The sequence below is a fragment of the Maylandia zebra genome, linkage group LG7 (genome assembly GCF_041146795.1).
Source record: "Maylandia zebra isolate NMK-2024a linkage group LG7, Mzebra_GT3a, whole genome shotgun sequence".
NCBI classification, from domain to species: domain Eukaryota; kingdom Metazoa; phylum Chordata; class Actinopteri; order Cichliformes; family Cichlidae; genus Maylandia; species Maylandia zebra.
Genome location: NC_135173.1, coordinates 41,001,471 through 41,145,649, shown reverse-complemented (window position 1 = coordinate 41,145,649; position 144,179 = coordinate 41,001,471). Strand labels below are relative to the sequence as shown.

At 40.3% G+C, this 144,179-nt stretch overlaps 4 protein-coding genes across 5 annotated transcripts in view; 2 read left to right on the top strand and 2 right to left on the bottom strand.

Annotated features, from left to right (window-relative positions):
* Positions 1-5,700, top strand: part of tnksa (tankyrase, TRF1-interacting ankyrin-related ADP-ribose polymerase a) — a 108,993-nt gene extending 103,293 nt beyond the window's left edge. For both annotated transcript variants that reach the window (XM_004538332.5, XM_004538330.5), the window contains 3 exons: positions 173-359; positions 510-666; positions 1,580-5,700. In XM_004538332.5, coding sequence (XP_004538389.2) covers positions 173-359; positions 510-666; positions 1,580-1,666 — 431 coding nt within the window. In that variant the 3' untranslated portion in view covers positions 1,667-5,700. The remainder of the gene's footprint in view (positions 1-172; positions 360-509; positions 667-1,579) is intronic.
* Positions 5,701-14,836: 9,136 nt separating this feature from the next.
* On the bottom strand, positions 14,837-25,175 carry dusp4 (dual specificity phosphatase 4). The gene is made up of 4 exons (XM_004538334.3): positions 24,208-25,175; positions 22,810-22,937; positions 20,866-21,085; positions 14,837-17,439 (listed from the first exon to the last, which is right to left on the bottom strand). The coding sequence occupies exons 1-4, from the start codon at positions 24,575-24,577 to the stop codon at positions 17,051-17,053; spliced, it is 1,107 nt and encodes a 368-aa protein (XP_004538391.1). The 5' UTR covers positions 24,578-25,175; the 3' UTR covers positions 14,837-17,050.
* A 24,055-nt stretch (positions 25,176-49,230) lies between these two features.
* On the bottom strand, positions 49,231-74,003 carry LOC101470448 (putative cytochrome P450 120). The gene is made up of 11 exons (XM_004538591.2): positions 73,623-74,003; positions 72,854-72,931; positions 72,630-72,714; positions 72,308-72,343; positions 70,568-70,707; positions 70,103-70,226; positions 69,612-69,756; positions 68,545-68,655; positions 65,924-66,051; positions 58,222-58,309; positions 49,231-50,736 (listed from the first exon to the last, which is right to left on the bottom strand). The coding sequence occupies exons 1-11, from the start codon at positions 73,810-73,812 to the stop codon at positions 50,575-50,577; spliced, it is 1,287 nt and encodes a 428-aa protein (XP_004538648.1). The 5' UTR covers positions 73,813-74,003; the 3' UTR covers positions 49,231-50,574.
* A 1,193-nt stretch (positions 74,004-75,196) lies between these two features.
* On the top strand, positions 75,197-133,063 carry si:dkey-247m21.3 (5-hydroxytryptamine receptor 4). The gene is made up of 7 exons (XM_004538335.4): positions 75,197-75,298; positions 93,060-93,141; positions 96,678-96,854; positions 97,535-97,735; positions 98,836-98,989; positions 101,707-102,371; positions 132,024-133,063. The coding sequence occupies exons 2-7, from the start codon at positions 93,119-93,121 to the stop codon at positions 132,115-132,117; spliced, it is 1,314 nt and encodes a 437-aa protein (XP_004538392.1). The 5' UTR covers positions 75,197-75,298; positions 93,060-93,118; the 3' UTR covers positions 132,118-133,063.
* Positions 133,064-144,179: the final 11,116 nt, after the last annotated feature.

The following is a 144,179-nucleotide window of genomic DNA, read 5'->3' as shown; positions in this document are numbered from 1 at the left end:
CAGTACGCAGTACACTACCTTTTCTGGCATCTTCAGAGTCTGCTGTGATCTTTTATGTATTACTCTTGTATCTGAAGACATTTCTGATGCAGGCATCACTGTCAGGACAGACATGCTCACAGTGGAAGCAGCTGAACATTTTGTGTCATTTCTCACTTTTCGGGCCTTCCAGGTTCTCCCTTCATCAACGCAATTATCCATAAGGGCTTTGATGAGCGTCATGCATACATCGGAGGCATGTTTGGCGCTGGCATCTATTTTGCCGAGAACTCCTCCAAGAGCAATCAGTACGTGTATGGGATCGGCGGAGGAACAGGTTGTCCAACCCACAAAGACCGCTCCTGCTACATATGTCACAGGTGGGTGCTCACATCGGCCTGAGCAGCTTTAGCGAGATCTTTTTCGTTTCTTAAAATATTCTTGAAATAAAAATTGCCTTACCGAAAGATCAAATAAACTGATTTTATCGATTCCATGGTGTGCGTCTGTGTGTTTGTGTGTGTTTGCAGACAGATGCTGTTCTGTCGGGTGACACTCGGTAAATCATTCCTTCAGTTTAGTGCAATGAAAATGGCCCACGCCCCTCCTGGTCACCACTCCGTAATAGGACGACCCAGTGTCAATGGTCTGGCATATGCAGAGTATGTCATCTACAGAGGGGAGCAGGTTGGTACACACAGAAAAACATTTTTGCCTTCTAAATTTCAAGGTACTTGGAAGTTTGAGTTACTAAGTCCAACTTTTGAAATTTGGACATAATAACTCATGCAAAAAATGTATGTATTTATTCATGTTTTTTCAGCGGCGGAAACAAGCTTTTAGTGAGTAGTGGCAAGTCTTTGCAGACATTTGGCATCTTCCATGCAAACTGTTTGCACAGTTGTGACCAAAGTAATCGTAAGGACCTTGTCGATGCAGCACCACAGCCAATTTCACCCAGTAATGGCAAGCAACCCGAACTACTCACTCACCAGCCTTTCAGGGAATACACATTATTACTGTCATTCCCAATGGGAACACTGACCAGTCTCTAGCACGGATGTCACAATACCAGGAATTTACTAATTGGTACCAGTACCAGTAGAATTACATGATTCTTGATACCAAACCTATAAGGGCAGCAGCACCAGTTGCCATCTTCTTATTCTGCATATAGCCACTTGTAGCCGTATGCTGCCCCCTACAGTTGTACCTCAGTACATACACTGCCTGGTACCCAAGGTACCAAGTAAGAACTGTCATGTTTTCAGAATTGTGGTATGAAATGGTGACCATGTGACTGGGGCTTTAGCAATCAATCATAAGCACTCAGAGAATTATAATTTTTTTCCTAGCGAATGGAGGTTGCCAGGCAGTTGCCAGCTGGTCTCTAGGCCCGTGTGACTGGGTGTTTAAATCCTCAAAAGGACCAACACTGTAAATTCCAAAAATCCTCAGCATACACACATTTGAAATACTTACCCAGCCTTTAAAAGATCATACTTAATTTACTTTGTCTTTCTTGTAGTAACCCACGTTTTTTTCCCTTGCACTGAAATCATAACAGTTTGTTTGACTTTCATGTATTCTTTGTCCTCAGGCTTACCCAGAGTACTTGATCACCTACCAGATTGTGAAGCCAGAGAGTCTGGCCACGCCTGCTGCCACTGCTGAGCAAAAGTCCTAAAGCACAGCTGGGTGCCAAGTTAGCCAGACTGTAGTGGACAAATCTCTAAGAGGACCAGAACTGAACAGTAAGGAGTTTCAAAGCTGGGGGTGGGTGACACGAAGCATCGGCTGGCCAGGAGTCAGATGACCCTCAAACGTGGAAATAAGGAGGAAGAAGAGACGGTGTCTTTCAGTTTTTTGGGGTTGTAATACAGGTTCAGTCCAAAAGGAGCAGACAGTAATAATTAATCATTTGAGGAGAAAATGGAAACTGTTTCATCAGTATTAATGGAAGCTGTTTTTGCAGGCCCTGTGGCTTTGATCTCAAAGTGAAAGCAATTACCACAAAAAAAAAAAAAAAATCTAAAACAAACAAAAAGCTGTTTTGTTTTTTGGCACCTTTGCACTGCTCCTGTATTCTAGCCCCAGGCTTTAATGTGTTTTTTATATTATGTCCTCTTTTTGCTTTGCACACACACCCACAACATCAAAACAATGCTCCAACGCCACCTCCAGATGCATCGAGAGAACGGAAATTCAGCGCGTTTCTGTGTCGTCGCATTTTCACCAGAGGCCGATATAAAGGAGAAGCCACAGGAGGAGAATATGAAATGAGATGAAACGCAGAGAAGCAAGAGAATCGTTGATATCAAAAAGCAAATAAAGCTGCTGACGGGACCTGCTGCAGACTTTCCACTACAGTCCACACCGGGACCAACCACCACCTTACACCCGCAAGTCAGTCAGACCAAACCTGCTCGTTTCAGATCCGCAACATATCAAGCTCATACACTGAAAACCACATGCAGGCTCATCAAAATATAAAATTGGGATCTTAGCTCTCCGGGAAGTTAAGTTATAAGTGGCCAGAGGGGCCGATGGCGCGAAATGGCAGCCTTGCTTCTGTCAGTCTGCCCCAGGGCAGCTGTGGCTACAACCGTAGCTTGCCTCCACCAGTGTATGAATGCGAGAGTGAATGAATAGTGGCATTGTAAAGCGCTTTGGGTACCTTGAAAAGTGCTATATAAATCCATTATTATTATTATTATTATTATTATAAGAAGCATGACAGGCTGAGACACCTGTGACAAGCCAGCTAACCTAAACATACCTCTTATTTTTCTCAAATATGCCACCAAAAATCTCGTTTCAAGAACTGATTGCTGCCTTTGTAGTATCACAGGAAATTTGCAGTCGTTATAGGAACTGCATCCAGAACTGCCATGTTGTTTCAGCCCAGTTCTGATTAAAAACCAGTCTTAGAGCCATGAGGATCACAGACGATTAAGGCTATCATACGCATAAACTACTCTCACCTGCCAGTTTATTAGGCGCATCTAGCCAGTAAAAAGTGCTCAAATGAAATCCTGCTTTCTGTTACACCCACATTGTTTTATACCTTTAAGTGGTACTGTCATTTTTCTAGGAGCACCTGCTAACCTGCAAACTCAGTGTGTTGCAAACAGATTTGTGCATAAGCTTCATTTCCAGTTCATTTGGGTTAAACTTCACTCAGCATTCAATAACAAGACAGATAAAGGATGAATTTGTGTCTGCAGATGGCACGCTTGCTTTCTGCTGCTGTCCAGTTTTGTTATTTCAGTCACTGGAAAAGTTGAATGTATGCAGTAGAAGAGATGTGGCGTTCTTTAAAGTCTAACTTTAAGCAAGCGTGATGGTTTGGGTAATTTTGGTTTTGTTTTTTGTTTTTGTTTTTTTTTTTTGGGGGGGGGGGGGGGGTTCAGCTAATCACACAATACTACTGTCACTGAAGTATCTTAATGTCACTGACACGTTCCCACATGTGGTCATTTCAGTTCCTTTCCATTCCAACTTTTACTGTTGATGCCCTCTAGTGGTGAAACAGACAAATTGCCAGCTTGCAGTACTGTGTTGAAGGCTATCAGAGAGGCATTTATTTTTGATTTTGTTTAAAAGTACCGTTTCCCCCCCAATTTCAGGCAGTTCTTTGTTTGTTTGAAAGACTTCATGCTCCTCTGTTTACACTCCTCAAATGTGAAAGTGTCACTGTACTGTAAACTGTTTTCACACTTCAACCCTGAACTTTTTCTAGTCTACACTAGAGTGTCTGCTGCAGTTGGATTGGATATTAAGCGTGTATTTAACTTGCCGGCATGATGTCAGATTGCATCAATATGTGACTGGGGGCAGGGTGGAGGAGTTAGAGCCGGTGATCTTCCTGCCTCCTGCATACTCCACCCCAGGCAGCTGGCTGGCCTTAATCACATCACACAGAGCAGTTCCAGTAGTGAGGACACAACCGAACCTGATTGTGCTGATATTTTCTGGCATTCCTGTGTAGAAACAACTTAATGAGGCGTCAGCAGCTGGAGCCTGCAAAAAGAGTCTTTTTATATGATGATGAGGCTGATGGATACGTTTCATGTCAGGATGAAGTATGACGCTCATGACTAAACACCAACATGTTACCATTTCTCTCAAAAAGTACTATAAGCTCAAGGTTTTCCTTTTTTGTTTTTTTTTTAACTGCAATGACTACGTGTTTTTCTGTTAACGGGTCTTTATTTATAACCTTTAAATTCCCTATAGATCATGGGGAGGGACCACACATGAATGTAGCTGTATGCTTTTATTCACCTCTGGTCATGTCAGGTGAAACGCAGCAGGGCTGATGGTCTTTGAAATCGAATGCTTTTAATGAGACAGTTGGAGTGAAAGCACCGGGACGGTGATTCTGACCATTATGGAGTTCACCTCAATCAGGAGAGATGGTTCATGTCTCCTGACCTCTGTTAGTGGTAAATTTGAGGGTAAAACAAATGAATGTTAAAGTGGTCCTATTGTGCTTAATGCTGTTACAGTGCTGGATGGGCAAAGTTTCGAATAATGGAGGTCAACATATATGCAAGTAGGAGCGCAGAGCTTTGGTTATGAACAGAGAAGCTCCACCCACTGGCTGTATAAACCTTCTGTTAGTGAGGGGCTGCCAATCAGAAGAAAGGTTGCTTGGCTTGTTTTAGATGATGGATGAACTCAAGTGCTACACCTAGGCTCAATATAAGATCAATAAAATTACTTTGAACTGTCAATCACATGAGGTAACACTATTAAAGTCCAAGAATATAATAAAAATAAGCACAATAGGGCCACTTTTATTTCAGATTTTTCTATTTTTTGACTTGCAAGCCTGAATTAACTCAGTTGAACTAAACACTGTAGCTGACCCTCAGAATAACAAATGAAACCTTTTTTGGGTGTCCTCTTTCAAGTTGTGACTTATTGACTAATTGATAGTGTAGGTAGGTTATCACAGTAGAAGAAATTATTTGTGTAACTGTGAATTGGGAAAATGAAAATGAAATGACTAAAAATGGGAAAAATTGAATGAGGAGATTGAAGAAAAGATGACTCAAGCAGAAATGAGGAAAACATTTCAAAAAACCTGAAATTAAACTGAAGTGAAAAGATGTTTTCAGTGGAGAATTGAGGTTGCTTCGCTGGAACAAAATGAAAGGCCCTCGTGTAAAGCCTGTTTTTTGTACTTCCACCAGAAGCTCAATTAAAGTTTGAGTGAGTGTCGGTAGTACAGTTTTTAGATAAAACGGCAGCATCGCTGTCGGCTGTCTTGGTACTGACCTCATTAAGGCCGGCAGATGTTAATTTATGATCAGAGGTCTGTGGGCATTGCTTGAAATTGGAATGTAAATAAACTAAATCCAGATGCACCTTTTAGCGGGTCTTTCATGATTAAATTTTAGTTTATTTTGCCCTCCTTTTTTATGTCATAACCTTTTGAATTTTAATTTTAGCTGGTCTCTGTTCAGTGACCAACCTTGCTGTAAATAGATTGGAGGGGGGAGCATCTCTTCAGTCAGTCAGGTGTTGTCTAGCTGTCTGAGCTGCCTTCTACCAGAAGCCACTGGTTTCATTATCATTTCATTCTGTTACATTTGCCCTCCTGTTGTACAGATGGTTGTACAGATGTGCTGCTGACCAGCTAACATGTGGAACAGAGAAACTCCTTCATGACTATACAGAAGAAAAATCCTTAATAAAAGAATTTAAAGTGTCCTTTTGTTTTTATTTCATTGTGATCTTGAGTTCAGTTAGATACTAAACTGCATGGTAACATAAATATCTAATTAGTCAATCACACGGCACCAACTTAGTGCATTTAGGTATGTAGACATGGTCAAGACGACCTGCTGAAGTTCAAACTTGGCAACAAAACGACTTTGTTGTTGTTGCTAGATTGACTGGTCTAAGTGCTGATTTTTCTCTAAATTTAACATGAACAATGCATGCAAATGAACGTTAGTATGAAAATATATATATTAAACATGCCAGATAATAACAAAACTGCTCATTTACATCTAGTTTCAGCGAAGATCACATAATGGTTTAATATCAGAGACACACAAATATACAGCAAAAAAGAAACGCAAATAACAAATCAGACAAAAAAAACTCAAGTGTGTGTTATTCCAGAATGGAAGGGTGGTTAAATAAGGATGGCAAAAAAAGTTATGTTGACTGGTGATTCTATGGATTTATTGTTTCTCATGTTAATGAACAAGTGTAGAAACATTCTAGCTGCATTGTCCATAAGGAAAGCTGAATTTGCCTAAAATTCTGTAGCTTTTTACTGTGACATTTAAATGTTATGGAGTCCAAAGTGAGCCCAAGATATTGGCGGAACACAGAGTGTCAACTCAGCCTAAGAAGAGAAAACTGAGGCTGTATTCACACAGGTTCATTAAAATGAGCTCATTGTCTCATTTCTTGAAAAAAGACTTGACCGGACGTAAACTGGGAGTGGAGCTAACAAATCTGCAGCAACTTCATGATCCTATCATATCTTTATGGACCAAAATCTCTGAATGTTTCCAAAACAAAGAATGAAGGTAGGCGTGAAGGAACAAAAAAAACAGGCCTGACCTGCCATTAATAAAGTGTCGAGTGCTGACACACCAGAACTGAGCACGATCTCTAAATCTCAAATGTTTCGAAGTTAAATCAACTTTGTATCATTTCTAAATCACCAAGAAAATAAGAAGAAAACAAGAATACTGATAAAAATACAGGCTTCAAAGTGATAATTAGCTAAATGACTCATCACATCCACATTCATCATATTTACCCCCCCCCCCCCCAAAAAACCAAACCAACAACAACATTACCCAGAAAACTACTTGAGTTAAGGTCCTTCAAATTTGGGGAGTAAATACTTGGTACTATGGCTCTTTGAACATGGACTCTCAGGAGTGTAGCTCAAGCTAACATTAAATAATGAAACCCCCGAAACATTTGGATGTCTGATCTCTGAAGAAACCACAATTTTGCAACTTCTCCTACAAAAAGCACATACATTTCAAAGGTTTGTACTGTGAAAAGAGAGAACACCATCACATATTCTGGATGCAATACTGTCAGAAACTTTCTTAAAAAAAAAAAAGTTCTTTTGGATTTGCTACCTGGAGTAACTTTTTTTTTTTCCTTTTCAACCTTCAATGTCTGTAAAACTGTTCACCTGATCTGGACTCTTTGAACCTTGCAGTGGTAAATGTATCGTTTCAGACGAGATTTTGTGCAAATTAATATTTAATTTCTTTTTTTATTATTATTTTATCAGTGTGTGGCATTTATGGCTTTATGGCATTTTATTTGATGGGTCAAGCTTTAAAGGGTGAAAGAAAAAAATGTACCTTCCTTGTATACAAGAAGATGTAAATGAAACATCAGACCCCTTCTTTCAAAATTGTGATTTCTGCAGGCCTCCAAATATTTTAGGCAACTGAAGCATCCATCATTCTATGTTCAGCTGTGCCACAATCCTGAGGGTACCAGATATTCACCTATAAACATTTTGAAGGACCTAGGACAATTCATTTTTTTATTTAAAAAGATGTTAGAAAAATGTTTATAAACAGCCCTACCTTCATTTCTTGAGACATATTTAAGAAAATAAATTACAGTAATGAAAGAAGTGTATCTTTTTCCCCCTCCCGTTTTGTCACTTAAATCTGAGTCAGGGGGAAAGTGATGATCTGACATGGAGGGATCCTAAAGGCATGGCATCACAAATTCCTCATTTTGAACCTATGGGCTGTATCTGTCTGCAGGATGACTCCACATAAAAGAACGAAGTAGCCATCCTACTGCTTCAGACAGGACACTACTTGCATAATCAAGCTCAGAAAGACGGACACAGATTTGGCACGGCGGTTACGAGTGGCGCTCAGTCAGTGTGAAGGAGATTGCTCAGCGTCTGCCTCCATGGACAGAGTCCAAACAAAAGACCTTTCTTGCTCTTCAGCACAAAAACTGCAAATTAATACAAAAAGAAGCCTGGTGACTATTTGAAGCACAATCTTTTGGCAAATGGGGTCCAGCATTTTTGACGTGATCCTCCCCAAGACTGCCACAGTTAATGTTTAGGCCCAATGCTGAATCGCAGAGGTGAGAGTCACAGGATGTGAGCAGCTATTGTGCAAAATGAGAGGAAGAGAGGACTTTGAATGCCAGAGGACAAAAGAGATATTCCAAAAGGATAATGATCCAAAACATGCTGCCAAAATCACTATGACATCACCAAATATTCGCGTAACATCTATCATCATAAATAAAGGTCAATGTCAAAAGTATCGAAAAAGTCAATGATTTTTATCATACATAAGATCAGCTCAAAGGTGATAACATCTAGAAAGTGCAATAAAACTCAGCCACATAAACTATCACGCCTTTAAATGACAACAAAGTTGCATCAACATTATTGATCACCTGACATTTTATTGCAGGGCTGTTTCATTGGTAATAATTCAGAATCAGAATACTTTACAAATCCCAGAGGAATTTATGCACATTTCAATTTCAAAGTGCATACTGTATACCTCCCTAAAGCCCCAGCTGGATTATTTGTTTCACACTTATGTGCCACTGCACCATTTTACAGCCCGCTTTAATGAACGTAACACTAAATCAGAGTCCCAAACACAGACTGTATATAAAAGGTGGATGTGGGCACTGCGGTTTCTCGTGTAAAGTCATGCACACATTGCTTTGGAGTTGTCCACCATACTAGATGTGATACAACCATTGGTTGCCAGGGGAAAACTACATATTCCCTGATTGGTTGGCAGTGGTTCCTGGAGGTTGTAAAGTCAAGTTCAAGGTAAACGTTATTATCCCCAAGAGGCAATTTGTAGTACAGCCAGCTGCAAACATGCACACACTACCTAAAGTCAAACAGACACAAACATGCAAAAGCAACAACACAGCATTCTCATTCAAAACACCAATAGCAGCAGTGACAAAAGAATAAGTACTAGATCAGTGGCAATACATTTTTTAAAAAGTGTAAATGGAGAAGGTTCACCCTCCAAGTTAATGGTATGTTGTTAGTGACCACATGTGTGGAAAACCTCAATAAGAAGGTAAAGCCAATACAGAAGTGCTTTACACATGCATTTTTTTCTAATGGCCAGCAGGGGGCAAAAACAGTCTGGTTGTACAGAAGCCTGTTTAAATTGACCCCTACTTCTCACTTGACCTTTGACCTCAGTAAACAATTTTCTGGTGAGTGTTTGGGCTCAGTTGCTAGCTTCATGTCTGATGATCACAATCCGGTCTTTAAGTCTGACGTCACTAGCCATGTCTGGGCCTAAACTCCGCTGCAGGTCCATAAATCAAACGATCACTCTGGCATCACTGAGAGTTGAAAAACTGTCTAAAGTCTTTCGTCTTTAATAAAATGATCAGCGTTCTGCTCTACCAGGTGTAACAATTGAGTTTAACATCCAGGCATCCATGAAAACGGAATTTATGACATTTAACGGAGTTAGAAATTAGCAGGACGTTAGCTCGCTAGCTTCTATCTAAATACAATATAGCATGTCCTGACTGCGGGGTTTTGGAAACAAATTCAAACTTAAAGCTCTTCTATCACTTCCAACATAAATGAAGACAGAAAACAAAACAGCAGTGACGTTTGTAGGGTTACTGAAGTTTGGCTAGCTGGTATATAACAATGTTCTACGTGGCCGCTAGTGACACAGCTATGTTAGCATAATATAAACAAGCTAACTTTTTTCCACTCTATAAAAGTTAACGTGAGGATTCCCAGGAACAAATTAACACCACAAAAACCATATTAAACGCAGACTACTGTAGGCCCAGAAGCAGGATTTGTCACGTCATCACTTAAAGACCAGATGAGATGATAAGCTCATCTGGTCAAGTCACTGTCACTGAGAGTGCAGTGTCCCTTTTTCTTGCAGTCAGATGTTTTCTCATCATATCTGGTTTCAAAATAACACAGCAACAGCCAAGATGTTGAGCTCAAGGCCTCATGCGGTCTTCAGAAACCAGTGGCTGACCATCATCTTTTATTTACAGTCTGTATACAATTGTATGTTCTTCCCTGAGATTAGGAAAGCTCCAATTCGCTTACTGTACTGATTTTACTTGTTTTCTGTATTAGGAGATAAACGACCATGGGGGGTTTAATCATTTGGCAGCATCAGTGTAAGTAGATAAGTAAGCACAGCAATTTATCAAGAAAATGTTCCTCGGGAAGGATAGCGAGAAAAAAAAGAATAATCACCAGTAACCCACACAGATAACAGTGAGAATCACCATTTATGTAATACTCCATCATCATTTGTGGTTAAGGTAAAACGCCAACACAGGGTTCAGACTGGAACCAGCTTAAGAGCACTCAGACTGTTGTGTAATATTAAAAATAAACCATTTCCACCTGTGCTCACACAGTGTAGTTAATAAGAGTACTTTTAAATGTTTTAAAATCAATAATTACTCTTGAAATGTAAATTTAAAAAAAAAAAAAAAAAGAGTACCTGAACACAAAACAAAGGGGTGAGCTGTTACTGTGATAGCAAACCATGCATTTTGGTAAACACACAAATGGTTTGTGCTGGATTTTATACTTGTAGCACAGCTTCTTAGCTTATCTAAATACACAAGGGCTACTGACATCAAGCTACTAGCTAATCACATGGCAGCCACTCAGCTCATTTAGACAATTAGACACGGTCAAGTGGACCCGCTGAAGTTCAAACTGAGCGTCAAAAAGGTAATTTAAGCAACTCTGAACGTGGCATGGTTGCTGGTGCCACACAGGCTGGTCTGAGTATTTTAAAAACTGCTAAACTACTACTGGGATTTTTCCTGCACAACCATCACTGGGGTTTTACAGGGAGTGATCCAAAAAAGAGAAAATAAGTACATTTGTTCATTATAGGACTTTTTAAGACAAGGAACAGTCACAAAGCACTTTACTGAGGTAGGCCTATCAATAAAAGCCAGAGCACAGCAAAGGCAAAATGGACACGCATGGACCGAGCAAAACACCACAAAGATTACCCAAATGCATCCATGGGTATGAAGAGAGAGAAGGGGTTAAATGGTTTGCAAAGGACAGTCTCCCGCAGTCTTCTGTTGCATGGAATAATAAGAAGGGCCCTATCTGAGTATCTGAGAACCCAGCTTAGTAAATAAGGTAGAGCATTAGGTGGGAGCTTCACCCCATAAGGCCATAAGAGTAAAAACCAAGATTTTAAATTGAACTCTAAATGTGACAGCCAGCCAGTGCAAAAGCTTTGAATGTGGGGTGATATGTGAAGATTTATGAGAATAAGTTAAAAGATTGGAGATCAGAGATAATTAATTAGATCAGACCTTCCCAAAGTGGAGGAACAGTAACTGCGTGTGTATGTGTAAGCGTGTAAAACCTGAAGATAGAGACAAAATACTGCTAATCTGAATATCTGCCATTCTGCAATTCATCTAATGTAAACAACAACTTGGCGCACGGCGTGAAAAAAGACACATACCTTTGACGTTGCGTGATGAACTCTGTATTCCTCGTCCACACATAAAGGCAAAAAAGGAGTTTTAAAAAATCTCGTTTTCAGTGATTCCAAACGCTGTTCACGTGTGGACGAAACAGCTGCGTTGTCAAAAATAGCCGTGTAGGTGTGGACGTAGCGTAAAAGAGTTAGTAGTTTATTTTCTTACTACCTGTAATTTATTGCAGATTACTTGTATTTGCTTAATTGTTTACTAAATGTTTTGAGGTGTGAAATAAACCGCAATGGAGAAAAATAAGGGTGTGTGTGGTTGGAGGATGTGTTTGTGCGTGCATGCGCGTGTGTGTGTGTGTGCGCGCGGGGGTGGGGGTGGCGCGAACATTTTTCTTGTAAAATAAAGGGGGGGCCAGCAAACAAAGTTTGGGAACCACTGAATTAGATGCTTTAGATAGATGGGAAAACAGTCCACTACGATAATCCAAGCGTGTTCGCTTTTTGAGACAACGGTCCTGAGTTTAGTTATATTTCTTACATGAAAAAAGCAAAAACAAAACAAGAGCAGGTCAGAAGGTTGATGTGAGGATCAAATCTTAAAGACTGATTGAAAATAATCCCAGGGTTCTGCACATTAGCTTTTATGTTCGGTGAACAGGAAAAAAGCCCAAACGTTGTCTGATTTGGGCAGTAATGCTCTCAGGGACAATAATTAGATAGTACTGTCTTTTCTGAGTTAAGCTGAAAAAAGTTATAGGCCGAGCTTATAGACCAACAGGTATCAGGCCTAACATTGGTCCAAAGGAAATTGCATTATTTGACAGGGTTTTCGTGGAGTGATTGGAACCATTAAATGTCTAACCTTTGAGGTCTGATTGTATATATTTTGTATAGATGGGTACTAGTCCCAGCAGTTTTACCTCCATAACCTGTTTGTGTCCCGTCACTGGTTCATAATCTTTCACAGTGTACTGCATCCCGTCAGTGTGAATCAGTGTTTTTAGCAGTAGGTGGCACTGCAAGATCATTTTCACACCAGTTGAACAAGTGAAGGGGTAAACAATGAAGAATACAGGCAGCTCTCATTTATTGCTCTCATTTTTTATACATTTAGACAAGTTTACTGACTAAACTTGATCTGAGTTTAACTTATCCTCATCATGTCTCATTAACAGAAGAATTTAAACACCATGGCAGTAACAATGGACTGTATCACATTAGATTTACAAGAACCTACTAATGTTCTGGTTCCCTTTCACTTTCTCACTCTAATAGTTTAAAGCAAGTTTAGAGGTTCAACAGTGTCATCAATATGTGTTTATGACAATTAGTTACTGATATCACCCCTTTGCTAAGTCATTGCTGCCCTTACACCTGTGTATATGCATTCATTCCTGTTCTTACATACTCTAGAGTGCTTCCCAACTTTTTTCATCTGACCAACATCTAAAGCCCTCTGGAATCAAAAATCCCTTCATCAACACCCTCTTTCATGTTCAGATGTGTTCATTTGCGCCCATTTTAAAGCGTTTTGCTTTTGCTCTTAATGGTTTTCATTTAGCTTAATCAGTCAGTGTCACTGAACCTTCTCGGTCATTTAGCCGTAACCACTGACAACCATTTGTCCACTAATGACTTACTACTAGATTTAACAGCTATGCATTCAGTTAAATGTATATAGCACCACATAACAACAACAAGTCGAGGTGCTTTATGCAATAATAGAGAGAAAACCCCAATAATCAGACGACCCCCTGTGAGCAAGCGCTTGCCAGCTGTGGGAAAGTACTGATATGGCACCATGAGGTCTTTAATGATACGATGGAGCCTGGTTATTCAAGACCTTGTATGTAGGGAGAAGGATTTTCAATTTCATTTTGAATTTAACAGTGAAGAAAAGACAGCATGTGAGAAATATGCTCTCGCTTTCTAGTGCCTGTCAGTAATCTCGCTGCAGCATTTCGGATTAACTGAAAGGTAAGCCTGATAAAAGTCCAGTCCAATCTAGAAGTAATAAATGCTTGAACTAGATTTTTTAGCATCACTCTGAGACAGGATGTTTTCTAATTTTAGAGATATTCCACAAATGCAGGAAAGTAGTCCTACATATTCGTTTGATATGTGTACTAAAGGAATTATGCTTGTCAAAAATGACTCCAACGTTCCTCATGTTCAAAGTAATCTCCCTGTGCACCTTTCAACCTCTTAGTGGAAATCTCAATATGCCCCCTGGCACCAACATGAGCTGTCTTGCCCATCCAGGCAGTGGAAAAAGATCATCTCTAACGTCGGATTTGGTGGGCAGCCCACCTCCAAAGTCTTCCACTGCCCACCGTCTCAATACGCCGAGGCTGAAGAAACTGACTGCTCTGTCTCCATGAACACACCAATGAGTCAATATGTTGTTCAGGGCATTTTCTGTGTGTAAGTCTCTCTCCCTCCCTGTTTGGCTAACAAGTCTCTTAAAAATAAGCAATTAAAAAACTCCTGTGTTTTTAGTATGAGAGTTCAGATCATTCTCTTTGACTGTTCACAGCCGGACTTTACAATCTCATCTGAAAACTGCTCGTTTTGATCGCAAGACTGTGTTCTCGTCACCAGAAATGATCCTTCACACAAAATTTGCTGATGTTTCCTCTCTGAACAAGCGTGAAGGGCCGTGGTGAAATCGCAGAGCTAAACACTGTCGGGACAGGACGCAGAAGTTGACTTCAAATGTGAGATCAGTCAAACACATGAAAATATTTTGACGGCTCCTTTTTTTCTATTTTTTAAAATCATCTGTAAATTTGCTTTTACATGCCTGTTTCTACTTTTTATCCATTATTTTTAATCAAGTTTTAACTTTTCTGCTCAAGCCTGTTCCGGTCCACTTAATTCCTAGATTACATTATAATTTCTGCCTTTTCTGAACACTAATTAACTAAGATAATCTCTCAACCTGCATCCTCTGGAGTATAACCTTTGGGTGGGAATTAACACACTAAAATGCCAAGTACAGTAAGGTTGTTATAATTAACCTAAACTAAAAACTAAAACTAGATGTGAAAAAGCATTTTACCCATGTAAAATATTTATAAAACTACAGTTTGGGGAAAACTAATTATATATTTCCTCTATTTTAAATTTTTTTTAAATTAGTTTTCAGTTTTAGTATTGCTAATTTGGTCGAATTTATAATCCCAATTTGCCTTATGAAGCTCTGATGGACATGTTTTCAAGTCAAAGTCAAAATGAAATAAAAATGAAAACCAACTACAAAATATAAAACACAAACCAATAATAAATTTCACCATAAGCTGCTACAAATGCTAAGTGGCAAATTGTATGCTTTAATAGATTGGAGATTATAGTAGTCAATCCCATCATTAAAAAACCCACAAAACTTTAATTAAGAACATTATTTATTCAACAGTGAAGCTTCAGTAATAAATAAATGCACAGATCATTTATTCCACAATAAAACCAAAGGAAATTTGTTTTGCTTTATATATGAGGATTGATATTGCCATTATGAGTGAACAGCACTGACCAGAGACAATCAAGACGAGACACTTAACACAGAGAGGCGTACAGACAGACAGATGTGTATGGATTACACAGATGTGTACAAAGTATTGCATTTTTCACTGATTGGCTGTTTTCTTTCTCTCTCTCTTTCTCTCTCTTCACAGTCTAGTCAGTTGAGCATCGCCATGACGTGCAAATCAGTCAGAGATTACAAATACAGTATTGCATCATTTCAAAGTGCTACAGAGATAAGTGTCGACAATCTTTTGAAACAGTCCAAATTTTCTTTTTTTTTTTGGTTTCTTCTGGTGAATGTAGTTGGATTTGGATTTTTTTTTTGCCTTTGCTTGTCTGGCACAGTGTAGAGCTCAGCCTGGTCAGAAGCAAACATAATATAAAATATTATCTCAAATTGTGATATAATAAAGCTCAAATTTTAAAAAAAAAAGAGGTAAATTTTATGTTTATTATAAAATATATAAATAAATCAAACGAATAAGTAATTTTTTAAAAACCTGGATTCTACTTTTTATGATCTTCAATGGTGAGTGGAAAAAGCACCCATGGTTTAATGTCCTACCTTTAACATTTCTCCCATTGTCATCATTGTGTTGTCCATTCAAGCATGTTTGCGTGTTTTCGTGGATTGGGAAATCTTTTGCACATATAAATCTACTTGTGTGTTTTTGTGTGTGTGCTTGTGTGAGTCTGGCAAATGATGAACGGAGACAGTTTTGCTCTTTCGATGCTGCGGCGTAAGAGTGAACAGAAAACAATGCTCCACTGGCAAATCCATAGGATACCCTTGTGAACAAGGCACAAACATCTCAAAGGACCATTTGGTGATGATGCACATTTTAGCCTGTTATATAAACAAACGACAGCTTCCCAAAATACCTCATATGAGGCGGTGTTCGCTTTATTTCAGTACTCTATAAAAAAAAATACTGAGAAGATTCGAAGCCAGTGTCTTGTGTATGTTTTGGAACATTATCAGTAGTAAAAAATTCATGACAAATGATGGTTTAAAAAAGTACAAAACCACCACGATGGCCCTTTAAATGTCTGTCGTCCAAAACTACTATGCTCTAAAATCTGCACTCTGATCTAAAAGGAGACTCCAGGAAATTTGGAAGATGTTGCCACAAAATGTCCCAAAAAGCGTGTATGTATGACACCAGTAGAGGGGTTTCCCCAGTCTATTGACACAGACCCTGGCCTATTCATTTATTTGGCATCTTATTACATTTATTTAGCCTCTCCAGTGTTAAGATAAAGGGCGGATGAGGGGGGTGGGGGCAGACGGGAGAGGGCGAGATGAGAGAGGAGAAGGATGGAAGGAGTGGGCAATATAAAAGGATGAAAAGGAAAGGAGAGGAAGGTGTGGGGAGGGGGAGAGACAGGGAGAGGAAGAGGACGTATGAAAGACAGGAAGCTCCGGTCGGAACGCCGGCAGAGCACCTGTCACTGAAGAGGCTCCTGCTTTCTATCACCGTCTCCTCCCCTCGTTTTTTTCATCTATCTCTTTTGTCTGGCAGAAGGAGGGACACCCAAAGGGGGAAAGAGCGGGTGCTTAAAATTCTTCCTTCCTTCCTGTGTCCATCTCCTCTCCTAAAGACCTGTCGTCTCCATAGCAACAGACCCTGTCTTCATACTGAGCTTATTCAGTTGGCAGTCATGAATGTGTGTGTGTGTGGGAGAGACGTAGAGAGAGGGGCAGAAAAAGAGAGAGAAAGACAGTTTTGCTGCTGTTCATGCCTCTCTGTGTCAGGGTTGTGTGTCAGTGTGCCTCTGTCGGCGTGATTGTTTTGTTTTTTTTCTTTTCCAAGGAAGAGTTTGTATCTTTAGTAAACATCAGTCCAACACTCCATCTGAACTCAAAAGCCAGTTCATTTTTGGTTGATTTAAATAAATGTCAATGACATGAAAGGAGCATTGGCTGGTTTTTAAACTGTAAAAAGTGTTTCAGTCTTTGAGTTCTGAATCAGGCACCATGACGCTTCTCACCTCCGTGCTCTAAAGCATACTACCAGCGGCAGCCCCAGTCTGTGCTCGCTTTGTATTGAGGGAAGGCTTGGATTGTCTGTCTATCAGCAGCCGGGGGAGGTCGTGATGGGGCTGTGGTGCAGGTAAGCAGGGTTCACAACAGAAACTGGGAAGTTGAAAATGAACGGCGAGGTGGGCGTGGCTGCCGTTGAGGTGGTGGTTGTCGTGGTCTTGGGTCCGAGCAGCGGGCTTGCCGTGGCGGCGGCTTCGGCGGCGCACGAGGTGGCGAGGAGCTGCGACTCGAACTGCAGCAGTTGGCCCATGAAGCTGAAGTTGGGGGAGATGATGCTGCGGCGCCGCCGTACAAACTCGAACGCTTCGTCCAAACGTACCCGCTTTCGCTTCATCAGGTAGGCCAGGCAGATGGTGGCAGAGCGGGAGATGCCTGCTTGACAGTGCACCAGCACTCGCCCACTGGAGTCCCGTACTGAATCTGAGAAGACAGAGGAGAGCGGGTCGGCAAGGTCAGTAAAAAATAAAAGATTATTTTTTAAGTGAATACATAAAAGACTGAAATCTCTTGACAACTGTGAGAGGGATTGCCATGGAATCTGTGAAGATGTCCATAGTTTTCATAGAATGACTGTTATGGACCCAGTTAAATGTCTCAACAAGTACTGAATGAATTGGAAACATCCAGCAAACAGTTCAATGTTGACTAATCACTGGCCGGTGGACTTTTATCAACATCTATTCATGGTTGAAAAATAGTTGCAAATGGCAAGGACAATTCCCTGGATATTCTTGTAAGCTTTCTACTAAGATAAAGTATGTGTTCAACAATTATTTTTTTTACTGTCTTGAGGCTTTCTGGTCCAACTTTATTTTCTAGTGAGCTAGCCATGGCCCTGGGTTTGTGATGCTGACAAAGAGGCAACGTTTATATTAGTCTGACACTTTAACTATGCTCAAATAAGACAGAAATTAGACAGAAACATAAGTGGCTTAAAAATTGTATTTTTTGTACAAAAAAAAAAAAATGCGGCTGTCTATTCAATATCATGTTCTAACCAGATTAGTCATTGTTTAAAAAAAAATTTAATTTCTTCATTGTCACAATATGATTAATATGTCTCACTTTGTAAAGAAATATTGCTTAGACCTCTATTCTACATGGAGATAATGTCAACATCTGTTCCTCTACAAATTAGTTTTCACAGTCTTACCATTGTCAGTTTTGACCGGGGATATGATGCCAGAGTTTCAGGCATGTTTGCTGGGTACGTTTATACAGGCCTAAATAATTAACAAGCATGTACCCTAAGATGAAGCATCAGTCTCTGAACCCTTTTTTAGTGTAAGCATGAGGTCATGTTTGATTTGTTTTTATTGAATTGGTATTTAGGAAAACTAACTAAATGTTAACAATGTTTTCAATATTTTGTAATCTGCACATGCTAGCATGCTATCACCAAGCTAGCTTAGTAGCACACTTTTTATTTTGTTTTGTTTTATTTTGTTTTGGGGGATTGCTATAAATTCAAATACCTAGATTGTTCTGTTTTTATTTTTCTCTGAGCACTAAGCTTGTGTAATTTGTTGTAGTTAATTTAAGTTTGAGCTTTCCATCTTTATATTTAGTTTACTGGCCCCAATTAGCATTCAAGAGTCAAATAACGTAGTTTTAAATAAGCTACATTTACATTTTATAACATATTAACATTATGCCATGTTTGATGTAACATAATACTTACATTGTCACTAATGTAACCATGATTTTCTATAGTAATTTTGTATTTATCTGGAAAAGTTAGTTACCAAGTTATGACCAAATACAGCACTGTCTTTATCTATAGCTAAACTTGCTTGTTTCTGTTGTAATGACACTTTTATAATTTTAAGTTGTAAGTGTTTGTGGAATCTGTAGCACTTTATTTAAGAGTGAGCTTTCCATCCTATTATTTAGGTGACTGGTTAGCAATGAGATAATGTAAATCTAATTTTACATTAAAAATAAATGAAATGTCACTAGTTCCTTCTGAATAGAATTAGCACTTTCAACATAAAGTTTATCAGCAACAATTTGATATTTTAATAATTTTTTAAAGAAAAATTGCAAAAATCAAAAGGTCTCCAATTCTCAAATACACATTTTTTTCTCTCTCTCATTACTGTAAAAACAATATATTTTGGTTTTAAACAAGACAGAAGAGGAAATTATGACATGTTGTGCTTTTTTGTAAGCTGAATTATTATCAACTGATTAGAAAAAAATATTTTATTCATGATTTATAATGAAGAAAATGAAATAACTATCAGTCACCAATCATCACTTAGTACATACACTGTGAACAAAGTGTCACATGAATCTACATTTTGTTTACAGCCACCAAGTATTTTTAAACACAGCAGATGTACAGTGAGGCTTTGCCTGTTTTCATTTCCTGTCCTCCACACTTTAACGCCTTCTCCTCGCTGCACAGTCAAACCGATAACTAACCTCAAAGTGAGAAAGCAGCGAATCACATTTTACTGACACGCACAAGTGCAAAATTTGAGTCATCAGCCTTTCTTTCACACTTCCTCCCCCAACCTATTTCTGCTTCTACTTCTTGAAGTATGTTTAGATGCATGCCATTACTCCATTAAGGAGAATAACCAGATTTAGGTAACAATTTAAGCCAAGCATTTACAGTTTCTCCTCTCCCCTAAAGCCTCAGTTAGTGTGAATAGTGGGACATCATGTTAATTCTTGTATAATGTGTATGGCTACCTCCAGGAAGTCAGATGCACAGTATGAGAAGAAAACAGAGTGAATTTATGTAATGTGTTGTCCTGAGTTCTCACTCCACAACCTCTTGGGCACATGAGCAGAATTACACAACATCAGATGTTTACTGGCCTTTCTTTAAATGCATAGATTGCCTGATTGCTAACAACCAGCTTCCTGATCTCTCACATCAAATATCTGTAATTTTTCTCCCTCAGTCATTCACACACAGACAGACTTCAGGTAACTCCACCACAGTGCCTGTTCACTCAGTAACACTGGATGAGTCAGACTCGACTCTGGTCCCACAGCATCTAACTATGACGCATACCAGCACCTACACAAACACACGCTCACAACACAGAAATCACACACACCGTGCCTTATGCACAGCATGGATATTCCAAGGAAAAGCAAAGCTTAGACTCGCCTAGAACACACACACACACACACACACACACACACACACACACACACACACACACACACACACACAAAATAAGATTATGGCGCAGAGAAATTACTGATGGTAATATTTCATCATTCCAAATAATCTGTCTTATCTCTCAGTGCTTCTGCAGTGTCTGCTGAGATGTATACGATTAACCTGGAAATAACAATTGGTGACAGAGTCCCATGAATAAATGTCTGAATTGTCATCATCATCATCATCGCTGGAGCTTAAAAGCTTTTCCATGACAGGTCTCTGAACAAATAAAAGCTCCTTTATGGGAAAAAATTCTCAAACTCTAGACAAGAAGTGATGTTTTAGATAAAGAGGAAAGGAGAACTGCATCAGCATGAACAGTGAAAAGCCACCATTTTCCGGATACTCGAAACTACTGAATCCACAAAGAAAGAAGGAACATCGCAGTCCAACCCACGCTGCTCGATGGAGGAGGCATACTGGTTAAAAATGCCAGCTCAGACTACTTAAAGTAGACATGTAATATGTTGACCTGCAACTATTCTGATGTTCTATTAGTCTTTTCCTATAGCTTTAGACACATTATCAGAAAAATAATAAGTGCATTAATCAATAATGAGAACAAATCTTTAACGTGTATCAGCAAACACTGCAAAAACTCAAAATATTCACCCAAAATAAACAAAACTCTTCTCATGCATACGACACACTTACACACTGACCTATGAACTCGATAGCCTCCAGGAACCAGGAGCTGATTTCTTCCTTGTGGTTGTCCTCCACAGGGATACATTTGTACTGGTAAGCCCCCTCGAAGTGGTTGGGACAGTCAGCTGACACGTTCAGCAAGGCAGAGATCCCTATACTATCCAAAACCTCCTTCTTCGAGGCGTGAAGGGCGCTGCCAAGGTAAAGGAAGGGGAGGATCTCAACCGGGCCACCCTGGGAAAAAAGGACAACGGCAAGTTGATCATTTATTATCCATCCATCCATGCGTTTTCTTCCGCTTATTCAATTCAGGGTCGCAGGAGGGTGCTGGAGCCTATCCCAGCTGTTCTAGGGCGAGAAGCGGGGTACACCCTGGATAGGGCCATCATTTATTATTATATTTTAATAATCAGCAGTAAAGGCAAAGATTTACTGTTATGAGGCAGCTTGTAGGAACATTTCCTGACCCGAGCAGCATGTGGAGCTACACTGAAGAATTGTCCTTAGGTGAAAGCCAGTGTGCATGGCAAGACAAAGAATTCATTGTCTCGGTAAGTCGCAGAGGCCAGATACCAGATGACTTCAGTATAAGCGTGACCGCCCTTAAATATTTTGTTAATCACATTAGCCATGCTTCTCAGCTTAATATCTGTGTGAATAATGCGAAACTCATTTGATATGGGCCATTTAGTTTGTCACTTTCTCTCTTCAGCTGATTTATATTTTCACATCTGGAGACAGAGTTTACTGTTGGAGCTGAGCGTCTCATCGACTGGCTTATAATTATGAGCACAAAACCACCGTATTCAGCGTGAATATCTGTGCGTCTTTATTGTATCAGCATATGGAAAACCTTCTTTCAGAAGCTCTACTGGGGAAAAACATCCTCCGCGACAGCATTTTCACAGAATGTGATTCTGTAAGCACACGAAAAAATCGTTCAAGGAAAACAGGCAATTTCGCTGTGATTGACACTGCACTGGTGCAAGTTACATGCACGCATATCGCACATTTAATAACACGTATATTCCCAGTTTAGAGCCAGATTATGTCACTGCTCAGCCACATCTCAGAGGACATGTTAAAGTAAGAGCTGACGTGCCGTTTCCCCTTTTACTGGATCTGAAAGGTCAGCTGATCAGCAGTCTATACCGGCGCTTATTGACAAGAGCTGCGGCTGTTTGTGTCAGTGCTGCTGACGAACTCGGTAGTGACACAGCGTCAGGAAATGATCGATACTGCTAAGAGGTGTAATGTGAGGAGGGGGATGTTTGTGGTGGTGGCGAGCAGCCCGCTAAATCTATACTGCCGCTGCTGCTCGTGCAGGAAGTGGAAGCATTTCTTGAATTAAAAATGCATCTGATGGTTGAGCAGAGACAATCAGACGTTTTTCTTATAAAACACACAGAGGCTGGCTTGTCTGTGCCGCTCCCCTCGTGGGTTCCAGGGGAATTAAACCCTGACCACATGTGACTGTGAGCATTGCGTAAACTCTGCAGACTCGAACAACAGCTTACTAACCAGCAAAACAAGGCCAACCAGGTCACAGGAAGTGCTACAGAGGTGAATCAATGCCCATCTATGACATCCAGGCCAGTGTGTTATTATGCACCAAAAGACTTATAAATTGAATATCTTCTTGTTATTTAAATGTGTTCATAATTATTATTTTCTCTTGTGTTGTTTTCTGGCAGTCAGAATGGCAGCTGACTTGCCCCTGAGCAAAGCAAATAACTGTCAGGGTGCTCTGTGTCAGTGTGATACATAAAAAAGGACGTTTTCTTTTGCATGTTTTTATAAACTGAATGCTGAAACACATTAACATGCACACTACTTGCAGCACAGAGAGGACTTCCATCAGTCTGACACTGGCGGATGTTAATCATGTTATTACAGGCAGATGTTATTTTAAAGGTGAGGTGCGTTTAACACTTTTTCTGTGTCGCGTTGCATTTTACCTGGTCATTGTGCGGCGTTCCACACGACGAGCAGGCAGAGTCGATGCTCGACTGGCTGGTGAGGGACGGTAAGGACTTGGCCTTTAAACAAAACTCTGGATACTCTGTGAAAAATTTGTCATATCCCCCTATAACACACAAAAACAACAAAATACATGTCACAATCACATATGCAGTGCTTTGCTGTAGGACATTAATAAGTGGTGCAAAATAGCACGCAAAACATGCAAGAATGAGTACCACGGGAAAATATTACAGAAATACCAGCTTCCTTTTTTAGGGGTGGGGGTGGGGGGTTGTTTACTTCTCAAAACACACCACAGATGCACATATGAGGACAAAAGAAGCCTGCATTCACATCGCAGCACAATCTACAACAGGATTTCTAGTCTGCATTCAGGTAGCTTGACGCAAAGTCTATTAAACCCCTGACGGGCTGTCCTGTGTCTGCTTGCTGTGGATTTGAAAACAGTTTCATAAGTTTTGTTTTTTTTCATATATCTGTAGGCAGTATGTTGCTCTCTGCACCTCAAGGATCAAATCAGATCAACTGAAATGTGTCAGATTTACAATCTGCAAGCATACATTTATGTTATTCGAGGCATCAGCATCAAGAGGATGCACAAAAAAAGAAAGAGTGAAAAAAGGAATACGCCACAGCTTGCAACAGCCTCGAGATTTTTCAGCAGTCTATATATAGGGTGTGTAAATCAACTGCTGATTTTAATATTTCGCTGCTTCCTGTGGGTGATTTACCCGAAGCGGACTCTGTGTAAAAAGATTATGTGTGTGTCCTGTAAGTCCCTCCGGTTTGATGTGGCTTCTACGCATCAGCATTACCTCATTCACTCAGCTCACAGCCATTGGTCTGTGTGTGAATGTGTGTAGATGTGAATGAGTGAGTGAGAGTGTGTGTTGTTTAAAAAAAAAACACCAGTGCATTTGAAGGGAGAACACACTGAGCAGGATATTTCTAGTTTATTGAATAACAAATAGTTACACACATAAAATTTTTAAATATCCAATATCTCTAAGAACTGGTGAAAAATAAAATATCTGGTGGCCTAGAGAGGATTGTAGGTTAGCTACTGGAAAATAGCAATTCATTAAAATGTGGTCATTATTATTATTAATGGATGTCAGTACATATATTCCAATTCTTATCTTATTTTACTGTTTTTTAAAAATTAATTGTTAAAAAAAATATAATTTATTGCTAAGCATAATGCCTACTGCTTACACATGTATCAGTTATTATAATTATACCCAGCCATTCATCAGTTACATTACATTTACTGCTCTAATTGAAATAATTAATGTCAGTCATTAAACTTTTTGATGTAACTGGCGCTGCTACACATCACAGGCTAGGATTAAAGAGTAAACGACATAATTTACCTTTGAGCAGATATATGCGCGTGTCGGAGGCGTCCCTGCACAGCGCGTGGAGCACCAGCGTCAAGGTGCTGTCCTCCTTCACCGTTTCCGAGTCCGGCGTCCTCTCGTCGTACAGCACTGCGGCGGAGTACATCCCGGAACGCAGGCGGACTCGGACCTCCTCGTCCCCGGCCAGGATCTGGTCCAGGCTCAGCACGGAGCCCCTCGCCCTGCGGCGGACGATGGTGTTGCAGCGGGCGTTGACGGCGCCCCGTATGTGCCCCGCGCTGAACGCGAGGAAAGAGCGGCAGTCCAGCAGCAGGCACTTGGCACTGTCCTCCTTCAGGAGCCGCTTCAGCACCGTGCAGTCCATCTCGTATAGCTCCTCCATTGGCACGTCGTTTCGGGCTGTTAGGCTGTGCTTCACGGTCGTTAAATCTCCTCTCTCGCTCTTTCTAAGCCCCCTCACGATCACCGGACCCCTCGGAACTCGGAGAAGGCGCACGGATCCTGCGGTGGATTCCCCTTGCGCTTCTCCTCTATCTGCGCATCAACACCGTCATGATCATCATCATCATCGTTGTAACCGCACTACTTCTTAAGCTCAGTCCGGTCACTTCTGTCTCTTTCTCCTCTCTGCCTCTCCGAGTATTTTCTCCACAGGACTCTTTCTCTTTTTTCCTGTTTTTATGAATGGGTGCATCGCGTCACGGCGGAGGTGACGTCAACCAACCAGCAGCCTATCGCAACGCGTCCAGTTTCCCGTGCCCTTTCCTCCTCTACCGTTCATTCATAAAAAAAAACACACACACACACACACATCAATGAAACGAGAGGCCATGGGACCGAAGATTAAGCGCAGGAGAGCTTGGCTTCATACCATAACAAGCTCTTCTTCATAACTTAAGGATCATTTTTTAGATAAAAAATAAATAAATAGGAAATTAAAGATATTTTAAAAGTCGTGTCAAAGTAAGCAAAGCAGTGCAAATAAATGTAAGTGTTATAGAAGTAAATTTGAACTATAAATTTTTTTATATCTTACTGATATTTTACAGTTTAAACTTACAAATGATTTTTTTTTCATAATCAAATGAACCAAATAAGACTCATAATTTGTAAAGGATATCATTTGTCATCACAAATGTAGGCTACTATAAACTGTATTATATTCAGTCTACAAGTTTAAGGTCATAAAATAAATTAATCTAAATTTCAGGTTTTCGCATGTGTTGGAATTCAACTGACTGCATATGTAGCTCAGCTTAGCTCAGTTTCATATCATTCAAGGCTCAGTGTTAGAAATGCTGCTGGTGGACTGCAGGTGGGTGTGCGCTTACGTACAAGGGTCCGTGTGTGCGTGTGCATACGTCTGGGTGTGCATCTGTGTGTGTGGGTGTGTGTAATCCTGCAAGCGGATGCAATTTGCATCTTCTATCGCGCAGCCTTGGCGAGCGTGCTCAGGTATTTGCATGTTGATCTCATTTCCATGGTTACGAGAGGAAAGAGAGCAGCACGGCAGCGGATGACAGGAGGAAAATGCAGACACCCTGACACAAACAGGTGGAGAGAAGACATCTGAAAGAGACAAACAAACAGACAGCAGGGAAAAATGTTTAACACTTTTATGGGTGGGCTGCTGTGGGAGAAAATAATATGTTTGAGTTCCCGTGAGTGTTTGGATCTATGTTGTGGAGGCTGTCTCTTTCATTTTCATGACTTCATGTGTTCACTATAAGTAAAATCTGATTGTAAAGTTGAACAAACCCTTGAAATATCCTTACTCCTATACTGCTTGTTAAAAAAAATGAGGCTGTCTTGGTGCAGTACCATAGCAATTTGGTACTATGGCAACTTCCTCAAGAGACAGAAAGGTATAGGCAGTGATGGAGCAAAGGCTGACTTTTATCCATAAACTGATGCCCACATTTCCCACAATGCAGCTGAACATGACTCCCTTTTTTAGTACAACAGGAAGAATAGTAATGCCCGGGATTACAAAAATGATCTGTAATTGCCTCACTGGGTGATGTTGGAAAATCCCAAAACTGTGCCTTTAAAGATGGATGACAGGAAGCAAATAATTAAGACAAATGGACTTCAGGCCTCACTCATTATTTCTGTAGTGATTATATGATAGAATAAGGTCATTCTCACTCCTGGTATTTGCTGTAGTTGCTCTTTAGTATTCACCTGACAAGGGATATATCCTTGGTTTGATTCCAGGAGAAGACAGAAATCCCTTTGGGGTTGCACGAGGAAGACCATCTGATGTAAAATTGTGACAAACGTCATTGTTTGCCAATTTTCTACCAAGGTTTTTCCTCTTTATTTGTCACCTTATCAGACTTGATACTTTACATCTGATTTGCCCATTTTATATATAAAAAGAAACCGAGAGTTGGAACACCATGTTTAGCGTATGTGTATGGACTGCAATGGGCAAACAGCAGGAAAAAAATGAATGAAAGGACTGTGACTGTGAGCCGGAGAGTTGACAGAAGGTGAGATGGAAGCCGACACAAAGAAAGGCAGGGTGGGAAGGAAAACGGAGAAGGTGAGGAAGAGGAGGAGGAGGGCGGGAGGTAGAAGAACAAAAGAAGAGGTGTCTACTTGTGCTGGACTGCAGCCTCTGGCATCCCATATAAACACAGACACACACGCACAACACCGCACATTACTATCAAGCCTAAACAATGCCTCCAACAGACGGGATGGTGCTGCTGCCGTAGCAACAAGGGAGAGGTGTGGGAAGGCGGAGACAGAAGCCAGGGGGGCTGCGAGGGGATTGGCCGGAAATCAGTTCTGTGCTGATGTCATCCTCCCTCCCTTTGCGCTCTCATGTCCACCCATTCATCCCCTCACATCACATCCCTCGCTGGCATGCCGTCATCTGTCAATACAGCAGACGGGAGAGAGACAGAAACACAAAGAGGGAGGATATCTCCCGCTTCTGTTTACTCCGTTTCCATCTCACACATCTGACTCTGCCCATTCCACGTTTAATTTTTGCTTATTCACAAGCTCTCCTTGTGAATAAGCTCAGGAGGACAACAGGGCTGTGAATGCAGCAGAGGCAACCAAAGGGTTATTTATTTACCCTTGTTTTTAATTGTGCACTAATGAAAGTAACAACAATGCAATAATAATAAATGTCAGTGTAAATTATATATTCACATACACAGCACAAGTATACTGTTGACTGATAGCAAGATTACAACAGCATATAAGAACAAGACACAAAAAAGGTCGCCTCTCACAGGCCCAGCTCCTTATGCCTGGATATCAAAGTGCCTTTGAGCAAAACACTGATTCCTTCTTTAGTGACAGTTTAGGTTCTGGAAAATTACTCATGGTCTTTCCTTGTCAATTCTGTGTGATATAATAAACTGGAATGTAGAGACCAGAAAATGAAGGAACACAGAAAAGAGTTTACATAAGAATGAAATAACTGAGTGTTTCAGAACAAACAAGTGGATAATGGCAATAAGACCTGTGACATTAGAGGAAAAAAAGAGTAGGAAAATTGTGGAATCTAAGATTTACAGAGTCTGTCTATGTGTGCAGCAAGCATTTTGTCACTGAGGAGTCAAATATCCAAATGTCAAAGGCCACTATGTATCTGTAAAATACACAAAAGCATTTGTGTTATAGTGCAGATCATTCAGAAAGTTGTTTGCAATTCTAGTCTTGTAGCAAAACGTTTTGGTGTTTAATAATTATCACCGAAATTCAAAATGATGCTTTAAGTTCACGGTTGGTTCAAGTTTTCATTTTAAGCTACCATGTACAGTGGGGCAAAAAAGTATTTAGTCAGCCACCGATTGTGCAAGTTCCCCCACTTAAAATGATGACAGAGGTCAGTAATTTGCACCAGAGGTACACTTCAACTGTGAGAGACAGAATGTGAAAAAAAAATCCATGAATCCACATGGTAGGATTTGTAAAGAATTTATTCGTAAATCAGGGTGGAAAATAAGCATTTGGTCACCTCAAACAAGGAAAATCTCTGGCTCTCACAGACCTGTAACGTCTTCTGTAAGAAGCTTTTCTGTCCCCCACTCGTTACCTGTATGAATGGCACCTGTTTGAACTCATCATCTGTATAAAAGACACCTGTCCACAGCCTCAAACAGTCAGACTCCAAACTCCGCCATGGCCAAGACCAAAGAGCTTTCGAAGGACACCAGTAAAAGTATTGTAGACCTGCACCAGACTGGGAAGAGTGAATCTACAATAGGCAAGCAGCTTGGTGTGAAAAAATCAACTGTGGGAGCAATCATCAGAAAATGGAAGACATACAAGACCACTGATAATCTCCCTCGATCTGGGGCTCCACGCAAGATCTCATCCCGTGGGGTCAAAATGATCATGAGAACGGTGAGCAAAGATCCCAGAACCACACGGGGGGACCTGGTGAATGACCTGCAGAGAGCTGGGACCAAAGTAACAAAGGTCACCATCAGTAACACACTACAACGGCAGGGAATCAAATCCCGCAGTGCCAGACGTGTTCCGCTGCTGAAGCCAGTGCATGTCCAGGCCCGTCTGAAGTTTGCCAGAGAGCACATGGATGATACAGCAGAGGATTGGGAGAATGTCATGTGGTCAGATGAAACCAAAGTAGAACTTTTTGGTATAAACTCAACTCGTCGTGTTTGGAGGAAGAAGAATACTGAGTTGCATCCCAAGAACACCATACCTACTGTGAAGCATGGGGGTGGAAACATCATGCTATGGGGCTGTTTTTCTGCCAAGGGGACAGGACGTATGACCCGTGTTAAGGACAGAATGAATGGGGCCATGTATCGTGAGATTTTGAGCCAAAACCTCCTTCCATCAGTGAGAACTTTGAAGATGAAACCAGGCTGGGTCTTCCAACATGACAATGATCCAAAACACACCGCCCGGGCAACAAAGGAGTGGCTCCGTAAGAAGCATTTGAAAGTCCTGGAGTGGCCTAGCCAGTCTCCAGACCTCAACCCCATAGAAAATCTGTGGCGGGAGTTGAAAGTCCGTGTTGCTCGGCGACAGCCCCAAAACATCACTGCTCTCGAGAAGATCTGCATGGAGGAATGGGCCAAAATACCAGCTACTGTGTGTGCAAACCTGGTAAAGACCTATAGTAAACGTTTGACCTCTGTTATTGCCAACAAAGGTTATGTTACAAAGTATTGAGTTGTATTTTTGTTATTGACCAAATACTTATTTTCCACCCTGATTTACGAATAAATTCTTTACAAATCCTACCATGTGGATTCATGGATTTTTTTTTTTCACATTCTGTCTCTCACAGTTGAAGTGTACCTCTGGTGCAAATTACTGACCTCTGTCATCATTTTAAGTGGGGGAACTTGCACAATCGGTGGCTGACTAAATACTTTTTTGCCCCACTGTACATCCTGAGACCAAAAGTTCTTTGGTTTGGTTGTGGAGACTTGCACAGACAGACATGCAGCTAAGTGATGAAACCAACATATCTACATGTCATAGTATTCAGGGTAACTGATGAAACTCCACACTACAGGTGAAATGTTATCATATCGAGCGACCATACACAGGTGTAGAATGTAAATATCTTGGAAATCAGTTATTGTAATTGACACATATTTGAAATCCAGAAGAACTAGCACATTTTTAGCAAATTTGTGAGCAGTGTAATTAATTGCATGAATGGACAAAAAAAAACAAAAAACGCTCTGTCTGGAAACAAAAATGACACAAAGCTTTCCAAATATCTGTGAACCTAGCATGCTAACCACTTTTATACACAATCTATGACCCTAACACAAAGCTAGCAGACAAAGAACTCTGGACCTAACATGACGGGTGCGCAACCAAGCAGCTAGAACTCAATTTACAACAACAGCAGAAATGAAAAAGGCTTGTGGGATTGTACATGTCCGCCTGTAGTCTTTCCTACACTAGAATCACTATCACCAAATTTGTTGTGACTTGCACCATGGCTTGTTTTTCTCTGACTTTGTGCCCAAACGATATTGTGCGACGTATCGAGTGATTTAAAAGTGTCGCTATTTTGAGATTACATTTTTTTATTGCATGTACATGCATGCTATGAGTAGTCAGCCATCGATGAGAGTGTGCTGAATTTCCCCATATATAGAATACAAAGTCCAAGATATGAGATAACTTAAACACCAGCATACTATAATAAAACAACACACACACACACACACACACACACACACACACACACACACACACACACACACACACACACACACACACACACACACACACACGTATAGCCAAATCCATGCCTCCCTTTAATCCCATAATCCAGTGGTTAAGCCTTGACTGAGTGCTGCTACGCTCTCATGAATGAGTTCGTGTTTTGTCATGTGTGACTTTGACAGAGGCAGAGAGGCAGATGTGTGTGCTTTTTTGAGAGTGAAAGTAACATGTAAGAAAAAAAATGTCCAAAAAAAAGCACGAGGAAGCAATAAAGAAAGCAAAAGAGAAAGTAAAGAGAAAGGGTGAGGGAGAGAGGTGGCATGATTTAAGCAGCGGAAGTGGGCAAGCGATGAGGTGGGGGTTGTTCCTGTTTGCAGCTGATCTATTTTTTCTCTCAGAGACATGTTGATGCTTATGCAGTGGAGATATCGCTTTTTTTTAGCTACTAAGAAATTTAACCTTGCCAGAGGAATGCTTAAAAATGCTGATTTTTAAATCAGTCATAAAGTAGTGCCCCACCAAATAATGGCAGCAGTTTCAGAGGCCTAAAGGGGTAAATTATTTACTCCTCACAAGAGCAAATGGAAACCGTCTTGCTACGTAGGAGAATATTTCTTCTCTTTTGTAACCAGTAGTACCAACTCTGGCCTGAGTTTGTGATCAGCAATGAGTGAAGTGAGGAATTATCTCCAAATCTACATTTTAGTATTTAGAAAAGCTAAAAATGCAGTCTTGATTTTAAGGAACTGTTCTAATAAACTCATATTTTATAGGTTTGAACTATTTTAAGAAAAATAGTGAGCGTATTTTAAATTTGATGGCAGCAACAAGTCTCAAAAAAATCAAGATGGGGCAACAAAAAGTTGGAAAAGTAAGCGGTACTAAAACGAAACAGCAGGTGGAACTGGCAAAAGGTAAGTAAAATGATTGGGTATAACAATTTCACAATAATGTTTCACAATTAATAGATGCAGTAGTTTTTTTTAAGCTTATTTAATTGCAAAGACTTTGAATATCTCATCCTCTACAGCACAAGGTTCAGAAAGTCTGGAGAAATCTTTGTGCGCAAGACAAAAAGCCAAAAATCAATACTGGACAATGGATCTCCCCGGGCCCTCAGGTGGCACTGCATTAAAACAGGCATGATTCTGTCATTGAACTCACTGCATAGACTCAGGAACACTTTCAGAAATCATTTTTTGTGATGCCGTGCCATCCACAACTGCAGGTTACAGCTCTATCATGCACAGAAGAAGGCATATGTGAACATGATCCAGAAACATCATCATCTTCTCGGGCTCATCAAAGCTCATTCAACATGAAATGAGGCAAAGTGGGAAACTGACCTATGGTCAGATGAACCAACATGGATGCCACTTTCCCCACAATGAAGAAGAGAGGGACCATCCAGCTCATTCACAGTTTTCAGTTCAAAACACTGCATGGTATGGAGGTGCGTTAGTGCCTATGAAATTGGCATCTACATATCTAAAAGGCACATCAATGCTGGGAAGTATATACAGGTTTTAAAGCCACATATGTTCCTATCTTTTAGGCCATATTTTATTACTGCATCTATTCCAACAGCATGCGTCACAGTGGAGGAGTCCAGATGCTGAAGTTGCGTGACTGCAGTCCAGACCTTTCATCAGCTGAAAATATTCGGTAAATCATGAAATGAAAACATAACAAAGAAGACCAGAACTGTTGGAAAAGAAAACTTTTGTGAAAAGAATGTGAATAAGATGTTGGGTTTATGAGATTTACAAATGGTTGGATTCTGTTTGTATTTGCATTTTACACAGCAACCCAACTTTCTCAGGGTTGGGTTTGTATATTATAGATTTATCTGCATTTCTCTTGCTTGTCTGTCACAGACAACAAATGTTGCTTTTATACCTTCATTCTTCGTGATTGAGTTCAATGGCAAAATGCTTTGGGCTTGTTTTCGTGCCAGTGTAATGTTTGCCCAGTCCTGTTTGTGGAGACTGCATGCGTTAATGAGTAATACATCTAACAGGTCACCAGCTACTTATCCCCATTTCAATGCAACTTAGCAGGGACACACACACACACACACACACACACACACACACACACACACACACACACACACACACACACACACTCCCACCAGTTTCCTTATTTGTTTTTTTTTCTTGCCCACTTCCTTCTTAGCCTTAAGCACAAACAGCCTGACTTCTCCCATGAATGAGCCTCAGTTTGTGGAAACTATTTGTGCAATTTTCAGTTTTATCCTAAAGGCTGTTACTTTTAATTGAATGCAAACCCCCCCAAACAATAAATACGATAACCACAGAAAATATAATAGAAGTAAAATTGTAGTTTTCAAAAGATTCATATAGAAATTGAACCCTTTTTGTAAAGTATCTTTGGACAGAGACTAGCTTTGTTTAGCTGCTGAGCACACTATCTCTGGTCATTGCTCCAGATTCACTGACAAGATGAGAAAGTGGTGACAAACAACTAAATGTTTTTTTCTTTTTTTCTAAGACGCTAAATAAATTAACCTCTGTGAGGAGCACTATGAATACCTACAATCCACATTACAGTGTGAATCAGCTTGGTTTCCCCTTTGCCTCTATCTCTTTCTCTCTCTGTCTTTCTCACACACACACACACACAGAAAAACTCACTCGTCATTCAAATATCACTGCATATTTTGAATAGTCAAAGCAGCACAGGATGAAACAGTGAGATATATTCAAAGCTATTCACATTGTGTATGACTACAGCATTCAAACTACGTTTTTTAAATTACCGCATTAAGACAAATATTGTTTCAGTTGATGTGAACACGATTACGATCGTGGCCAAGATGAAGCTATTGCTCTTTTGTGGTACCTTCCTGTCATAAATACTGTCTCACAGCCTGGGCATGAGTCCAGAATGCTTTAATATTTGGCATTTGGCATAATATAAACAGTCTAGTGCGGAGGGGTGTACAGACAGTTGGACTGCCAAAGAGCAATGACGATAGGCAGTCATCATGTAGTGGAAGATATTAAACAGTGCCCACCAGAGTTTTGCATCACTTACTGTTAATGCTTACGTTCTATTGGAAGCTTTTCTCCTGTACTGAATACTTGTACTTGGTGTGCGTGAATGGGCTGTTACCTGACGTCAAAACTGAAGCCTTCTCCCACACCGAACAGTCCATTTGACTGTTTTTATATGAATAGCTTGGGTTAAATGCACCAACAGAGACATTAATGAATGCCCCGGTGACACTAGAGTGAAAACAGGAAAATCTATGGTTGCCTGTGGATTGCATTGATTTATTTTGCTAATGGAGAACAATTAAAAATAGTTGTGGTAACCAACTGGTTGCTCAGAGGTTGGCCATGCAAGACCCTCAACCTCTAAGCAACCATCTTTTGATCGTAATACGATTGCACAGGTCGCCTGGTGGGGGGCAGCCTATTTCCAAGCCTATTTGGAAGAGAGTTCCAACAGATTGTTCTGACTCAACTGGATGACAAATATTGCATGATACTAACCCCAGGTTGTTCTGCGGTGCATCCTTCTGAGTGTGAACATTAGATAGAAAGCACTTACGTGGAAAGAGCATAGAAAAAAAGTGCTTGGGTGAATGAGGCAAGTTGTGTAAAGCACTTTGAGTGCTCAGAGTAGAAAAGCACTATGTAAGAACCAGTCCATTTACCATTTAATTGTCAGCTTGAACCAAACTGATAGCAGACTGACTCTGTCTGACTGATAGACCAAAATTGCCCTGAAGATGATAAGTGGTCACAGACCTAGTCCCTGTCTTTGAAGCAACCATTTCAAAGACAAAGACACAGCAAGTTCATGGCGGCCATAGCTTTTATTGTGCCATAGTCTCTAACCATTATTTTCCCCAAAGTGACTGCAGCATAATTTTACGAGTAACTTTAATGGCGGCAACTATTCACTAGCATTAAACTCAGACACACAGTTCGCACAACAAGCTAACTGCAAGTTGTTTGTCAGCTAGCTGCTAAGCTAGGAAGCTTGTCTGCTTATGCGCCACATAAGCAGACAAGCTTCCCTTTGCTAAAATTTGCCAGAAGAACGAGTTAGGTCATGTTACATCTAGCGATGCCGGAATGTGACCAAAAAATGCAAAAAATCAAGTTCAACATCCGCAGGTCATTCAGTTCATGGAGGAAGCTTTATTTTGGTCTGCAGATCAAAAGAGTTCCCATAATCTTAAGTCAAATAATAAGGGATAAATAAACACTCACTGTCAACATGCCTTACTATTGGTACACAGCATGAGTTTGCCATTCAAAGTTCACCAGTCTTGATTGAGTCAATCCACTGGAATAAACGGCCTTTTACCTAGATTTGCAACTTGATATCCACCTATTTAAGACAATAAAACAAAATGAAACGAAATATACAGCATACAATAAACACTTGAATGTGTGCACAAAGTAAACCGTTTAATAACCGTTAAAAACCTTTACATTTTAATGGGTCATCTTCTTCTTCTTCTTTTTGTGACTGGCTCATCCACAGTGTATTTGTGAATGAATGACTGTGAGGATTATCTGCAGGTCAAAAACAGGGAGGACTAACGCGTGACAGGCCGCATGTGTGTATGTGAGTGTGTGTGTGTCTGACATGTGGCAGTGTAAGCAGAACACAGACGCAGGGATTAAAGACAGGAAACAGCTTGCTGTTGAAACCCTTTCCACATCTGCACAACAACACACACACACACACACACACACACACACACACACACACACACACACACACACACACACACACACACACACACTGTTGGCTGTTTACGTGTCACTCTCTTGTAGTTTGTTTGTAAACGGTGCAATTAATTTGGAAATCTGTATGCAAAAGTTGTAAATTTTCCTACTGCACACAAACAAAGACACACACAACCAGGCACCACTCTCTGTGTTATGTGGCAGAGGTACATCCAACCTGACACAGGTTGACGTCATTAGTCTGTCATATTTTTTTGTCTGAGAGTGTGACAGAGCAACAAACTGTGGTTACTAAGGCAACGACTGGGTGTGGTAGCAAGTATGACCAGAAATGACAGGTAGAGACGCAAAAATACGTATTTGTACATAGGTCCTCAAATGCATTTATAAAGAAAAGCAAACTACGCTGAACTCACTCTGACCTGTGTCTCCTATGACGTCCTGTTTATTTTCCTAGAAAACAAGAAGGCCAGCTGACCATGATACAGGATATAGGAGGAGGGGAGACAGGGGTAGGACGGGAGATTAATAGGGGAGGAACAGGAGGAAGTGGAGTGTCCTTGTTAATGTGACATTGTCACATTTAAGTGACTAGATTTCCTGTGTGTGACTGTGTGTGTTTGTGTATGAGTGCATTGAGTCAACTGCCCAATTGCTTGACAGCCAACATTACCAACACACAAGTGAAAATCTCCCTCCCCGCCTCCCTGGTGGCTCCTTGGTGGCTCAGAATGAAACTCTGGGTTTGAGGTGTTATCACAATCTGCCGCAGTACAGCATCGCTGAATCACTCTATGTACTGTCTGTGGTAAGATTTGACAAGCTATCATTTCCTGTCTGTTTCCTACAGTACTCATGTGTCTCCCTCAGCAGTAAAAATAAGCACCAACAAAGTCACGATGAAATGTAAGGTTTTAGTTGTTTCCACCCTTTTATTCAAACTCTGTGGTGCCCCATGAGATTTAAATAATAAAGCCGTTAACTGTTAAAACTAATGTTGCTTTTTAACTGTTTTTTTGTTTTTTTGTTTTTTTTGCTATAGTCTGCAGTGTGGGAAGATTTCTTTTCACCTACGCTTCTTCAAAATGAATTCAAGACATGCAGATTTGAAAATTTGGTTGTATTATGCAATCATGTCAAAGTTTGGTTTAGTTCCAGTTAGTTTCCACTGTGGGTTTGTTTGGAACAATTATCACATTACAGACACAACATATAATCTGTAGCCAGTCACAAAAATACATATACATCAATGGATCCTAGAACATGTTGGGTTAAAAGATTTAACAACACTGACAAACACATGATTTTTAATAAACATGTTTCTCAGCAACTCTGTACTACACTGTAAGAAATTGTTAACTGTTACGAACTAACTACTTCTGTCAACTTTTCTATTTCAGCTAATTTAGTGACTCATATATGGTATATTTTTACATTAAAACCTTGGATAGTGCAACTCAAGATCAGAAAAAAGCAGTGAGAATTGGACTGGCTGCTAAAGACGACCAATTTAAATTCACGGAACGATAAAAATACTAAGTAGATGGAGGCGAGAGCAGTGCAATCATGACTCTGATGCATGCGTTTTATTTTTAATTCTATGAGTCAACGTTTCAGCAAATACTGCCCCGGAAAAACCCACAGTAGTGTATAGGGCATATTCACCTACAACTTGAATCACCACATAGGAAAAAACAAAAATCTAAACAGAGGTCATTAACAGCCAGACTTTTCAGTTCATATTGATGTTTATGCTCGGATAAATGAAAAACATAAAGGAAAAGATTTATTCCAATTAGTCAGTGATTTGCCCATACTGCATGACTACTATATAAATATAGACGATGGAGAAACTAACAACCAACACCACACTATCCAGTGGCCCTACCGATGAGGGCACTGCTGTTCTGAAAATGACTAATCACATTAGGATAGAAATGTTTATCTGCAACAATACAACTTTGTATGGAATCATGTGGGTCTAAATCACGACACCAAATGACTCCACGGCACAGCAGAGCCACTCATTCCTCACTGTAAGTCAAGGATTAAGATTTTTGTTTCATTTAACCCCATGATTATCATTTGGTATTTTACTGCTCAAACTTAGCAGCTTTTTAATTTAAATAACACGAACTTTTTCATGCTCTTTTGCCTAAGTTTGTTGTAACAACTGGCTAGTATAGTTACTGTTACCTTCCTATTCCATTTTCTCTGACCTCCGCAACACTTTTTTATTTTGCTCAAAGATTTATTCAAAACTTTTTTCCACACCTTAGCACTTTCACACACATTCACACTCCAATGAAAGAGAGCTGCTCATTGGATTCTTTCTTTTTTTTAGACAACTCTCTGTAAACGTAAAGATGGTTGTGCAGTGAAATCCCAGTAGATCAGCATTTTCTGACATACTCAACAACCAACAACAATACAAATGTGTATTCCCTTTCATGTGATTGGCTGATTAGATATTTGTCTTAATGAACAGTTGAACAAGTACACTTAATAAAGTCTGTGAGTGTATGTATCATAAAACCATGAGGGTAAACAAAGGCATAATTGATCTGAGTAAGTTAACCTCCATTAAGCTGTGTCATGTTCCTCATCACATGGGAAATTGTTAACACTATAACACATGTGCTTTTGTGTTTTTTCTTCAAATTTCTCTTTATGAGCAGGACCTGAAAACTTTGAAGTTTTAGTGACAAGCTTTTCTTAAAAGTTGCTGAACTTCCCGAGTCACCTGTAATGGTCAAACTGCTCTCTGCTGTAACAGGTTAGTGCAACTTCACATGGTTCTCATTCTGCTTAATCTAATCTGACGTATCCTTTTTTAGGATTAACTTCCAAGCAGGCCACAAAATAGCATTATATTTCAGAAGTGAGGGTCGAGTCACATTTACTGGACCTCTCCGCTGACCTTATTGTGTTGTGGCTGATATGACATGATATTTTGCTCTTTAAAAGCACACTCCATTATCCACTTTGACTTTGCCATGGATACCAATTGTATGTTTTCGCTGCAAGCCATTTTGCCTGTGCCCTTTGCTTTAACGTGTTGTCTATAAATACCTACCCCTTGGTAAGGGCAACTTTTGAACAATATTTATCGTGTTTTGCTGTGAGAATGTGAGGACCTTACGTAATTGGACCAGAGATTGGACCCAATTCAGGGAACCAAAGATAGTTAAAGGGATTTTCTTTAAAAAAAAAAAAAAAGATGACAGCATTGCTTGTTTCAGATACGTCCTACTAATCAGTGCCCACTCTCACCGCAGGGGAAATGCTTCCATACTGAAAATGTTTCCCATGAATTAAGCCTTGAGCAGCGTCACACAAATGCCTCAGGATTGTGCTTTAAAGGAACTGAAACTTGTGGTTGCCAGGAAACACTTGATAATATTTTAGGCCACTTCTCTCATTTGCTGTCTCCGGCTGGGAATTCTTCCCATCTGTGCTGCTCTTGAAATTCACCTTGTTTATCATATTCAGCAAAGACACTATTGTGGGTAGTTTACTTAATTATATCTTTAACTCTTGAAACCATTGAAACCCCAAGAGGGAAATACACTGAAGGTTTTGTTGGAAGTCAGTCCTACATCCACACAGAGGCCATCCTTCAGTCTCTAAAAATATATATTTTTGTGCAAGTATTTTCCCAGTGTTGAAACGGCTGTTATCCTTTCTAATTATCCAAAGACAAACATCTCCTCCTAAGCTCCCAATGGGATACATTTCCAAGGAAAAACAGGATGGGGAACACAGGGATGACACAATTAAAATAAGTCTAAATGTGTCTTATTCTGTCCAAAGACAGTTCTTACATAATAAAAACACAAATATTACATTTCACCACATGTGCTCAGATTGGACATTTTTAGATGGGCTAAACTAAAATCGAACTAAAAACTTGAAGAATTACTCTATGAGAGTTTGTTGTTTTTGATCTTCTGTATTTATCCCCTTTGTCGTGGTGGTGTTAAGTACTATTTTTGTTTGCTTCATTTTTTCTTAGCTTTTTTAATCTATAAAGTAAGTATGTCCACTTTCAGTCCTCTGATTATTATTACAGTGTATTTCTGCACTATAATGGCATATTTCTATATGTCATATAATGGTAAATTGTACTGTTCGTTTCTTGTGACCTTGCTTTGCTGCTTGTGGTCAATAGTGTGGTTAGACTCACTGCATTAGTCTAAAAACAAAATGTTGAAACAAGGAAACTGACCCTCCAAAAGTTGATTCTGTTCATCTGGACGTAGCGTTTTGTGGGAGAAACGTTTCGTCACGGAAACTGACATATTATTATCAATTTCCTAATAATATTGTATCAGTTCTGTGTTCCTGTTGACAACGCACTTCTTTAGGCAGTTAAATCACTGTACTTAACAGGGACATTGTGTTCATTCACATTACTTTAGTCTGCATGAACACATTTGCATGCCGATATTTTCACCTACTATGTGAAATACAATAGAGGCTCTTTCCAAAAAGAAAGAGTGCTGTCATTGGTCAGCTGTCTTTGGCACTAGGAGTGCAACTAAAGAAGATTTAGACGCCTACATGCTTAAGTTTTACATAATTTGCAATGCTTTCATCTTATGGATATGAACTTACTTATTAAACTGTGAAAACACTCAATTATCAACACAGCTCCAGTTCGATCTCTTCACATATTTATGTATATTGTTACAAACCCCCATTTTCTCACTTTTTTCATTATCAGTTGTGGACATCAGCTTAAAAATTTAAATTAACACTAACATAAACAGAATATTTGTAGGACGAACGCCAAGGTGTGAGGAAAAAAATGTGTATTCCCTATTCGTTTAGTAAGCGGTTGCTGGTAGTTTCTAAAATTGAAATTGGTTGCGAGATATTTGTGGTCTTGCAGGGTCTTTCTGTGTGGAGTGCATGTCCTCCCCGTGTTTGCGTGGGTTCTCCCCGGGTACTCCGGCTTCCTCCCACAGTCCAAAGACATGCACTTTGTGGGGATAGGTTAATTGAAAAATCTAAATTGTCCATAGGTGTGAATGCGGGAGTGAATGTGAGTGCGACTGGTTGTCTGTCCTGTGTGTTGGCCCTGCGACAGACTGGTGACCTGTCCAGGGCGTACCCCGCCTCTCGCCCTATGACAGCAGGGATAGGCTCCTGCGACCCTGAAAAGGATAAGCGGAAGCGAATGGATGGATATTTGTGGTCTTACACTGAAACCCTCCTAATTTCTTTGATTACTAGCAGAATATCGCAGTTGCCTGTTACATGGAAGATGTCAAATTTTCTCTTAACCCTTACCAACTGTTCACTAAGCAGTACTGAAACAGTCAAAACTGCAACACAAACTGGAAACTGAGACAAATTCCCATCAAAGTAAAAGCTGTGCTTTCTGAAAGCTGTTGGCTGCAGCAGTAAGGCACAACTTCTACTTTGAAGATGAACATTCTTCATTTCTGGTTTCTGTTCTAACCCTTTTTTCAAGTTAGTTAGTAGCTGGCAAGTGTTTGCAAGACAAGTTAGCATTTTCAGTGGACACTGTTACTTTCCCCTATAAAAGGTCCAGGTGATGAGGGAAAGTAACAAACGGTGTCCAGGTTGAAAAAAGGAGACAGGGAGGCAAAATGGTTAGATTTAAAAAAAAAAAAAGAAAAGAAAAGGATTTTATAAATGTTTCTATTACTAACTAAACGAAATGAGACGGAAAAGCCGCTAACACATTTTAAAGAAAGAAAACAACAAAGCTCAGATGTTGGTCAATAAAATGAAAAAAGGGGTTAGTACCAAAACACACTCCTCTCCACAGAGTCAGAGCAATCAACCACCATACACACAGCTAACTAGCTGCAACCCAACAAGGCTCTCTGGCAGTAAAGCTCACCTTTCTCTGGCCTTAAGTATTCTTAACTGCTGATGGGAGTCAGCTGTACAAAAAAATGTGGCAAAAAGGCAGGAGAGATGTCCATTTTTTTAAAACCTGTATCGCTTAACATCCATCAGGTCACTGGCAAAATGCTTTGATTAAACCCCGCACCCTTTTTCAGCCTCACAATTTACGTGTCACTTACACTACAGTGAGCTAAGCTGGCACTCTATAGTTTCCCCCTTTTAAAGAATTTACACTTTTTGCAATACCTAAATAGAACAACTTTTTGTGCAAACATTTTAATGCTAAAATGTACGAGACTTCATTTTAAATGTAACATTTTGTAATTTCTTACAATTTGCCTTTTCAGTATGCAGCTATAACAAAACCCAAGCCTGTCATGTGAGGCTGTATGCAGGAAGGAGTGGTGGTAAGGAGGACTCAATGTGCAGACACTCAGAGGCAGAAAGTAAAGTCAAACTTAGATTTATTGCTAGATGGCAAATAGAGAACTGGTAAGAGCGGGCAGGCGGGCACAGCATGAAATGAGGGTAGATCACAACACAGACCAAAGAAAACACAGGGTTTAAATTCACAGAGGGAGCAATCGTGGAATGAGAGACAGGAGGGAAACACAGCTGGGGCAAATCAGGGCTAACGAGACAAAGGAAGCAAAACCAGACGCATTAACATGAGATACGGACTTTCAAAGTAAAACAGGAACCACAGACTGAACTCACAGACACAGACTCACAAGCAGGCACTGCAACAGAGGGAAGAGAGACGTGGGACCGGGGCAGGCACAGACACTGACTGGACACAGAATAGGGGGAGTATGGAAACCAAAACGTAAGAACTGCATAATCACACACCAAGAAGAACTGGGGAAAACAGAAATGCAAAACAGAAACCAAAACCATCGCAATAATAAACTAAGATCAGAACACAAATAAAGGTACAAAACTGAACGCTGAACGGAATGCTGTTGTTATTTGACACTATATAAATAATATTTAATTTACTTTAAATTTAGCAAGAGAAGCTGCTCTGGCAATTACAAAAAGGTCAGACTATAATGCAGCTTCTCATTCTTTTTGTGAAGCATACCAAAGTACCTGTATGTTACATAGTGATGTGAATAAGTCACAGAAATAAAAGCTGGACTTCAAATGAGGTGGGTATTGGATAACTGGATACTGGGTTTTGCAACTACAGAATTTTTATCACGTGCAAAATAAACAGAAGTGAAAGTTGGACTCTTAGTGTCAGTGTCCTGACATTTTAATCTGAACTGTGTGAGCATGGTTAAAGCTGTAAAACAAACAAGCCTGGTATTGCTGTCTCTGTAACTCAGCGTGTTAGCAGCGACTTTCCTAATGGCTAAGGATAAACATGCTTTTCAGAGGTGTAACTCCAAGGAAAACTGCACTGCACTGAGGGTAAAAAACAGCAGTATTTGTGGATGCTGTTTCCTTGTTTCTTTTTACTCCTTGTCTGCTCAATTGCGTGCACACTGAGGGGAATGGGGCATGATCTGTTTTTTAAATATGAATATATATATCTCATATATATATATATATATATCACTGTCTGAGCAAAAACATGGCTCTTTTCCTGGACAAATATCTTATTTTATGTAAAATGTTAACTCTAACTAACAACACAAAGGAACATATTTACCGTTAAACATGCATATCATTACCAAAATCCCAAACTTAAGCAAAAATTTCATTTTAGTAGCAATACTTAAGAGATTTTATATTCTTAGTAGACTCCCGTACACTTTCTCTGGCATCACAGATTCATGTTTTAGTGACAGTTTTAAAAGGTGGATCATTATAAATGATTATATAAGTATCTGCAACACCACATTGGAACATTTTGCCCTTTGCAACACTGTATAGCTCCTGGATGTTTTTAACAGTCCCCTCCAATTCCGCCTCCTCCTCTTTTTTCTTCTCGAGCGGACGTCACCAGAGACATAACTATTACCCCGGCAGCTAAAAACAGGTCAAGTGTTGCTCCGTGATGTTGGCTGCAGTCCCAAGGAGAGGAAAAGGTGGTGAGATGGAGGGCAGCGATATGGGAGCAGTAGAAAGTGTTTAAAAGACAGAGTGAGTACATGTCACAGAGAGAGCGAGGGGGGAGTCTAGAGAGCGATGCTTTTACTCAACTGTGTTCCCGGCCTGCAACTCCCCTGTTTCCTCTCTGGCTCTCCCACTCTCCCTCTCACATTACGACCGGAACATCATGGAACGACACTTTGATTTTGAAATCATAATGACAGTCACAACAGGTTAGTGAGTCTTAAAATAGTCTCCATGCACAGTAGCCTACGATTTTCAAGGTCAAGGTATTGCCTATGCAAAGACTAAAAGCAGCAGGGCAGATTGGTTTAATTAATTCCTATCCACACATCAGAGTGATCATTTCAGTTCAATTTTGTTGATGCCAGAGGTCACAGGAGGATGGCCAGATTGATTCGTGCTGATAGGAAGGCAACAATAGCCCAAATACCCACTTGTTCCAACCAATGTATGCTGAATGCACAACACATGGGACCTTAAAGCAGATGGGCTACAGCGGCAGAAGACCACACTGTGTGTCACTCCTGTCAGCTAAGAACTGGAAATTGAGGCTACAGTTCACACTGGCTCACCAAAACTGGGCAACAGATGACTGGAACAATGTTGCCTGGTCTGATAAGTCTTGATTTCTGATGCAATATTCAGATGGTATGGTTCAAATCTGCCATAATATACATGAAAGCATGGACCTATCCTGCATTGTATTAATGGTTCAGGCTGCTGGTAGTCATGTAGTGGGATGTGGGGGATGTTTTCTTGGAACATTTTGGCCCCTTAGTACCAAATGAGCATTGTTTAAGCACCACAGCCTGCTTCCAACAGGATAAGACATCATGTCACAAAGCTCAAATCATCTCAGACTGGTTTCTTGAATATGACAATGAGTTCACTGTACTCCTCCGCAGTCACCAGATGTCAGTTTTATAGAGCACCTTTGGGATGGGGAGGTGTGAGGAGATTCGCATCATGGATGTGCAGCTGACAAATCTGCAGCAGCTGTGTGATATTGTCATTTCAGTATAGACAACAATCTCAGAGGAAGGCTGCAAACCACCTTATGGAATCTGGGCCACTAAGAATTAAGGCTAAAAGGGCATTTAAACCAGTCACAGGAAGATGTACTTAATGAAGTGGCCAGTGGGCTTATTTGTAGTACACAGACATTGCAGACCTTTGGCTTTCTAGCTTTTTAGTTTGTTGAAGAATTTGAAGAAATACGACTACATGCTTTCCAAATCTCTTCCCACAAGTTGGACTGGAATGATGGCAGGGTCACGTCAAGAGTAGGGCCTGGCCTTGGATAAGCCCCTCCACCAATGCCAATAAACTAGAATACTGTTAACCTTACAATGCGCAACTCTACTGGTCGAGAGCATGGGTAGGACCAGTGGTGAGTGTCACTGACTAAATTTGTTTGAGTAAAAGTACTAAAGTAGAGATTTAATATAGCTTATTTAAATATATCTATTTTATGCTTACTCCTAATTCTACTACACATTTGAAAGCAAATGTTATACTTTGTACTCTGTACCATTCATTTGAAAGCTTTAGGCACTTATTGTTTTGCAGATTTTAAAATATAATTCTGCTTTGGTTCTGTATTAGTATAAAGATACCCAGCAGTCTATAAGAAATTACAATCTCCAGCAGTTACCTTAGAGTGAGTACATTTACTTTAGATACTAATAATATTTAATAAATAATATAATCACATTCAGCACGGTGGCACGGTGGTTAGCACTGTTGCCGCACAGCAAGAAGGTCCTGAGTTCAATTCCACCATCAGGCCGGGGTCTTTCTGTGTGGAGTTTGCATGTTCTCCCCGTGTTTGCGTGGGTTCCCTCCGGGTACTCCGGCTTCCTCCCACCGTCCAAAGACATGCAGCTTGTGGGGATAGGTTAATTGGATAATACAAATTGTCACTAGGTGTGAATGTGAGTGTGAATGGTTGTCTGTCCCTGTGTGTTGGCCCTGCGACAGACTGGCGACCTGTCCAGGGTGTACCCCGCCTTTCGCCCTATGACAGCTGGGATAGGCTCCAGCGCCCCCCGCGACCCTGAAAAGGATAAGCGGAAGCGAATGGATGGATGGATGGATAATCACATTCTGAATAAAGTTGGGGGGCTATGCCACAGGGCAGTTAGTAGGTCTGGGCCTGAATTCTTCTGAACGTCGAATCATCAGCAGAGCTCCTTTTTCATTTCATAAACATAACATATTAACTTGTGGACACGCCATTTAGAGTCAGGAAAAGGTGAGTAAATACCATGGAACTTGGCTTTTTGACATATTTGCACATGTATTTGCATATTTGCAAATCCATGACCCCTTGGAGGCAGTACGTGCAGATATAGGGGATGCACTGATGACAAACTGATCACACGAAAGTTCACTTTTCATAATCATTTTCATAAATACAACAAAACTGCATTCCCAAACAAAGCTGGTTTTGTGCTTTTGTTGACGGAGTGAAAAAGTCTGGCCGCAGTTACAGTAGACGGCTTTTCAGAGGAACCTTAAACCATCTGTGAATTGGTCGGGGTTTGGAGTTGCTTCGCTGCCTCAGGCACAACGCAGCTTGCAGTTATTGATCAACAATGAGTTGTACATCATGTGAAAGATTACTTGAAGATAAGGTGAGGACATCTGCCTGACAGTGAACCTGAATCAGAAGTGGACCTTTTGGCTCATATTCCTTCTTGAAAATTAGCAGAGAGTTACGTCCCGGTCAAAGCTTACATCTGAATCCCACTGACACTTTATGGAGTGATTTGAAACAGACATAAAAGACAAAAAAGCCCTCAAAACATCATTGAAATGAAGGAATTTTGCATGGGAGCAAATCAGAGACTGGTTGAATATTCCATCTGTAAATATTGAGTATACATATCAAGAAATGTCCAAATATGTCAAAAAAGCAAAAAGGTTTTCTACTGGACGTGCTAACTTTTTCTGCGTAGCTTGAACTAGTTAGATTACTTCTACACATGTTCAGCATAAAAGCTAAATATGAGCTTTTCCTCTTAATTAAAGAAAACATAATATAGGCACAATTTTAAATTCATACAGCTAAATCCTCTCATGAAGGCTTTCATTCTTTGAGCAACCTGAAACTACCACCTCAGTTTCTATCAGACACAGACTGGGATATTATATGAACAATTTTCTGTAATAAATGATGATCTACTTGTATCTGCTCCTGAGGCCTCCCAGGGTGAATTCGAGCGGCAGTGCAAGGTTTAGCAGCAAAGGGAAGATAAATGAGACAATTAAACAGGGCTCGATGGCACCTCTGTGACTAAAGGCTTTTCCTTCCTGCCTGCTTAAGTACAGACAAACAATAGTAAGCAGCAAAGGACAGTGTGTCCAACACTGACGGGCACACACTTAGGTGTTTATGTGCATGAGAGTGTGACTTCTCAGGTTTGCTGTAGGAATTCAGTCAGCAAACAGGCAAAGACCTGTAGACACCTAACAACACTGTGGCTGTACTGAAACATATCATCAGTAATGTATCAATTGATAATTTCTTACACATAGTATTACTGTGACAGAGCTCAGTCTTATCATTTTGTACTGAAGAACATTTGTTATTTTTGAATTCATCCAGAAGTTTGTTTTCAGTCTTTTCAAATATTATAAATAAAGCACCGAGAAATTCTATACTGAACTGCTTCAAGGACTGCCTGGTCCTTGATGGTGCTGTTTTTTAAAAACCCTCACAGAAGTAAACTGTTTTCAAAGCTTTGCAGCTAAGCGGCAACCGGAGAGCAAACAAAGTCAATGTTTTTTTCTCAATTTTTAGCAATTAAAGTCCTTACTAATGGCACTGCATCTGACAGGCTAGTAAATATGTTAGTTTACCTATGAATGTGCAGCCTAGAATGTACTCTATCAACCGCTATCAGCTTCAGAGTGATGCTGCCACTTGATCACGTCTTCACTGCACAGAAAGCCAATTTACGACCCTGACTTTTTCTCTATAGATCCACACTGTTGTTGCAGTGTGTAGTTTGGCATTTTCTTGGTCCAATAAGCAATGCATTACCTGAAAAATACGCTGAACCATTTTTGGCACCTCCACAGACGTTCTTGTTATCTGTGGCATGTGCACTGATCCATCCCCGCACCTCTCAGATGTTGAGTTTTGAACTGTCATAGCTGAAAATGGGTGCTTTTGGATAATCTTTATGTATGTATTATCTTTGCAAGTGGCAACTTTTGCAAAAAAGCAAAAAACTTGTTCAGCCTTCTTCTACTCGAACTTTAGCATTTAGCTAACTCGGGGCTGTACAGTCTGAGATGTGAGATGTGTTTTTTGCAGTTTCTCTGAGTGTTGCATTGCCTGACCTTGGGGTGAATCTGCTGGGATGTCCACTCCTGGGAAGACTGGAAACTGTCGACGTAGAATGATGGACTTAAAAATGTATGGAAAAGGCTTAATAACCCTTCCCAGATTGATGGGCAGCAACAGTTTTTTCTCTGAGATCAATTATTTCTGAGATCATTGCTGATGTCTTTCCTTCTTGGCATTGTGCTATCAAATACCTGAATTCTCCATGTCTTTCATAGAGGTGCTGATGCTCAATTAATCACTTGCACTTGATTAGAGTCCTATGAAAGCAGTAAGGGGCTAATTCGTTTTTTCACACACTGCTTCTGTTTTTGGTTTCTGTTATTGAAATAATGACACTGGTAATGTGTCATGTGTTGTTAATTTTAGAACGTGCTAACGACCAGCTGATCTTTATTATGTCCTGTTACATAAAATCTTGGGATTGAAAGAGGGTATACTTTCTTTGTTACCATGTACTCAGTTGCAAGATGTTTCAACAAACCTTTTTTTTTAAATATTAAATGGCCTTCGAGCCTTTTAGTTTCTCTGTGCCAGCTTTAGTGAAATATTTTTGCAGCACCATATTCAAAATAAGAAAGAAAACTCTTAGTTTTGACATTGCTTATATTGCATTTCAATAAAATACTGAGTTTAAATGGTTCGCATATTTTCACATTCTCTTTAATTTCACACATCGGGTCAAATCTTATCATCTGACCATTTTATAATACATAACATGTCAGAGACAATGGAAACACTCTGTCTTTGGACAACAATAAGCCCTTAGTTTTAACTCTACAATCTGTGGATGTGATCTATCTGTTAGGACCTCCTTCACTCCAGTGTGCATAACAAACAGTGTACATTGTACTGCAAGATCCTTTCTACATAATGAACACTAGAGCTTTCACCTACTTCTGGATGAACTGAATGAACTTATCATTATCTAGCACATTCCTGAAAGTCACTCAATGCTGAATTCACAAAAACAGCTTAGAAGATCATTGTTTAAACTAGACCTAATTTTTAAATCACGTTTTAAAATATGATTATGTGGGCAACAAGACAGAGTGGTATGCAATAAAACTGCAGATATCTCAATAAGGCAAGTTAAAGGGTGCACAAAGGTTGAATGACGAGAGAATTTCACCAATTTATTTTTCAGGCTATGAACTTTTATTTCTGTACAGACGGAAACATCAAGAAAATGACAAGTCTCTCTAAGTATATTTTCTACCATAATGACGTAAATTTAAAATAAGCCAGTGAAAGAATCTTTAGACTAACTGAGCATACTCTGAAAAATAAACTGCTGGACTTAAACAGGGAGCATTTTACCCAGCGCACTTGAACGCTTTAGTCTGCCAGTATCTCGCCGGTGTTTTAAACTAGAAGCAGAAAGTGGACGGTTAAATGACGAGGAAAAAAAAGCTCCAATAAATAAAACAGAGCCATATGTCCTTATGCATAAGAGGATACACTCTAAGTCGCTTTTGCCTGTCATAAACTGCGAGTAGGAGCGTCAGCTAATGGACAAGTGCAGGCAGAAGAGTGAGTCATACCAGTCTGCTCACAAGAACCTCATTTTCTGCCAGATCCTGTGTGATGTATGTCTGCAAGTGTGCGCGTTAGAGAGAAACAGTGAAAAACACGGAGACGAGCAACATGCATGGCGGCAGCTTAGCCGAGTGCGTGCGAGAGAGAGAGAGAGGAGTGCAGCAAAGAGAACAGTAGGTTTGTTGAGCAGCTCCCACAGGACAAGAACATCTTTCCGAGACGTGCTTTTAGCTGATTATGCAGACAGCGCAGCTTACATTCCACATGTTAGACAGCTTAGGTGTTACTTCACTGACAAATCTTTATTGGAACAAAACAAAACAAAAAAACAGAAAAAAGAGTGCTCTTGCAGCACCTCCAACACTTCATAAATTACAGCATTAATAACTTGTTTTTAAATTGGGACATTTTAACTGTATGTGTTTTTAATACACTTCAAAATGCTTTTAAAAATACTGGCCTGTAAACAGTCTTTTCCCTGTCACCATTTTTTGCTTGACGACCTCTTAGAACCATCCTGTGGAAAATCACTGCACAGTAAAACCTAAAATCTTGAGGTCAGAAAAATAAATACTAATATTTACTAATATAATGCATAAAAATACTACAAGAATTAAATTTTAAAGTTTTTTTCAGCCAATAAGATAACATTCAGATATTCAGAACATTGCATGAATCCTCTGTCAAACCTTACGATAACATAAAAACACTACTAAAGGCAAAATGCAAGTAACAACAAGGTATCTAAGTGATACAGCACAAGATGATGCATGTATACTTCAGCTGCACATTAATAAATATGACATTAAACTGATTCTTATAAATGTAGGAGGCACAGAATCGTTTCCATTTATGACTCAAATCATTCATGGTGCTTAAAATTCAGACGCGTGCTCTGAATTGCCTTCTGGCGTCATTTACATGGAATTCAGATGGCGTGCCAAGTGAACGCTTTCAAAAATAACCAGGTTAGTGTGTGTATGTGTGCGCGTGTGAGACTTGCATACTAAAAGGAGGCAAGTCGGTATGACGAACTGTTGCTAAGCACTGTTGGTTGCTAGGTGGTGGTGGTGGGGGAGACAGGTTTGCAGTCAGTGATGGAATCTGAGGGTTTACCTCGATTTTCATCCGTGCACGTGTCCCCCCTGGATGGATTTTTATTTTTTGGAGCTTTTTCACATTCTGCTCTCATATATACAAACACATAAATGAGCACAAGGGAATTTTAAGCAAGAGGCAATGTTCATATAAAGATTTTCTCGTCAAAAATCTGGTCAATGTTTTTAAAATGTTGCATATTACTCATTAAAAAAGGCAGAACACAAACATCCGTTTGGCAGTTTCAGAGTCAACAACTGAAGAATGACTCATTTATCTCGTCTCCCATTGCAGTCATCAAGGAAAGCTGCAGAATATCTGGCAGAGGAACAGACAGAGGGAAAACCAGCACTCTCTCCGGCTTTCCCCGGGATGATTACTGTATTATATACAGCGGGGGAAAGCCTCACAGTTTGCTGGCTTCCCTCGGCGTGTCTTAAGATATTCTCCAGCGTTTTCTGCACAGGCATGTGTGACTTTTAGTAGAGTTTTTAGGTGCATCATGGAGCATACTGTGCATCCCTAGCTGGTGTCACTTCTGCCAGATAGGGTGTGATCCCGCTGGGTAAAGGTGACGGTGGGGGGGTTGGCAGGGCGAGACACGGGCAGCCATTTGTACTCGAGGTTCTGCACTGGAGGGTCCAAACACCAGTCAAAGTTGTTTAACAGGTACACGCACGCTTCCTGGCAGCGAAACACAAAAATACTGTTTTCTGGTTGTGCTTGCTCCATTTTACATAAACGAAACTTATGTAGAGTGAAGAGCTACATGGGTGTAAGTGACAATTTTCTATTTTAAAGCCGAGCAAAAACAAAATGTTAAAACTGAAGGCACTTGGCAGACCTAGAGCATCCACCAACGCTGAATAAGTCTCCAACTTGCAAAGCTACAGCCTCCACATCACTTCAAGCCTGTTTTTGTGTGTTCCTTTCCAGGTTTGAAAATAGCAATGCAACAACTTTTACCAGGCAAGCTGTAATGGAACATTTGGTCCTTTAGACCTGGAATCAACAATGCTTACATTCAGACACAAAATCGTACAGTTAGAAACACATTTTCCTTTGAGCAACACAGAAATTTGCATAATTTGAGGAGAAGACCTTTATTTCATTCCATATCATTTCTCTCAGTGTCACTCCTTTGTATTCCCTTCTCTTTCACTCATTCAATATATTGTTCTAGTCATCATTCTGTTTTATATATAACTATTATTCCATTCTATTACTCTATTTTAATATTTTCCAAATAACTCTATTCTATTTTGTTTAATTACTTTTTGTGCTATTTGTATTATTTTCTATTTTACTGTATTTCAATTTTCACTTCTGTTCAGTTCGTCTAGATTCTTTGCTTTCCCTCCAATACCCCATCATTCTATTGTATTATATTTGTTGTATTTATTCTATTCTATTTCATTACTTTCTATTTTATTATGTTTTTTCTACTGTGTTTCATAGCATTTCACATAATTCTATTCTCTTGTATTCAATTCTATTACTTTTTTCATGTAATTATATATATTCCTATTTTAATCTATTTTCTTCTATTCCACATAATTCTACATTCTATTCTATTATTGCCAGTCTATTATTCTATATTATCCTATATTATGAAGCATTACTTTCCATTCTCTATTCTATTTCATTTTCCCCATACATATACTATTCTATTCTATTTTATTCTAGTGAGAGCACTGAGAGCTCAGAACTGGTGATGTCATAGACAACACTCCTTACCGGCTTATCCTCAGCCATGGACCTGTCTAACCAACACATATTTCCCCTGCGTCTCTCCACTTTATGAATGAAGATTTTCCTTGTGAGGGGGAGGATGAATGAACGGGGAAGGATCAAGGGAGTAACGGAGAGGAGAGGAGAGGGAATGAAGGGAGAATTATGAGAGGGGGGTGGGTAGCGAGGACGACAGGGGGAAGGATGAAGTGAGGCGATGAGTCACATCTCTGACCTAGATCCCTGCAGTCTACTTTTTACTCTGGTCATGCCCTCATCCTTCTGTGTGTGTGTGTGTGTGTGTGTGTGTGTGTGTGTGTGTGTGTGTGTGTGTGTGTGTGTGTGCAAATGGTCACCCTGCTGAAAGCCAAGCAGATGTACTTTAATCTGCCAGTCTGATCTTTTCTGTAATTAAGCACGGTAAGAGACGTAATCAAACACATGCATCATTAAAGCAAAGCAGATAGCTCTGTTATAAATTTATCATAATTAACTATTTAAAGACAGGATTAACAACTTAAAAACTGAGATAAGGGAAGATTCTGTTTGAGCAGCAAAATAAAAGCAGTAAAAATATAGTGTACATTTGTGTTGTGAAGCAGCATCAAACACTGATTCAGTCCTCTCTAAACTAAGAGGCAACGCTGCTGATGGATGCCAGTCTGTATCATTTAATTTAGAATGTACTTAAAAATATCCAGTAAAGTCAAATAAAAGAAATTTTATTAAAACTGTACACATCAAAAGTAGAATAATTTTTATAAATGTAAATTAAATATATAAAAGTGTAAATAGTAAAACAGGAAGAGAACACCTGTGCGATCTATTCCGAGCTCTACATCTATACAGCTTTAATAAACTACATCATTTCTTAAGCATCTGCATTTAACACTTTTTCATTTTTTTAAGTATCAGAGAGGTGGTAATTCTACTTTGTGTATTCACTACTGTGGCCAAATATATCGATATCTCCAGAGACAGAGACAAATCATGACAATCGTAAATAATCCAAAACAAGCAACTGATTATCTATGATGAGTAATCCAATTTGAAACAATAACTGTCCTGCTGAAGAGGGACAATAGCCGAACGAGGAGAGACATTAAACTGCTTTGAACTACACCTGAGCTCCACTCAATCACACCCAACATTTTCAGTGACTCATAAGTGTGAGTGCAGGGTTGAGTCATCCCTCACTGTTGCATTTTAGATAGCGTGCATTAACACCCCCATGTATCTTGCTGTTTTTACTGTTAAATAATCTGAGAACAAAAACATATAAATGATGTCTTAGTGCAGTGGTTCCCAATCTTTTTTTGCTGGGCCCCCCTTTGTTTTACAAGAAAAATGTTTGCACATCCTCCAACCACACACACCCATATTTTGCTCCATTGCGGGTTTTTTTTCACACCTCAAACATTTAGTAAACAATTAAACAAATACAAGTAATCTGCAATAAATTACAGGTAGTAATAAAATAAACTACTAACTCTTTTAGGCTACGTCCGGACCTACACGGGTATTTTTGAAAATCACCGAAAATGGAGATTTTTTAAAACTCATTTTTTTGCTTTTACGTGTGGACGAGGAATACAGAGTTCGTCACGCAACATCAAAGGTATGTGCCTTTTTTCACGTCACGCTGTGCGCCCCGTTTACATGAGATGAATTGCAGAATGGCAGATAGAGACAAAATACTGTCAATCTTACTATCTTTAGGTTTTACACGCTTACATTTACACACGAAGTTACTGTCCCTCCATTTAGAAAGGCAGAGTCACGGTGTAATTATTTTACATGTAGTTTTTTTTTTCATGTGTAATAATATTCAACGTTGCTATCAATGCATTTTTCAAAAAATGCCTCTCTGTGCAAAATGGGTTTAAAAATATAAACAACTTTAGGATACTGTTAGTCCATGATTTGAACAGCCCAGCGCTGCTCGAGACACAGGGAAAACCAATTCTGCAGGGAGACCTACCTCGGCACTTGTGCAGGTGAAACCAAAGGGAAGACCTGCTTCACCATATTTTCTAGTCTTTGGCTTAGAATGAAATTGGTTTGGAAGCATATTCAGCGATGCTTCATCTCCTGCTTTGCGTTTCTGTGGGCGCCCTGTGCTAGCAATGTCTTTCAGTGAAGAAAACAGGACAGCTCTTGACCTTGGGAGACTGCTGCCCACTGGCTAACAATAAAATGCAAAATATGAGCCCTGTCACCCATCCAAAGATTTTTCTTTTTTTCAGAAATGTGCTTGCTCTTTTAGATGTTTACTGGCAAAGTCTATTATTTTTGTTTGTTGGTTGGTTATAGACTTTGACAATGATGCACCTGCCTCCTCAAGAGCAGCGGTCCAAACCCCCGGGCCATGGATCGGTACTGGGCCGTGAGAGCTGAGGCTCGGGTGTGAAATTTATGGTTTTCATGTTTTTTACCATTAACTCGGTTTCCCTGGATCTTTTCCTGTGTTGCAGTTGTGTGTCTTATTTTGAAAGAAATATTTACGTGTTACCATTGCGACCAGAAAGCATTAAGGGGCAGAGAGGAGGATGTTACTCTTAATGTTGTTGGCACATTTCAGGAGGACGCTGCTAATAAAGTTACACAATTACACAGTGAATTCGCATTTATTATTATAGTTACAAAATACCACCGTTTTTGTCTTGGTGATATCATTTTATTTTGTTGTATTTATCCGCGACACCTTAAAGGCTGGCCCATGAAAATATTGTCTGACATTAAACTGGTCCATGGCACAAAAAGGTTGGGGACCGCTGCCCAAGAGGGTTCCTCACTTGGTGAGGTGTTGTGAAGCAGTTTTTCTCAACCATGAAAATAATTCTGTGATCATCCACATCAGTTGTCTTCTGTGGTCTTTCACTGAAGCAGTTTTTCTTTTTTGGTTTTTAGCCACTCCTGAAATTTTTGCTATCACTTTGATACGTTTGCTTTTCATCCTTTACTTGCATTCGATATATTTTTAGATTTTATATTGCCAGTACCAGCAAAAAGCTACCAAATGCAAGTTAAACAACTCCAAGGCTTAAATGTCCATGAAAATGCCGATCAGTCAATTGCACAATAAGTTTTCAGCCTCTGAAAATGGGCGATTATATCTATAAAGAATTTCCCCTAGGGATCAATAAAGTATTCTGATTCTGATTCTATAAAAATCGCTGTAATTCCTAAACAGTTAATGCAATACTTACTTTAAACCCCTTGAAATAAAGCTGAAAGCCTGCACATCAATAACATCCTGATTATTTAATTAAAAATAAACTGAGTAGGTGAACTAGTTTAACTAATTAGTTTTAGTAGATTTTAGTCTAAGTAGATTTATTAGCCAACTACATTTTGTACAGATATAGTTAAATACTAATCACACAAATGCTCTGCTTTTCCTGGGTGTGTGGGAGATATTCCTGTGTGTCCTTCATTGCGGTAATGTTAGCATCTGAGTACCTCTTTTGAGGAGGTTTAGAAAAAACTGAAACACCGTTCTAACAGTGCTCTGAGAATCCAGACTGAGTTATTACAGTCACACTAATATATGACAGAGCAATACAAGAACAAAAACGCTCCTTTACTTCAAAGTCTTGTACACAAGCAAGCGTTGTTGTCTTGTGAGCAAGGGGATTTTCTTTTCCTGAGGCATGCATGGATGCAGCTAGGCTTTTCATGGCCATCGAAACATTTAATTCATATTTATGAGTAATTTAACAGGACTCTTGTTTTGAAAAGAAACATTGTAATACATAAAAATTCATGGTGCTAACGTTATCAAATGACCTACTGGATAAAATCTGTAGCCATTTCAACCAAATCTTTGGCAAATATGCAGAAATAAGAAGCTTGCTTTCATCTACCACAGCCTAAAAACAAAGCTGGTCACAGATAAATCTGTAAATCAGTGACAACTGAAAGTCTGTAATATTTCCTGGAAATCCACTGGCTCACAGTATTTGTTGTTGACTTGGTGTCACCACTTTGACTTTCCAGTGTCAAGCTGACAACACATACGCACACGTTTATTTACGTGCCCTCCTCTTTCTAGAAGGAATGCCCCCACATGGGAAATTAAATCTCTTTGCTTCCTGTTGTCACACCTGTAACACACCTGTCTTGTTCTCATGGCTGCGTGTGTATATGCGTGTGCCCAGTATATAGGCAACGGCAGCTATGGTGAATATGCCTTTGGGATTGTGAGGTGGTTAAAAGGGGACAGTCAGTGCCCGGATCTTTCCCTCTGGTATATCTAATAAACACACAGCCAGCCAAGCATTTCGTCATTCCCATGAGCAGTGCTCTATTTACTGAATGGTTGGGGGATGGTTTCCTTCTCTGACTGGTTTTTCCACTGTGTGTGTGTGGGCATGTGTGTTGGGGGGGTTGCACAGCCACAATCAGTTGAGCCGCAGCTGTCATCCACAGCTGGCTCGCTGTGAGCGTTTTTCCCAGTGCACTTCAGAGAAAGGTAAAGTAGTTGACCTGTTCTGCTAATGAAGCTCTGCTAACTCTGTGTTAAACTGTAGGCTATAAAAGAAAGATGCGGCCACCAGGTCTAAAAAAACCCCAAAACAATGAAGCCAATACAGAAGTGCTGCAAACCTGGACTCTAATGTCTAATGGCCAGCCGGGGGTTGAGTTCTTTGATTACCCAAGGAAAGAGGCCAGTTACATATCAGTCAATTACCTTTCTGCTCACATGGCATGCAATCTCAGTGGACTCTTTATTGGTAACTCTGTGGGCTCAATCACTGGTTTCACGTCTTAATATATATGTCATGATGTCTATGTTGTAACTTGTGGTCCTTGCTAGTATAGGGTTGGACCGTAGCCACAGTTTCTTGTTCTTAGCAGACAAAGTTCAATGTGTTGTGTGTTCAATACACATTAGTTGGAGCAAGTAGGTATTTAAGCTACTGCTACCTTTCTATCATCTTGAAGCAGTCTGGCCGGACTCTAGTCTTTTTTGGACGGTTCTCTATAAAACCTAGAGATGGTTGTGTGTGAAAATCCCAGCAGATCAGCAGTTTCTGGATTACTCAGACCAGCCCATCTGACGCCAACAACCTTACCACATTCAAAGTCACTTAAATCACCTTTCTTCCCCATTCTGATGCTCTGTCTGATCTAAGGAAGGTCATATTGACCATGTCCATACATTAATGAGTGTTTGAACAGGTATACCAAAATAAGTGGCCCCATGGTGTGGAGGTTTACACATTCGCTTAGCAAGCAATTCTCCTTTTGAATTGCGTCAGAAAGGAGATCCAACATAAAACTTTGCCAACTTTGCATGTGGAGCAACTTGCTGTGGTGACCCCTTGTCATTAAGGAGCAGCTTATCAAAGTAGCTTGATAAACTGCTATGCACAAGGTAGCATTATCCTCTGTTTCTCTGTTCTGACTCACACGTTTCATCTACGTTATATTTCCTCTAACTTTGAACAATAACAGCATCTGTCAGTTTACTAGCTTAAGCTATTACTGTAACCGCTACAAATAGCAACCTCTTTACAAATGACAGATATGGTTAGTTTAGACCCCCCTCCCCCATTTACATACACAATTAATTACAGTTAAAATAATATCTAAACATACAACAATAACTGAACCCTTTAATCACACTTAACACAGATGCAGTAAACAGGTTCACGCTTAGCTGTTTTTGCATTAAAGGATTGACATGAGAAGCTCGAATCAGATCTCAGTGCAGGAAAATTTAGTAAAGATGCTGTTATAGGTGCCGTATCTCTGTGGTTTGCATAACGTTTTAACGCATATGGCCTACATATTCCCCAAAAAACCCCAAACAAGACACTGAATTTTTGTTTGACTGCGGCAAACACAAATATCTTTTTAAGAGGATTATGAAGTTTCTATTTTTACATTTAATGATAACTCTTTAACTAATTTAACTAAACGTTTAAGACTTGTTTACACAACATCTAGAAATTATATTGCTGATGTTCAGCATCCGGAGTGTGAAAATCTAAATTAAGAACTTCTTGTCAATTCTTTTTTGAAAGATATTAGTTTTGCTACAGACAACCTAACTGGATGCCTCAGTCTCACATCAGTAATATTTCGCTCAACTGAGACCTTACTTCACATCTGATCAGCTGCATCGCTTGCTTCGTCTCTAAAGAGGATAAATCCATTGCAAGTAAACTTTCCATCGACTTTTCAGCCGATTTCCCTCCACATGTAACCCAGAAGCCCAAAATATAAAATGCAGAGCTGAGGCTCAGAGACCACAAATCTTTCAACAAGCCATTAAATGCACCAGAGTCTCAGAGAGGAAGTAAAAAAAAAACCCCAAACCCCCCCAGAACCCACATAAAAAACCTTTTATGTTAAAGAAGTCACTTTTACAGTGATAATTAAAGAGTGTGTGTCGATGTATTCTTTGTCACGCTTGTGTGTGAAGGTCACCTTCAGAAAGACGTTGGTAAGTTTAGCTCCGATGCAGCTCCTGGGCCCGTTGCCAAAGGAACACAGGAAGTGCTCATGGCCTTCGTTCCTGCATATGCAAAACACAAGAGCTACAATTAAATTTTGCATAGGGTAGACAAATCAGAGATGCAAAAATCAATCAATAATCTATCTTGAACAGACTTCACAAACGTCAATCAAAAGGTATATCTTGAAAAAATGATTTTAAAAAAAGATGCACGTTATGCAAACTTATCCCAAATGGTATTTGAGGTTGTTTAAAAAAAATAGCTATTTAAAGTTGTGTTTCATCCATGAGAAATTCACAGCATGGCATATGACCATATTTAAATCTGATATAGACCAACCAGAGATGTATCTTGTAGATTTTTTTGTCAATACAAAGTATTTTTTAAGTTAGTTGTTCAAACTAAAACACCCTGACTGTTTTTTTCAGGTCATTGTTTCACTTTATGTTTCACTTTACTAATGACAAAAAAAAGGGCACTAAGAGAAAGCAGGTCTCCCACCAAAGCCAATTCTCTCATCTCTCACTTTTAAAGACAATGAACTGCAGCTTCTCTGTGGGCTCTTCTTTTGCCCACACTCCACCTCTGCACCAAGTTTTATGGCTTTGTAGTTGTTTGTCTATCTGATAGAAATGCTGACAAATGGCACCAATCGCTTGCCTCCATCTCAGCTCTTGGCTGGGTGAAGAAAAAATGTGTACAAAGAATAAGGAGAGCATTGCTGCACGGTGATGCTCATCATCAAAAACTCTACAATGCATCATATAAAACACCCAGAATTCTCGATCAATCCAGCTGACCCCTCTCTCTTTGGCACAAAAGACAAATAAATTAGACCTCAAAGGAAACCAACCAAGAGTGCAGCTTAGAATGAAGTTCCACAAGACAAATGAACAAAAATCAGGGACCCAACTTTACTTCATCATGCCTGCTTTCTAATATTTCTTAAAAATATACTTAAGAAAGCAGGTCCTTTCCAACCATTACTCAATATCCATCTGATGCAGGCCGTGTCTTGCCTCTAATGGATCCTGTCTTCCTGAAACCTGAGCTCTGATTAAAAGCAAACAGGAAGCATTAGTGGTGCGTATAGTCTGGGTCCACTGTGTCAGATGGTTTGTGTGTGTGAGAAGTGTTATTATTAGTGTCCTCGCTAGCATCTGACTAATGGTTTAATGTACTATTAGGTACATCCTGAAACAGTAAGATGTGCGGCGTACACTATAGGAAGGGAAAGGAAGTCTTACCAAGCACTCCATCGTAATGCTATATCAAATATGTTGAGTGGATAGGAAGTGAATCAGAGCAGTATACTCTTGTGTGAAGTATAATTCATTTTTCTGCAATAAAGTATAATGAGAAAGCTCTGTGAGAGATCATGACTGAGGCCAAGAGGGCATCATCAGATTAATTATTAGATAGGGAAGACAGGGAAGAGGACGAACAAATAGCTGCAGATCACTTAAAAACTCTCATCATTTATTTTCATTTGCATCTTGTTGCATTTAAAGTTCAATGGCAAAAAAAACCCTACATCAAAGTTGCACTCACCAGTCACTTCATTAGGTACACCTGTTCAACTGCTTATTAACACAAATATTAACAGCATTAATGACCTGCTGAAGTTCTAAGTGAGAATCAGAATGAGGAAGAAAGGTGATTTAAGTGACTTAGAAGGTAGGATGGTCGTCGGCACCAGATGGGCTGGTCTGAGGATTTCAGAAACTCATGATCTACTGGGATTTTCCCACATAACCATCTCTAGGGTTTACAGAGAATGGACCAGAAATGAAAATATCCAATCCAAGAAGGCAGAGCAATGGTTCTCTGCCTTGTTGATGCCAGAGGTCAGAGGAGAATGGCCAGACTGGTTTGAGCTGACAGGGAGGCAACAGTAACCTTGCAACAGCAGAATAAGACCATGACAGATGCTACTTCTGTTGGCTAAAAACAGTAAATGTAGGCTACAGTTCACGCAAGCTCACCAAAACTGGACAACAGAAGACTGTAAACAGCAACAGTTCGGGCTGGTGGTGTGGGGAATATTTTTTTAGCACACTTTGCGCACCTTAGTACTAACTGAGCATTGTTTAATGTCCATCCCTTTATGACCAACACACCCATCTTCTGATGGCTGTTTCCAGCTTGATAACATGACAATGCAATTACTGTACTCAAATGGCTTCCAACACATCTCAATCCAATAGAGAACCTTTGGGATGTGGTGGAACGGGAGGGTCACATCATGGATGTGCAGCTGACAAATCTGCAGCAACTGTGTAAAACTATCATGTCAACATGGACCAAAATCTCTGAGGAATGTTTCCAGCACCTTGTTGCATCTACGCCATGAAGAATTAAAGCAGCTCTGAAAGCAAAAGTGGTCCAACACAGTACTAGCAAGGTGCATCTAAGAAAGTGAAGTGTGAGTTTATAGCCTAGCTCATGTGCCAAACTTGAGGCTTAGGAACACTAGTGCACAAACTAATGGGCAGCATCTTGAATTCTATGTGTCATTTATATGCAGTCTATTATTTTAAAACGTAAAGCCTATTATCAAAACTGTTATACTTAGTTCAACTAGACTATGACAAACTCCTGCCATTATCTTTATGAACTGGTGACTCTGGTTTGTGTCGTTTCTAAGAATTCATACAGTGGCTGACGTACGCAAACACAGACATTTCAGATAATTTCTACTTCAAATTAAAAAAAAGATGTCTCTCACTATTTTTGGAGACAAGAAGAAAAGTCCCTATTCTCGGATTTATGTGAAACTAGCAACACAGCCCACTGCAATAGCTAAGATTTTTATCTGTGCTTGGTAGCATTTCTGATTCACTTATCTAGGGCCAGAGTCTGTGTGGGCGTTGAGCTGATAGGATGTTAACTTGCCAGCTCCAATATTTGCCTCCAACAGGAAAAGCACACATACACAATATACGACGAGTATGAACGGGAACACACACGGTAGATAATACACCCAGCTACTGCCCAAAAAAATAAAAAATAAACAGATGAAACTGTGGTGATTGTAGGTGGGCTTGTTATGTAACAGGACTGCAGTCATTAAATTAAACAGCCAGGTGGCAAGAAAATGAGCTGGGCAACTATCAAGAGAGACAGGAAACCAGTCACCAGGAAGACTGGCAGATGGAAAACCAGAGACAGGAACAGTTGGGAGGAAAGGGAAACAAACACGGTGATAAATGAAAAATAAAGACAAGCAAAGACAGGCAGCAGAGGTTTGCACGGCAAGGATGAAAGATATATCAGCTTTGGTCGCACAGATCGCTTCTCAGGGTTCAATAAAATTTACTGACAGTAAGAAATATCAAAAAGGTGACCAGAATCATCCATACAAATATACACATCTTCTTAATGTGGATGACTCACACCTTTATTGAGGTATAGTCAAACTTCTAGCGCCTACACTCCACGTTTCATCTTTGTCTTTTGTTTTTTTTTGTGCAGTTTCTTATTAATGACTTTTCTAGAGTTTTCTTTTACATCAGACTATCTCAAGGAAAATCTCCTCTGACTCACTCCTTAACCCTGCACCATCTTACCTGATGCTCACACACGCAGACACAAAGCATGCCATCTATTCATTCATAGATTTCTCTTCTCAGCTGAGTGCTCTGTTCACACACTTCAGAGTATTTAAAATGGTGTCCATTTCCAGGCTAAAAGTATCTGCCTGTTAGGCAGACTGAACAGATTTTTGACTCTTTTTTTTTTTTTTTGCGCTATAAGTATCTAGTTGGATCTACGTCTTAAGTTATTAAGCTGTTTTAGGATAATTTCTTTTTTGAGTTTGTGTACCATCTTCCATCTGTGTCTCCTTACTTCACAGATGGAAGACCCCCAGTTCGAGACCAGAAAGAAGCACAAACCCAGCCTCAGGGGGTAAGAAGCTAGTGTGCTCCCAGTGCTGGTTCCCAGCTCCGATAAATGGAAGGGCTGCATTAAGAGGGGCGTCTGGCATAAAATCTGTACCAAACCAAATATGTGGAATCGTCTGGTGTGACGACCCCTTGGGAAAAGGTAGAAAGTACCTTCTACTTTAATACCTGAGAGAGTTAATCTATGCTGTAAATGCAAACCCCTCTGAAATCCAATGCCGTAACCTGACTAAAGCTCGCACTGTGACTGTTGAATTCAGCACCATCAATTCCTCCTGAGCTTTTCCGGCTATTTCTTCTGCTTCCATTTTTCAAACCGATCGGAAGATAATGGATCAGCTCAAAGAGAGAAACTCCAAACTGCCAACTGTAACATTAGATTGCTTCATTTGGTGTGATGGTTTTATCTGGTTTAAAATAAAAGTCAACACGTAATTAGGTTAGTTTTAACAAGATAAGAGTGAAGAAGAGGTCTCTACACACACCTTCAAAAATGACAACTGATGGCAGTAGATTTCTCTGCTCAACAAAAAAGTAAATAAAGTAAATATATGCAGTATATATAAGAAATTCAACATTATTACTGTTTCATCGCAAAAAGGATGGGAGCTTCTCTGACTCATTCTTCTGTAACCCATCACACTCTTTCCCAGGGCATCATGGGAGAGAAAAAAGCTTCTCCCCCCACTCTACACACAGACACACACTCACAGAAATACACACAGGGGAATCCCTATTGGTGAAGATACTGACAGGTGACCAGTTTCCATGGCAGCAGCTTCCTTCCTACATACATACATTCATAGTTTTTTTCTCCACTCTCTGTCACATGAGAGAGAGAGCATGAATGACAATAAACAGTTGAATGAAGGAAGTGAATGAACAGATGAATGGCTGACAGAGAATGAGCCAGCTTGGGTTTCATTTTACCAGAGCAGGTAACAGACAGAGAGTCTTTATGCATCTCCTTTTGTATTCAGAAGGCTTTTTTATTTTACTTTCCCAGCAGACAGTCTGAGCAAGTACATGTAAAAGCGATGCAGTCAGACTTGTGTGCTCAGGCGCTGTTATCTATCTGCATTGGTTGCTATAGTAAAGACGTGGGCGTATGTATATAAAGTACTAACCAGCACTCTTTTCTGCTTTGCGGTCATAAAACAAGTTGTAGAACAGACTATTGATTTAATCTTGCTGTCATCTATTTTAAGAGTGCATTTCTATCCAGTAAAACTGTGCATTTTAGTCTGACCGCAGCAAATGTGGCCTAAACCCCCTCAGCTATTCTTAAAGTTATCATTGAAACAGGAAGTTATTGTGTGGTACCTGCTGCAATTAGTAATCCATTATCTGTGCCTATGTTAATACAGTATAACTTTGTCATTTAGTCACGTCATCAACAGCTTCAGAACCTCTTCAGCTGTTCATACTTTCTGTATAAGCATAATACTGTGCTATAAAGACTGAACATGGTGCATTTCCAACAGGGTGAAGAACCCAACACAGAGATAGTTTTTACAAGGTGCTGAACTGAAAATATAATCGACAACACAGGTATTCACCCTGCCTGCGCAGCAAGCCATTTGGCCATTATATAATGAAGCTAAAGCATTTTGGGGATATGTAAATTGTGACTAGCATTATATTTGCCATATGTGCACCCATCAGGTATAACATTATGACCACCTGCCTAACCGTGTGTTGGTCCCACTCCCAAAAAAGCCCTGACCCATCAAAGCATGGACTCCACCAGACCCCTGAGAGTGTGCTTTGCTATCTGGCACCAAGATGTTAGCAACAGATCCTTTACAGTCCTGTAAGCTCCGAGGTGGGGCCTCTGTGGGTCAGATTTGTTTGTCCTGCACATCCACAGATGCTCGATTGGACTTAGCTGGCGTTTGGGGTGGCTGAAGCTCGAGAGGTAGAGCAGATCATCTACTATTTGGAAGTCCATTTAACTCAACTCATTTTACTCAAACTATTCCCGAATCATTTTTGCTTTGTGGCATGCCTCAAAGCAGGGTCCATTACTATAATTCTTTCTTTTCAGATTTTATCGAGTGCCTTATAAATCACTATACGTATAAATGCACACGGAAGAAAATGCTCTATTATTTATTCTTTTATCTTTTTCTTTGTGTTTTTTTAAACATCTTTTTGTGACGCATTTCCTCGATCCCTGATGTGTCACAGCACTAAAAGCTTCCTCCCACTTACTCTTTCTAATGCTGATTGTGTTTGACTGTGCAAATGTGGCGTGTTTGTAAGTATGTATCAGTAAGGGAGTATAAACAGAACTGCCCGTTTGCTTCCTTCTTGTTTGATCTAAGAAATTTTCAGAATAACAAACAAAACAAAAAAAATTCACCATTTTTTTTAATTTTACCATTTTTTCCATTGGTCCACAAAGTCCTGTCCGTTCTTGAAGCTATTTTGTCAGTTTACAATTTTTTACTCTTTGGCTGTGTGTCAGTCACATTTATTTAATGTGCAGGTCAATCCAGCAACATCAAGAAAACCTATGTTTGAAAAAAAAGCCCATGAAATTAACACCTCATTTGAGGCACAGCTCATATATTTTAAGTCTGTGGGAAAGCCTTGATTAATAATGTTTTTCCCTGAAAGACTGATACATTACCTTTTCAAGGCTGAAGTTCTAGGCATAATTGATTGCTTTTTCTAAAGACATTAATGACTAAATACTGCATGGTTTGCGACTTTCGGTGATGCTGGGAATGACTAGAAACCTTCGTTTTAACCCTCGTGCTTTTTCATGTTCTTGTACAATACTCCTCTTCATTGGTGCTAGGATACCAGAGACACTTTGGTCTATATCTGTAAAGAGCTGTTAACTCGATAATAGTGTTGTCAAAAAAGAAAGGAAAAGATACTAACTGGTCCTCAAAATTACTGTTGGATTATATACTCGTTTGCAACAGTACTGTTACCATTAGTGCTCTCCTCGTGCCCTCCAGTTGACACACAACTTCACACTGCACTGCTGTACTTTCACACTCTATGAGGAATTTTGAGAGGTCAGTAGCGCTCCTGTTTCATCAGCACTGAAGTATTAAACCGTTATCATAAATGTTTACCTGGCTGGCGCGTACATTAACATTTGCTGTTTAACTATTAGCAATTGACCATTTACTACTTAGTTAGCAGTTACAACTAAATAAAAAAACGATAACATTAATGTTGGAGTAAGTAGCAAAACATTATCTAATTTCCCTGACTGTAGTTTTAAAGACAGCATAAGTTTTACAGTATAACATAATTATTTGGGTTTGAAAAGAGTTATTTTTCTCTTAAAGGCAGTCAGCAGATTGAATGTGAGAAAAGTTCATCAGCAACTACACAGAAACAATAGCAGTCTACTTTAACTGCTCTGTTTCATCAGCAACAAAAATATGGTACCAAGTCACCAGAAGCGCGGCACTACCTCACTGCCCCTCGTCCTTTTGTGTTTATGTGTTGGGTTTTTTTCACTACCATTTTACAATCTTTAAACATTTGTCATATCTACACTTTGCATTAGTGATGCAATTTTTTGCACCATATCAGGCAACTTAAAAAAATCGTGTTGTCATTGATGTTATTGTTTGCATTGTTCTAATTTCTGTTTTGTAATGACTCTATTTTCCCCCATAGTATTGACAATGGTATCAAGTATTTCCAAGGTGTCGACATCGAGTTTGAAATTCTACTACCACGATGACACTCCTTGACAACTAGAAAATAAAATAAAAGAATGAGAGAAAAGATCCTCACCTTCCGCTCCATCTCTCTGGCAGGAAGGCATCAGGCTCCTGAAACACCTCTGGGTCGCGATGGACGGCATGGCTGATATAAATCACACCAAAATCTTTAGGAACATGAAACCCCATGAGCGTGGAGTCCTACACAAACATACAGAGAGACATATTCACATTATTTTCATATTATTAAATATCATGTGGGTAACAAACTTGGCTTTGAAATGCTTTCCTGGTCTTTTACTGAACGCTTGTGTTACTTTACACTGCATTTTACATGTGTACATACGCACCTGACCTGCAGTGAAAATGGCACAATTGTAAGAAAGAAACTTTTGACTCTTTCCCCCATAAAGACAACATTTGGCAAAAAGGGGAAAGGGTTAAAAACCCTTTTAAACCACAGTGAATAGGCCCCACTTTTAATTCTGAATAAAAACTCAATTTTAAACAAAATATCCCGGGCCCAGTTTTCCATTAAGCCCTGGTGAAAAGAGCCACCTTGGGGCAAAAAGACCAATTGTTGCCCTTTTAAATCACCTTTTTCACTACATCCATTAGCAGCCGCACTAATGGACTGCCGGAGAACATGATCACTGTTTCTCTTTCCTGTGCACACTCATTTTTCTCTCTGCCTCTCTCTGGTGGAGTGGAAAATCTCTTTCATTCTCCCTCTTCTCATTGAGAAATGCCTCAGCACTTGGTTTCATTCTTTCTCCCTCCTCCCCTTTCTCTCATTCACTCTTGCACACAGGTTGTAAAACACCACTGCATATCTTAGTTCCACCTGATGGGAGGATCCACTTTTTTCCACCTGATTGTGAATACTAATGACCACTCATTCTCCTACACACTTCCCTGCACACATAAACATCTCATCAGTCCTTTCAGAGCAGGCACAGCACTTGCCTCTTGCATTTTCTGGCAGGGCATCAGCTATGGCACTGGCAATATGTCATTATTAACAGCCAGTTGTCTTCAAAGTACTGCTTTTCAAACTTTAGCTGGAGTATCTTTAAGTATACAAATATTCTCACAGCTGCTCGAGTCACTGTAGATATTCTAGCGCCCAGTCCTGTAAGTCTTGCTCGTGCATTTGTGTTTATCTTATTTATATCTCTGTATAAACCACTGACGCTGGCAAGAATGGTGCACTGGTATGTTTCACAGGAGTGACAAAACTTTCCACTCCGCTTCAGAGCATCACCAGTTCACTTTACCCTCACTCGAAAACACTGGCACCACCGTCCCCTCCCACACTCGCTTCCTTCCGGAGGGGAAGCGGAGGAAATCGATCACAGAGAGAGATCAATGTCTCTGATTGGACTGTTGCATAAGCCTGTTTGCTGAAGTCACAGGGTTCAAAGACTGCCACGGAGGGAAGAGGCGGACACACTGTTGAATTCCTCATCCTTGGGGTAAAAGCAGTCAGTAGGCGGTAAGTCGAGACGACGTGGGCTTTGACTATCAGGCAGATGTCTGATCAGTGTACAGATTACATTTTACTAGACTTTTCTCAGCAAACACGCCTACAAAATATCAGTTTACATAATCACATGAGAACCAACGGACCATGCACAGCAAACAGGGTGAAAGGAAAAATAATAATACAATTAAACAAACTTTAAGATATTATAATAACTGACACGTGGAGTGGTTTACCTGTGGTAAACCTCACAGCTGGGCGAACCTTCACAGCTGTAGTTGTAAAAGCACACAAATAAAGGTTTCAGGAGGACTTTCACTAACACTGACTGCTACTGTGAGAGAACAGAAGAAGTCTCGAAACGACTGTAAAGTTGAATTACCGCATTTGAAGATATACAATATTTATTTACTAAGTCCTTCTGCAGGACAGCATACACAGACAACGCTCTTAGAAAAGTCTTTCATCTACAGTCAGCTGTCGCCATCTAGAGGAAGGCAGAGCAAGACAAAACAACTAATGCTTACTACAAGTACTACTACAACTACTTCTACCTCAGGATTAAAATTATAAACACAAATACAAACCATAAAATATCTGAAAACACAGGTTTGCTGGGAGGTATTTCAATAGCAACCTGTTCACATGCTGCTAGATTTATTTCCTTTGAATTCAGCAAGTTTTTATTGAAGTGCAAATTGTGCTGACCGGTGATGTCTGAGCAGGCTTTGGTTTCATGCAGGTGAAGAGTTCATGTGGACCAAAAACAGGAAAAGGATTTGCCAAAATGCAATCCACTGAAACTACTGGTCATCTGACAATGACTAGGCTTTTTAAAAATGCAACAATCCGCAACAGTAAACAATCTGTCCCAAAGATTAGTCATTACCCTAAAGGCTAAGTCACCAGACTAACCAATAAGTTCCCAATTTAAGTCATTACTGCTGCAGGGTTGTATTTTTTCAGTTGTTAAATATTCTCATGATGATGTTCACTTCCGCACTCATAAACTTTGGACCTCTGAATAGAACTAAATAGATTCTGCAAAAAGTTTTCTAACTGACCAGATGAGTGGTGGAAAAATCAGACGTGTTTGACATGGATACGAAATTAAAATCTTCATTCTCTTTCACTTTTAAGACATTACTCACGGTATAATTGTGCTAGATGAGGAGCACTGGCTCATTCACTGAAATTTACATAAAAACTACCTGATCAGCTATTCTGCGTCCACCAATGAAAGGAGGCCATAGCCTCTGCACCTCCAGCAGCACCCGGCACAGGTAATCAGGGTCTTCTGCTGCTTGACGACGGGCTTTCTCCTGAACATGGAGACAGAGACAACGAGCTGTATGTCAGAGCACAAAGATTTTTACTGAAAACTGAAACATTTTACATATAGAGCCTACATGAATCTCAAGTCCTGCTGATGCTGACGTTTGAGTTATACTGGTAAGGCTCAAAATTAGAGGCGTGGGATGACAGCTTTGATTGCTTTAGTTTTTTGTGTCTTTAAAAAAAAAAAAAAGTAATCAGGTAATGGCATGGTGGATGTCCATCGTTTATTTTCTTTAAGTTTCCTTGAAGACGTTTCACCTCTCATCCGCGAAGCTTCTTCAGCTCTTCAGAATTGAAGAAGCTTCTCGGATGAGAGGTGAAACCTCTTCAAGGACTCTTAAAGAAGTCCAAACATTTTCTTTCCAAGCTCCTTAGACCACTGCATGTTGATGTGTACAAATGGCTAGCAAACATCGCAGCTAGCTGGCTAACCGTAGCTTCAGGTTTGTTTTTTTGTCCCTGTGTAAACTGCATTTTTGAGTATGTTGAGCATTTTTGAGTCCTTCTTGACAGTATGATTGGTGGACTCCATTTCTACCTTAACACTGGCTTGTTTTGATCACTGTTAGTATTTTATGAGGCACTAAGACAATCAGCTTAACGGGGATTTTATACTTCAGTGTTAAATCTACGCCGTAGGAACACTGTAACCAGAAACCCTTCTGAAACACTACACTGTAACGTACTGTAATGCTATCCCTGACCTGACACACACCTCCCTGGAAAAGTAGCTAAATGTTGAGTCAATGCTATCTACAGCTTTTGTGACTGGCCTGTTTACTACTGTGGATTCCTCCTGCGCATTCATGGCTGCTTTTCCTGCAGTTGTTGAATAAACGTGAAAGAACAATAATCACTGCCTTTACAAAAAGATATAACAAGTTGGGTAACACTAATGTTCCCTCTTTTTATTGTAAACTCTTCTCCTGTATTTGTGTACCTGTCCATTCCCACCGAGTGCCAATGTGAAGGAGGTGAGCAGTGATGCCAGGGCTTTCGGGATCAGCGCTGAAATGAACAACAGGAGGTGCTGGGCTGCAGAACTTGAGTCAGGCAGCGGCAAAGAACCGAGAGAGCCAACAAAACTGGAGAGGGCCGCAGAGACAGAAAAGAAAGAGAAAGGATCCTTAATCAAGGGCCACTTATACAAATCAGAGCATCAGTATAGACCCAAGGCCTCCACTAGAGTCTGATTTATGTTTGAAAGGAGAGATTTATACATCATTTAACTTCAGTCAAGTCAAGTTTATTTGCGTAGCATTATTCAGACACAAGAGGAACAGAAAGTGGAATACAAAACATATAAAACATATCTGTCTTGATATAAAACGTGCACAAACAATCCGGATAGAAATGTAACTATTTAATTGAGAAAAACTTGTTTTTGTGAAAGCAGCAGTGGCAGATGAACTGAGGTGTGTGCAGTCTCACCCCTCTTTGTCATTCTCCAGTTTATCTTTGATGATGTCCATCAGTTTGTTCCTGGCATCGAGGGCAATGGAGAAACCCGACGACCACATAGGAACCTTCACATTTACTGGAGCAGAGATCAGGCCTGCAGGGTGAGGGGGAGGAGGGCAGAAGGCGCAGAACAAAAGAGTCAGAAACACACAGATGAATGTGTGCGGTCCCAGAATGAAAGAGGAAGTTGGAGATGTTGCAATAGTCTATTGCACAAAACTTGAAGTTGCCAAAAAAAGACAAAAGAAAAAATTGTCATGTTTTAACATTACCAGAGGTGTTAAGATTGATCACTTCTTAGTGTTATATTTAAATAAAAATACGTTGCAGAAAGAACATCAATGCAAAAGGCTGCAAAAAAATTAAAATAAAAAATTAGCACGAGGGTTTTTTTGTGTGTGTGTGTGTGTGTATGATTTATCTGTATGGCCCTACCGTGCCAGTGCTGGGTGCACAGCTGACTGATTTCCTGGAAAAGTTCAGGTTGCTTCTCAGCTCGTACGTTCAGAAAAAGGCCCAACACCAGCTCTGTCCCCAGAGACTTAAAAGCAGTGTATACACTCTCTGGCTGACCACTACACAGACACACACAAGTATACAATCGGAGACACATTGATGAGTTTATTCAATTAAATTATTCAATTCAACTTATTTATACAGCACCAAAACACGATAACAGTTTCCTCAAGGTGCCTCTATATTGTAAGGTGGACCCTACAGTAATACAACAGAGAACTGAACGATCAGATGAGCCCTTATGAGCAAGGACCTTGGTGTCAGTGGGAAGGAAAAACTCCCATTTAACAGGAAGAAACCTCCAGCAGAACCAGGCTCAGGGAGAGACTGTAATTTAAGCAAGTGACTTCAAGAAATACTGATAGAAACACACCATAAAGCTGTATATGTATGTATGAAAATATGAATATTATAAACATTGGACGTTTATATTTTAGTGTCCTAACAACTACATTTAAAAAGCTTCTGTACTTTTTTCACATGGTGATATTCATCTTCACAGCTTTGGTTTCAAAGTTAGGTTGGGTGTGTTTGGACAAAATATTGTCATTGTGGTTGTGTGAATCTGCGGTGGGTGGTGTACACTGTATCTGTACATCAGCACAGTGTGTTTGTAGTGAAACAATCAGGATGTGACTGAAGTGCAGACCTTCAGCTTTACTTCAAGGGGTTCAAGGCGGTTACTTGTTTAGTTATTGCAGACATTGTTACACACAGTCTCCCATTTTCAGAGGCTAAAATAATCGGATACACTAACACATTTTTTATTCCAAGGATTCTTCTTCCTTTCTTTGTCTTTCAGTGACTTGGCCTTGATAAACTCTTGAGTTGCTTTTGCAGTTGGCTTTGAGTAATTATCCATTTGTACTGTAAAGCGCTGTCTGATCAGTTCTGCATCATTGCTCTGTGCCCTTCATAATTCATCCTGCTCCTTCTATAAACGTCATCAACAAACACGCGTGACCTGGTTACACTGGCAGCCATTCACGCCCGTGCCACAACATCATCTCCACCATGTTGACGGTGATGTCTCCTTCAGATCAGGAGATGTTTCTCTCCTTCTCTATAATTTCCTCTTCCCTTCAAGTTAATCTGGATTTCATCTGTCCAAAGACTTTTTTCCCTAGAACTGTACAGGCTCTTTTAGTTTTCTGGCAAACTCTACTTTGATCTTCTTGTTCCTGAGTGTAACCAGTGGTTTGCACCTTATGGTGAACCCTCTGTATTTATATTCATGATGGCATCCACCGATTGCACACATTAGACTGATACACCTATCTTCTACAGATTTCTTATTTCTTAAGTGATTTTTTTTCTTAAACAAGGTAAGAATCTGTGATGCTACACCTGAGTTCTTTTTTAAGATCTCTTAGTGCAGCTGAGCTGTGTGATCCTTTTGATCACACAGCTCATGAAACTGCTTGTCAGTAATTTGTCTGATTAATTTTGAGCCTCTGAAATAAAGGACTACATACACAGTAAAAATACTTATGGACCTAACTTTACTCTTGCTTATCAAAGAGTATCACTTTTTACTTATTCGGACTGTGAAACAATACTTGTTGTAAATCTCATTGTATTCTTTGAGCTACATTAATACATATAAATATATCCGTGAAAAAGGTAAATATGTGTGGATATAACTGGTGTAAGTGTTACCTGACAGAGAGGTCCTTCAGACAGCGCTCACATACACTACACAGACACAAACAGACAAGCACAGACATATTTTAGTCTTAAGTAAAAGTACAACTGTTTTTTTGGAAAGAACTGTTGTTTCTCAAACAAACAGGGACTCAGCTCTTGCAAGAGAAACCTTTGACATGGATGGACACATTTCAACTGCTGCAGCAGTGAAAGGTTTGCAGTTGCGTCACATATATCTATGCAATTATTTCTGCCGCCACAACCCAAACTTCAGTCAGAGGCATCCCCCAGCTATCAAATACATGAATTACTGTTGTAACAATATTATGATTACCTTGCGATATAATCACTCCACGATCCCAAACAGCTTCCTGTAAAGAGGCTGGTAAGTGACAGGCGGAGAAGGCATGCCTCCTCACCTAAAATATACCAATACAAGTCACTGTTTGCAAAGTTTTTTGCTTGTATTTAAAGCATGTGGAGTAGGGAAGGGAAAATTGATACTCAAATTGAATATACTTTAAGTGTGGGCCATCTTGTATGTGTGTGAGTGTTTACCATTAGTAGTAACAATGGTGTCACCATACATGTTTGTCATCAAGTCAGTTGGATCCTTAAGAAACAAACTGGACTTCTCTGAAACACATCACATAACATCTCTGCATACTCTTCAATCAAACGTCCACGTCACACTTTGCTTCATTTGTACTAAACACAACATGCATGGAAAATCTCTGCTTTTTCTCATGAGTGCTTCTGTGATCTCATTCCTATTTTACAGCATAACAAAAATATCATCACATCACGATGCATAAGTTGAATAAATCATGCCATGGGATATTTAAACTGTTTAAATGTGAGAGGCAGAAACGACTAAATTAAGGTTGGAGATATTTGTATTTAGGGGACTAAATTTGTTTACACAAATTCCTACCGCTAGCATGTGCTTTAAAATTTAAATTATAAAACTTTAATGTCCAGTAAGTCATGTATTAAAAAAAATCTAAATCACAAATAAATACAGTGTGTTAACATTAACGCTTTAAAAAAATCTATTTTCTCTCTCTCTCTCGGTATATTTTGGTCACTGAATAGGCCCTATCCTCATTTTAAGTGTGCAATATAATATGAGTAATTTATTAAAGTGCAAGTATTTAAATCATTTGTAAAAGTAAAAACAATTAAACTTCTATAATAATAATATTTTCCCCCAATACTATCCCGAGTCTCTCCCATGGACTACTCGAGGAAATTTTTTCCATATATCCCTTTGACTGTGGAAGCAAAGTTTAACTATGTGTCGTAAAAGAGAAAGTGTTCACTATACCACACAGCAGCTCTCTCATCCCTTGCACGGAGCAGATAAAGGCTGTCGGTCTGTTCATTAGGCGGCAGAGAAACATTCTGCTCCGGTGTTTTTCGATCCTCTGCTGGCAGAAGCTCACCGGGTCCCGGTAGAACTCCAGGGACTTGTCCCCGAGCAGCGATACACCTGCATTTCCTGGTAGTTTAGTCATTCAGAATCTGAGTGCAACGACGTTTATCTTCTGTTTGGCTTGTAAATGGCACTGTCAGAACACCAGGAACTCTCAACTTTTTAAAACCAGGTCCAGGTCCGAACTAATTCCTTATTTATCTGTGACTATCCACACGAGCGACCTTGCGAACTCTTGCCAGCTTAATGTTGTTTCTGTTTTCTCTGAGGTACCGTAAAGTGCCCACCTGCACCAGAGAGTGATGCGTTGAGGTGTTGCCCGTAATTTAGATTGACGTTGTAAAGACGGATTAGTCCAGGGATGTCAAACTCGTTTTACATCAGGGGCAGTCACCAAGTTCAGCTAACTGGTCAACATTAAATTTGGATCAGGTGTAGTGAAGAGGGAGGGTCACAGGGAGAACCTCTGTGTTCACATTTTGAGAGTGTGGAGTAGTGGGATATATAAGCAGGCAAACCACTGACTAACATGGGCACAAGAACTTTTTATGGGATGAAAAAATGTAATGGGACAGTTAGGGTCATTCAAGTTCATTCAGTGAACTTGATGAGAGAAACGGTGAGCAATATCCACAGTAAGGAGACCAGGGATCAGTTAATGGTTGTGTGTGTGTCGTTAAGCAATAGTGTGTATGTAAATGATGACATGTGTGCAAGTTTGTGTGTGTGAGAGAGGGTAAAGGGAAATGTAAGGTACCAGGATGCAATGATGCACCAAAAATCAACTGACAAAAATGTGATATATAACCCTAACCCAGACACAACACAGAATCACTTTTTTCATTTGAATCTGAAAAACTTTAGGTAAAAGTCAGTGCTGAGGTGTTTGATTAAATATTTTCATCAAACACCTCAGCACTGAGCTGCACAAGACTGTAAACTTTACTGCATTTTGTCATCCACTTTGAAAAACATATATCCAAGTATGTTTCGTATATTTGCTGCACTACTGTTTTTTTTCCCACGTCTGATTTTGTTTTGATTAAATATTCTCGTTCTTGCCCCCCTCCCCGCCCCGTGCCACCCGGTCAAAAAAGAAAAATCTTAGAAACGCCCCTTCCCGTCGGGTGTGAAAACAGGTTAACCTTCTTTCGTCACATCAGCTGCGTAAAAAGCCTGACTTTAGAAGCATTCATGTCCTACAGTGAAGGCTTTTGACCACTGCAAATGTGAAGTATCTTCTAATTATGTGGGATAGAGAGGTAAAATATGATGTCCACTCTCACATAAAGTGGGCCAGTTGGTCACCCGCAGCTGTACTATAGCATGCAGTTCCCCCCTTTGCCACGCGATGGCGGCAACGATCACTCCGCCTCTCTCTCTCTCTCTCTCTCTCTCTCTCTCTCTCTCTTGGTGGGACGGTCACTCCTCTGCAGCCCGTGCGTATCAGACTCGCCGGGCTCGCGGCAGCTTTCACACTTCTGTCATGTCAGTAGGAATATAAGGGGAATACACGCGCAGGGGGGAATATTTGACTGTGCGCAAGGGAGGCGTGGAGCCCGACACAGGTAAGAGCCTTACATGAACATTTTTTAAAAGTTTGGCAAAGAGAAACAGGGATACCGTGTGCTCACTGCAACTTCACACACACCTACTATCGAGAGCAAGCAAACACGACGAAATCAATAATAATAACAAAGAGAACAACGCAAATGTAAACTTTTTTTTTCTTATTTTGATGTTCTTTTTTTTGAGTTTCTTATCATCGTTATCACACTGACTGACATCTTGCAGGATTGCTTGACCAGCCAAGTAGCCTAATCCTGTCTCCAGCCTTAAAATTGATTTTAATTTGAATCTAAGCCTCTCTATAAGTGCTTGACTCTTGTGTGAATACCACTGCTTATCATCAATTATAATTTTCCCACACATTTGTTAGCCAAAAAGAATGAACAACTTGTGCTTCCACAGCTGTTTGTTTTAGTTTTTTGTTTAGTTTTTTTTTACATGTATTACATACCTTCAGCTGCTTTTTTTCCCTCGTATTTTTCCACTCATGCACCCAAAGGAGAGACTTACCTCATCAACTTGTATTTTCTTATCCGTACTGTCAAGCTGAGTGATTGGCACATTGTGGGAATAGACTATGTGAGTGACAAAGTAACCAGTCCTGTCTCCATCATGAAAGAAGATGCATTTATGATTTCAGTAGCCTGTCTGTCACTCCTTGATTCATGCCTGATCACCATGCAGTGTCATGAATTATAATTTTTTTGCAGCTTATCACCTGCTTGTGAGCAAAAAAAAAGATGAGGCCACAGCTATTTTTTCCCATCTTGATTCTTTACCCATGCACATGCTCTAAGAATCTATTTGTTTTCTCAACTTGCTGTGTACTATTTTCTTGTGAATTAGCTTCTAACATTTAGTATGCCACCCTTCTTCTTCTTCTTCTTCATTTTGCTGTAAGGTCATGCAGGGGAACTTCTTCTTCTTGGTCACCGCCGATCGCATGTTTTATGACCTAACATCTATTATTTGACTTAGAGGTGCGTCAGCTTTAGTGTATGGATGAGTAAACATGCACTCGATGTGCTTAATGAGGGGACATTGAAGCTTCAGTGCCTGTGTCGGGACACATGAAAAGGTCAAATGTTGTTCAGTTACTAAGGAACAGGGTGCTAATCAGTGACATTTCATCACAGAGGTGATGCACTAATTTCTCCTTTGCTGCTATATAACAACATGAGCCATGCACACATATAGATCTACTTGAGGCTGGACTCAAATACACACACCATCTACTGAATGCACTTTAGCATGCCAAGCAGCTGCTGGAGGCTGTTCTTCACTTGATTAAGCTTTTAATTGACTGTAAACAATGTAATAGTGCTCTACAGTAAAATGAGTGTTCTGATACACTGCGCTGGTTACACAAAGTGTGTGTCTGTGTGCCTTTGTTAACGAGAGTATTAAGAACAGGATTTTTTTTAAAGACATGAAAAGCTGACTTTCTAAAAGCCTCCCAGGCAGTAATTTAAAACAAAAGCAGATTATGTGCTTATGTAAATGACGAACATTCAGCCCAGTATCTACAGAAAATAGATCTGATGTGGTGTGAGGTGGTAGGAAGGTCTGGGTGGTGGAGGCAGGTCTAACTTTCATAAAGACCAGAGCCTACCTACTTTCACAGATGTGTGATCAACAATAGTCATAACCATAACATAACCTAGTGGGCAGTTTGTGTAGAAATGTTGAAAGGAAGAGTTTTAAAAATGCTGACACTGAGTGTAATCAAATTTCTTGCTTGGTGAAAAAATTATTTTGATTAACTACGTAAAACCTAACCAACAGCTACTGCTACTATAAAAGTTTTGTGAGGGTGTTTAATCATGTTTATGTGCCTTTTATTGTGGGAAAGTCTTTGTCAGCGGAGTATGTTGGATGCAGTTTAGTAAATCACTTTGTGACTTTTTATGAGGGCATAATGTTGCACTGGATTTGCCAAGCGGGGTTTTGTTTGATGAACTCACTTGAGGTATTTCCCGATTTGAGTGAGGGGATGTGTTTGATAATGTGGGTCAGTATAAAGAGTCATAATGCTCCACACTTCCTGAAAGTAGGGGTGTCAGATACATCTTCACTGAGTCCACACTGGGAACTGATATTCATATCAAGGTGGCAAACATTGACGTGGTTTATTGTCATGCCTTTATTTATTGTAAAATGCCAAGATCCAGTAGATTGTACTGTAGAACCACCCTGAGTATAGTTTCTTAATAGTTTTCTGTGTGACTTCAGTCTCTTATATTGTGGGGGCCATTGCAACACCATGATTCTCCCATTTTTCAGCCATTCTGCTATAGAGTTGCTGTTGTGCTTGGGATCATTGCCCTGTTGCATGACTTGGTTTCAGCCAACCTTTAGCTCTCGGAGAGATGGCCTTAGATTTGACTCTAGAATGTCGACATGGTCGACTGCAGTGACTGCAAGATGCTCAGATCCTGTGGCTGCTAAACAAGCCCAAATCAAATGTCAACTGACTTTGTTAATTGTTGTGTGGGGTTGGAAAAAGAGCTACCACTGACTGTACTTGAACTAGCATCTCAGTGAGTGCAAGTAGGGCTCCAAAGGTCGATCAAAGAACTTCTTTGAGAACTTTTCCAAACCCAAAAAATGTTGACAGTTTGGTATAAGGTATTTATGATAATGTAGTGTGCTTATGATAATGCAGCCTCCCTGGGAAAGTCTATGCCAGGGTGCTGGAAAGGAGAGTTCGTCCGCTAGTCGAACCTCGGATACAGGAGGAACAATGCGGTTTTCGTCCTGGTCGCGGAACACTGGACCAGCTCTTTATCCTCTCGAGGATACTTGAGGGTGCATGGGAGTTTGCCCAACCAGTCTACATGTGTTTTGTGGACTTGGAGAAGGCATTCGACCGAGTCCCTCGGGGTGTCCTGTGGGAGGTGTTGCGGGAGTATGGGGTGTCTGGCCCATTGCTACGGGCCATTCGATCCCTGTACAACCATTGTAAGAGCTTGGTTCGCATTGCCGGCAATAAGTCGGACTCGTTCCCGGTGGGTGATGGGCTCCGCCAGGGCTGCCCTTTGTCTCCGGTTCTGTTCATAATTTTTATGGACAGGATTTCTAGGCGCAGCCAAGTGGCGGAGGGCTTTCGCTTTGGTGGCCTCAGAATCTCATCTCTGATTTTTGTGGATGATGTGGTTCTGTTGGCTTCATCGGGTGAGGGCCTCCAGCTCGCACTGGAACGGTTCGCAGCCGAGTGTGAAGCAGCGGGAATGAGGATCAGCACCTCCAAATCTGAGGCCATGGTTCTCAGCCGGAAAAGGGTGGAGTGCCCACTCCGGGTCGGGGATGAGTTCCTGCCCCAAGTGGAGGAGTTCAAGTATCTCGGGGTCTTGTTCGCGAGTGATGGGAGAAGGGAGCCGGAGATCGACAGACGGATTGGGGCTGCAGCTGCAGTAATGCGGACGCTGCACCGGTCCGTAGTGGTGAAGAGGGAGCTGAGTGTAAAAGCGAAGCTCTCAATTTACCGGTCGATCTACGTCCCTACCCTCACCTATGGCCACGAGCTGTGGGTAGTGACCGAAAGAACGAGATCGCGGATACAAGCGGCAGAAATGAGCTTCCTCCGAAGGGTGGCTGGCCTCTCCCTTAGAGATAGGGTGAGAAGTTCGACCATCCGGGAGGGGCTCAGAGTAGAGCCGCTGCTGCTCCACATCGAAAGGAGCCAGCTGAGGTGGTTCGGGCATCTGACAAGGATGCCCCCTGGGCGCCTCCTGGGTGAGGTGTTCCAGGCATGTCCCACCGGGAGGAGGCCCCGGGGCAGATCCAGGACACGCTGGAGAGATTATATCTCTCGGCTGGCCTGGGAACGCCTTGGTGTTCCCCCGGATAAGCTGGAGGAGGTGGCTGGGGAGAGGGAGGTCTGGGCCTCTTTGCTTAGGCTGCTGCCCCCGCGACCCGGCCTCGGATAAAGCGGATGAAGATGGATGGATGGATGGATGGATAGTGTGCTTGTTTTTCATCAGATATGATGCGGTGACATCCACTGTGGCAAGACATCTACACTTTGGTCTTGCCTTATCCAATTTATGTGGAGGCTGGAGCTGCATTTAGTCCCAGCTGCGTTTAGTCTTTTTCTAATGTTACCGTTTACTGTTGTACTGCTGACATGCTAACTGATTGTAGATTTTGAGATGTAGCTCTTGAATTGATCTCGTTTCTGTGAGCGTTGCACAGTCTGAACTTGGGGTAAATTTGCCGGACATCCACTTCTGGGAAGACTGCGCATTGTTTTAACACACACCTGAATGCTCCAGACTAGCAACCTCCCAAAGTTTTTGTTTTGATAGAGGTGCTCACATTTGCCGATAATCAGTTAATCAAGTGGATTTGATGATCAGTACCATGCTGCTTTCCACCCTCTTAATTCTTATGGAAGCAGTTATTGTATATGTACTTTCTCACAGGACTACATAAAGTCCTGTGAGGAACTTTCTTTTTCATCTGGGTGTACATTGTTTGCACACAGGATGCATCAGCCATTGTTTAATTCCACTCTCTCGTAATAAATGAACTTGACGTGGCTTCAAAAATAAGGACCACTAGAGCGTCATTGTCTGTTTTTAAGACTAAATACCCCCAATCCTGTATCCTTTGGTAGCATCTGGTATAGGAACATAAAGTAAATTTTAGAAATCAAAGCATTAATTTTAATTTACTATTATTAGACAACATATGGTACCAAAATTATAAATCATGGTAAAAAAAAATTCTAATTTTTTTTATATTAGAAGAAAACTCACACTCCTAAGGGAGGTGCAAATCCAGTGCTGGACAGCAGCCAGCAGACTGAAAGCTTTGACCAGATTACAGGTATGGGTGTCTTAAGGTGAATCGGGCAGATGAAACAGGATAGTGTTTAGAGACAGTGAGTGAACTAGAGTGACCTTCCAGCAGTCAAACAAGATTTTAACATTTTAAGGTCCCAGAAATAGTTAGTTTCCTGGCTCTCCCATCACCTGCTCTACTGTCCTTATTAGCCACTCTCTACAGACATGTAGGAAAAAGCCACCGCCTTCAGGCTAAATTTAGGCCATCTGTACAAATGCCAACTCATTAGCCTGATTCCCAGCATGGACCAGGACTCATTCATTATCAGTGTTACCTCACCCATATCCGTCTTTTGCATCTCAGTTTATTGACAAAGATAGCTTATCGTAATATGTGCTATAGTAAACAGACTACTGTCAACACAGATATACTGTAAGTTCTTTGTTTTGGTGTCCTGCTAATAAAAACTGGAAATGCTTTTACATTTTTACAGCCAGTAAACATAAGTCATTTGATTTTGCTTATTGTTGTCTGTTTTGAAAAACAGCTTCCACTGGCTACGCTTGAACTAACATCAGCATAGTAAGTAGCATAGTAATACTGGTCTCTCCGTATTACTTAACATGTTATATATGGTGATAAATCAATAAATAATGGTGACTTATTAGACATGCGTGTGAATGACACTGCTGACAGCTGATTAGTGTTCTGAAGATTGCCTGAAAGTACCCTGCACTAAGTAAACGACTGAGCTACATCCCTGGTCACTGATGTTCGCTTGTCATGCTCTAGTGACAACCGAACATGGTCATCATTTCCAAATTTGACTGTTATCAGATACTAATCTAGGTGAGGGAGCTTCTAAAGCAGATAATAATCTGCTGTGCAGAAGTGAAACCTGAGCGTGAGCCTCGTGTTTGGTGTCAAATTTGTGATTAAAATGCCCAGTAAAAGAATCCTGTGACTACAAAAAAGGGTAGAGTTTCATTACTGGAAAAATGTATTTTTTTATTTTAAGATAAGAGATAAGATAAACCTTTATTAGTCCCACCCGTGCTAAATTTTTTGGTCACGGCACAAAGTTAAGAGCAGTGAAAATTAAGAAAAAAAGAAAAAAACAATAGAATAGAATAAGATACGATAAGATAAGATAGAATAACATACTATACAAAATAGAATAAAATATTATATACAATAGATACAAATAGAATAAAATACTTTGTTATATTGGGAAAATTGCACTTGGTACTATTGCACATCAGGGAGACAGGGCAAAAGTGTGTGTGTCTGTGTGTGTGTTTCCAAGAAAAATTGAATGAGACTTTTTATTCTGCAGAGAGATGCAAAGTTACTCGGAAACAGCTTGTCACATGCTTCTATTCTTGGTGATATATACAGTTGATGGTATCGGTTTTTTAGTTAAATATTATCGCAGTAAAATTTCGTGAAAGAAGAACTTCATTCAGCATGACTTTTAAATAGTTGTTTCCTTTATCACTTCTAATTTTAATTTGGTCTAATTTTTTTCTTGGTATTGTTATTCCTTTTATTGCATAATAGTTTCCTTGAGTGTCTTGTAAGTGTGAAGTCGACACTAGCGCTCTGAGAAAAACTAAGGTCCAAAGTAGGTGATAGCACTTGGTTGATCTTTGATTTCCATAGCCTGCCTGCCTTTTCCACACAGCCTCTGTGCATGCATGCTTATATGCTGCACATTGTACTGTATTATTTACTCATTGTCCATTCTTCCCCTTTTCATTTCTGAGCTTGCATGCTGATTGTGACGAGCACGCTCGATTACTCGCTCACAACCCATTACCCACATAGCTTTATCCACAATACACACTCCATGTGCTTAGACTTGCAGCTTGTTCCAGTCATGCATGTAGCACACTAGTGTGTGATTTAGGGGATCGCTGTGAGGACAGGGTTTGAATATTAGAATATTACTAGAATATCAGAATCGCGCACAGCCAAATTTTTTCACAAGTGGCAACCCTTTATCTCTTATTTTGCTAGTCTAGAGGTATTGCCTGTTTAAATCTACTTTTGTTACTGTTATATTCCTCTAATATGTTTGATGGTTGTGTTGATCTGTGTGGGACTGGGGGGGGGGGGGGGGGGGGGGCGTTGTGTTTTGTTTTTTTGTTTTTTTTGTTGTTTTTTTTTCATATATATATATATATATGTTAATTTACTTAGGAAAATTAAGAAAGGTTGATTGTATTTCGGTAACTGCAAGTACTGTTTTCTTTTTTCAATAAAAATATTTTCAAAAAAAAAAAAAAAAGAATATCAGAATCGCATATAGATGTTAATTTGAGTGTTGTAACTGTGCTCCACAGATGATCAAAGAGTTTTTTTTCTTTATAGTATACCTCTGAAATCAAAGAGAGGAACTATGTACTCTCAAATGAATGTAAATCAATTGAGAACTGGAAGTTGACTGAGAGCTTAGTTTTTGTGAAACATGTAATTATAGTTATCAGTGGAGTTCATCTGTTTTCAGCTGTAGTTGATATTCTAACAATTTAGCGATCCTCTTATTTTTGGCTGCTAAGTGCGATGTTAAATTAAAAAAAAAAGCAAAAAGCGAATTGTTTGTAGATGTCAGCTGGTTATAAAAATACCAGACCAACTGTCCTGTTCTGACATCAGTGCTACATCTTTAGAGCTTTTGTTAACAGAGAAAGAAGCTTGTGAGTGGAGTATGCGTTGGATTTGATTTACTGCAGTCATCTCTAAATTGCTACCTAACACTGGAGCCTAGTTTGAGATGTTTTTCCTGTTTGACTGGTGTCAGTTGCTTTAGGTGACTAATACAGCAAAAGTAATTAATCTGTTTGTGTAAAAGTGAAATATTATACAGATTTTTGTTTCTTTCTGAATTTCTGAAGAACTGGGTACTGTATACTAGTGCTGTATAGCATGGTAAGTTATAGTTTAAAAATCAGGTGGTCCATTTAGTTTATAGCTCTCTAACAAAAGGAAAATTGTGGCTCTTGAAAATCTGACAATTCAACAGTCTATTAAAAGCCAGTAGTTCTGGAGTTCTAGAGAAACAATTGTCTTGGATTTCTTTGCTGTTGTAGACTGATTGCAAGTAACTAGGGTGACCAGCTTTTGATTGCAAGGTACTTGCACACCAATCAGAGTCAAACAGCTTTTTGGACGTCGAGTATTGGAGTGGCTGTATGTAGCTCAGGAGGTAGAGCAGGTTGGTGGTTTGATCCCTTTGATCTTGGGTACGATACTGAACTCAGAGATGCTGTTGTTAGATAGAAAGCACGGGTAGGAAAAAGTGCTTGTGTGTATGTTGTATAAATCGCTTTCAGTGCTCACTTAGTTACAATAGTAAAACGCAATATAAGAACCAGTTCATTCTGAGTAGTTAATGTGATTTTCTGTGTATGTAAATGGCAACAGATTTGCGATTTTCATCTGTTTATCACAGTTAATCATTCTGTGGTCACAAACAGATTGCGTGTGATTGCCACCTTGAGCACATTCAATCACAAAGGAGCTTGCAAAGAAAAGCGTCTGGACTTCTTTAAGTTGCTTGAAGACGTTTCACCTGATATAAACCTAGTGGGAGTTTCCCCCCACAGAGGGACAAAAGGACCCCCTGATGTTCCTCTAATTGCCTGAGCCAAGGTGTGAAACTGGGTGTGGGTCCCAATCAGCCAGGGTTTCGGGTGAGCTCATTGTGAAATCTGGCCCCACCTTATCATGCGAATTTTTCTTTGCAAGCTCCTTTGACTACGATGACCTGGATGACTGAGAACCTTCACAGACATTCAATCACAAACTGATTTCAGATTGGTTCCATTTCGTTGCCATTTCACCATCTGACTGTGACAGGTCACAGACCTGATTCCTGTCTCTAAAACAACCGTTTTAACGGAAACCGGACTGCAAACTCATTGCACACCGATGCAATAATTTCGTTCTGCTGCGGTCCCCATTCACTGTTTTGCATAGCGTGACTATAGCGTTAGATGACAGGATTTATGAAGATCCGCTTGTAGTCACTGAAGCTGCCACAAGCTTTTCACAATGATTGTGTATAAAGTATGTGTACTAGTCATAATTCAGCTGAAAATTGTCCAGTAAACCACAGACTATGCCTCCTGCCTGCTTGCATGATGATACCAGTGCAGAAGTAGTTTTGTTTTGAAACAGTTTAAAGCCTGTAAAAGCTAATGTCCTCAAAGCAAATGGCACAGTGACTCATAACAAAAGAAGTGCAACGAAACAGGGAAACAAAAGCAAGCTGGTACACTGGAATTTCTTTATTGCCATCAGTTAGCCCTAAACCACAGAATCAGAATGTAGAATCAGTATGTAGATCTCTCAGTGTCTTATTTCCTCCCATCAGCCCAAAGTTAATTAGTTTCCTAAAGCTTGCCATTATTGTATGCTTTTATTTTGAAAAAAAGAAAACTAGGGTAAATCTGAGGAATTCATTTATATGGTAGTGCTAAATTGGGTCACCAGAATCAGAGTTACCAGGTCCCAAAGCCACTCAATACCCAGAGTAACTGCTAATAAAACACCAAAGTACTAATTAACTAGCACAAATGGATCTACCGTGGATTTGCACCATTCATCCAAAAATATATTCACTTTTCATCTGTCATTTTTTGTCATTTTTTGTGTAAAATGCCTGTTATCCTGACTGGGTGTGAATTTATCCAGTTTACATTTCATTTCCAATTATTATGACACACACAAGTAGTATTGAGAGGGGGGAGCTGGGTGGCTCGGAGGATTACAGCACAGTGTGTGAGTGTGTGTGTAGGTGGCTGGCATGTTGGCGTTTATACTGTAAGCGCTGTTCTAGAATCACTTGGATTTGGATACAGGCAAATGACTTAATTGGGAAAGATGAAACAAAATGATCTTTTTATAGATTTATGGATGTGTAATATGGAACTGAATTAATATAATGAATGCCAGAGCTGATATTTTCTTGCTATCGTTAGTATTAACTTGCACTCCACAGCTTCAGGTGGTGAGAAAAGCCTCCCCAGCAGCAGTTTGCTTACTCAGACCTTACTCTCAAACAATTAAAACTGCAGGATGAAGGACTGAAGATCATGATACGTGTCCTCGGCAATGGAGCGAGAGGCTGCTCCTCCACATGCAAGCAAGCAAACAAATGTGCATATGGGCACACACAAACGACTCAACAAGCTCACAATCAGAGGTGTGAGAATATGTGAGAAGTATTTAGGTCCCACCTGACAAGAGACAAGTGAGAATTAAGGAGGAATTAATTAGTTGCCTTTACTTCTTTATAAGCAGTACAATGGTCTCCACACACTGCTGTTGCTGTTTAGCAGAAAAAGAACATTTGCATCTTTCATATGTTTGACAAATAATAGCATTAGCTCACATTTGTCAGAACAAATTATTTGAATTTTATTACACATGCTGGGAAACCTTCACTTTTACAGAGTTTGTAAGTGTAGCATGAAGTAAATTTTACAGCTTACAGTGACAAAAGTGATTGCTTGATAAAGAAGACTATAGTTGTACATTGATTGTTCTAGATTGTCTTTACCTTACTGTCTTCCCATTGATATAGAGTTAGAGTTAGTTAACAAGCACATTTCCAAAAGTCTAATGAACCGCTAATTGTTTGTTGCATTTCTTATCTGTGCAGTCCCGTATTCTGGCCTTTGAAGAGGTGTTTTAGTATTTACACACATTTAATAGTGACTGTCAGCGTAAATCAAGAATCACAGAAGTGATTCTGTGTCTTTTAAGGCAGCGGTCCCCAACCTTTTTTGCGCCACGGACCGGTTTATGCCCGACAATATTGTCACGGACCGGACTTTAAGGTGTCGCGGATAAATACAACAAAATAAAACTAGTACCGGCACCGAAAAAAAGAAAATTTATTCATAACACACATGAAAAGACCCAGGAAAACCGAGTAAACGATAAAAACGACAACAAAATAACGCTGAAAACCGATAAAAACCCTGAAAACTATACATTTCACACCTGAGCCTCAACTCTCGCGGCCCGGTACCAAACGACTCACGGACCGGTACCGGTCCGAGGCCCGGGGGTTGGGGACCGCTGTTTTAAGGGATATCTTTGACTGGGGCACAAACCTGGTGGAAATTAATATCCACATATTCATTTTTTTTTTCACTTTGTGCAGCCCAGCAGATCAGGAAGATGCCCAGATGGCGAGTGAGCATCTTCTAAATGCAGCTCAGTTCAGATGAGTCTGTCAGTTCTCCTGCATCATCTGACTGCCTGTTTGTTTTTGTTTGTCACTCAGCCTCTGTCTGCATCTATACAGTCTACATCTATTAAGACATAAAGGTGTTTGTATCGAGAAGATACGTGGATCTGTTTGAAGTTGTGCGTGTAAATGATGTGATATTTATTTATCTTCATTTTCTACTGTATAGCTGTGCTATGATGTTGTAGGCCACACAGTGCTTGCATCTCAAAACCACCTGTGGGTACTGGGTTGATTTTTGAGTTAATTTTCCTTTTCTCTCACATTATTTTTTTTTTTCCGATTATTTCTTCTTCCATTTCAGCACAAATCTGTCTGTCTCAATCCTTCACTTTGAACTATCCAACAGAGTTTTGTCTGTTGATAACTACCTATATATTATCTAGTACACTACGGCACATAGTAGGCCTATTTCCACAGAACAGTTTGGTACTGTTACTACAACAAGTCTGGTCTACCAGTCCCTGGCTCGTCTAATGCACATGTTTAAGATAGGCTCTGAATTGTGCATCCATTACTGTCAGAGTGTAGACAGATAAAGCAATTAAAGTTCATGGAACAAAGTGTGAGTGTCAGAATAGTTGAACGTGGGCTGTAATATAAAAGTGCTTTGAGTGCTCTCATAAACAGCCCACTTCACTTCGAGTCCGAGTGACGCAAATTTTGTCTGCGCAGACATCTGTGGACCCTCCAACTTTTTTGTTTCTGTGTGGACTTTTCAGCTTGAGCACTACACTACAAAATACCGACTCATCGTACGCTCTCAACATGATGCTCTGAGTTCCGACACATGTAGCACTGTGCATCTCAGAAGTGGCTTTTCTCCCTTAAAAATAAAAAAAGTGTTTTGTTTTGGGGGTTTTTAAACAGAAGCTACATCGAGTTTCACAAAGCAATTGGGGGTGCCAGGAAGTTAAAAGCAGGAACAGCATACAGACAGTATAAAAGATGAGTGCCAGTCATTGGTTTTAAACTGTCGATTTTGGCTATAATTACCTTGTTTGGATGAAACGGTGGAGTGCTAATTTGTCAGCTAATGCTAGCTGGTTTGGTTAGCAAGCTGCACTCATAAATTGCCTAGGGGAACACACAACGCTCATACTGGCTAATTAGTGCTACTAAATGGACTAATAAAATGATAGCATTTTATATAGATAATCCATTAAAAATGCTGATGAAAACTCACTCTAATCAGAGTTTTTATCAGGGGTAAATTACCCATAAAGGTCAAAACTATATATTTCTTACTGCGCTGTAAATATGCCTTTTAGTGCTGTAAATTTAGACATTTTAACATGAGTCAGCTGACTGCCTTTTGGAGCCGGCTTCAAGCGGCACCCCAAGGAACAGTAGCTTTTTGTTTCTGCTTCCACCTTTTTCAACTCTGGAGTTTGCTCTGTGGAACTGCTTTCTTTATTTTTTTTTTTAAAAAAGATCACATGTAGATCTAAACACTCTGCAGCTAAAACGCTCCTGGTGTATTTTGAAACCATGTGCAGGATAAAAAAATTGTATTGACATTCAAAGACATCCATTTATTCTGCTCTTATCGTTACTTGTCTATCTATTTAGGAGGATGTCCAGCAGATCCACATAACATTGCTCTTGTAAATCACAAACAGCTGCACTAAGTCAAGTCAGTTGCCCAGTTACTCCAGAACAAATGGAAAAATGAGAATGAGAAATGCTCTTTCTTTTGTGCACCATCTAGCCATCCATCTTCTACTACTTATCTAAGTCTGGGGCACAATTTAAGGTGTTCCCAAGTCAGCCAAGAGGTGTAATCCCTCCAGTGTGTCCTCGGTTTGCCTCAGGAAGTCCTCCTGGTTTGACATGCCTGGAACACCTGATCTAGAAGGTGCCCAGTAGGCATCCTGGTCAGATGCCCGAACCAGAGTAAACCAACGGGTCTACTCTATATTTCTATATTCTGTCTTTCTCTAACACATCCTCACTCTTCTTCCTTTTCCACTGATAAGTTGTTGGGGGTCATCAAATGTTGACCCTTGCAGCTCCTTCGTGTCCATGAATTGAACATATTTTAAAATGCTCAGTCTCCTGGCTTCACCTGTGTTGACCACAAAGAATCACGTGCATTACATTTCCTCAAATGTAGGAATGACACATTTTTTGTTATTGAGCCAAAGCAACTGAGATAAAGAGACATGGCGCACTGGTTTCCTGCCTTATTCCTTTTATTTAGGCTCAGAGCCTATGATGGCAGTGACGGTGATATTAACATTAAATAAATGTTAACATTGTCAACTGTTGAGTATGCTGCAGATAAAAAGGAGACATAAAAGCAATCTAGTGCCTTCGTGCTCTCTGCTTTCCAGAGTTCATCCTGTTCTGTTTGGCTGTCAGTCAGATGTGAAATGGACACGGTGAGCTGTGAAAACACACCCCCCTGGACTCACATCATACAAGAAAATTGCAGTCAGAAATATGGCTCATCTCTCCTCTCCCTTTCCTCCCTTTGTAGGAAATTCCAGATTAAGCAACTATTTTTCTCATTTCCGACATGTGAGTAACTGAGTGAGCAACGACTAGCAGGGTGGGTTGTGTTTGTTTTGTTGTTGTGGCGTTGATAGCGTATGAGTGTGTTTGTGGCTGAAAGAGGAAAAAATGCTGATTAGTTTGCTGTGAACACCATTTAAGATGCAAACAATAATCAGTAAATTTCAGCTGACTATTGAACACGGGCTGAATGTAAAGCTGAACACCATCCAATCTGTGCACCATTGTTTAGCTGAATTATTCCTTCAGGAACGTCACATTCACCTATTTTTACTGTGTTTGTAATCAGTGGTTTTGTGTTGTAATTGCTACAGATTACGGACAATCGGCTTAGCTAGAACGTGCTCAGATGTCTAATGAGCCGGGGGCCAGCTAAAGGTGTTAGTATACTTGTTTGAGCCTGTTGAATTGGCCAGGTGTGTGATTGTGAGCAAAGAAGCAGGGTTATAGGTATTTTCTCTTGAAAAGCTACGCTTTACAGGGCCTCTAAAGTTGACTTTTATTTCATTATTTATGCTTTATGGCCTGAAATGCCGCAGTTTTGATTTACACTGGCCATTTTGTTAGGTACAGCTGTTCAACTGCTCATATCTAACCAGCCAACCACATTGCAGCACCATGACCCAAACTCAAAAATACAATTTGTTGCAATCAAGGTATGCAGAAAAACGTCTCTGAACCCACAACACATCAGTTGTGAAGCAAATTGCCCAAAGCAGCAGAAGAGCACACTGGGTGCCGCTCTTGTAAGCTAAGAACGGGAAACTGAGGCTAAAATTAACGCAGGCACGCCAAAATGGACAAACAGAAGATTGAAAAAAAAAGGCTTCCTGTTTTGACAAGTCTCAATTTCTGCTGACACCCTCAGATGGTAGCGTCAAGCACCATGAAAGCATGAATCCATCCTGCCTTGTATCAATGGTTCAGGCTGCCGGTGAAGCTATGATGTGGGGGATATTTAGTGGGCACACTTTCAGCTGATTAAAATGAATAAGCGTAGCTGTAGTTGTTGACCATGTCTATCTCTTTATGAGCCCCCAGAAGATTTACCTATCTTCTGATGTCAGAAATCTCAACTAATCTCAAACTGGTTTATTGAACATGTCCAGATGGGCTTTACAGTTACAAGATCTCACTGCAATAGAGCACCTTTGGGATGTGATGGAGGGGAGGTGCATTCTATGCATGATAGAGACAATCTGCAGCAACTGTGTGATGCTGTCATGTTAATATGGACCAAAAGATCTGAGGAATGTTTCCAGCGCCTGTGTCATGAAGAATTAAGGCAATGTTGAAGGCAACAGGGGGTCCAACCCCATACTAGCAAGGTACTTCAAATCAATGCCTGTATTTTTTTTTTTAATAAAGACACAGTGATCGTGGAATCGTGGATTTAAAAAAATGCCTGTGAATACTGCCCAATATGGTGAACAACCCATTCAGGAACATTATGTTTTTAATAATCTATCCTCACGAGTCCCTTATGTGTTTGAAAAAAACCCTAAAACTTCTCGGCTCTTGTAAGTACAAATGGTATGCACTGTATGCTCTTAAGCAGGATGCAGCGGAGGTGGTGTACTCTACCTGGGTCATGTTATTTCTCTAATTGCTTTAAGGAAGTGGAGCATTTGATAAAAGACAGATTGAACTTTCTCTGTTTTGTTTCAGCCCACTTGTTCAGCGCCACTCTATTTTTCATGTCTAGTAAATGTTATGTACAAGTACATACGTAAGTCTGGACAGGTCAGAGCGAGAAAAGCATTGCTTACTTTTTAAGCCAGGATTAAGACTCATTATGAATCAGATGAAATAAATTAATATTAATTTTAAAATCTACACTATGTGTCTTATTATAGTCAACACAGGAACAGACACGAGTTCAAATTCAACTTAAAGCTGGATAATACACAGATATCGCATGCAGTAAACTGTAATCTGTCCACAGGAAGTAAGTACTGTTGACAGGAGCGTTGGCTTTCACAGTCTGTCAGGTAATGATACTGACCCTCAAGTGCAATAAGCTTGGACAGGGATCATAAAACGGCAGAAAAGCACATGTTGAAATAGGTGCTTAAAGCTGATAAGGCATCGGCAACTGTGCCAATGAAAGGTTGTTCCTCATGAACAGATGCTTAATGTCACATGTGAGAGCATATTCTTCAAGTATTTTTAGAGGTTTTTTTTGTCATTTCCAGTCAAATAGTATGCAAACACTATACAAACAAATAGTATGTACTTTTGTCCTGAGTTGGTGTAATATATTTATGAATCCTAACCTTAACATCAGCTGATAAGTCTGCCTCTTTGGTTTGACATGAAAAAGATTTCAATGGGAATCCAGTCACAAGAAAAAAATGTCTAATGTATCACATTTAGCTGTAGCTATGCTCCATGGTGTATTAGTTTTAAGTAACAGCTGTGAGACTCAGAGATTCCTCCTCTTTCTTTACTATATTTTTAACCCAGGGCTTGTGACTCTGGTATCCTAGCCAAACGTAAAATGGAACTCTAACATGCGCTTCATGTTGCAGAAGCATCATTTCCTAAACTTAACCAAGCAGTTCTGAATAGTAACACAAAACAGTGACTGAAAACAAAAAGAAATGTGACAGAGAAAGAAACTAAAATCTAAAATAATGATACAGCACTGGATACAGACCCCAGACCTTGTAGAACTTGTTAGTTTTTTTTTAAGGCAAATCACAATTTTCTTTGATGTAAAAGTGGTATATTTCTCACCAGCAGTAGGGAGTTGATACTGAGTTTTGTTGGGATTGCAGACACTGAGCCCAAAAATAAATTGGCCATCCCCAGAATTTTTCCATGGCCATAAAGTTGATATTTGTTGTCCAGAATGCATGTAGCCATCCATGCATCCATCCATCCATGCATCTATCCATGCATCTATCCATGCATCCATGCATGCATCCATCTATCCATGCATCCATCCATCTATGCATCTATCCATCCATCCATCCATCTATCCATGCATCCATGCATGCATCCATCTATCCATGCATCCATGCATGCATGCATGCATGCATCCATCCATCCATCTATCCATCCTCTTCACCTTATCTGGGGTTCAGGGTTGTGGTTGTGCGCGAGTCTATCCCATCCCATATCTGTCATACACACTGGAGAGTTTGCCAATCTATCACAGATGCAGTAACATGAAAGATGTAACTATGACTACACTGATTTTTTTTCTGAAATCATTCTCTCATTCAGTCCTTCTTACTTCTTCTTTAGAGAGTTCAGGGTGTGTTAAAAGCACAATTCATTTAGCCTTTTATCAAAGTGTTTAAAGTGAACAGACGTTTTTTTCCCAAAATGAATACTTTTATGGCTGTTTATGCACTCTTTTCTCTCGTCCATCTGTTATTTCTCTTCCAGTGCCAAGCATGATTGTATACAGTGCTCGGATAGGGATAGTGCGGCCCTCATGGTACACTGCAGATTTACTACTTATTTGCACTACTACTGCTACAGAACTTTGGGTTGCATTAAGTGCGCTATATAAGGAAAAGGAGTAAGAACCATACATATGCAAAACACGAGAAAATGGCAAACTCACTATCTAATAGCAAGTGAAGAGCAATTTCTGACTCAGATGTTCAAAAAACTGCTCGATAACTCTAAACCTTGATAATTCTTTGACTTTTAAAGTGGTCTCACTAGGATTGCTTTCTTCATTGGCATAATTAAGAGCAGCAAACGTAAACAGCATTTCTTTCAACGGGAGAAACAAAGGTTTTGATCTTTACCAGTCCCGGCAGTCCATCAGTAGATGGAATCCGACTTTTGACATTCATGAAAAGGAAGTAAGAAAGGAGAATTTCCCCTTGTGGTACTCACTCATGTATGATATTATTATTTCATTACCAAGATAAACTAACATGCTGATTTAATCTGGCAGCAACAGCTGCTGCCTGCCCGCTGCAGACTGTTTGCCCTATAAATATCGCACGTTTTCAAGCTGTGATCTAATTACTTATTTGAGGTACAAGTACCACATTTTTGGCTCCTTAATGGGTGCCACAAGATGGACAAACAAGAATGTGAAATCCAGTCAGTTCAGATTCAAGAAGGTCAACTACTATTTTCAGAAAAATGCAGACTTACTTTAGGAGCCAGTAACATTACATCATGGTTGTGTGTGTGTGTGTGTGTGTGTGTGTGTGTTTCAACAGGGCTGTAGCATGGGGTGATGAGGACTCTCCTTTGCTAATCTCAATGCAGATGACTAGTGATGGCCACAGCATCACCTCAACAGTAAGTCATAACAATCATAAGCCAAGTATGTTAAGTCCCTGCTAACTTTAGCATGAATTTCACAGTTTGGGGCTTTTTGTGGTTTATTTCAATTGTTCTTTTTCCAGGATAGAATTACTGAATAGCATGCGACTTTAATTACTTTAAAGAACAAGAATTGAATGCACAAGTTTGAATATGTTTTGGATTTTTCTCTAATCCGAAGAGGATCAAAAGTACACACAGAGGTTCAAATATATACATACACCTCCACTAATATTTAGTTAAATGTTCCTTAGCAAGCTGCACCGCAACTAGATGCTTCAATATCCACTGGTCAGATGATTGAGCATTATTTCTGGCAGAATTAATAGAGTTGGTTTTTAAATTGGTTTTTATGGCATGGACCTGAGTTTTTAGCACTAATTTTCAGTAGGGTTGAGGTTAGGGCTTTGGGAAAGCTGTTCCAGAAGCTTAATGTTAGCCTCCTTTATGTATTCCCAAGCCAGTGTTGTTGTGGTGAAGTCTAGAGTTTGAAGGTAGTCTTTCCTTTTCATTACTGCATCCACTTTGTGTACCAGTACAACTGGTAGTAAAACATCTCCAGAGCATGATGCTACCACCACCATGCTTGATAGTTGGCACAGTGTTTTTACCTTTACGTCTCCAAACCTGTGGCCAAAAAGCTCAGTTGTTTTCTAGTCTGACCATAAAGCTTTTCCCAAGAATGCATTTCGAACTTGAAGGTGTTCATTTTGGAGCAGGGGCTTCTTTCTTGGTTGGCACTCTCTCAGTCCATTAGTGAAGTAGTACCTGTGTTGATCCTGAACATCCTAACCAATTTCCTTTCATTTGAGGGGGGCAGTTTGGGTCTTCTTCCAGACCATGTTTAAAGATGGCTCCAAGAGACCTTCCTAACTTGTGTAAACCTACAATTCTTCTTCTTAGATCTTCACTGACTTTTCCATTGTCAAACAAACACTTTTTCTGCTGCCAAAAAGAAACTACCAGTTGTTGCACTAATGAGCAGTGTTGGGACTAACGCGTTATTAAGTAACGCGTTACAGTAACTACGTTATTATTGTGGTAACGAGCACGGTAACTAGTTATTATGCCAAAACCGGGAACGCGTTACTTGTTACTGGGATTTAGATAGGCTCGTTATTCGTTACTTCGTGTGGTGGCTATCGCGGAGCTTCCACAGATTCAATAACATTAGCAAGTGGTGGAGGCCAGCAGGTGGATGAAGGAAAAGGGAGGCAGGAGGAGAGACCCGAAGCGGCCGCTGGTCCGAGTGTCAGGTGAACTGAACTTCAGGTAAGAAGTTATGACCTGCAGTCCATCTGGGTCAGATATGAACCAAGTTTAGTTGGAGTTTATTTTCGTTGTGCTGACTTTTTCGTACTGCGTGCTAGCTAGCATGACGGGGTTTCTATACAGCTGGGTGGGTGCTATGTTACTGATGTTGAACTTTATTTTGTTCATAAGGTTAATTATTAGAGTTGCCAACCGTCTTGTAAAAAACTGAATCGTCTGGTATTCAGAGAAAATATTACGCGTTTCTTATTGAGGTGAAAAGGAACAGTTTGTCCCGGACTTCAGCTACAATGAAAAAGGCACAAAGCTGAAGTTATTCTGTGTTTACGCCGCACAGCTGCCTCTTCTTCTCTCATCCTCTCACCCTCCCTGTCCTGTTTCTACTTCAATCATGAAACTGATCAATGATCAGCTGATCGGCTTTTCTCTCTTGTTTGTTTATCGCCCACTTTGCGCCAGAAAGAGGAAACCAGCGGATGTCGCGGTAAACAACAGCAGCACGTTTGATCAGCTGTTGTTAGAATTTATTTAATATTAATTTCTAGTATCAGCTGATGTTTGCTGGAGCCACAGCTGTAAAAGCTGCTGGTCATGATATGGTTTGGTTATCTGGTGAGAGGGAAACATGAAGATGAAACCAGGAGATGTCCTTACTGGATCATGAGAGCTGAGCAGGTGATGGAGAAACAGGTTTACCTTTTAGGTGACATGAATGAGTTGAAGGGAAGTTATGAACTGTTTCTGAGAGACAAATAACACCAGGATCCTTTTCTAAGTAGCTGACAGCTGGTAACTGTGCAGGGGCGGATCTAGTAAAGTGTTGCCAGGGGTCCATGTAGGGCATTAAAAGGGAAAGGGGGGCACAAGGAAATACTTTCTTATTCTCATTTAAAATGTCTCACTTTTAAAAAAAATAATTTTCTGAGTCTTGCAACAAACAATTGATAGATTGATACATATATACCATCAGAACAGTGTACATCACTGTCACAACAGTGTTTATTTTCATTCAAAGGCTTTATGATTTTTCCTATAATTTTTCCTATCCAAAATGCCCGGGAGGATTTTTTTGTCCCAGTCCAGCCCTGTATGCAGCTCATCTGCAGTCTGGTGTTACCTACATCTTCCTATTCAGAAGGCAGAATTTCCGAGTTCTGAGTACAATCGAACGCACCACGACTGCAGTTTTTGTGTTGGATGTAAAAAGCAGGCTAGGATAGAATCAGGTGTGGGATTTCTCTCGTGGAAATGTGCACATTATTTTTTCCTTTCTATTGGTAGGTGGCACAGTGCACTTGTGGCAAGTAAGCAAGCTAGAAGACTGGCAATCTTGCTGGGTATCCAGTTACGGAAGCAACACATTAACAAGAGAATTCTGAGTAAAACCAAAGTTACTTTCCCTAGTAACTAGTTACTCTGAAAGTAACGAGTAACTTGAAGTAACTGAGTTACTTTTGATAGAAGTAACTAGTAATGTAACTAAGTTACTAATTTAAAGTAACTTACCCAACACTGCTAATGAGAAGTATTTAATAGGCCTTGGCTTTATGAAGTTAAAAAACAATGTAGAAACTTCACTCATTACAACATCACTTATTAAAAGATTAATTGCGAGTATGTATGTATAATTTTGACCCTGTGTGGATTCAAGAAAGTACTAAATAAATTCAAATTTGTTGAAGTCATTAAAGATGTATGCTGTACCATCTTTACACACTGGAAAAAAAACAGTGCCTCTGTGATTAATACAATTTGATTCTGGTTCTGATTATCTGAATTGTCATGACAACCATGAGTGATTATAACCTTCTGATCACACTTACAGGTGTCAGCCCAACTATAATTACACAGTGTGCTAAATGAAAGCACCCCACAGCCATTTGATTGATTTTTTTTTTTTAATTTTCTGAGGGAACATGCACAAAAAGAAACATTTATCACATTTGGGGGAAAAATGTCTCGTCCCAGCTTAAGCTGTTAGCTGATTTTCATCTGCATTGTCTTGGTAGCTACATATAATATCAGTTGACCCATAAAATTCAGATACATGTCAGAGAGACAACATACAAGTAACATAATATAAAATAATCAAATTTGCATGCAAAGATAAACTAAGATAAATCTATCCATACCCATTGTAAAACTTACATCATGCATATCCCATTCAATAACCAGACTATAGCATATGCAACTAATAACTGATTTATTGGTCGGTTACTTGTTTTATTTTTCTCTTGCAGTTTGTTGGATGATATAAAAAACTCTGAAGAACAACAGCCAGGCCAACAGGAGCAGCAGGAATTCTTGAGCTCCCTGGAGACCATCGCTCTCTCTATCTTTCTCTCGCTCATCATTATCATGACAGTTTTTGGCAACCTGTTGGTCATGGTGGCGCTCTGCAAGGACCGACACTTGCGGTGAGCACTGTTGTCTTTCTCAGCAGCAGCTGTGTTTTTTGTGACTTCAGCAGAGAAGAAGGTTTAAATCTTCTGTCTGCAAATGCTCCCTAAAATCTTTTTTGAGAACGTCCAGAAAAGCCAAAATAAAAATCTAGCAATCTTAAAAATAAATACAATAAACCTGACATAATGTAGCAAAGTTTTTTTGAGTGAGATAATGACTTTCAGAATTTCTTTTTCCGTCTTTTAAAATTAAACCAGCATTTGAAGATCTGTTTTTTCTCAAACTACATGGTTCTCATTTTGGCAGTAATATTTAAACAAACCCATCAAATGTCAGAGCACTCAAATTTCATTCAGCCTGTCATGACAAACCCCGTCAGGTAGACAGAAAGATGGGCATTAATTTGTTTTGACATTTGGTAACTTCCCCAAAAATAAATTTTTTGGATCTGTGCCTCAAAAGTTTTGAGACCTTATTAAAGACCTTTATTTAAGATAGACTTTACTGCAGGAATGGAAGTTAATACTATTTATTTATAAAACTATACTCAAAAACATGCCTGTCTTTCATATTTTTACAGAGTTGCGCCGACTAAGCCGCTTCCCTTTTTAAAGACAGAACATTTAGAGTAAATCAAACTTTTTCTGGATCTTTTTTTTTCTCCAACTTCTATATGGTTGTCTTCTTCTCCCAGAAAGAAAAAGACAAACTACTTTATTGTCTCGCTGGCGTTTGCTGACTTGCTGGTTGCTCTGGTTGTGATGCCCTTTGCTGCCATCGAACTGACTACTGGCCAGTGGCGCTATGGAGAGATTTTCTGCCTGGTGCGAACATCTCTGGACGTCCTGTTGACCACAGCATCCATCCTGCACCTCTGCTGCATTGCACTGGATAGGTTTGTGTTTGTGTAAAAAAGGCATATATTGATGGCACAATGTGTTTCCCCACTGAAAACATTTTTTTAAAATAGGGTTTGATTTAATGTTGAAGACAGTCAGTTACTTACGTTGCACACCTAACAAATGATCCGTCTGTATTTTTCTACCACTTATTTGGGTCGTAGGGGCTGCCCTCTAAGCAGGTACCCCAGACTATACTCTCTTCATCCAGAGCCTCCCACTCTTTGAGAAGAATACAAAACATTATCAAACTGGCAGAGACCTAATCTTTCGTGTGTGTCCAGGTCGGCCCTCGGGTAATCCTCTTGGTAGGACATGCCCATGCAGTGCTGTTTGTAGATTTCAAACAGAGAATAATCATTTCTACTATTCTCACAATCCTCTTCAGCTTATGGCTATCCTCAGACCTGCTGTTTGCAAACCAAGAAGTGATCCAGTATGTAATAATGTTTTTGATGGCCCATCTGTATGAGACTGTCAGTGCTGAAGTGAGGAGGTCCGCTGTCTTCCTTCTGCAGAGGAGGGAGAGAAGCTGCTGTGCCTTCTTGATGACAGCTGTGGTGTTGTCGCTGGAGGTCAGCCCTCCAAAACTCAATGCCCTTTACCCTCTTTACCGCAAATTCGCTGACTGTCGGTGGTGGGAGATAACTGAAGGTAGCCCTCCTAAAATCTATGAGATCTCAGCAAAGGCTTCTGATGTCCCTTAGAGAGTCACAAACAAAAATACGACTTTGACAGGCAAAGCTAGCTGTTGCCTTATATTGCCTTTACTGGTGTAAGCAGATCCTGCAGCAAGCATTGGTCATGCCACCATGTTGAACCTAGTATTTCTGTCAGAAAAAGTGAACAGAATCAGCTATGAAGAGCAGCCAAACAGTTTAATATCACAGAAAGTCAGTAAGGTTTCCTACAAAAGTAGGAAAAAGTCTGATTTATTTCACAGCAATGGCTGCTCTACCGTCATACAGGGATCAAATAAGCCAGAATAGAGTATGGGCCCAATACCCCATACCTCTGAAGCACAACCCCCCATTCATTTTTAAATCTGTATGTTAGTGTAAAGTATGTGTGTGCTAGTGTCTGTGTCTTATTTCAGGTATTATGCCATCTGCTGCCAGCCATTGGTGTATCGACACAAGATGACCCCGATGAGAGTGGCAGTCATGCTCAGTGGCTGTTGGCTCATTCCCACATTTATCTCCTTTCTACCCATCATGCAAAGCTGGAACGCCATCGGGATCGAGGATATTGTAAGTCCTCATTAGCTCAGATCAGAAACCATCACTAATGAGATCAAAACAAGTGGCTACATAGTTCTAATGCTTACATTTCTTTACTACGACCCCTGAATCAAACCAAACAGACAGTATGTTTAAACAAAGTATCACAAAGAAAAGTTCATACCGCTCTCAAATGCCTAAAGAGAGGTATGTTCTTTCTTTGAGGGCAAAAGCGGCATTAACCTCTCCAGTCTAATATTCTTTGTTTCTAATAACATTTTCAATCCCTGAAACAATGGCACAGTAAAAGAATGATCACAAAACAATTCCAGTCCCTGTGGAGGCTTTCTCGCTGCGAGCAAAGACAGCACTTCAACAAGCATTTTCTTCTGGTTTAGGTATGTTCTGGCATGAGCTTGTTTCAGAGCTGCCTTGAAATGAGCAGCAGGACTCCCAGAGGCAGGCAGGGACAGATGAATTTATTCATCCAGACTTAATGAAAAGCTCTTTTCTCTTATCTTTCTGTCTGGCAGCGTACAAAGCCAGTGTTACTTTTTTAATGGCTGTCTCAATGGCTAGAAGTCATACACGGTATACAAAATTGCATAGGATTATTTTAAATGCTGTCTGTGTGTGTGCCGATGTGTTTTTCATTACGCTTCTGTTCTGTTTCAGAGGGATTGTTTGAAACTGAAATTTCTTCTCACTAAGCACAAGCTAAACCAAACAGTATTTGTCTGGTTGGTTTTAAAGGTGTCTGCTCAGGGATAGTGATCTGAAACTGATCTCTGTCTTGAAATGCTCAATTTGGGAGATACCGTCTGCAGCAAAGTTTTCTGTCAGTAGAATAAAATCTAATTAAATTGAGCTGGCCAAGTTGATTTCAGATAGAAATTTACCTTAGGGACTGGTTATCACCGTGGTCTATGCCATAAGCTACACGGAGCTTATACCTCAAGCACTTCTATGGAATAATAAACAACTCCCGAGCAGAGACAAACCAGATAACTGGGCAATGTGGCAGAAAGCTGGAAGTACTTATATTATTAATTTATTTGACATCAACTAGTAGAAATCTGTAAATTATTACAGTTCTAGAGGTTTGTCCAAATGAGTAGTGCTCTGTTTAAACGGTTGGGCCGTCCTTTCAACTATTCCACAGGTAGTCCACTCAAACAGCTACTAAAAAAATTACAATCAGGCAAAGGAAACACTTCCAAAATTTAGAATTAATTCCAGGATTCACATATCTCAGGTATGCGACCCTTTGCTCGAAGCTAAGAGGCAATGGATAGAGGATCTCTCAGTGCATATATCTGCCGATGGTCTGCATAATATTGAGGCATTGTACAAAGAAATGTATAATAAATGTATACGGCTGAAAATAAAACACAGTTGGCAACAGACAGCAAAACAATTACACAGATGAAAGTTACCTTTCGTGGACTTTTGCTGTAAGTGTGAGGCTCCTGTTCTGCATGTACTTGGACTTGCTGCAATCACAAGGCTGGAGGAATAATATCAAAAAGGCTAATTTTTTAAAGTATTAAAATAAAAATTTCACATCTCCGCAAAGTCAAGATTCAACTTCAAGACTCTGACATCTCATCCTTTGAAAAAAAGCTAGATTATTCTGGCTCTTATCGCGACTAAGTGACACTGTGCTGTGGGAGTAAGCACCCACCTCCATATGGAGAATGGACAACAACAGCGGCACAGTTGGCTGTCTGTGACACGGTTACTTACAGTTTATTCAGTAGGCTTTGTGAATACATGTTTACCATGTGGCTGTTGTCAGCTTAAAGAACTTTTTGGTTACCTAGTAAATGTAACACAAAGATGAACGTCACATTCAATAATTAGGGAGGAAATCGATGTGATGGACTTCCTTTCTTTACTTTCTTTTGATAATTATGTAAGTGTGAAGCTTTGATTAAACCTAAATCTTTTTCCAATTAACACCCAGTTGCTCAAAAAGTATACAAACCTTATTGTGTGTAGTTTCATTTACAGGTAGGAACGATTATTGTTTTCATTTTTCACCAAACTATCAAATCAGAAACGTGTGACAAGAGGCTCGTGCTTCTTCCATCATTACTGAAATCTCCCCTCAGCTGAGTTTCTGCTAACTCTTGGATGTAGACAGTAGAAAGAATAATTATTCCTACATTAAACAGCTCACAACTGCAATTGTAGCAAGGTTGTCTTTTTTGGATAGAGACATTGCTATTTAGCTTTTCAAATGCATTATTTTGGCACTTTAAACACTAAAAGTCCATTAAGAGTGCATTTTCAATTCAAGATGAGTCACGCATTACTTTTTGCTCTGCTTTGACGATAGTTTGGTTTTATTCTAGTGTCCCAGGGTGCAGCATTACCTTACTGCACCCAAATGCTACATAGAGGGATGAGATAAAATTAATCTTTCAGCTCAAGGCAATTCTCCGCCTGCACATTTTTAATTTACTTTGACCTACTCATGGTTTATATAGAGGACAAAGATATGGGCAACTGGCCAGACAAAGGATATTCCAAAGTACTTTATTATTACAATATGTAGCATTTACCTCTTTCTTTAGCCCGCCTTAACTAAAAGGCAGGAAGCAGAGGGAAACAGCTGGCCTAAGTCTTTCCATAGTTCCAGTTTTTTTTTTTAATGTTTTTGTTTTTTGTTAAGTTAAACTAATCCCCTCCTGGGAGCCCCATATTTCACTTGTTTTTTCTTCCTGTGTCTTCTCTCTTTGCAGATTGAAGAGCGGCGAGCCTTGGCGGGAGGCTCGAACGACACAAGTTGTGTGTTTCTAGTTAACCGGCCGTACGCCCTGATCTGCTCTGCAGTGGCCTTCTACGTGCCGCTGGGCCTCATGGTCCTAGCCTACCAGCGTATCTATGTTACTGCCATGACCCACGTGCGGCAGATAGAGACACTTCAACGTGCCGGCTCTGCTCCAGTCACCGGCACAATTCCAGTCATTACCGTGAGGACATCCACTTCCTCAGATCCTTTGGAGCATTACCGCCTTAGGACACCAACAGGTTCCTCCTCCTCAGAGCAGGCTCCTGTAGGTCACAGCCGCATGCGCATTGAGACCAAGGCAGCAAAGACGTTGGCGGTTATAATGGGTTGTTTCTGCCTGTGCTGGGCTCCATTCTTTATCACCAACATAGTGGACCCTTTCATCCACTACTCGGTACCCTGGCAGCTGTGGACAGCCTGGTTGTGGCTTGGGTACATTAACTCAGGGCTAAACCCTTTCCTGTACGCCTTCCTAAACCGGGCTTTTCGGAGGGCGTTTCTGGTCATTCTCTGCTGCGGGGATGAGCGGTACGCACGGCAGGGGAGCTGCTCCTATGGACCAACCCACAGAGCATGCTCAGCTGCATCAGTCAATGGGACATCCATGGCACTGAGGTAAACACACAGGCAGGCACAAGTCACATTTGTACCAGTCTATCTATAACCAGTGGCCTAAGACATATTTGATCATGTAAGACTGATGGCAGACGTCCCTTAATGTTAATGTGAAGGGAAGTAATTTCAGTGAGTGAAGGGGTGTAAGTGGATCTGAGTGAGAGAGTGTATGTTTTTTTTGCTCAGCGATCAAGGCTTTGATTGTTCACAATAAACAAGAACCTGTTTCAGGTTAACATTAAGGTCACATTTGTCATTTTTCAGGGCAATAACTTGTGGATTGTAATAAATACCTAAGCCGGATGCGCTACTACGTCACTGATGTTCTGTTTTTGTCCTCACTGATTCAAAAAGAAATGAAGGCCTTGGGCAAGAATGAACTTTAATTTGTCATTTCCCGCGAAAAGACCTACACCTAAACCTTTCTGTGTCATCTGACTGAAAGATTGTTTGTTTTCCTTAGTCTTTGCCTGAAAAAAACTGAGACGAGGACGACACACTGGACTTTTATTAGTTCATTACTCCATCTATTTGACACACCAAAAAGATAATTTTTAATGTTTTTAATTAACTAGCAGCTGTTAAGAAGAAGAAGAAGAAGACCAGCAGATTAAAGATGTTCATCATCTTGAAAAGTGGAAAACTGGAATTGTCCCTTTGTTGACCTCCTCGGAGTGATCAGTTGCAATTAAGAAACACAGTTATGGTCCTACATGACACAGAAGAGACACTCACATCAGTCCCTGATGAATGTCAGGGACATTTTGAACATTTTGGACGATTACCTCAGTGCCCTTCACAAGAGAAATTTATTGCCACTAAGTCTCATTTGGAGTGTTATACTCGTGCACCTGGACGAAGATAATCCTGTGGCCTATTGTGAGCTGCCAAACTTTATTTTGTTGCATTATGTTGAGCCACATAACTCCTGCAGTTTTATGAAGGTAAAACAGGACTGCATCGCAAATCTGTAGAAGAGGGGGAACATAGTGAGTGTAGTTTGACATTGCTTCATGGAGCTGTGGAGGGAGAGAGGGAGTGCCAGCCAAGGACTTTAATCTGAGCAGTAAGAAGAAAAGTGGAGAAATCGCACTAATTGTGATAGAAAAGGGTTGTAGCTGCAGACATGTAACTGTGGGGAAGATTTTCATGGCCCGAATATTGCTAGCTGGCAAGGTATTACTCACTGAGGGAAATGGACATTTCTGTTGCTGTTTGAATCCAGTTTTATTCATCACACTGTTTGGATTCCTGCATCAGCTGACACAGAGATCATCAGAATCAGAATCAGAATCAGAAACTTTATTGTCATTGTCATGAGAACAACGAAATTAAGAATGGTCCCCGATCATTGCATCATCCCTAGCAATATCAAAATATAAATTAACCAATAAAATTCAATAAATAAAATAGATAGAATACTTAAAATACTAATAAGATATAACAGTAAAACATTCACATACATTCCCACACACATGCTTCAGACCGTGCATAGATTAGAACACTGAGCTGCTGCAACTACGTGCGCCGCCATCCAAAGGACTGTGGCTGAATGAGCATGGACAAAAATGGATCTTGGTCAACCTTTGCACCACTTGCTGGACAAGCAGCTGAAGACTTTCTCTAACATCTGTTTCAGCTTTACCACCACAAGGATAAAACACAATTCCACATACCACAATCCATGTATCCACTGTGGATTTAAGCTCCTGAGTAAATCACATTTACATTTTGATTTATTGAGTGATTGTTTTGCACTGTGATATTTATTTAATCACAGTTCTTTTTCACATTTTGAGTACTGTAGCATTTCCCAACTTTGGGGATAAATAAGGTATTTCTTATTGGATCATATATCATTTTATCACATACTGTGTGCAGCTAGTTGCTATCCTAGGCTCACATTTGTGATAAAATGAATTTAATAATCATCCCTTCTTTTAATCCCTTGTTTTCTGATCCTGAGATGTGTCAGATGCTTTTCATGGAACCGTTTGGGAAATTTTGAAAGAGAACATTCAGACTTTGACCCACACTTGCACTTGTGCTGTGTTTTTCTGCAGAAACTTCTTTAACGTTTAATCATGCCATTTAATGCAGCACGTGCACAGCAGCAGCTGGGGAGAATGATGAGGAGATAAACTTGTATGGACAGCAATAACAGAATGTAGCAACAGCAATATGAAGATCAGCCATTGTGTTTTTTCTCTTGGTAGTCACTGAAATAGAATTTACCACTAAAAGTTTTTTATTTGTAGTTTTTATTCATCATAAAGTGTAGTAAATAGAAAAAACTAGAGTCAAATCAATATTTACTGTGACTCACCTGCTGGTGTTAGTAAATTACAAGTTGTCCTTAATGTCTCCATCACAATAGGCTAAAAGTAGGATGACAACCACTCATTGATTTTTTTTTTTCCTTTTAATGATCACAATTAGTTTCAGTGATCGGTTTTGAGCCCAAAGAAATTGCAGTCTGACTGCAGTCACTCTCAGACAGATTGACGAAGGCTTGCAAATAATTGGCTTCCAATTTATGCAAAGCCTTTTGTCAATCCTTTTGCTGTCCTGCAAAAGGACATCACTATTTTTGGAGGAATTTCTATTTCAAATCTATGATTTCACCTGGCTATACTCTGAATATATTCTGGCTATACTGTGAATATATTAGTTCATGTAAATTTCTATAGAAGGCCAAATCTTTGCAGGTTGAATTTAATTACCAACTTCAGCTAATTCAGTGGTAAAATGAGAGCAGATAGACTCCATTTCTGTGACTGTCTTGATGCGCTAAAGTTGCTTTGACTATAGCATTTTGCACTTGGACAGTTCTTAAGATACTTGGCAGGCAGGTTACTTCAAGCATCTTGGAGAATTTCTCTCACTGTCTTCTTCATGTAATCTGAGACGGAGTCAGGCAATAGAGGCCCCCAGGGGACCAAACCATCTTCCTGTTGCTGGAGAATTTGTCTGGGTTTTGTTTAGGCAAACTAGCACCAATCTAACATGGTGAACTTTGTAAGTATTAAATTATAGAAAAGTGGAGCAAAAAGCACCCTTCAAAGAGCAGCTAAAATGCCCAAATCTGGCTAAATCTTGGTTCTTAGTGGTTAAATAGCACGGACAGTGGACAGTTTCATATTTGTCTTTTTTACAGATTGGATCTTCAATGTAATTATAATATATAATAACACTAAAAGTCCAGAAGGCTTTTCACACCAGGACATCTGTTGATGTTATGGTGCTGATTTAGTTGACGGCTGTGTTTGTGCTCTCAGCTTCCGCGAGCTGGGAGAAAGATGGAGGAGACCTGCTTGTGTCTGCACTGTTTAACTCTAATACAAGTACTTCACTGCTGAAGAGAAACAGTGAGAGTGCGTGTGCACTCATGCACACGTGTGACAAATGAATTCATACAAAATACATGCAAGCACAGGCAGTCACACCTTCTGAACGTGTCGAGAAACCTTCTGCGTGTGCATCATCTGTGCGTGTCTGTTATATGAAATAAGAAAAATGAAACACGCTTTCCTGATATCTCAGCTTATGGCATACTAGTTTTAGCTGTCACGTGTTTCCATGGATTTCTGCACGTCGGTGTGTAGGAAACAGAAAGGCAAACAGTGTTAACTCCAATCTGATGTCCTGTCTTAAATCTGTCTCCGATGGAAAACAGACTCGGACAATCAGATTAAGGCCGGCAGGATACTAGAAGCTGAAATTACTGGAGAAATCCTGTCGAATCTCATTTTTATTTCAGTGAGATGACGGCCTTTAAGGAAACTGTTTTTCAAAGTTACATTTAAGTGTCCTCTGCCTTTTTAAAATGTCTTTGTCCATGTGTGATGGCACATATGGAAAATGTTGGCAGAGTAGTAGGATATGAATCCAATGGAAAGCAGAATTGCTTTACAACAGATTCTAACATTGGTATTTCTTTGCTTTGGCCTGCTTTTAATGACATGCTTTATATTTTAAACACTTTAAACTGTTTGTTGTTGTGAATTGGTGCCATAAAAATCAAACTGACTTGAATTGAATTGGTGCTATTTAGAATACAGTCCATTCTTTTCTTACTTTGCCTAATTACTTTCTCCACCAGTCATTTCTTTAAATGTGCCACCGTCTTTTGTTTTTCTAAAATTGAAAACAAAAAAACAAAAAAAAAAATCCTAACAATTAATATTTCGTGCATATTTTTTGGTCATTTGGATTTTCCCTTACCCAGTATTTTTGTCCATCAGTAAAGCTTTAAATACTTCTGTAGAAAGAATAAAGTTACGTTGAAACCAAGCACACCATTGTTTTTCTTATGACATTACGAATAAGTTTGATGTGTCACATGGCCCTCTTCCTATTAAAAAAACAAAAGTTGTATCCAAGATGGCCGACTTCTAAATGGCCACCATGGTCACCACCCATCTTGAGGAGTTTGCCCTCTCACATATACTAATGTGCCACAAACAGGACTTTAATATCACCAACCATTCCCATGTTATTACGGTGTATGCATATAAATGACCCACCCTGTGGAGACAAAAGCATCTGGAGATTTGAAACAGGTTAAAAATGTTGAGTTGCTCCTTGTCTTGTGTCCTTGCGCCAGTATGGTGTTTACAGCATTTTATAAAGTATGTCTTTCTATAGACACACAATATGGACACGAGTATTGGGCCACAGTCCCATTACCACGGCTCCTTGCCATGCAGTTGGGAATGAATGGGTTGTTCGAAAAACTGTGCACTAGGAGACTCGTGGCATGGGTTTCCTTGGATGAGCTGTTCCTGCTTTTTTTTCCACAATTTTGCTTATATAGTATAATTTAAGTGTTGTTTTATCTTATATTCATTCGACCGGCACATCAGTTGTCACAGCCAGATAACAGTTAACTTGAGCTAGCATAGCACGAGTGGATGCAGCTAAGCAGTCTGTTTTCAAGGACAGATTAACTGTCAGGACAGAAATTATTATTATTAATAATAAGTAATAGTTTTACTAGAAGTACGTATTTGAAATATATATATATATATATATATATATTGCATAGATATATTTGATTATTCAGTGTTTGTAGTTAAAGTGTTATGGTAAGCAATTTTTTTTAGCATATCACATACTATCTTCTTCTTATTATTATTATTCTTTCAACTTCAGGGGCCACCACAATGGGTCATGTGCCTCCATTTCACTGCATCCCTAGCATCCTGTCACACCAACCCTCTGCATGTCCTCTCTTCCTCTCCATATTCAACATCTCTTTGTCCAATATATCCCTCCTGTGCACATGACTGAACCATCTCAGCCTTACTACTACTCAGCCTGAGCTGTCCGTCATCTGTCCCTCTGATGTACTCAGATCTAATCTTTCCCATTCTGGTGACTCTCTTGTAAAACCTTAACATCTTCAGCTTTGTTAGGCCAAACAGGTGACGGTACTGTCTTGCTCCCCCCAACACTCACCTCAACTGCACGCTCTTCTTCGTGTAGTCTCTGTTACTTTGGATGGTGACCCAGGGAATTCAAACTCATATACCTTCACTGTCTCCACTCTTTGATTGTTACCCTTTCCACCCGTCTCAGTCTAATTCACACATATGTATTCTGTCTTATTTCCATTGATTTTCATTCTTCTTTTTTCCACCTCCACCTCTCCAGGCTCTCTTCCACTTGATCCTTACTCTCACTGAAGATCACAATGTCATCTTCAAACATCATGGTCCACAGTGACTCCTACCTGACCTCACCTGTCAACTAGCAAAAACCAGCTCAGAGCTAATCCCTGATGTAATCCCACCCCTACCTTGAACCCAAATGTCACTCCTATCGCACATCTCGCTACTGTCCTGCACCACCATCACATACATCTCTGTCGTACTTCCTCAAACAGTACCACAGTTCCTCTCTTGTCACCCTACTATATGCTTTCTCAAAATAAAGCCATACTGCAGCTTCCTAATCATGACCTTTCTTCTTAACCTATGTTTGTGATATGTCTTTTATTATTTCCCCCTTCTGTAAAACTACAGTATTGAGCTAGCCAGGAGTTGAACCTAAAATATTTTGATCTGTAATCAGATGTGTTTTCCATTGCCCCACTAGCCCTGTGGGTCATGTCACACTATGGGGTTCTCGTCACTGGTGATCTTTGATATTTTTTTCTATTCTGACCCATTGATACATGAAACACAGTGGACACGGGTAAATGGTCAAGTTTGTTTTGCTACAGTTGTAGGATAATGATACGTTTTCCAAGTTGAATCTCACCTCTCCTCTGCTCTTCTGTCATTCGCTCAGCTCTATCATCTTTACCTCCCTCAGAGCAGCTGTCATCAGTACAGTGTGGGCTGGATGTGTGAGCTTGAGTTAAAAAAGTAAAAGAAAAATAAAAGAAACAGAGTTAAACAAGAGTGAAAGGTGCAAGATGATGATGATGCATAGTGTGGTGAAGCCGCAGTCCAAGCTGCACATTATCCTCGGACATTTTACTGGAAGAAAAGAAGAAGAGAAAGTGTACATACTGAAGTACTGTGTAGTTTGATATTTTGGGGAAGCCAGATTCTTGTTCCCTTAAGTGTTGAATGTCTGGTATGAGAAATAACCAACAACTCAGAATATCATACCATTCCCGTAACACATAATCAGTTTGAGTGTGATGTAGCGATGATGTACTGTTGAATTCTGTTAATTCCGCTAAGTAGCGGATACTGTTATCAGCTGTGTGATTGTTATTGAGACTGAGCAGGATGATCTGCTGTAGCAGAGCACTTCTGTTTAGCCACTGAAAAACAGTAGAATTTGAAATCTCTCCGGAATGGAAGACATCTGGGACGAAAGATAGATCACTCTTTGGGTCAAAGCCACGCTGGCATGCCCTGCTGATATATGACTCTCTTATGTTGAGATAAGATGAAACATTAGATTAGATTAGATTAGATTAGATTAGATAGAACTTTATTAATCCCTCGGGTGTAAAAAAGTATTGCACAAAAGGTATTGCACAGTGAGGTGAAGAGGCACTACAGCTTAGTTGTTCCCCCCTCCTTTGTCCTCCTGTTTCCCCTCCCCCTCCCCTCCAGAGAGGAGTTAAACAGTCTGATGGCGTGTGGGACAAAGGAGTTTTTAAGTCTGTTAGTTCTTGTCTTTGGGAGAAGCAACCTGTCACTGAACAGACTCTTCTGGTTGTTAATGGCCGTGTGCAGAGGATGCCTGGCATTGTCCATAATGTCCATCAGTTTCTTTAATGTCCTTTTCTCTGCCACTGTCACCAGAGTGTCCAGCTTCATGCCGACCACAGAGCTAGCCCTCCTGATCAGTTTCTCCAGCCTGGATGAGTCCTTCTTTGCTGTGCTGCTCCCCCAGCACACCACAGCATAGAAAAGTACTCCAGCAACCACCGACTGGTAAAACATCCTCAGGAGCTTCCTGCAGATGTTAAAAGCTCTATATTGGAAAATGAAGTCTATTCCCAAGGATTTAGAAGACAAATAAGGAACGAGTGCAAAATGCAACACACAAATTCTACGATAATGACACCAGGAAGGTATTGAAAACAATTGTTAGGAATATTAAGGGGGAATTCCAGATTTTTTTTAACTTTTTTTTTTTACATTCACAAGATGTATTTTGCAGTCAAGAGAAGTACCTCTCAGCCTATCAAAACACATGTATATCTTCCCCTGTGGGGCTTGTGTCAGATCACCCACAGTGATTACTTCTTTTAGATGCTATCATTATTAGCTCTGGCGGGTCTTAAAGACAGAAAGAAAAATGTAAAAAATAAAAGAAGCTGTGTTGGAAACTGGCACTTGTAGTGTTTGGAAGCACTCTCAAGCAGGGAAAGTTTAGCAAAGGGTTTTTTATTAATCCCTAAGAGCAAAGAACTAGACACTAGTGAGCAACTGTCTAGCAACCACTGGTTGCTAGTGCCATAAACTGGCTCAAAGTGGGTGACAAAGATGGAGGTGTACTAAAAGAAATGATGAGACAGAGAAGTTTATCTGGGCCTGCTTGTGTAGTTTGGAAGACTATCTATAATTGCAGGTCAGGACTTCTTTGAGGCAGTGAGAGGGTCTCGTCACACTAGGGAACAGTGAGTAATCCCCAGCTGATTGCAACAGGTTGCTAGCAGTCACTCTGGAATCAATCTCTAAAGCTCCAGTAACACAAGCCTAGACCCCCTGGCGACCACTATCGCTAGGGAAAAATCTGTGTTCCCCAACCGGTTGGCAAGTGTTTGCAAGAAGTGGGTAACTGTTGCCAGTTGAAACTTGTTGTGGAGAGATATGGTAAGAACAGGATTAAAGCATACCTGTCTTCAGGGATGTATTCAACTTTTGCACTCCATCCTGGCTGAAGAACTGTGAAATATTATTATTATTACTATACCCAGTAACATCAGGTGTATCGAATATGCATACATGAGTTTTTAAACCTGCATATAGGTTTAAAATATTATTAGTTAAAACTTTGAGGCCGAAACATTGAGGCTTTTTCTGGTTTTAAACATTCTTTGAAAAGATGATGTAATCACATCATCATTTCAAGAGAAAATGTGCCCTCCATCGCTGCAGACAATCAGACATTTCAAAACATAAGTGTTACATATTATACATTGAACTCATTTTGAATGATCCCAACTTAAGTAACAGGGTTTGTTAAACATCTTCCCATCTTGTAGGCAAGTTGTGATTTCACCGTCTAGGACTGCATAAGATTTGGTATTTTCATGGATGAGCTTTTGTCAGTCTCTCACGGTTTTCTTTCATGTCATTAGAAGACTATAAAGCATGTTAAAATGTATTAAAGTCAAAGCATGATCACGAAAGTGTAAGAAACTTGTGGTTGTCAGTGTAATCCCCAGCTCCTCCTGCTTTGATATAAAACTTTCTCCAGGTGTGTCACTGTGAGGATGAGAAGAAGGTCAGTGGTGAAAGTGAGCGTGTTATGACTAACCACAGACAGTTTAGACAGGCGAGGCAGGACAGTATAAACACTCCAGTCTGTGATTTATTATGAGACTAGTATGATTTATTATTGTTTGATTGAAACGTCAGATCCTCCAGCAGCTCCTCTCTGTGTCTCACTGCTCTCGCTCTGGGTTCCTTACTCAGATTTCTATCTTTTCCTTTGTTCCTTCGTCTTGTTAAACATAACAATGTAAAAATGTTGGACTGTGTTGCGATTATCACCTCTTTTTTCTAATCTCCAGCCGCAGCCTACTACTTCCTATTCTATTTTGTTATCCTTGACTTCTGCATTTATCTAAACGGATCGTTTCCCTTAAATTGAGAGTGAAGGAGGGAAAAGTACGAGAAAGACAAATTACATGCAGTGCACTATTTGTGCCGTTTGTTATGATACATGTAATTGAAAAGCAAGACACTGGGTGAGTAAAACACAAACTGACTGCATGAAAAATAATTAGACAGTAACTAAAAGAACAAAACTACTAACATCTCTTGGTTTTATTGCTTCATTCGTTCTCTTTGGGTGAGGTATATCAGTCGCTTGGGCCAGACTTTCTGAACCTCACTGGAGACTCTTAAAGACACTCATAAAGCCCTTAGAGCCAATTTCCATCTCTGTCTCTGCGCTTCTGTGCTGTAATTGTGACAAGTCGGACAGTAAAATTGACCCACACTGGCTAATCAGGTCTTTGAAATCTCATTTAATCAGCCTATTTTCTGAGAGGGACAAAAGATGTGGGTTGTTTTTTATTTGCTTTCTTTAAATACAATTTAGGACTTTTTGAAACCTTTCGCTGCCTTCGGCTCATCATATTTAGTCAGCATCCTAAACAAGAGCTGAACAAGTTTTTAAATATCTATACAGCAGGTCATGTAGCATTATCCTTTAGGCGGCTATTCTTAGTTTCTTGACACTTAGCAGTGTTCTGGTAAATAAAGAATAAGAGTTCAAATATTTCAATTAATATCTTTATGTTTAAATAAGTTAAAATTTTGTATTAAAGTAAATAGTTATGGTGAGGATGACTGTAGACACTCACTGTTATACCTCTCGCTTCACCTCCTCTGTAAACACTGACATATATTTCACTAGAAATTCAAATTTGCATTCATCGCTCCGTAAGACCTGTTGCCACTGATTTTCAGACCGGTTCTTGTGTAAGTCAGCATAGCTCAGCCTTTTCTTCCGGCTTCCCTTCCTTAAGGTTGACTTATGACATGAGATGGATCAACTGATGGCCCTGATGAATTCCTGCTTCAGATCTTTTACTGGATTTTTTCCTATTTCTTCTGGACATGACTTTCAGATGCTGTTCATCTGCAATAGATAGATTATTAGGATCACTTCTTTTGTCCTTCTCTTGTCCAGTTTCCTCAAATGTTTAAGGACACACTGCTCAGTATGCTGAGAAGTTTTTGGCAAATAGCACTTTGGGAATTTGTTGGTGCAAAAGTAATATTTTATTCTTCTCAAACTTTGTTATTGTTGGAATTTTTCCATAAATTCAACTCAGGAAATCAGAACAGAATGTGTTTTTGCAACAGGCACTTAAAAAAATTACAATCTGGCTTAGTTAATCTGTTTGAATAAAAGCCAACTTTGGAGTTTTGCTATCAAAAAGAAGGGTGTAACCAATGTAAGAAATACTGGTTCAAAATCCCTCCTGATCAGAAACAGGAAATGCTTGTTCAAAGTCAGTCCTGTCAGCAGAGCTCTGGCCACTTTTTATATTAAATCCAAGAGTTTCACCAGCATGGTGTGTTTAATTGATTTTTACAGTGATTTCTTTTCAGTAATGACATAAAGTATGCTATTAGCTTAAGTGAATAGTTTGTAACAAAAACAATGCTAAAAACACATGTAGCAAAATATTCCGATACTTCTTTCCTCTCTGAATGCTCAGTTTTATACATTACATTTGTGTGTCTGTGTTGCTTGGCAGAAGTCTTCAACTACTTATTTTAGCTTCAGGTGAATCACATACTTTACATTTCTCAGTCTGCCCAAAAGAGTGAAGAATAACGGACTCATGTCCGATACAAATGATGGGAAAGTTTAAATCTGACATAAACTCAAGCCACGAATATGTGCACCGCACAAAGCTTAAATTAACTTTGGGGTTGAGATTGAGATGTTCAAGGATTTGTGTGCTCATTTCATGTTTCCATTGCTCTGCTTGTGTGTTTTTATTCCAGACTGACTGCAGAGCAGTAAAGATGTCATTCAGCTCTCTTGAGTTAAATTGTTTTTGAGGAAACTAGTTGTTCTGATGTCAAGTAGGACTTCAGAGGCCTCTCCCTGCATGCCTGACAATAAATATGACTTTACTGCCCCTTGTTGCATGAGGGACTATAAACTGATTCCTGTGTCACTTTCTGTTTTATGTAAGTGTGTGTAGACAAGATCTGACATTTTATTTATGTGTTTTATAGGTTGTAAAATGTACAGCAAGCTAAATACAGATATTGTTCTGAGAAAGACTGATACAATGAAAGCACAACAAAACTCTGGATTTAAACATGCAGCAAAAACTATAATTCCAAAAATATAATAAAGTGTGTGGGAGGTGTTGCGGGAATATGGGGTGTCTGGCCCATTGCTACGGGCCATTCGATCCCTATACAACCGTTGCAAGAGCTTGGTTCGCATTGCCGGCAATAAGTCGGACTCGTTCCCGGTGGGTGATGGGCTCCGCCAGGGCTGCCCTTTGTCTCCGGTTCTGTTCATAATTTTTATGGACAGGATTTCTAGGCGCAGCCAAGTGGCGGAGGGCTTTCGCTTTGGTGGCCTCAGAATCTCATCTCTGATTTTTGCAGATGATGTGGTTCTGTTGGCTTCATCGGGTGAGGGCCTCCAGCTCGCACTGGAACGGTTCGCAGCCGAGTGTGAAGCAGCGGGAATGAGGATCAGCACCTCCAAATCTGAGGCCATCTTTCTCAGCCGGAAAAGGGTGGAGTGCCCACTCCGGGTCGGGGATGAGTTCCTGCCCCAAGTGGAGGAGTTCAAGTATCTCGGGGTCTTGTTCGCGAGTGATGGGAGAAGGGAGCCGGAGATCGACAGACGGATTGGGGCTGCAGCTGCAGTAATGCAGACGCTGCACCGGTCCGTCGTGGTGAAGAGGGAGCTGAGTGTAAAAGCAAAGCTCTCAATTTACCGGTCGGTCTACGTCCCTACCCTCACCTATGGCCACGAGCTGTGGGTAGTGACCGAAAGAACGAGATCGCGGATACAAGCGGCAGAAATGAGCTTCCTCCGAAGGGTGGCTGGCCTCTCCCTTAGAGATAGGGTGAGAAGTTCGGCCATCCGGGAGGGGCTCAGAGTAGAGCAGCTGCTGCTCCACATCGAAAGGAGCCAGCTGAGGTGGTTCGGGCATCTGACAAGGATGCCCCCTGGGCGCCTCCTGGGTGAGGTGTTCCAGGCATGTCCCATCGGGAGGAGGCCCCGGGGCAGACCCAGGACACGCTGCAGAGATTATATCTCTCGGCTGGCCTGGGAACGCCTTGGTATTCCCCCGGATAAGCTGGAGGAGGTGGCTGGGGAGAGGGAGGTCTGGGCCTCTTTGCTTAGGCTGCTGCCCCCGCGACCCGGCCCCGGACAAAGCGGATGAGGATGGATGGATAATAAAGTGCTTCAGTATGAAAAAAACAAAAGAGACAAACGTGACCAGTGTTTTTATTACTTTTTTATTTTTGACTTGTGTGGTAACATTTTTTTTTGTTGAAGTTTAGCCAAGAGGTCAGTGAGTTTTAATTTGTATCATTTAGACAAGAGGCCAAGAGGTCCAAAGAGATATGGATGTAAGTGAAGGAGGTCATGATTAGGCTGAAAAATCTGAAGGTAGCGAAAACTTTAACCTCATCAACGATCTGGTAGATTCTTAAAAAGAAGTGTTACCCTGATCAGCTCAGCGACACCAAAAGGTCTGAAAGATCACATAAGACATCAAAAGTTCATGATTCCAGAATTATTTCCAAAGTCATGAAAACAGCTTCCACAACATCTAACCAAGTTGAGAACACTCTTATAAGGTCTGCATCTCACTGTAATCCAGAGATGCCTTCATGGGTCTAACTACAGACGGTTTACATGCAACAAGGTGGAAACCACGGGCTGTTTTCCAGAGCAGAAGTACAACCCATCCCTTCCATTCACTTTCGCCTGTCCAATTTAGGATCTATGGATCAGCTGCTAGCTACACCATGGACAGCTCAATGGTTTGTTAATACTTTGATGGATTTCTGTTGCTGGAAAACAAAGGCCACATTTGGGAAGCTATAAATAAAAATAACTGTAATTCCTAAAAAGTTAATGCAATACTGTTGTTAAATCCTTTGATTTAAATGAAGGTTGATATGCAGCACACAGTTTACTTATTCCCCCAGTTAGCTATTAAATGTCTAAAACCACTGTATATAATCATAATCTCAGCGAGAACTTTGATTTTTGTTTTGCTTAAAGCTTGTTAATATTTTGAATGAGACTGTCAGGCTGATATTGAACTAAAAATAAGATGACACAGTTCTGCAGGCTGTAGACAGACTGCAGCAGAGGCTAAACAAGGTCACTTCCCAATCTGATTAGCACTACTTCCTTCAGTACCTCAGTATCAGCACATGCTCACTATGTAATTGATTTTCAGTTTTTCTTTTGTTGTCGTTGTTTTTTTGCTTTGTTTATTCAGACAAGCCTTACTGTGTATTTTTAGAAAATCCTGGTTCTCAGCGAGTCACACATATCCACACAGCTCGGTTTAGCCTCAAGGCTGCTAAGCTGCTCCATGAGCTTTGCTTTGAGCCCAGATTTTTGTGTCTTGGCATAAGCTCTCCAACAAATCACACATTTTAAATGTTGTATTAAGCTAAAAGAGACAGAATTTGAGAGAAAAAACAATTAATTTTAACTGACCTGTTAGTCATCAAACTGATTTAACTCCTGGTGGATGACAGAATTAAGTCTGACTTGCAGAAACCTGGAGATTCGTGGCATGAAACCTATCTGTAAAGAGTCTGATGGACTGAAGAGAGGAAAGAGCTCTCAGAGCTACCATCATCCATCAGTTCTGATGTTTTTCTGCTGCTGCTTTTGAGTTGGACTTTTCACTTTAATTATTACATTTTGCCAGAAGATGGATGGTGGGGGTTTTTTTTGTCTTGGAAGCTACGTCCATCTTTTATATAAAGTGCATGATGCACTCAGGCAACTGTAGCCAGGAACTATCTGCTTCAACTCCACCAGTTAAAGTCACTGAACTGAACTTCTTGGTCTCTGTGTGTTCCAGCTTTAGCCAAAAGATTCTATCTGTGAGACTCGTTTTAAATATTCCACTTACCATGACCCATCAGCATGGCCGTGAGTTCGATCGACAGAAAGATAGTCGCCTGTTCTTTTGTCTGAGGTGAACAATTTCCATAGTTTTCAAGTCCTCACAGCTTCTTCCAACATTTCTGGTGATGCCAAATAAAACTCAGTGTAGATCGCTCCTTTTATTTTAACCAGTTTTTATTAAATAATAACAACTTTCTCTCTTGGCCACAGATAGATGTACTGTAGCAAATCTCTTAGGTAGAAAAACGTTACTAGCAGAATTGATCCTCAAAAACACACACACACACACACACACACACACACACACACTGCACACATGTCAGAAAGGACAAGAAGGAATCCCAGTGGCAAATGGGAACCACTAGGAAAGCCGCAATCATGAACATGACAAGCCTGGGAAGTCAGCTGAATGGGAAGACCAAGATCCAGGCAATCAACAATGACAAAAAAAGTGCTTGTGTAAATCGATGAATGTACAAGTTGTGTAAAGCACTTTGAGTGCTCAGATAGAGTAGAAAAGTGCTATATAAGAACCAGTCCATTTACCAACACCTACCCCCTGCTGGTCATCAGATACTTTACTGGGACAGCTGGCCAAAAGTTTAGATAGAATTCACTGATATCAAGAAAATGCATGCAAGCACAGCATCCTTAGACTGCGTGCTAAGGAGAAGGAAGGAGGCTGAGGACTAGTGAGTGTTAGAACCACTGTCCAGGAAACAAAAAAAGATCCATGAATACATTAGGAAGATAGCCATAACTAATCACGTTTTGTGAATATCTCAGGCAGCAAAAACACAAGAAAGAAGAAGAGCAAGAAGAGAGCCATCATGAAAAGACAGGTCTCTTCACAGCATGTACCAGATAGAAGGAGTGGCTGGTGTTGAAATAATCTATAAATGGCTGGACAAAGCTGGGCTAAAAGACAGCAGAGAGACAATAATCATGGCAGCACAGGAACAAGCTCTAAGCACAAGCTCGATAGAGGCTGGGGTCTACCACATCAGGCAAGACCCCAAGTTCAGGTTGTCCAAAGATGCCCCTGAGATAATCCAGCACATAAAAGCAGGGTGCAAGATGCTAGCAGGGATGGCATACATGGAACGCCATAATCGAGTGGCTGGCATAGGAACATCTGTGCCGAGTATGGCCTGGAAGTCCCAGGTCAACATGGGATACGCCTCCTAGGGTGGTTGGGAATGACTGAGCTAAGATCCTGTGGATACTTCCAGATAGAGACCAGCCGGACAAAGTAGTGGCGGACACTCAAGGTCCCAGGCCTCTGGTAGAGGATCCGGTTTTGAAGGATAAAGACCTCCTGTTACAGCTAAAATCAAGACTATATCCATCTTTGATATTACTCTGTCAAAGGGAGGTTGCTTTGAAAACTTGTGGAGGGTGGCACAAGGTGTTTGAAACTTGTAAAGAATTCACTTTAACTAGTAGTTGCCTCACATTTAAAACCCAAATCGTAGTTGTGTTCCATTATTAGTTTGATAACTCAGTGATAGCTGGGATCTCAAGAAAACTATGGGTCCCAGAAAATGGTGCGAAGCTCACTGTAGTATTCATAAATAACTAGCTCTGAGTCACAAGGTTCAGTTACGTTTGGCAAGGCTTCACGAAACCCAAAGATAAAACGACTTTTAAAAAATGCAAATGAAAGACCAACGTCAAAAATACATGTAGGAGCAGCACCTCATTATCAGCAGCTAACTTCTATTGAGCAGGAAGTTAGTTGACTTAACTTCAGTGGGAACGAATCAGGACCAAATGTCAGTCAGATGAAATCATTTTCATACTTCTCTAACAAAACAAGGTCTGTTTGGAGAAAGGAGGGGATTTACCCTTTGTTTTCTTAAAGTTAGTGCTGGATATATGAAGGGAGCCTCCGCAGACACAGCTGCACAGCACTGAGGCAGAGCGATATGGTGAGAATTAATCTGTTCACATACGAAGAAATTTAAGATAATGATACACCCAGAACCAGATTAAATATTTAAACTGATTTAATCACGCTGTGCTATGTAACCACATAACATCAAATTTAATCAATGCTTCTAAAAACCTCCCCATGATAATTTAGGACATCATAGCGTAGTGGTCTGTGATGGAAAGGAAAATAAAGTCAATAAAAATTGTCATGTTATGAATTTGTAATCACGCCTGTGCTCATCATAGTTTCTCTTGAGTAATGTCTTGAGCTCAGCCTTCAGTCAGAATGGCCTCACATTCATCCATAGCAAACACTCAGAGGATTTTCTGTCCTAGAAAAGCAGCACAGATTAATGGTACCGTTTGTGGTTTGCTGGTTATTATTAAAGTTTGTTTTCAAAGCTTATTTTAGCTGTTACTATCATTTTTATTTCTTTTTTTGGCCTCAGTGTTGCCACTTTTGAGTGCAGAACATGTTTTGTTTTTTTTATCGAGAAAATCATTCTGACTCGGGGCCCTTGTCTACTGTTGTCTTTAGCATGAGGGCTCGCATATTATAACACCAAGGTAATTAGGCATAAACTCTCATCATAAATATATGTGCACTGCCTCTCCAGTAGCTGATCCTTAATGTGGAACATTTCACTTTGAATAACGTAGCCCTTCAGCTTGGAATTGCTTGTGGCTTTTGTGAAGAAACTCTTAAATTAAGTTGGCTTACATGCAGCCATGAGACATCTCATGCATTTACTACCAGTGCCAAAACAAATCTCGGGGAAACGGGTGGAAGTGCACAAGGTGCTGGGAAAGAAAGAGGAAATTTTTATCAGTTATTGTTAAAATGGCCATGTATGCTGAATTAGATTCTCAACTTCATGCACGGTTCCCATGTACAGATCACATGTAATGCATGAACTGTAGTGTTCGGGCATAAATCTGCTAATAGCGGAGATAATTGTCCAAATAAGCAAGTGGATGCTGTGTGGCTACACACTCCTCTGAGGCACCGCTACTGGTGTGCAATACTGCAGATTTTAGTATCAATCTGAGAGCAAGTAAATTCAGAGCCAGTACAGCCAAAATTATAAAGGCAGCTTATGCAGGGGAGAGCAGTGTGTCATGATTTATGAGATGAATCATCATCAATTTGCAAATTCTGAATACATCTTAATGACAACTAAATCACCGTTATTGTTACATGAGCTACCTGGTTATTCTTTGCCTCTCTGAAAGGACTGTGACAGTGAGCTCTGACGCCGTGCTGACAGTCTGGGTATGACTGAGGAATTTCCTTCACCTTCTCATTTCTTTTGCTGCTTGTTCTGGGACCGAGTTCTATTTTTTGTGGTCTCTCATGTCTTTATATAAGTTGCCAGTGTTGCCACTGTGTAGACTTATCTTCCAACATGCATGATGTTTGCAGTGTTTTCATTTACAGCTGTAAAGTAGTTCCACGCGTTGCTCCGCTTTCTCACTTACTGCCGCATGGCTCTTCTTGGTGTCACCGAGTCACATGATCGCTGGACAACTAAACACAGCAGAGCAGGGAGGAGGGAGCAGATCAAAGTGTGCCCGCGTGAGAGGTCATGTGTAAGCAAACTAAAGCAACAATCGGTCACACTAGTATCGATCCAATACCAGCAGTGGCATCGATAACGGGCATAAGCGCTGTAACATCATCATAAGCTGGTTTATTAAAATATGAATATGAGCATGGTCATCAAGGAGGGGCTATAGACTATATGGCTGCGTAACACAAATGCACATAATTAGTTTAGTTTACTATATTAGTTAATAATTAGTGCTCATAATTAGTTTAAAAAAACCTGCATATTAGAAACTAGAATTTGACTCACCCAAAGCAAATCAGAGGCTTCTTCAAAAGTTGTAATGGTCAAAATGCACACAAACAGTCACAGATCCACAGATAAAGCTCAGCGAATCTAATCAGTGGAGGTGAAGCCTAAAAAACGGCCACCTGTTTTTAGGCTTCACAGCCTATACAGATGAGAAAGAAAAGCTTTCTCAGGACTCTCTGCAGTCCTGTGAAAGACCAAGTACACTCCACAATTCAGTAGCTTTTAGACCATCTTTAGCAGAAAACTTAAAATAATAATTTCACTGAAGTTTGCAGACATATGGTTCTGTCTGATTATCCTGCCACAGCATTTCAATCGTTCACGATGCTCTTTTGTAGAAATCCTGCTGTGTTGGGATCATTGTCTTGCTGCACCTTGAGACAACTTTAGCTGTCCAACAGTTGGCCTCACATTTTACTCATGTCACCGATTCATTGTCAAATATTGATTTGATTTGATCTGCAAGCTGTCGTGTCATGTGGCTGCAATGTAAGCCCAAATCATTATCCCCCCACCGCCATGCTTAGCAGCTGAGGTATCAGGTTTTTGTGCTGATATGCTGTGATATACTTTGATTTGCTGTGATATCATATGCCGTCTCCATTTTTGTATCATCAATCTAAAGAAAATTGCTCATGTGGTCTGTTCTGATGCAGCTTTGCACATCTAAGCTTTGCAGCAACGTTCTTTTTATAGGCTAGAGGATTTCTCCTGACAAACCTTCCAAACATGCCATACTTGTTCAGTCTTTCTCTTGCTGTACTATCATAACATGATAACTGAGGCCTGTAGAGTAGTAGTTCTGTTTCCAATTTTAGCTTTCAAGTCATGTTTTGTTCAGAGGACTTTGTGTCAGTGCAGTTCAGGTCAGGTCCCATGCTACTAAATTATAAAAACCACTTCTAGCCAACTGTAACTACTCACTGATTAAGGCCAGAATTTACATTCACCTTAAGTCATGCTTGGATTTGAGGTCATTGCATCCTTTGACTCCCAGCTGATCTGTCTGTTGACCTCGAAACACTAAAGCCTTACTGGCCCAGAATCTGGGGTATCAGTTCAGTTCATACCGTACAGTCAATTAGTTTGTGAATTTTCTGGTGCAGAGTCTTAGCCTGTACTTGATGTTCTATCTGTGTGTGTGTTTATGTTTGAGAATGGATGATGAATTGCAAATGTAAACACAAATGAGGACAGAGAAATAAATATACTGAATTTATTTATTTGTTTTTTTAATAAAGTCTCTTTTGAGCATTTATTAGTTTCTTGTGACTTTGTTTTCTGGCCTAAATACAGTGGATCTAAATGCTTTGCTTAATGGTAATGGTTATGTCAATTACACACACTTATTGAGCCCAAACGCCTCACATGGACAACTCATTAACACCTTTAACACATCCAACTTGTAACGTTGAGGCTGGCGTCCCCACTTTATCTCGCTAACCTACTTCTTGGCGTTCCTGTGGGAAAACTTGTCTTTTTTTCCTCTATCAGCGCTCTCTCTGTCTCACACACACAGAGTGAAATTTGATTATTTAATGTCCTCAAAAGATATTAGGACAAAATTAAAGGAACGCAAACCTCTCCTCTATCTCGTCTTGATCTATTCTAAGGTCACGTTGTGGATCAGATGATGTTTTCATGCAAGCGACTCGGTGTCTGTAGTTTAGAACGCTGATGTTGTCTTGCGGTTGAGAAGGAGATGAGGAATTATTGAAGACCAAGCGAGAGGAAGTGGAAATATGTGGGAAAAACAGTGGAAATTTGAGAAGCTACGTGGAGTATAGGTAGTCTGGCTTATTGAAATGTGCACACTGCAGGCAGCTACTAATTGGATAAAGTTGCTCTAAGAATATGTACAGTAGTGTTCATGTGAATCATTTCCTGGCACAAAGCTGAACTATATATGAACCTGAATGTTTCCCTTGTAGTGCCGTCCATCTGTCTAGATTGAGCTGTGGTGTAACTGAAACGCTCCTCAAGCTGCGTAGATACGACACCTCCAAAAATGTATTTGTGAAGCAGTGGAAGTTGCTGCCCCTTGATTGCGTTCAATAATTAACTGTTCTCTGCCCTCTGGCTGTGTCCCAGAATACTTGAAGACAGCCTGTGTGCGCAACCACTCAGTCAAAAACCTGGCCTTGACCCATCAGATTAGAGAGGACTGTCAGTCTACGAGCATTACATCAGAACATCTCTAAGAAACTTCACTCAGGTTTTGGACAGCATCACAGTACAGAGACTGCAGTTTCAGGACCTTAAAATTTGGGGGCAAATATCTGGTACTATGAATATGGAGCTCAAGTTGACATAAAATGATTGATGCTTGAAAGATATCCCGATGTCTGATCTCTGACAGCAGATTTGGAGGCCTGTAGGAACCACAGTTTTTCGTGCAGGGGGCTGAGATTTTGTTTACAGCCTCTCGTGAACAAGGCACATGATACTCTTTCAAACTGTCCAAATCAGTCAAAGGGCTTCACAGAAGGTAGAGCTTTTTAAAAATGGACACACTTTCATCTGAGTTTGATGTGTTAATCTCCAGATATGACACCGTTCCATTCATATGGATTCCAACATTCAAGCTTCAGATATTTTCCCGAGAAAATGTAGGGACTTTGCTCAAGTATTTTTTAAAACAATCCTTCAAAAAGTAAAAGATGCTAGATAAAAAATGTACATTTTTACTGGTATCTTCAAAACTCATTTTGGGGTCTTTAAAAGTTCAGAAAGTTACACTGATGCTGTCGGTAAGTTTTCAAACTTTACTTAAGCATCAGAGTAAATTTTCCAGAAGAAAAATGGAGCAAATGTTGACACTGCAAAGAAACAGAGGAAATCACCATCGCACACAAAAAGCAGCGTGAAGAAAAAATAAAGCTCATGCGAACTGCCTGCTCGCCTTTTTAACTTCCTCTTTACCAAAACAACCACAGTCTCTTTAAACATTTGTTCAAGGAGACCAAGTTCCCTCCTTTATTCTTGAGTGACGGTTTGATCTACAGCCTCGATTTGTCAGACTGGATTTGAGCCACAGATCAAACTGACAGATAAGATCAAAGCTGGCAGCTCATAGATGCCAGATGCAGTTATGAAATGTGCTGCATGGTTGTTTTCAACCTTCTGACTGAGAACTGCTGCTCAGTATCTAAGAAATGTTTCCATTTGTTTTTAATAAAGTTGTTAACAGTTATTTTCTTTAGAATCTGATGCAGCACAGCTGAAGAGTGCTGTTTTCCATAATTGGCAGATCAGTTAATTTATTATTTCCTATTTAATTTAATTATTTATATGAGTTCCTAAAATTTCACCAAATGAAACCTTTCTGATATGTAATTTAAAGTAGCACCATATCTCTTACTTGGTGTAAAACTCGAAAGTGTCACGGTTTGGCATGGCAGACCGTGGGGGGTGTAGGGAAGGAGGACCCAGGCGCGGTGCTCTGTGTGCGAACAGGGCGTTTATTTACAGTGTGTGGTACAAAACAACAATAAATCCCCGTGTTTTTTCCCCAGACTCCCGTGTCGTGTCCTCCTAGTGCTCTCTGCTCCCGTGTCTGCACTCCCGGTGCTCGCTGCTCTTCAGGCCTTCCACGCTCCTGCGGGAAACAATAGCGGCAGCTGTCAGGACACTAAACAATGGCAGGCATGCACTTAACGACAAAACCTAAACTGGGTGACTAACGTGGCGTCTCAAGCAATGATCCCGCACCGGTGGGAGCTCCAAGACTCTCTAAAGTAGCTCCCCCGACAAGGCCTGATCAGCAGCAGGTGTGTGGCTTCGGGTGTGGCCAGTCCCCTAGCAGGGCCACACCCACCAGGCCTGACGGCGCCTATAAACGAGTGCTCAGACACACAGCCACCCACACACACATATGTACAAGCATAGAGAAGAAGGGGGAGCAACACCAAAAATACATAATAATATAACAGGTCCATGACTGCCCAGGAGTCCTGGGTCGCCCAGTCCCAGGACCCTGACAGAAACATTCAGTTCCTGGTCGTCACTGTGGTATAAACATATCCAGTTTAGTACTGTAAAGTAAAATACAGTCTGCAAATACTGCTAACGGTTTGGCTTCAAGTCATAAAACTCTTCCAGAGTTTAAAATTTCTGTGTGTATGATCTTTGCTACCCTTTCCCCGTTTGTTCAGTTCAGCCTCATTACCTGCTGTTAGGGACTTAGGCAAAAATAGGCATCTTCCCTTGAGACAAATTAGTAAAATGCCACAGAACATTTTTGTCCAGAAAAGCCTCCAGAAAGCCTGGAGAACTATCGCTCATGACTAGGGATGGGTATTGATAAAATTTTCACGATTCCGATTCCATTTTCGATTCTGTTTAACGATTCGATTCTTTATCGATTCTTTTTAAAAAAGATGAATTGACAACAACAAGAACCGGTTTTCGATACCCATCCCTACTCATGACCAGATAAAAATTACTTGGAAAATAAATAAATAAATAAATAAATAAATCGTCAAATTCCATGTTGTAGCGACACAAACAAGGCGTCTAAGGCGTCGTAGCAACCACGCCCAGCATGAGAAAGTTGTGATAGATGTGGCAATCCCAGCCAACAGTGATATCAGAAAGAAGGAGCATGAGAAAATCAAAAAGTACCAGGGGTTGGAAGAACAACTGAAGGAGCTGCTGAAAGTAAAGTCCAAAGTGGTCCCAGAGGTACTAGGAGCTTTTGGAGCTTTGACCCCCAAACTGAAAGAGTGGCTCGATCCAATCCAGCAGAACCCGCAAACTCCCAGGCCTCTAGTAGAGAGTCCAAGCTTGAGGAACACACACATGTATACACAACCCCCACAAGAGGGAAAAGAGGGGAAATTACTATTCATAGATATGACAGAAAATAAGACAACACATACTAGGTCTCTTTTAATCGGAGAGGGGAGACTCCATTAAATGCCTGTCATCACTTACTGTAAGTATAATAAGTGACCTCATCCATGACTTTCAGCCAAGAAAAATTGATTCAAACTTTTCATTTTGAGTCACATTATATTGGTTTTAGGCTAAAAAACTGAATTGCTAGGATTAGGCAACAAAAGTTAAGTTTAAAAGGTTAAAATCTATCTTCCCATGACAATTGAGAGTTTACACGAGAGAGTACATTCACTTGTTCACACGACTGCTGCTAATGGGCTGAGGACTGTGTGTGCTAATATTTTTTGTGAATGTGTCTGACACTAACTGACTGCAGTCAGAGAACATGCTTCATGTTCATGTTTTGCTCTTGAACAATACCATATATGTAAGCACAGGAAGTGAGCTTTTCTTTGTAGTGATAAGCAGCATAAACGACATGTTTGTGAACCATTCTTAAGATGCAGAATGAAACCAAATCCAAGTCAGATCAAGGAAGGAGTTTATATGCAGTTGTAGAACTAGGCTTGGATTTGTTTATCATGGCATTAATAGGGATTAGATAGTGTGTGTAGCTTTCACATTCAGAGTACTGGGATTAGCAGGGTTTTATTTTGAATCAGAAAGAGCAATGAGATAAATTTCTGTTGGACGGAGAGCTATTGAAGGATTTAAACAAAACAATAGAATTAAAATAAACTTAATGAATGTCTAAACTTCCTCAAAGACAGTAGGGACAGCTTTGTGTGCCAGAACATGAGAAATTTATTTTTTGAAGAGACAAAAGTTAAAATTATTTTTATGATATTGTTTTTCTACCTACTTGCAAAAAATGAGTGTGCTCAGAGGAAAGCCCAAGAGCGACACCACAGACTCTTTAGCACGTTAAATATTAAAGTCCATGAAAGTAAGTTATAAAAAGACTGAACAACTACGGCTTTCCAGGAAGAGAGACTGTTTTCTCTAAAAAGAAGATGGCAGCACTTCTTACATTTGCTAAGTTGAATCCGAACAAATCACAAGACTTCTGGAACAATGTTATTTGGACAGTTGAGACCAAAATGCCACAATGTATATCTTCACGTCTGGTAAAAACCAGACATGGCAGCGCCTTCAACACCTCAAATCAAATGTCAAGCACGGTGGTGGAGGGGTGGTGATGATTTGGGCTTGTTTTGTAAACACAAGACTTCGGGCACCTTGCAGTCACTGATTCAACCATAAACACCTCTTCCTATTGGACAATAATCCCAAGCACGTGAAACCTAAAAGATAATCTGTTCACCTGAGCCTCAGGTACCTTGGTGTGATCTTTGATTCTGCCATGTCCCTAGAATAACACTCTCGCCAGTTGATTAGGAACTGCCCTTTTCAGCTAAGAAACATCTCCAAACTGCGAACTTTGCTGTCTAAGTCTGAGTTAGAGATGGTTATTTATGCTTTTATTTCATCTCGCTTAGATTATTGTAACAGCCTTTTTCTTTGTTTGAGCAAAAGGAATCTTGATCGTCTCCAGTTAGTCCAGAATGCTGCTGCAAGGCTTTTAACTAAGGCACGAAAAAGAGAGCACATTACACCAGTGTTACGTTCATTACACTGGCTTCCAGTACATTTTAGAATTCATTTTAAAATCTTGGTTCTGACTTTTAAAGCTTTGAATTGTGATGCCCCTGCCTACATTTCTGATCTTTTAGAACCCCACGCTCCCTCTCGCAGCCTGAGATCATCTAATCAAAGGCTGTTGGTAGTCCCACGAACTCGTTTTAAGACCAGAGGTGATAGATCTTTTAGAGCGGTGGCCCCCAGGTTGTGGAATGCTCTCCCTCCATCATTACATTGCCTTGATTGTATTTATTCTTTTAAAAAGCAGCTTAAGACTCATTTATTTAGATTGGCTTTTAATTAGATTTGTGCTGTGTGTTTTATTATTAATGTATTTTATGTATTTCTGTTTTATATTACTGTGAAGCACTTTGTGGTTTTTATCCTGTGAAAAGTGCTATATAAATAAATTGATTTGATTTGATTTGATAATGTTCCGGTCCAGAACTCAGCCCGAGTGAAATGCTTTTTGGGGACCTTTTCTGGGACCTTAAGAGAGATGTCCCGAAGTAAATTCCCACAGTCCTCAATGAACTAAAGCAAAGAAGAGTGGGACAAAACAAAAAAATGTAAGAGATTAAAAGTTTTACAGAAAGTGGCAATTCGATCCTCATAAAGTGTTCCATTTTTATGTAAGATTGTGACTTTTTTCACGTCTTTTTTCAAAGGTTTTAGTATCCTAAACTGTAATTTTACCACTGATCCTGGTCTTTGTTGCCTTTTTGGCACCAAACTGTTCCTCCTGAGCTTTAGACTAACACAAAAGCAAATTGTTGCTACAGTTGCCTTTCCTCAGATGCATATTTGCCAGTGACAATTAATTGTTTATAAGTGTAGATTTTGAGGATATGTTAATAGTTTGTTTTTTACCCCACACACTGTCAGTATGTATTTATTTGTATGCCCGTTTCCTTGAGTCAGATCCTCAGAGCTTGAGCGTGGTTTTGCCAGATACTCACGCTGATCCCTCTACTGGCTTCTGAGTGATAGGCATCTCTTCCATGACTGTGTGACAGACGGACAGAGATAGAGCTGTGTTTGAACAGTAAACAAACTTGCTGTACCGAAAACACACAAAAAAGAGAAGAGCAGAAGCTAACAGAACATTTCTGTTTGTCTTTCTCCCATTGCCTCCTCACCCGGGGCATGCCTCCACGTTGGACTCAGTGTATGCCTCTGTGTGTGTGTGTGTGTGTGTGTGTGTGTGTGTGTGTGTGTGTGTGTGTGTGTGTGTGTGTGTGTGTGGTCATTGTGGCGAATGATCTGATAAGAAGGAGCTAATCCTGTTGAACCTCTGTGGTCGGTCACCAGTCTTCACTCAAAAGGGAAAATTAGATGTTGTGCCTCTCCAACTGCATGTTTTTGGGTTTGTGACTCGTACTGTGTTTGAATGGAAATGATAATTTACTCTTTAACTACAAGCAAACTGATATTTAGATGTATACTCATCTGAGACTTTATTAGGTTGACCTTGCTGGTACTGGGTTGGAGCTTTTTACCTTTAGAGCTAGCTTAAATTCTTAATGGAATAGATTCAACAAGGTGCTGGAAACATCCCTCAGAGATTTTGGTCCATATTGAAATGATAACATCAAATTCCACTACATCCCAAACATGCTCTATTGGATCGTGATCCAGTGACTGTGGCAGTCATTTGAGTATGTTGTATTCAAGAAACCAGTTTGAGAAGATCTGAGCATGACATAACAAATTGTCCTCCTGGAAGCAGCCATTGCAAATTGAGTACTCTGTAGACACAATGGGATGTACATTGTCAGCAATAATACTCAGATAGGCTGTGGTGGTTAAATAATGCTCAGTTGGTACTAAGGAGCCCAAAGTGTCCCAAGAAAATACCCCCCCACACCAATACACCACCAGCACCTGAACTGTGTATGCAAGCCAGGATGAATCCATGCTTTCATGTGGCTCACACCTAATTTTGACCCTACTGTCTTAATGTTGTTGTGACTCAATGAATTAGAGGTGGTTGGGCAGAAAATTCCCATTAGATCAGCGTTCTCCAAAATGATCAAAATAGCACAACATAACAACCGTGCCACATTTAGGTCACTAAAATCTTTTTTTTGTTCGATTCCGATACTCCGTTTGAACTTCACCAGGCTCTCTCCAATGCATTTAGGCGTCTACATGCCTAAATGCATTGACTTGCTATCATGTGGTTGGCTGATTGGATAGTTGGGTTAGTGAACAGTTGAAAAAAGTGGCCTGTGCGTACATGATGCAGCTCATGTCCACTGCCTGAACTAGCTTTCAGAACAAAAGAAGAGAAAACAATCCAATACACAATGTGTTTGGGATCCTGTATCATCACTCTGCCTCTCGTTGTCAGCCACAGCTCCAGTTGACTGATACTGCTGACAATTATCAGACTCACCATTATGACTCATGTGAAAAGGTTGGATAATCGTCACCCCTGGACGGACTTGCTTTGGGTACTCAATTAGAAATATTTTCTCTCTGAGCTGCAGAGACATTAGTAAATACCATTAGCTGAGTTCAGAGATAAAAACCAGGACATCACATCAGTTCTAAACTTAGGCAAACTGGTTTTCATCATATAGAAACTAAGTACCTGAAAACTGGGACTTTTCATTTAATTCTTTCAAAAAATATTTTGCTGTTTTAGTTACTTTGAGAAGCAGGATGAGAATGTAATTTCATTTTATATATGTGAGAGTATCCACACTATATATCCATAATAATATACCAAAGGTTTCCATTAACACAAGGCTGGTTAATGAGGAAATGTCAATTGAGCGGCAGTTTTTAATGTTACTGCATTATCTTTCAACTACAATCTTTGGGAACTTAATCATCAAATGCCAAAAATGACTTGATGATGCTCTTTAAGTAGGTTTCTTTAGGCTGTACGAAGTATTCACTCTGACAATATTTCCAAAAGCACCACAATGTGCTTTATAAATGGACTGGCTTTGTGATTATAAGTAATCTTTACATGTGTTGGTTGATATTTACAGTTAAAAGCCTGATAAATGTATGTTTCTACATAATTTGGAAACAGTAGAAGTATCCCAGCTGCCTTCATTTGGAATATAAACATATAAATGTTGCTGCTGTTTTGTTCGGCTTGCTTCAGTGGGTTGCAAACACACCAGTGGAGCCAGACATGCACACTAAATCACAAAATATCTTCACTTGTGCTATGTAGAGCTTTTTTTTTTATTTTAATTTTGATTTGTACTCTAAATAAACGGTCCTTGCAAAAACAAATGCTACAATTCTCCCTTTTCCATTTTGAAGTATTTTCTCTGTTTGCTCCCTTTCTCCCATTCCCCCGTCCTCCCTCTTTTCCAGGGGAACTTTGTGCCTTGCTTTGACAGCAGTTCCCCTTTTTTCTGATTTCCCATGCCTTCTTCCTCTCATATTCCCACCGACTTTTCCACAAAAGCTCTCCTCTGGTGGTTTCTGCCAGCAGAGCTATGATACATTTGTGTTTGCCTTGACCTCAACTCATCCTTCAAACATGGAACTTAAAATTTCACTCTATATGACATACAGTAAGTGACATTAGCCGTTAGAAACAGAAGCACATTTACAGTGGGGTGAAAAAGAAAGTACTCCATCTTTCACTTCTAAGGTTTTATGTATCTGAGCATAATTAAAAAAAAGAATCGCTGACCTCAGATGACCAGAATGACATGATATATTTCATCATATCAGTGTTTATTTAAAAAAAAAAAAAGTAAGGCAAAATGCAGAAGCAGTGTGTGAAAAACTAACTACACCTTTACTGCTTCCACAGGAATTAAGAGAGTAATCATCATCAGCAAGTGTGGCCATCTCTATTAAAGCAGAAGTTTTGGCAGTTTGCTGTTCTGGTGTGCGTTAACACAATGCCAAGTAGGAAAGACATCAGCAGTGATGAATGAGAAGCCATTGGAGCTCAGTCAGGGAATGGTTATATGGCCATTTCTTCCATTACTCTATTGTGAGTTGCATTCTTCCTAGAAGTGGACATTCCAGCAAATTCACACCATGGTCAGATTGTGCAGTGCTCAAAGAAACTCCCAAAAAAGTTTTTGATAATACAATTGGAAAATATTGCACAAGTATGTCTTGTTTGCCAGGAGAAAGCCTCTTTTCTCTAAAAAGAACTAGACAGAGCTTAGGTTTGCAAAGTTACATCTGAACAAATCACAAGCCTTCTGTCCTTTGGACATACAAGACCAGTGTATAGATGTCTGTATATAACGCAACTAAAACCCAGAATATCAAGACAAATACCTCATACCACCACCATGCACAGTGGTGCTGGGGTGACTACAGGACCTGGGCTCCTTGCAGTCATTGAATCGACCAAGAACTCGTCTGTATACCAACGTATTCTAGAGTCAAACGTGAGGCAATCTGTCTGACAGCTGAAGCTTGGCGTACCTTGAGCTATGCAGCAGAACAATGACCCAAAGCACAGCAGCAAATCTGCGAGAGACAGTCCAGACCAGCTGAAATGCTGTGGCAGGACAGCACAGCATGTCCACAAACCTCAATGAACTGGAGCAATGCAGTAAAGAAGAGTGGGCCAAAATTCCTCCTGAACGAGAGACTGATAAAGTCGTACAGCAAATTATTACTTCAAGTTTATGCTGCTGATCTACTGAATCACGGGGTGGACTTAGTTTTTCAGACACTGCTTCTGGCTTTTTGGGTCAGTGTTTTTTAAATAAATAATGACACGTGTGTTGTTGTGCATCCAAGGTGCTAAATAATTTTAGATATGTATACATATAAACACACATAAAACCTTAGAGTTAAAAGAGGGATACTTTCTTTTTCACATGACTGTATGTACTGTATGTACAGGCTGGGGTGCTTCCCTTTGACCTCTGCTGAAGGGAGAAAAATCGCTAAAAAGAATTCATCTTCCATGATTAGCATGAAAAAAAAAAATAGGGCTTTTAAATGACCTCATTTAACATGTCAGCTTTCTTTCTGCCTCTGCCTATAGCATTGTAGATGTGAAGTGTATATGAAGTTTACTTTAAGACTGTCTGACTTAAGGCTTAACTAACGTGTACTAAAGGCACCTCTGTCTAATTTTCAGATTGTCCTTCCTGCCAAACCGGAGCTACAGCGACAATGGACGGACAATTCTGGCCAATGAGCAGGAATCCCAGGACTCTCTTGGACCTCTATGAGGATGACTATTTTAAAAACAGAACTGTGATGAACCTTGAGGTGGACTTCCTCAAATAATAGTGATCGTGTCCCTTCTGGATATTCGAGCTATGATAATGCATCATCATTGTCTGATTTACTTTACTTACTGGTCCTGTCCATGGATCTCTAAAGATGTTCATTACTCAAGTGTGGAGCATCAGAACGGACTTGTTTGTTATAAAATAGTTGGATCAAGGAACTGTGCAAATGTTTCCAGGCATGCTCTTATTATGAAGCCCAAAGAACTAGTCTGGATCCTGGGATCAGCGAACTGCAAGCCCATCCATGTTAACATAATGTGAGACTCATTAACCTAACTTAAAACAACAAGCTGTGGCAGAGCTACCTGCCTGCTGCTCATACAAATGTTTGTTCATATAAGAATACGGCTTCTTTTACAGTACTGCTTTCTTTTCCTGTCTTTTACCAGCATAAACTAAACAGCTAAGGTGGCACTGGAGTCTGACACAGAGTTTTTAAAAAGGACTTCATAATTTCTGTTTTTCATTTCTAATCCTGCTGTGAACAAAAACACCAAAGACTGAAGACATGGACATTTTGATTTGATTTCTCCCAGGAAAGGCATCAGCGGCATCATGCAGTTCAAACAGTGCTGAAGCACCTGCATAACGTTTTCATGGAACATAAAACATGGCCGGACTTTTGTATGCAGGCCAGCCGCAAAGTTGAAGTGTAGCTTTACGCCAATGTGAAAAAATGTATGTCAAAACATTTATCGTGGTTTTCATCGTTCTGCAGAGAATGACGGTGATCTGTGTTGGAGAATATGCTTTACTTTTGTAAATTTATAAGATAAACTTCTGTAACAAAGCACTGAAAGTTCAGGCGCATTGCCATAAATGTGTCTGAAAAAGTGAAGGTTTCAGGAATGTGAAGAAAAATCCGCTCTGGTGTTTGTGCTTGTGAATGAGTCCAGTTTCCTGTATTCTTTCATGTAAATAAGGCTGCTGTGAAACATGAAGAGAAATCACTGGCGCATACAGTCACCGGCCACTTTGTTAGGTACATCTGTGAAACCACCTGTAGGTGCAAACATTCAGTTAGTTAATCACATGGCAGCAATTTACATTTACACATAGTCAAGACAAACTGCTGAGCTCTGGAGGAAAAAGAGGGTCCAACCTTGTACTAACAAGGCATAACTAATCAAGTGGCCAGTGACTGTAGTTGGATGAATAAGACACTTTGAAACAAGAAGCAGTCTCACATATCAAAAAATTGATACAACAGCAATATATTAGAACACCAGAAGTAATTTCTAGTAGCCAAAGCTTAGTGTATACAGGTCAATGTACAATTTACAAACTGAACCAGCTGTACATGGATCAGGATCAGGAAATACCTGCAACCTTCTGTCACATATTCAGTTTATCTCAGAGTTGGGCCTTAAATCCTGCAAACCTTTCTCAGTCATGTATTTCATTATGTGTGACTTAAGGAAAGTAAAAAAAATCTTGCAAAATTTTACTGAAACAGGAGAAAATCTTTTCAGCCTACGTTCACCAATTATAATTTAGAGAAGTAGGAGACTTTATGTCAGTGAAGCACAAATAAGTACATGTATATACCAATATAGCGACTCACAGGGTGCTTTATGAGCTATAGGTATTACACTGCCAGTGCTGGGTTGGACCCCCTTTGCCTTCAAAATTGCCCTAATTCTGTGTCAAAGATTCAACAAGGTGGTGGAAACATTCCTCAGAGAAATTTGGCCCGTATTGACATGATGAAGTTGCTGGAGATTTGTTGGCTGCAAATCTGTTATGTTGTAAGGTAAAGACCTACAATAATACAGAGAAAAACCCAACCAGGTGACCCCCTGTGAGGAAACAATTGGCATCAGTTGGAAGGAAAAAACACAGAGGAATACATACACATAGCATATCAGACTTGAATACACTCACTGGAACAAAGTCTGACAATTGCTCATATAATCAATTGCCCTCCCTGTTAGATGTCATGTTTCACAACATGAAAAAAATATCAGCAGCCTCGTGCTTGCATTTACAGAAGCACTGCATCTGCTGTAGATTGTAATAAATTCAGGATCGGGTTTATTTTGCACAAAGGCAGTTTTCAGCTGAGGTGGGTATGAAGGTGTGGAATTTCACAAATGAAGAATAACAGACTTGGAGCTTTTGAGTTGCTTGATCAGTGGACTGATCAAGTGGACTGTTTTAAAGGCAAATTAGGTGACATTTGACCACTAGAGGGCAGAAACACTAAAACAACCTCAAAGAGCCCTTCAGTGGGATTTACAACTCAATGTTAAATCTACGCTGTAACTTACTTACCTAGGTATGTGCTAATGCAGCTTGTAATGACTGTCATTTGCCTATTCCAGCACCATCTAGTGTTTCATTAGAGAAACTGCAGAACAGCTGCACAGCCTGCAGCCCAGGCTCTACATAAATTCATTGCATAAGCCTAAATCAGACTTTAAGGGAGTACCTGTAATTACCTATTAGTACTAATTTTGTCTAATTGAACATATGAAAACAAGTTGATGTGACATAGTGCCTACATTTAAAAACAACAACTAAAAGCAGTACAGTTTGGCACCACTGGTGACTCCTTTACATTTTCCAGACTCCTTTGATTCCAAGGTTTATTCTAAGTTTAGCCCACATGTTGTCTGTCTAAGTTGGTCTCCATCTATCACAGCGCGTTTTGAGTTTGACTTACAAAGGCGTGAAGCTATTATCCGCCTACTGTCTGTCATCACTAATATCTGCGTTATATTGTCCTTCTGCATTTAAAGCATCAGTTAACACCTCTTATTTCTTTTTTCTTCTCAGTTCACAGCCTCCATGTATTTCATGTTTATTAGACGTGATAAAGATGCCAAGAAATGAAAGCATTTTAAACATTTTGACTTCCAATCTGCAACAAGGTGTAAACAAAAATTTATAGATTTGTCATATAAGGCTCATATGTTGCACATGTTAACAAAGAGCAGTTTATTTACACATTGACTCTGCACCAGGCAACATTAGCGTTTTTGGCCACCTAACAGAATAACATCCAATAGACAAGCTCCTTTTAGCTCTGTTTCTTTAATATAGTCCATCTGATTGCTGAAATCATTAAGATCCATCTTCTGCTGGAAAGAAAATACACATATATGGTCCTTAGAGTCTGTATTTTAAGCAGATTGTCCTCTTTCCCCCAGATTTTGGCAGGGGGAAGCCTATTGTAGTATTTGTGCCTTCTATTGAACGTTCACTTGTCTCAAATTGAGCTCTGTGATGTGATCCTTTCTTCAGCAAGCCGGCATGAGAAAGCAGGCTCTCTGTGAGGCTGAAGCATTTTTAACAAGCTTTCATTATTGTTGGAGGTGGTAGGCAGTAATTACACACAAAGCCCCTCATCAGAATCCTGTTTGGTAACAGCAAACCTGAATATCTCCAATCATTCCCAGTGCTGCTAAAAAAAGAAAAAACAAAACAAATGACTTAGGTTGGGAGTTTGCTGGCCGTTAACTAAACGGTGAATTCATTATATTGTGAGCCTTCTCACAACTCTCTGACTCCGCTGCAATCCTTCTGGGGTTATAGCCTGTCCAAGACCTCGAGATCTCAAGGCTCTGGCTCATATAGCACCACAGTGCCAGAGCTGGACCCGGTCTTCTAAAAACATTTGGCTTGAGGATTAATCTGAAGCTAACACAGGAACAGAACATCATTTTTAACCTAACAAGACATAGATTTATACTTCCATCTATGGTACTGAAAAAAAATAATGTTGACTGCAATGGAGATGTTTTTGTTTCAGGGTCTGATCTCTTATAGCAAACAGGCCTGCACAACGCAAAACAATTTGTTTGAGGATATAAAATGTGGTACCTCATCATGGGGGTTTATCATTCTTTCCACATGGAGGCAAGATCTTAGAGTTAACTTCAAAGCACGGCCCCAAGAGCCACTTTTAAGTGTGTCTCATTCATTGGGAAGCAGTCCCACATGGTTCCTATTGGAAAAACTTAAATAAGCTAGCTGTAAGCAGTTCATTAAGCTTATTAGACATGCTCCTGCTCAACCAACCTGTTAGTCTCAACCAACAAGTATTTTCTTTCATAACACCAAAAAAAAAAAAAAAAGAATTTGAAAATTCCTTCAGTGAAGCACAAATCTTACTTTAACATGCAGCAAGTTTTACTCATCGTGTACATCGAGTTGTAGCGGGCTCTCTACTGCCCCCTGTTATCAGAGCTCAAAACAAATCCCACTGGTTGGGCAAATTTGTAGGTAATTTCTATTGGGAAAACTGCGCTAAAGAACAGTGCATAGCCACAACCAGCACCACCCGGGCCTGTCTCAAACGCAAACAGTTGTTTCTTCAAGCCAAGTAAAAGATGAGCAGAAGACATCCAGCTGCGCAGCAAAAACTAGTACCGACACACGGTGCTACTTGGAATACAACAGATGAGCCAGTTCAGGTGAGGGGGTTTGTTTTTCCCCATTAGTCTTATAAAGCGACGGAGTATAGATGTCTTTAATGGATTTGAAAGTTTAGAAAATGACTGGTGCAGTGCAGAGAAAAATTGGATGGGGATAAAGAAAGCAGAAATCAGAGACTCTCATAGACTTCCTGCTTAATACCACCAGATGTCGTCGCAACACTACTAACTGTGATGGGCTTTTCTATTCAGCGGGTAGAGTAGGAGTTCATATTACTGAGGGGGGGAGGGGGGGAGGCTTCTGTTTGTTTGTTCAGATTTTGACAGGAAAAGCATCATGCCTGTTATAAGTGTCAGCTTTCCAACACAGGAAAGCCTCCATCACTATGATAAGTGCTATGAGCTACAAGTCTACCGCTGGAACTTAAGCTAAACTATCTTTTTATGATTGCTTTGTTGTTATTATTATTACTATTATAATTAAGGTATAAAATGGAAATCTCACAGGAGTGTAATCCAAATTCAACGATTGTTAAATAATTTTTAAGTCTATATTTAATCCAAAACAATAGTAATAGTAAGTAATAAGTGACCAAATGCTGAAAAATCTATATACACACAACTGATAAAGCTGAAAATCAGTTTTGACTGTGCTCTTCAGGCCATTACGCCACATTGTATTAAACACAAATATCACTTTATAAAATATACCTGACAATGTATTAGGTACAGATTGCTCTTAATGCTCCCCCCCAGGGTTTTTGAGTTTATTATATTATTTATAATTTCTAGTCTTTGGTTTCTTTGAGTTCTGTCTTATGGTTTATGTCTCTGTCTTGTCTAGTTGCTCTGTCTCCCCTGTCAGCTGTATCCCCTTGTCTAGTTCGCGTCTCTGTGTATCCTTAGTTGCTATATCCCCGTGTCCAGTCAGTGTCTGTGTTTGCCCTGGTCCCACGTCTCTGTTCCCTCTGTTGTAGTGCCTGCGTGTGAGTCTGTGTCTTTTGTTCAGTCTGTGTTATGGGTTGCCTGTTTTACTTTGAAAGTCCATGTCCGATGTTAATGTGTCTGGTTTTGCTTCCTTTGTCTCGTTAGGCCTGATTTGCCCCAACTGTGTTTCCCTCCTGTTACACATTCCCTGATTGCTCCCTCTGTGTATTTGAGCCCTGTGTTTCTTTGTGTCTGGGTCGTGATCTACTGTTTACCTAGCTGTGTGTTCTGTCAGTCCTTCGGTTTAAGTTTATTTTTGATTTTTTCCAGTTATGTTATATTTTAAGTTTTACATTAAAGCTGTTTTGAGTTCACGACTGTCTCCGGAGTCTGCACCTTGGGTCCTATTCCTGTCTGCACACAGCCACTCATAACACTAAATTCTTTGTGATTCAAGATGCAGGAAACACTCCTTAGAGATGTTGTCCATGCCATCCTGCTGGAAGAGCCATTAGATGCTGTGATCATAAAGGGATGAGCATGGTCAGCAACATTGCTAAGGAAGACTGTGGCATTTAAAGCACAGTTGATACTACGGGACAGGAACCATTGGTACAAGTCAGGAGGGATCCACGCCTTTATCTTCTCACTGTACCATCCAATTGTCACAGCAGAAATCAAGATTAGCCAGACCAGGTGATGTTTTTCCATTTTCCTGTTTGTTTCCCATGATCTTGTGTAAGTTTCCTTTCTTAGCACACAAGAGTGGAACCTGGTGTAGTCTTCTGCTGCTGTAGTCCACATTCTTCAGTTTGGCATGTTGTGCATTCACAGATCCTTTTATGCATATCTTGTTTGTAACAAATGGTTATTTGAGTTACTTGCCTTTCATCAGCTGCAGTCTGACCCTTTTCCTCTGACATCATAAAGGCATTTTCACACAGAGAAAGGCTTGCTATCAATGCACAGCTGCACTCGTTATAATAGCATGGTTCTGCAGCAAAGCCCAAACTGCAAAGTCACTTCATGCATCCCAAAAGGTTGATTCTGTTCATCTGGACATAGCATTTTCAGTGGGAGAAACATTTTGTCACTCATCCAAGTGACTTCTTTAGTCTCAGCTGACTGCAGGTTTCCCCAACCTTATAAACAGTCATTTTAACCAACATTTTAAGTCACTTCATGCATGTTTCCCAGTGTTTGCAAACAGGCTTTTATGCTCCATGCTCTTCGTGTCTTCTTTCACGCTGCACAAATGTCTTTCATACTGAAAGAAAGTAGCAAACATTTCTTTCCGTCTGATGTACATCAGTGGTTGTAGATTCTTGTTTGCATTCATTTAAATCTAAAAGGTACAAGTGCAATCAGTGAGCCAAGAGGTAAATTAATGGGAATGAGGAACTTCTACCAAAGAGCTTTTTTTTTTTTAATGAATGAATTAATGCAAGAAAGGAAAAAAAGAAAAAGAAATGAGCTTATTAAGACTTTTGTGATATTGTTTAGGCATGTATTTCTTTCTTTATGCATATTTCAGTTATTATTCATTGATGACGTGTTTTGGTGTATGTCTCTTTTCTGCATGCTCCACTTTATAAACAGTGTAAACAACATGCTTAGAGTTCACCTTTTGCCTGTGTAGAATAAATAACTAGGTCTTTTGGTTATCGGTTGATATGTTAGTGCTTTGTCAATAAACAGCTGTTTTGGGTAACTTTTTAACCGAAACATTATTATCATCATTCAAGGGAAGTTTGAATGGTAAATGGCCTGCATTTGTATAGCGCTTTTCTAGTCCCTAAGGACCCCAAAGCGCTTCACACTACATTCAGTCATTCACCCATTCACACACACATTGGCGATGACAAGCTACATTGTAGCCACAGCTGCCCTGGGGCGCACCGACAGAGGCGAGGCTGCCGGACACTGGCGCCACCGGGCCCTCTGACCCCCACCAGTAGGCAAACACAGGGTTAGTGTCTTGCCCAAGGATATTTGGCATGCAGTCAGGAGGCAGCCTGGGATCGAACCACCGACCTTCTGATTAGTGGCTGACCTGCTCTGCCACCTGAGCTACAGCCACCAGAAGGGTTGTACTGGAGCACCACAATGGCTCTTTGTGCATGAGGCTCTAAAACTCAAGTTACTTTCCATAAACTGCTAATCTTCCCTAAACATTTACATCCCAGGACAATGGCTAATTCTAGACAAATGGAGTTAAAATGTAGTTGACGGAGCCTTTGCATGAATCCATCAGTGTCTTCTGTGGGATCCATTCAACTGTTGAGAAATCCTGAAGATGCAGAGAAGGTGATGTCGTGCCATGAGGTTGTCAAGATGTAACTTTGGACTTGTGGCAAATTACTGTTTAACGTTTTGACAGGGCAGTTAAGCAGTTAAATGTGGCTGCTCTCGTTAGCAACCCAGATGGAACAACTACAGTTTCCTAACTGTAGTTGGATTAAATGCTTTAAAAATTAAAAAAATAAAAATAAAAAAATTAACCTGATTACAGAAATCCAAGGATATCAGTTGATGTGTATAACACAAACCTTTGTCTCACCAGGTGCTTCTTCCAGAAATAAGTGCTCTCTGCAGTCCTACAAAACAATAACCACAGTGTATGATTGATTAGCTTTTAGAACCACCTTTAGCAGCAATAACTTGAAGCAAATGTTTTCTTTATGACTTTATCAGTCTCACATTGTTGTTAAGGAATTTCGAACCACTCTTCTTTACAACATTACTTCAGTTTATTGAGGTTTTTAAATATTGATGTTTGTTTAGGCTCAGCTCTCTTAAGGTCTCGACACATCATTTCAATCGACTTGAAGTCTGTACTTTGACTGGGCCATTGCAACAGCTTGATTCTTTTCATTTTCAACCCTTCGGTTAAAGATTTGCTTAAAATCATTCGCCTGTTGGGTGACCTAATATTGGCCCAAGGAAATGACCTCACATTTGACTCTAAAATACTTTGGTATACAGACGAGCTCACTTTCAACTCAGCGACTTCAAAACAAGCCCAAATCTTCACCACCACCAGGTTTGACAGCTGCTGTATTTGTGTGATATTGCGAGACGTCTCCACCTAACCTGAGAAGATACTTTCTCCTGGCATCCCTTCCAAACAAGAGATACTTATTCAGTCTTTTTATACTGTTATAATTAGACTGTTATACAGTCTAATTATACTCTTAGAAGCAACAGAGGGCAAGTTCACTGCTGATAATCGTCCTCCTTGGAATGCTCCAGACTAACAAATTCACAACACTCACACTCATTGGTGCTCAGTTACTCAAGTGCATTGGGTGTCCCTGTTTTCCACATACTGCTTCAGGATTGGTGCTTCATTTAAATAATGGAAAGGTGGAATATTTCATGTGTTGTTGTATGTAAATATTTCAAAACCTGATAAGGACCAGATGACTTTTCATTCTATCCTGATATCCTAAACGTGTGATTTCTTTTACACACAACAGTATATACGGTTACTACAGGGTGGGCCATTTATATGGATACACCGTAATAACATGGGAATGGTTGGTGATATTAAAGTCCACCCTGTATTATTTTAATAATAAGGTTGTTGTCACCTGCTTTCACCTGGGCCCTATTTCAGGAAGCCGGTTTAGTGCAAACTCTGAGTAAGTATACCCTGAGTTAATGAAAACTCTGGGTTTTCGGTTTCACAAAGCGAGTTTAGATTAATTCTGAGTGAGTTACTATGACGACACACTCCGTGAAGCTAACCTGCCCCCTAGCAGGTTTACTTCAACTAACCCTGACGTTCTCCGCCTCTTTGTCGGAAACCTGACTGTAGGAAGTGTCAGACATGGCGTGCCCCTTCCTTGAAGAGCCAGTAGATGTTGAAGCCCAAATTCTCCGCAGAGCTCTCCGCCGGGAGAGAGTGATTAGAGCGCGTTTGGACATTTTATCATTTCCTGATGATTTTCTGTGTGAACGTTACCGTTTTTCAGCACAATCTATAATTTATTTGAATAACATCCTCAGGCCTAATATTGCTCATGTGACACATTGCGGACATTCGCTCAGTTCTGTACATAGTATTTGTATTGCACTTCGGTTTTTTGCAAACGGGAGCTTTCTGTATAATATTGGTGACGCTGAGCACGTTTCCAAGGCTACCGTCTGTCGGGCAGTCAGGAATGCTACAGTTGCACTGAAACGTCTCCTGTACTCGTTTGTGGTGTTCCCCGGTCATAGACCCACAAGATTTATCAAAGAGAGATTCCACAAAATTGCAGGTATCAGGATGAACGAAACTTAATTCATGATGTGATGATACTTGAACTACTACTTAAATTTTACCTTTATTTTCACGGTTCCCAGGCGTGAGTGGCTGTATAGATGGCACTCACATTCCAATCATTGCTCCTTCAGTAAATGAAGGAGACTATGTGAACAGGAAGTCTTTCCACAGCATTAATGTACAGGTACATAGTTCCCTGTAGCATTTCAAACTAACAAATTATTTTATTATAGTAATGGATGCTAATTTGTTTTCTCTGCACTGTGAAGATCATATGTGATGCTGCCAACATTATCACAAATGTGGAAGCCAACTGCTCAGCCTCTGTGAGTGGTGGTGGTGGAGGACCCCCACCTGTTTTTCGGGCCTCCGCTTTTTTTTCTGTTGGCTATAACGGGTCAAATTTGAGCATACAGAGTAAGCAAATATGTACTTGTAATGTGCTCAGATAATTTCAATAAGTGCTTACAGAGGGGAAATTAATGTAGCCTCTAACTGCAATTGATTTACATCGGACAAACAGACCAAGCACTATGGCTCATAATACAATTACACCTTACCTGTTTGGACTATATTTTTATATTTCATTTTTACTTGCTGCCAGGAACGTTTGGGGCCTGTTGGGTTGCACCTGCGCTCACATCACATCACAAAATAAAATGTATGAAATAAAAAATAAAATAAAATATAATAAAATAACGTGTTAAATGGATGGAAATCCCTAGATCAATGTTTAAATTAACACTCACGCATTGACTCTGTCGGCTTTGTTTTGCCATGCATGCTCCCTTTCTTTTGCAGCTGAGGCTGTGTTATTTTTTTCCGCAAAATTTGCATGTTATCGGCATATGCTGCCATCAGAATTTCGGCCTCAAGCGCTGTAAAATACATTGACCGCGCCTTCTTTCCCTCCGTCTCCATGGTGACTCGCTTAATCTGTGCTCCACTAATCAGGGCTTTATGTATCCTCGTGCGCGCGTTTAACTTGGGGTTAAAGCAACTCCGCGTTGACTGAACTAATTGTTATCAGCCTTTCTGAAACCGAATATTCCGAGTTGGACAGTTCGGGGTTACTCAACCCTGAGTATCGTTTTTCACTGAGTTTTCTAAACCGGCTTCCTGAAATAGGGCCCTGCTGTTCAAACCTGCTGTTATTGAAGGAAAGCTGTTACGGCCGAGAGGGCCAGGCAGTGGGTGTGGACTCAAATGCAGACACAGAGGGAGGCAAAACGGGCGTGAGCACAGAGTTTATTTACAGAGCTGAGCGAAGTTACAAAACAGAAAACTAAGAATGCTATAACCTATGCATGCTATGAACTGTGAAAGCTATGAGCGGAAAACTGTGAGGCAAGACTGTGAACGAGAAACTCTGAGGGCTGGATTCCACAGAGGGATCCGGGGGAATGGAGAAAGGGGGCAGCGGCTTGGAGGGAGGTGTGAAGTCAGCGTTGCAGATTTGGAGTGTCAATCGAGGAGGGAGTGTCCAGGGGGTTCCGGGTGAGGAGTGTCCAAAGCAGATCCAGAATAGGCTTGGAGTGGGGAGCTGAGCAGGGAGGCAGGCAGATGGGTCCTATGGCGAAAAAGGAAAGAAAACACGGTGAGGAGAAAAAACAGTAATCCAGAGTTCTCGCAAGGGCTTGGCGGCCTAGCACTAACATGTGTTAGCAGAAGATCTGGCAGGGGTCTGTCGTGAACGCTGGTCTTATATGCAGGTGACTTGATTGGAACCAGGTGTGGAAGCTGATTGGAGTCTCCGTCTGAAGGTGGAGCCCAGCAGAGTGGAAACACCCCGTATTCACCCGGACCATGACAGTACCCCCTCCTCAACGATCGCCCCCCGGCGACCGAGCAGACCCGGACACGCGACGAGACCTGTAAAAATCAGAAACAAGCGCCGGGTCCAAGATCAGAGACGGAGACACCCACGAACGCTCCTCAGGCCCGTACCCCTCCCAGTCCACCAAAAACTGCTGGCCCCTGCCCCTCCGCCGCACGTCCAGGATACGCCGCACCGAGTAGGCAGGATGACCATCGACGAGCCGGGCGGGAGGAGGGGGGTCGGAAGGAGGGCACAGAGGACTAGACAACACCGGCCTGACCTGCGAAACATGGAACACCGGATGGATCCGCAACGATGTAGGTAATGCAAGCCTGACTGCCGCAGGGCCGATTAACCTGTCAACCTTGAAAGGCCCGATATAGCGCGGAGACAGCTTGCGGGAGGTTCCCTGGAGCGGGATGTCCTTAGCCGCCACCCACACCTTCTGCCCCGGAGAGTAAGTAGGTGCCGCCGTGCGCCGCAGGTTGGCGTAGTGGCATTGGCGAGACACAGCGTGCAACAGCGCCTCACGAGTCCGCGTCCAGGCCCGGCGGCAACGCTGTAGATGATGCTGGACCGAAGGCACAGCAAGCTCGGCCTCCTG

Excerpts from the sequence above, each read along its gene's own strand:
- LOC101470448 (XM_004538591.2), bottom strand. The coding sequence starts at position 73,812 with ATGACTAAACTACCAGGAAATGCAGGTGTATCGCTGCTCGGGGACAAG. Across the intron at positions 72,344-72,629 it reads TGGAGTGATTATATCGCAAG|TGTATGTGAGCGCTGTCTGA; the intron begins GTAATCATAATA and ends GTGTCTGTGTAG. Across the intron at positions 70,227-70,567 it reads GTGCACCCAGCACTGGCACG|GCCTGATCTCTGCTCCAGTA; the intron begins GTAGGGCCATAC and ends CTCACCCTGCAG.
- si:dkey-247m21.3 (XM_004538335.4), top strand. The coding sequence starts at position 93,119 with ATGGCCACAGCATCACCTCAACA. Across the intron at positions 93,142-96,677 it reads GCCACAGCATCACCTCAACA|TTTGTTGGATGATATAAAAA; the intron begins GTAAGTCATAAC and ends TTTCTCTTGCAG. Across the intron at positions 97,736-98,835 it reads TGCTGCATTGCACTGGATAG|GTATTATGCCATCTGCTGCC; the intron begins GTTTGTGTTTGT and ends GTCTTATTTCAG.
- dusp4 (XM_004538334.3), bottom strand. The coding sequence starts at position 24,577 with ATGGAGGAGCTATACGAGATGGACTGCACGGTGCTGAAGCGGCTCCTG. Across the intron at positions 22,938-24,207 it reads GCGCATATATCTGCTCAAAG|GGGGATATGACAAATTTTTC; the intron begins GTAAATTATGTC and ends TGTGTGTTATAG. Across the intron at positions 17,440-20,865 it reads GGAGGCTATCGAGTTCATAG|ATTCAGTACGGGACTCCAGT; the intron begins GTCAGTGTGTAA and ends CTGTCTTCTCAG.